Source organism: Pelodiscus sinensis, chromosome 6 (genome assembly GCF_052426305.1).
Source record: "Pelodiscus sinensis isolate ZL-2025 chromosome 6, ASM5242630v1, whole genome shotgun sequence".
In the NCBI taxonomy this organism is placed as follows: domain Eukaryota; kingdom Metazoa; phylum Chordata; order Testudines; family Trionychidae; genus Pelodiscus; species Pelodiscus sinensis.
Genome location: NC_143057.1, coordinates 89,497,504 through 89,641,682, shown reverse-complemented (window position 1 = coordinate 89,641,682; position 144,179 = coordinate 89,497,504). Strand labels below are relative to the sequence as shown.

General features: G+C 40.8%; 1 protein-coding gene across 5 annotated transcripts; it reads left to right on the top strand.

Annotated features, from left to right (window-relative positions):
• The first annotated feature begins 57,777 nt into the window (after positions 1 to 57,777).
• Positions 57,778 to 140,183, top strand: PIK3R1 (phosphoinositide-3-kinase regulatory subunit 1). 5 transcript variants are annotated; one of them, XM_006119162.5, is made up of 16 exons: positions 57,778 to 57,924; positions 62,484 to 63,242; positions 108,127 to 108,219; positions 110,136 to 110,210; positions 114,399 to 114,527; positions 115,420 to 115,621; positions 115,794 to 115,873; positions 127,707 to 127,809; positions 128,471 to 128,569; positions 128,693 to 128,873; positions 129,615 to 129,740; positions 131,109 to 131,251; positions 131,466 to 131,642; positions 131,742 to 131,810; positions 135,208 to 135,378; positions 135,832 to 140,183. In XM_006119162.5, exons 2-16 carry the CDS (start codon positions 62,909 to 62,911, stop codon positions 136,019 to 136,021), a joined length of 2,172 nt encoding a protein of 723 aa, XP_006119224.1. In that variant the 5' UTR covers positions 57,778 to 57,924; positions 62,484 to 62,908; the 3' UTR covers positions 136,022 to 140,183. The 5 variants fall into 5 exon arrangements, with proteins under 5 accessions (XP_006119224.1, XP_075788467.1, XP_014427034.1 ...); XM_075932352.2 differs by lacking the exon at positions 57,778 to 57,924 and adding an exon at positions 60,878 to 60,962; XM_014571548.3 differs by lacking the exons at positions 57,778 to 57,924; positions 62,484 to 63,242 and adding an exon at positions 101,265 to 101,724.
• The last annotated feature ends 3,996 nt before the right edge of the window (positions 140,184 to 144,179 follow it).

The window sequence follows — 144,179 nt, the reverse complement described above, 5'->3', positions numbered from 1 at the left end:
CTGACTTTGAAATGTACAAAATCAGTGGTTCTTGCGCAAATACTCTGATGCTCTTGCTCAGGGATAAGCCCTCTTGCGCAAGTATTCTTGCACAAGAGGGCCAGTGTAGACAGCAACGTTAATTTCTTGCGCAAGAAAGCCTGATGGCTAAAATGGCCATTGGAGCTTTCTTGCGCAAGAGAGCATCTACACTGGCATGGATGCTTTTGCGCAAAAGCAAATCTTTTGCGCAAAGGCACATGCCAGTATAGACACTCTCTTGCCTAAATACTTTTAACGGAAAAACTTTTCCGTTAGAAGTATTTGCGCAAAATCATGCCAGTGTAGACGCAGCCATTGAGAAAAGCTTGATAACACAAATTCCAAAAGGCTCAAAAGCACACAAGACAATTAAACAGAACTAAAATGTATTATTCTTTAAAATCTGATAATTTGGGGGGGGGCCTGATTCCTCATTTGTGAATGCTTGAGGTAGGCAACACTGCTTTGGACAAATCAAATCTCAATTTCAGTTTCCTACTTATGTAAAACAGGGGAACAGTACTCACCTGATATAATGAATCATCATGTGTACCATTTTGACCCTGCAAACCACTGCTACATATTTTTACTTTTAAAAATCTGGTTCTCTCAGATTTTCCCCCATTACCAATCTTGCATGACTGCCAGCCACTCTCCCTACACCAAATGGAGGATGTGTTCTCTCCCCGTCCACGCGGCTGCATTCTAGTTTGGCATCTTTTTCTTACTCTATTGTAAAGAACTTTTTCGGATTTGTTTTAATTTCATAATTGACCATGTTCCTTTAAGCTCTTTTAGACATGTATATTGTCACTGTAGGGCTTGGAACGTGCTTCTGAAAACTGCTAAACAATAAAGATGTTGTTTCTGCTGCTGCTTGATCTGGTGGCCAACTCACACATACCCTCCTCTTTCCAGAATGCTGCACGTTGGAAACACAACAGCTTTTAATTTACTCATAGGAGAAAAATGTAATGGCTTTCTCTTTTTTCAGGCTGTGAATTAATTTCCTGTTCCAGGAACATTAATTTCAGTACCATTGCATCCACATATACCAGCTGAAAATCTGGGCCACTGCTAATTTATAGATGCACTGGCCAGATTCCTTTTCAAGATTTGAAATTCCGGGATTGAACTAGCCTAGTTGTAGGAATTTCTCCAGAGATTTAGTTTATTTTATCATTTGACTGTCCTTCATTTCTCTGCTGCTCTACAGATATGTATGTTAGAGAAGATAAGCACTGAGGTGGTTGTTGTTAAAGCACTAGAAAAATCTGTGAGCTACACCTTGAACTATAAGCCACTTTATATAAACTGTGGCTCCAGCTAGAAGGTGTGATTGCCTGCAATAAAACCTACTTCCTATTCTTTCAGCCATCCCATATCTAAACTAAATGGGAGAGTTTTCCTGTCCCACAAGAATTTCTGAGATTTTAATTTTTTTCACATCACAAATTTTTTTTTGCAAATTTCAGATTGGGTCAGTCAAAACTTGCTGACTTTTAAAAAAATGTTTGTAACCTTTCCTTAACTATAAATTAATCAACATTTTGAAAGAAAATGTTTCAAACCTATAAAGTAAAATATTCAACAATTTTAAATCCTTTTCCCCCAATCTTTTTTCTTAGGAAGATTCATCAAAACAAACCCTTTCCCATGAGCAGTTTTGGTTTCCAAAATTCAACATTTTCCAAAGAAAAATGTGTTTGTTGGAAAATTCCTGACCAACTCTAATCTTAATCTGTTGAAGTGATCACTTAAAAATATTGTAAACCATAAGATGTGCTTCTCTGTTGGCCATTATTCTGTCTGGTCTACCTACTATTGCACAACAATGTCTGTACTCTGTGCCACATGCAGCTCTTCCTGTCAATCAGAGAGAGGAAGCACCACTGTGTAGCAGCGAGCCAGCTCAGCACAATATCCTCTCTGGGCTGGTGGACTATGAGAAGAACATCAGTGTGGTAGAAATAAAAAACTTTTATTTACACCAGCCCAGACTATTTGCCTTCCTTCCTTGCTCCTTCTGGTAGCTCCCTCCTGAACTGCAAGGGACTCATTTCCACTCCACCAGCTGTGACTTGTATGGTGTGCAAGATTAACACTAATTTTAAAAAGAATAAAAGGAGTGTGAATTGGATTAGAGATTTGAAAGTGCTGCAGCAAGAGACCAGAAAAGTTTGCATCTACAGGCCAAAGAGGACAGTTTCTAGAATGATTGGATCAGGTCCACCAGTCCAGTTTTACTGCATGTTTGTACTAGTGATAAATTCAAATTCTGCTCAGTTAATTGTTGCCCTGTCTGCATTTTCCTGGATCCAGTCTCTGTCTCTGCCGATCTCGTTTCAAAATTTACAATTCTCTATGATGAAAGAGGGATCGCAACTTTATTGGTAGTATTGTTTCAATATTTCTGGCTACACACTCAATCAGATAATCATGCATATTTTCATCTGGTTAAGGTTATCTGAAAAAAACCAGAAAGGCTGCAAGACTTTTTTCCAAAAGCTTCATGGACTACACTGAAGTTACAGTAGTGAAGATTTCACTTCCTATATTCAAATAAGAGTTTAAATTCTGGAGAATGCAGCAAAATGTGTGTGTGAAGGCCTTAATTCTGGGAATGCACAAGACCCCTGACTCCAATTAAGAACAGAAAGAAATGGGCATTGAATAAAATAGGAGGCAAAGTAAAGACCATCATTGCTCCTTTGCACACATCAGGAGTTCCTTCATTCTCTCTCACAAGCTTACATGTGCTGCCCTCTCCTACCTTTCCTCCTGCCAGGTGCCCCCCTCCCCAGCTCTGTGGGCATTCCCATAGAGGGTCCACCCAACCCCCAGTCTTCCCTCTGAGAAGTTCTGTTTGCCTCCCATTGCCCAAAGCAAATGTTCCATGTGCACCCTTACTAGCATCCCCTCCCATTCTCCTCTTTTCTCTGTGGACCCCGTTCCCTCAGGCTTTGTGTTCACTCCTCTTCCCCCGCCATCCTCCCCCATCATTCTTATCTTCTTTTGTGCCTGGAAAGAGAGGTCATTCAAGGTGTCACCATGTTCAACCCTACTGTGAGGATGGGCAGAGAGGAGACAGAGGCACTGTAATGCAGAACGGCATTAATGGACGTCATCAACTGCAATCACAGATACCTCTGGTATCCCAAAATAACTTTGCTGTGTAGACCTACCTTAAGAGCCAGTGGGCAGTAGGGCAGAATTCATTAAAAGAGCTTCCAGATAGACAGAGGCCTTCTTGCTAGTGCTGTTCAGTCCTATTTCTAACTTCCAGTCTGAGCATATCTGTCACCACCACTATGGTCTTCCAGATTAACATTCAGAACAGATTATGAAAACCACTAAAGAGAAAGAATAAGCCCTCTTCACTTAAAATGTTTATTATCTTCAGTGTTTATTACCAGTATCTCTTTCACGGTGAAGGGGAAATAGTTTAATCATCACCATTTTATGGTCTATAGGGCAACACCTGTTGCAGCAGCAAAGGTTACATTCTGTGCACCCTGCCCTCCGTACAGCTGGCATTATTTATACTGGCTCTGAAATCTCTTAACTCTCTATGTTCTCGAGCATAGTTATTTTCTCAAGATGGCCATTTAGATAACAGCACTATGCATCCCATCTTTATTGATCAAATAGCAATAAAGTAAACATTTTGATTCTTCCACATGTTTTGGTTAAGATTCTGACTGACAAGCATGGGGGCAGGATTACAGAGCATATGAAAAATGGTTTTATTTTGAGGGGGAAGAAGGATGCAGATATTGTGGAGCGAATGAAACTCCGATGCAAATCAGCTGAGTTCAATAATGTTATCCCCTGGGTACCATTTGGCACCACATGAGTGGGAGGTTGCTAAGCTTCTTGGTTTGTAGTCTTGTTTCTGGAAGCTGCTCGTAGCCAGAGTAAAAGGGCTTTCCAATGGGAGCAGGAGACTTTTTTATTTGAAAATGGTTTGCCATCACTAGTATGTTGTTATGCAATAAAAAGTTGTAACCTGGATTCACTTGGGATGATCCAATAAACTGACTGTGGCTTTGCCACTCCCAAGCAACATCCCAAACTCATGCCAATGAAAACATAATAGCATACCACATCTAATGTGTCCCACCTTTGCTGTTTCTTTCCAGTTCTGAGGCAGCACTAGCAACAAGGATGTCAGAGTAAAAATAGCCTGTGTAATGCAAGTCAACAAATGTAAGGATTTCCAGAGGAGCTCTATACGCTATAGAAAAAAGCATAAAGAACATAAAAAAAGTAACCTCTGCAAAATGTGCTATTGCCAATTTCCTGAGTTGTATGAATCACATCTATTCTGACATTTGACATGATGCACAGGCAGAAAAATACATAGAATTGCTTTGGGCATAATTGTTTCCCAAAGCACTACCACAAATGCACAGAAACTATTATGCATGATGTCATTTGCAGGTGAGGATTATAAGCAGAACCTCATAGAAAAAAAAACCCCTTACCTTTGTCCTTTTCATACAGTAGCATCAGGTTACTTTGCTCAGGAGCGTGGTGAGTAGCCGACAGTTTCTAGCATTGCCTTAGAAGCGCTTACAATGAAAAATGTTCCTTCTAACCAAATCCTCCTTTGTCTAAGAAAATGACATGTCCCTCGTGTCATCTGAATAAATGGCTGAATAAATGGCTTATGTATTTACACAATAATGCAAAGGTAGGAATACTTACATTTTAATAATTTCCACTTACCTTGGAAATACATTTGGGTCTTATTTCTGGAATATATTTGCTAATTCCTTTTGCAAGTGTGTATCACTGTAACAGAGTGGCTTGCCTGAGTACAGGATGAGTCCCACTTGAGTAGGATCAAGTGATTCCTTACAAAGGGTGAGGGGGTGGCCTATAACATGGTGTAGATGCTCAGGAAAAAGAAGACTGTCAAGGTGTAGCTAGCATGAAGCAGCAGCTGCAGGAAGCAAGAATGGCTTTTGAAGGGACATTGAACTATGCCCCAGCTCTGGGGAAAAGGATAGAGAGGCATTCTGAAGATGGGCCTCTTGATTTGGAATTCAGTTCCCTGCTTGTCTGGCAGAAGTCCAGGTTTGGGAACCCAGTATTTTCTTAAGCCTTTTTTGAGAGGGGTAGATGAGAATTGTGACCACTTGTGCAGGGTCACTCTTAGTGAGCTGACTTCAGCTTTCAAATAGGGCAGTACACTATCATAGCAGGCCTTAAATGAAGTTTAAACAAAAATGGGAAGTGTTATTTTACCACAAAATGCTCCTGTTTTTCCAGGAAATGCTACAAACACAGCCAGAATTCAAATAAATTTAAGCACAAAGTATCTGACCCTATCCACCTTTTAGCACTGACCTCAGAGGCAAGGTCTTCTCCCCTTGGGATCAAAGTAATGTGTGTTCCTGCCAAGGAGCACAAGCCTATCTCATACCCCAAATCCTTCTCAAGGTCTACTCTTAACAAGGCCCCGTTCTTAGCAGCTCAGACCGGAACCTGAAGCCTATACCTGTTTCTACAGGGTATGAAAGTACTTGTCCTCCCTTCCACAGAAGCTGTATCTCATTCCTCCCCTTACTGGAGAGAGAGAATACGCAGACCTAGAGAGACAATGGAACAGAGCTGTTTTGGGAACTAGAGCTCATTTGAAGGTAGGAAGCCTTTTTAGGAGATATGTTTTTATGATTTTTAAATGCTTTTGATTAACTTTTGTGTTTTTATCTGCTGAATAACACTGCAAGGACAGCAGGTGCAAATGGAAATAAATCCATACAAATAGATTTAAGTAGCTAATCAAAAATCCGGTGATTAGACTCTTTATCATGCGAGCCTCAACAGAATGGCATAATGCATTGCATTTTCTTAAATTTGACAGTGATTCCATAAAATGCTTGCAAGTTTCTGAGTGGTTTTATCTACCCAAGGCCATAACAGGGGACCTCTACTTTAGTTTGTTCCTCCACAACAGCATACTGTGGTAATTTCAAGGAATGCTTCAAGTGACATTGGATATGCACCAAAAAAATGAAAACAACTGTCTCTGAGAAGAGTTTTTTCTTATTCTGAAAATGTGTTTGTGATAAACCACATCAAATAGAACTGAAATACATTATTTGGAGCAGTGCCCTCTTGCTGTTAACTTCAATCTTGTGATAAGAACGACTACAGCACATCTAGCACAGTCAGCTTGCCCTCACGCTGACAATGCACTGCATATTAGTGATGGGCTAAGATAAGAAAATCGAACCACGTACTGGCATAATGCCAGCATGGCATTTCTGTGGTTTGGCCATCTGGCCTCCAGTGGTCCTTGCATTCCTCAGGGTTCAAAGCTGAAAGTAGTCTTGGCACCTCTTTTTCAGGATTCATGTCCCCTTGGGCAAGGGACTGCTATGTCAGGTTCCCCTCCAGGGTGCTGCAGCACAGCAGTGGTGTCTCTTTCCTCGAAGGGCTTCACCCTAACTTAGATGCAGGGCCTTCCTTTTTTATTTCTGGTCCCACACCAGTACTTCTGGAAAGATGGTGGTGTGGGTTCGGTTCCACCCACCAAAGGGAATGTAATGCCCCCTCACTCTCCAGTGGGAAGGGAGGCCATGCTGCCTTACTACAGTTCCAAAACTTTTTTTTTTTTTGACAGCTCAATCTGGATAGTTCCTTAGATTTGTTACCTAAAATGAATGGCTCAGGTGTGGGAGAACATGAATCCCAATTTGCCCTCAATTTCAGTCAGTAGGGCTGTGTCTATACTGGCAAGTTATTCCGGAAAATCAGCCGCTTTTCCGGAAAAACTTGCCAGCTGTCTACACTGGCCACTTGAATTTCCGGAAAAGCACTAACGATCTAATGTAAAATCATCAGTGCTTTTCCGGAAAAACTATGCTGCTCCCGTTTGGGCAAAAGTCTTTTTCCGGAAAACTGTTCCTGAAAAGGGCCAGTGTAGACAGCATAGTTCTGTTTTCCGCAAAAAAAGCCCCGATCGCAAAAATGGCAATCGGGGCATTTTTGCAGAAAAGCACGTCTAGACTGGCCACGGACGCTTTTCTGGAAAAAGTGCTTTTCCAGAAAAGCATCCTGCCAATCTAGATGCGCTTTTCCAAAAATGCTTTTAATGGAAAACTTTTCCATTAAAAGCATTTCCGGAAAATCATGCCAGTGTAGACGTAGCCTAGGAGTTTTGCCTGAGCAATGACTGGGTGATTGTGACCTAAATTTGGACGAGAGAATTCGCTATGGAGTAATTATGTGAGGACTTTTCACACTCTTCTGATCATCCAGTCGCTAAACAGAGGGAAAAAATAGGAAGTGCACAGCTGTTCCGTGCCTGCATAGTAACAGCTGTGCTCTTTCCCTCTTTCTCCTTTTCTCTTTAAGAAAGTTTTTTTCAAGAGACTATTGTACAATGCAATTGCCAAGTATAGCTTAATTCAACTTCACTGGTGTGCGTTGGTGACACTGATAGTGGATTTATAAATATCTCAATTATGGCTTAACCTTATGCCACCAGACAGCATAACAAGCATACAGAGGACCAAATGTGTTACTGGGTGACTAACTTATGGCTATGACAGTTGGTTGGCATTCCTGTCCAGCGATGCTCCTTCATGGTTTGTACATAGTGTGAACCCTTACAATCTCGCTAATGAAAAATTAGCCATTATTAAAGATAATTGATGTTTCTCCAAACAGTAAAATGTCTGTTCTTCTGTCACCACCATTAATTGCAGTAGCTATTGCTAGCTATTCAGAAGTGTCTATAGTAACAAGCCTTAAAAATTACTTGCAACTTAAATCACAAGACAAGTTAAACAAAGCATTAATCAACCTCTCCAGCCGATATCTGAGGAAGAATTCAAGTGCGACACATTGTTTCCAGATGTTAAGAAAATCAGAAATGTGATTTTGTTTTTTTCAATATGCTTACTAAAAGCTGAAGGACCAAATGACCAACAACAAAAAAATAAAAACAAAAAAACCCCACAACCAAAACCAAAACCAAAACCAAAACCCAACCCGCAAAAAACACTAATAGAACCTGATATCTCAGAAATATTTTACACCATATTTTAATGTGCATAGGCTTAGTAGATGAAAAATACTCTTTTGCTTAGCCTTTTTAAGGTTGATCAGAGCTAACTGAACTCAGACTTGCATCTGCAGTTGATAAAATGTATCAAGGAGTAATATTTTTGTGAACCGCGAATAGTCTGACCTGTTTTAGCACCAGTAAAACCAGCAGCTGGGACACACTATGTGGACTTACCTAGGATATTCAAACCAAGCATTACAAATCTGACTAAACATAAACACTGGATAAGAAGTGACATGGATTAACTTTTCACAAGTACTTCCCTACCAGTGGAAAAATCTCCAGGACTTCAGAGAAACTCACAGTGTGAATGATTAACAAAGAAATCTCATCTTTCAGCAGATTTATTTGCAAACATCTTGCTTCATTGTCTGACCCTTACAAATCTACACATTACTTCATCTCTGCTAATATCACTCACTATAAGGTTGCATGGTATTAACTGAGGTCAAATATCACTCATTCTGTCTCAATCTATAAACGGTAGCCAATCAACATGCTTTGATATGACTATTCGAAATTCTCAATAGGATTGAATAATAGAAGAGAGGTAAATCAAAGCTAACTACTTTAGCTCCAGCCAGTCTGTCTCCACTCAAAGCATCCATTCGGCTGGGCAGCACATCAAAATTTATAGCTTAGACATTTATTGTGTGGAGCTTTAACACTTGAGGAATCCTGTACTCATGCCATAGAAGCCATTAAGAGAAGGCAGATCCTATATTTGCACAATTGTACAGGAGTGCTCAGCGGCTGAAAGCAACAAAAGAGAACTGAAATGTTTATTAGTCTGCCGATCTCATTTAATCTCTACACAATGACCCTGGATTTTTTTTCTTTGAAGCTGAAAGCTTCAGAAGATTAGAAATGATTGCTTTATAGTGGCAACTTTCTTCCCCTTCCTACCCATAGTCCAGAATCCCAGGAGACTGATGCAATGCTCAGTCAAAAGACTAGCCAATAAAATAGTATGCTGCTCATGACCCATTTGAAAAATCTGTCAGTCTAAAGTTCTCATGCAGAGGACATTGAATCAACCCCAATGATTTTCTTATGGTACAAAGATGGGCAATGATAGATGCCTTCTTGTTCTTAATTATTAGTCTGTATAAGTAGACTCAAACTGCAAACCTTTATCTGGCCTCTACCTTTCTCCCTTCACTCCCAACTTTGGAGTTGTGTATAAAAAAGGACCGGAGATCCAAATTATCTCCTTTTTGCCAAAATCAAATATCGCCTTTGATTTGGCCCATAGCTAATGTCTGCAGCCTTTGAAAGAAAGATGCATATCTAAATCCAACTGTGGGACAAGCTCTAAATAGAAAAACAGATGAAGATTTTTTCCTGCTGTTTCTTAAATTTAATTCCATTGTACATACCTTTGATTAAAAAAAAGTACAGGGTTATGAAGATATATGTCCTTAACAGGGCTTTAATAGAGTTTCTATATACATCTGAACAAAAGGAAATTAGGCCATGTCTTAACTATGTGTGAAGGTTGAATTAGATATGCAACTCCAGCTACATTAATGACATAGCTGGAGTTGACGTACCATAATTCAAGTTTCTGCACAGTCTAAATAGCGGGAAGCCAACGGGAGCAAACACTTCTGTTGGCTTCCTTTACTCCTTGCAAGAAAGGTGAGGGCACTCTTTGAGTTCGATTTAGCAGGTCTTTATTAGACCCACTAAATCGAACTCTGGGGTACGTCTAGACTATAGGCTTCTGTCGATAAAGAGCGTCTAGATTACATCCAGTTCTGTAGACAAAACAAGCCACTTTGTCAACATGACAATGTAGATGCAAAGGACAGTGTAGATGCAATAACGCCTTCTGTCGCCAGAACTCTGTCGACAAAAGGCGTTATTCCTCGTAGAATGAGGTTTACAGCCATCAACAAAGCTGCTGAGTTCTGTTGACGTTATGCAGGTATAATTTTGTCGACAAAGGTCCACTTTTGTTGACAAAACCCTATAGTCTAGACACACCCCTGGAGACCCGCTAAATTGAACTCTGGAAGATCGATAGCAGCAGAGAGGACATAGCCTACGTTTAATTAGTCTTAAGCATTCTTTCCAAATTTTGAAACTAATCCGATCTTGTTTGTACCTAGTTTTAATTAATTGATTCTACATGCTTTTCCTCCTCCTTCCATGTTAACCTGCTGCTAGTTTCTATGGCCTTGTCCACAATGCTAAAAATGGCACTTTTCTTTTGCTTTTATTTTACAGTAACTAAGGAACTATCCTGTAGTAAAAACACAATGGAGACAAAGCAATTAAGCATGACTGTAAGTTATAATAGTCAAGGTCAGCCATGGGCTCCCCTAGTTTACTTTGGGGTATAACTAAAATGCCTTGTTTTCATAGTGTTTTATATTAGTTGCCTCAAGGTAAAATCTAGAGCTGGGCAAACATCAGAATTTCTAGTCTGTTGCAAAGTCTGATGTTTTGGAAAACATTCTGTTCTATTTTGTAATGAAAAAGTGTCACATTTTGTCCTGGAAATTTTAACAAAAATTTCAGTTAGCAACAGCGAGAGTGTTTGCTTTTGAAACTTTCAAAACAAAATTGCAGCTGGGAGCTCAAATGCCAAGGTTCCCAGCTGAGCCATGGTTCACCAGGCATCTATCTCTGAAGCAGGAAGACTAGAAACCCTAGGACCCACCCACTCCCCACCCACCAGGCAGCGTATAAAAGGCTATCCCAGAGTGATAGTCCCTCAAGGCTTTGAGATCTGAACTCTGAGGCAGTCCATCATGTGAGTGCTCAGGAGCCAGGCAGGCAAGCCTGGATGGCAAATTGAAAAATTAATGGAAATGGGCACATTCCCATAAAACATTATGCAGCCCAAGAGCCACTTGTGGCCCAATCAACTGTGGTCTATGTGACATCTTTAGGCCCATACAGGTAGTATCTATAAGGTGTGGATGCAGTGCAGATAGCACATAAGAGGCCCATAATGATAAATAGGTTGAGAACTACTGATTTAGACAAATAATATAAAATCTAATAAAAATGCACCTTTCTTTTGCTGTGAAGGTAAGGTTTCCATTGTCAACAGATCTCAACCTTTGCATTTGCCCCAGGTTACTTAATCTTTCTTGCAACAAAAATATTTGATCTTATTGTCTCCCATTTCATTTTGCTAACTTCTGCTGGTAGCCTGCATCTCTGGACCAGCCAATCACGATGGTCATTCTTTTGATTTGGTCTTCACCAAACAATGCTCTTTCATGTGCTAATCTTCTCTATTAATTGTTTAAGTACTTTTCTCCTTTTTTGAAGGATTTTTTTCCCATAGAAAGGGAAAATTGATCCCACAGTAAGTATGTCTGAGCAATTACAAGGTCATCTTTTCAATCATTTCATGCATCCCACCATAAAAAGATGAAGTAGTGGATATGGTTATCTGAATTATCAAAATGCAGGGGGTGTTTTTCCATGTAGTAATTGTTTCAGCTTATTAGTTCAATAATTATGCATGACGTGTATTCCAAGCCAAAGTAGCCTTTCATTAACCTTTTATCCTCTTCAACCATCTCACCACATTTGAGTCCAATTCATTAATGCTGTTTACAAATGGACCATGTCCAAAATATCAAGGGCATATTCCTATCAGATCTGCATCTCTTCAGTCTGTTGTGAACTAAAATATTTAACTGACTGATGCTCTTTGGGATGTCTTCATACTTGCTTAACTCCAGATTTGCATGCCTCCTACATTTCAGATGTTTGAATGCTAAAAAGGGGTATGATTTGGTCAAATTCAGGCTTCTTTAGTACAGTGCTCCACTTGTACAGTTTCTGCTTTCTAAAAATATTTAACTGAAGCCAGTTTTAGCACTACATGTTATTCTACAGCTAGTGCCTTAAATAGAACACCTCAGTCATTCTCCGCACCCTCTGATGAAGGAAGTTGGCTGACTACATGTGTTCATGCCACACATATGTCACAGTCAAACACCTGCAACTCAGAAATTCATTGGTTTTAGACAACTCCTTAACAAATTTGATTCCATATTGCAAATCTGTGATGCATGTATTCTAGCTTCCAGACACCACATGACCATATATTTAAAGCAAAACTCTCTCCATATGTCTCAGATCAGATTTTAAGAATTAACTCCATATAAAACAAGTCATTTAATATCAGAAGTAAAATTTAGTGTCACATTGGGGACTGGCAGACAGAGGCCCAACATAGATAACAGTTCTCTTCCAAAAGATTATGACCAGATATGAGATACAACAGAAAATGTTCTATAGTAAGTTATAGTAATGCCTAGTCTTGAGTTAACTGTAGCAAACTTCCCCCCAAATATCCATTATTGTCATTTCATTTAGCTCCAGTTGTGACCCTTTCATGTTCATATTCATATTCTATTATCTTGACTTTAAATTTACTTTCAATTAATCGTTTTACTCTTGAAGTGCTGAAAGTGCTTTTAATTTTGCATTTGACTAATAAAATTCAAAATTTGTATTGTGTTGACAACTAAGGGTGACAAGGTCTAATACCTGAGATCCAGAACTGTTCATAGCATAGCACCAGTAGAAAATCTCAGGGCTGCAGGCTAGGGAAGCAAAGGCTAATGGAAGGAACACAGAATCTGCTGGGACTCATTAGCTTCATAAAAACTGAGCCAGTTCACTCTTGCCCTACCCAATCCCAGACTTTCCATCCAGTCCTACAAACCACAGTGCAAAGTGTGTGAGGAACAGAACTACTTGATGTCTCAAATGCCACAGCTACCCCAGTGTGACCGGGCGGCCCCCCCCGCCCCCCGCACTCAAGCCCAGGGAAACCACCTGGTGCCGGGGGCGGAGAGGGCCCCACCCACACAGCCCTACTGGGCATGCTCCAAGGGGAGCACAGGTACAAAAGGCTGCTGGCCTGCTCAGAAGGGGCAGACTGCGGCCCGAGCTGGAGCTAGCGCCCACCGGCCAGAGAGGGAGTCGCCAAGAGGGCTGAACGTGCCGCTGCCGGGCTCAGCCCCAACGCCGGAGCCGCCGACCGACCCCCCTGTGATCCGAGCACCGGACCGGACCGGACTGGACACTGCCAACTCCGACATTGCCGGGGGAAGCACCAGTACAGCCACCTGACCAACGCCAACAGGTGGGACCGCGGCGGGCCAGGGGCAGGGGGTAGGAAGTGACCCAGGGCAGGGAGCTGGAAAAGCCCCTGAGGGCTCGGGGCGTTGCGGGGAGGAGCCCCCGCCGAGCCAGTGGTGGGAGCCACCCGCCACTACTAGGGCCCTGGGTCAGGGCCCGGTGGAGAGGGAGGGCCCGGGCCCCCCTACCCCTGCTGCCTGAGACCCCGGCGAGTGGGGGCTGGGGTAAAGAACTTTGGAATAGGCCTCTGGGCCTGCAAACTTTGGACTAGGCCGGGAGGCCGTATTTCCCCTATTGAGGAGGCAGTGAACTTTGGGGGCTAGGCCATGAGGCCATATTTCCCCTAAAAAGGGGCACGACGCTTCAGGCCGAGGCCCAAGCTGGTTAGATGATGCCCCAGAGGAGGGTGGCAACCCCCGTCGGGGGGGGCCCCTGACACCCAGAAAGAAAAATAAGCAGAACAGAACATGCAGTGATTGAAGATAGACCGGAGTTGCAAATGAAGCCCGGGATTTGAATTTCCGGGCTTCATTTGCATATTGCCGGGCGCCGCCATTTTTAAATGTCCACTAGTTCGGACTCCGTGCCCGCGGCTACACGCGGCACGAACTAGGTAGTTCGGACTAGGCTTCCTAGTCCGAACTACCGGTACTCCAGTACTCCTTGTGGAAGCCTAGTCCGAACTACCTAGTTTGTGCCGCGTGTAGCCGCGGGCATGGAGTCCGAACTAGCGGTCATTTAAAAATGGCGGCGCCCGGCAATATGCAAATTCAAATCCCGGGCTTCATTTGCAACTCCGGTTGCCTACGTTAACCACCCTAGTTCAAACTAGGGTGGCTAGTGTAGACATACCCCCAGTGAAGAGGACTGTGTCTACAGTGTGACTTTAGCAGAACCAAAGAATTTAATGTACACACCCTGCAGAAGAAGGATGCCACCCATTTAATTCCCATTTATGCAATTATAATATCCAATATATGACCAGTTGGGTGCCAGCTGCTTTAATAAGCAGCAAAATGAGATGGGAGAAATATGACCAAGTCCTGAAGATGCAAACTAACATCATTCTCAGGTCAGCAGGCAAAAGCAGGCTGCTAAGGAACCCACAACGTAAGAAACTTTATAGGAGTTAACACATAGGCGTACACTCACTGCTGGACAGCAGGGCAGTGAAAGCAGTGGATTTAGTCACAGCACAACCAAAGGATGTCTTTGGTGTGAGAGGAAAGGAAGGAAAATTGTCATTGTGTGTCCACTCCAGCATTCTGCCAGAATATTTATTATGAAAGGACATGTTTCAAGGATAGACACCTTGAGAGCAAGCTAAGGTTAGAAATGGACCCACCAAGACTACTGAGATGCAGAGTTCCATTGGCCCTGGAGTAACCATTAAAAAAGGAATTGGGAATCTTGAAAAGAAGAGGTATCATTACAAGCCACTGTAATAAGTGCAGAGTTGTTCAGTAACCTAGCAGTGGTGAGAACCTTCAGGTAAACTAGAGAACTGAGCAGACCTAAAACCATTGAATGGAGCATGGAAAAGACATCACTACCCATTTCCATTTAATATATCTAGGGCAAAGATATTAACTGTTCGATGTTGAATAGATTCTGACATTGAACTAGATGAGCCAACCAGCTATCGGGCAATCTTTGCTGAATCTTTTGGCAGGCATCAGTTAGCCTCCAGAAATAGTTCAATGGAAGCTGAACAAGGTACAAAATGGACTCCTGGGCTCCGAGATTGTAGGTGATGTCATTCCTATGGTAGAAGTAAGTATCATTTCAGAGGCAATCCAGTACCATGATACCAAGTTGTGAGAATTCCTAAACAGATGCTGGGAGTGGAATATTAAGCTGAGGCAGACAGGTAAAAGGGGAACTGAGGTCTTGTAATGGAGCATACTCACCTCAGGCTAGTGTCTCCTTGGTCATATGTGTGTGTGTCCACAATTTTGTCTCAGTTTCTCCCCTTGTGGTGCCCCCTATTGGCCACAGCACTCATCAGGCAAGTCTTTGATGGCTTGACCACTATCTTCCACATCCCTTTGACTTAATCAACCAACCAATGTTCTTATCAGCCAGTTGTAACTATTTACTCACTGGCTCTCTGTCTTTATTTTTGTCTTCTTTCTCCATCCTTTTTTTTCCTCTTCCCACCCACTTCCCTTCCCTCCCCTTATTTATTCTTGGATCTGGACTTCCAATATTCCAGTCATCTGAAGAAGTGGGTTGTGCCCACAAAAGCTCATGATACCATCTACATGTTTTGTTAGTCTTTAAGGTGCTACTAGACTATTTGTTATTTTTTAAGTTTTTCCTTTTTCTACATAGCATGCCCACTCTACAGGGAAGCCTCAAAATTAATCCGAGGTAGGTTCCCTTAATGTGGACATGCTATCTCAACTTAAAGCCCCAGCAAGCACTGGAGAGTAATTACTCTGAATGACTCTGTGGAGTAGTTATTTCAATTTCAAAATAACTGTTTTGAAATAAGCATTATTCCTCATAGAAAGCAAGAGTTATTATTTCAAAATCATGCGCCCCTTATTTCAAAATAATGGACTTGATAGTGTGGATGCTCTGCTTGTTATTTCGAAATATGTTATGTTCATAAACAACTTCATAGTATAGATCAGGGCTAAGAGTTAAACAAGATGTTTATGGCCAGTGGCAACTGGAGCAATACAAAGGGCAATATTCATTTCAGACAGAATTTATTACATATTGTGTTGCCTGAGGGAAGCCAAATAGCTCACTGAAAATGTAAAACTTTTCCTTGTCATAAATTAAGCTTTATGGTCAGAAAATACTTTGTGCACAGGAAAATAGCACACTACACAATATAGAATAGATTATAGATCTTGGGCTGTATTTCTATGTCAGATGTTTTTTTTGTACCCACAATTAATTGCTGGAGCAAATCCTATCATTTTGACATCTAAATTCCTTATTATGGATGCACAAAAGGTGAACAGATTTGGTCACCTTTTTAAAAAAAAATCAGACTTCTTATGTTAATATAAAACGATCTTGATACAAACACTGTATTTTAACAAATATTTGGTCATGACTACACTAGGAAACTATTTCTGAATTACTAACTTTGACTTGAGAACTCCCAATTTAACAAATTTGAACTAGTTTCCTCACTATGGGGAAACATCAAAATTAGTCCAAGGCAGGCTCCATTAATGTGGATATGCTACCTGAGCTTAGAACCCCCAGGAAACACTCTAGGGAGCAGTGGGTGGGTCTCCTGAAGCACAATAAATTCAAATTAGTGGCACAAGAACATCCACACCAATGTTATTTTGAAATTACTATTTTGGAATTAGTGTTACTCCTCGTGAAAAGCAGGAATAAAGAGTTCAAATTCCATGGCCTGTAATTTTGAAATAATGCTCTTGGTAGTGTGGATGCACTGCTTATCAATTCAAATGTGAGGGGGTTATTTTGGAAGAAGGTCCTAGTGTAGATCAGAGATTTATGTATAACATAGATAAGGAGAAAAGAATCCTTTGTGGTGCTTCTCCATTTGCCAGAATAATCCCCAATCCAAATCATCCCATTCCCCACCAAAAATATAATTTGTAAATGATTCTAATGGGCAACTAAACTTGCCTACCATGTTGTGCACATCATATCCAAAATCCATCCTTGACTTACAAAGAGGCGTGATGATGTACATCTTTCATGGTCAAAATTCCCAGTGATTTCATTGTGAATTCTACCCAAGTGGACACATGCAAGATTACAGAAATATAGAAATGTATGGCTGTGTAGTAGAGAGAGCCTGGAAGGCATCTTGAGAGGTCACTCTCTTAATCTAGTCTTCCTTTACTAAGACAGGACTAAGTCCTAGACCATCTCTGACAATATTTCCCCAACCTGTTCTTATAAACCATCATTGACAGGGATTCTGCAATCTCCCTTGGAACTCAATTCCAGTTTTGACTACCCTTATGGTTTGAATGTTTTTCTTACTATCTAACTTAAAACTCCCTTGCTGAAGATTAAGCCCATTTCTTCTTATCCTACTGTCAGTGGACATAGCAAACAATTAATCACATCCTCTTTATAATAGCCATTAACATAGCATCACTTCCTCCTCATGCTTCTAGACTAACCACATCCAGTATTTTAACCTTTCCTCATTGGTCAGGTTTTCTTTTATCATTTCTGTTGCTATTCTCTGAAACGACTCCAGTTTGTCCACATCTTTCTTAAAGTACTGGACACAGTTCTCTAGTTCAGGCCTCACTAGTGTTGAGCTGAATGGAACAATTACCTCCTATGTTTTATATGCAACACTCTGTACACCACAGAATATTAGCCTTTTTTTGCAATCGTGTCACATTCTTGATTTATGTTAAATTTGTAACCCACTATAACCCCCAGATCCTGTTCAGCGGTACTAACACCTAGCCAGATGTTTCCCATTTTGTACTTGTGCACTTGATTTCCCTCCGACAAAGTGCTTCGCACTTGTCTTTATTGATTTTCATCTTGCTGATTTCACACCAATACTCTAATTTGTCAAGATCATTGTGAATTCTAATCCTGTCTTTCAAAGTGCTAGCACCCCTTGCAGCTTGTTTTTCATCCACAAATTGCATAAGCATATTCTTCACTCCATTGTCCAAGTCATTAATAAAAATATTGAGTAGTATCGAACCTAGGCGTGAGCCTGGGAACCTCACTAGATACCTCTCTATCAGCCTGACAGACCATACTCCAACGAGTAGCAGTCCTTGGTTTGCTGTCAACCAGTTGTGCAACCACCTAATAGAAATTTCTTCTAGACCACTGTTTCTGAAAGTGTTCCGTGGAATCACTCTCAGAAACATGTTAACTTGTCACCCGGTTTGTTTATGTACTGGCGCCACAGCCATGGAGCCTCATGGCTCCCATTGGCTCCATTTCATCCTTTGCAGCCAAGGGGAGCTATGGGAAGTGGTGGTCCGGCCCACATCACTTCCTGCAGCTCCCCTTGGCTGCAAAGGACAAAATGGAGCCAATGGGAACCATGAGGCTCCGTGGCTGTGGCGCCAGTAAATAAACAAACCAGGGCGGCCAGTTAATGTGTTTCTGAGTGATTCCATGGAACAATTTCAGAAACACTATTCTAGACTACATTTCTCTACCTTGCTATTGAGCATGTCATGTGGGACTGGGTTAAAAACCTTACTAAAATCAAGATATCACACCTACTGCTTCCCCCAAGCCAATAACCCCGTCAAAGAAGAAAATAGGTTGTTTTGGCCTGATATGTTATTGAAAAATCTATTATTTATAACCCTATTATCCTCTAAGTGCTTACAAACTGAATGCTTAATTATCTGATCATGTATCTTTCCAGATATCACATTTAAGTTGAGTAGCCCATAATTCTCTAGGTACTCTTCATTCATCTTTTTATAGGTTGGGACTGTATATGTCTTCCCTTATACAGTCTTCTGGAACCTCTTCCATCCTCTCCTGGAGCTCTCAAGAGTAATCAAAGGGAGGGAAAAGCCTGACTCAGATGCAAAGGAACTAGTTTTAATTTCTCTTTTGGATCTTTTTACTTTGGAGATGAGAGAGAAGCAGAACAGCTCAGAGAGTCACTAATTAACTCCTCCTTCCCATGTGGATGGTCTTTGGACTGTTATGGGATGCTGCTTCTCATGGTTAAATAGTTACAGCCCTGTGGAGGACAGTTTCCATGGGATGCAGAGAACCAGCATGTTGCAGGCTACCTGGAACCAGCTGAGAACACCACAGAACCAAGGAGCCAGGAAAGGACCCTTCATCACTCAATGGTGAAAACACTGAGAGACCCTGTCATTTTCTGTAAGGTGGCGAATGTCAGCAGCACCATGACATGCATCTCTGAACACATAGGGCCTGCCTACGCAGCAGGGCAAAAGTCAAATTAAGCTGTGCAAATTCAGCTACAACAATTGCATAGCTAAAGTCAAAACAGCTTACTTTGGCTTTTGGTGCTGTCTAAACAGCAGGAAGTTGAAGAAAGAACACGCTTCCTTTGACATCATTTACTCCTCGTGAAATAAGGAATACAGGAGTCAGAGTAAGTAGTCCTACAGCTCACCATTATTTTGAAATAAAGACTTGCTGTGTAGACACCCATTTTGTTATTTCAAAATAATGTGAGTTATTCCAAAATAACACTGCTGTGTAGAGGTATCCATACTGAGTATTTCAAATGCCTGGGAAAGTGCCAGGGTGGGAGCTGGAAGCTATAACCATGAATGGTGGGAGATGGAGAATGTATTGTACTAACTTTCAAATATTTAATTGCTGCCCATAAGCCTTTCCTTTCCTAGAGCCTCTGTTTTTGGTCCCTGGTAAAAATCCTCCTTTGTTACATTCTTATTTTTTGATATGGCATTTCATTTGTTGGGTCTGGCATTAAGGGTGTGTCTAGACTACTGGGTTTTGTCGACAAAAGTGGACTTTTGTCGACACAACTATACCTGCATCTACACTGCCTCTGAGTTCTGTTGACGTAACATCGACAGAACTCATCAGTTTTGTCGACGGCTGTAAACCTCATTCTACGAGGAATAATGCCTTTTGTCGACAGTTCTGTTGACAGAAGGCATTATTGCATCTACACTGTCATGTCGACAAAGCGGCTTGCTTTGTTGGCAGAACTGAACGTAGTCTAGATGCTCTTTGTTGACAAACTTTGTCGACAGTATCTGTCGATAAAGCTTCTGTCGACAAAAGCCAGTAATCTAGATGTACCCTAATGTAATTTGTTTGTGTACTGGGCTATATGCTTTGTTTAAAATAGCAAATATCAGTGATTTTTCCCACAGGACAGTATCCTTTGTGTCACAGCACAGAGAAGAGTCATCCAGGGTGGAGGCATCAGGTATCACAACAAAGAGCCCAGGATCCAATGCAGGCAAGAAAGTAGAGAGAAGCCACTCCAGGTAGCAAACACCAGGCAGAAGCTTGAGACGCATGTAAACAGGATGTGAAGGAATGCTTCCCCTTACAACTACTTGGAATGTGGGGAGAGACCCTGAGTGTGTCTATGTAAATAGTTTCCTCCTACTTGACTTAGATGTGTTAAGATATCCAGCAGATGGAGTGATATGTTGCTCATTGCAATCAACTTAATTTGTGGCCCAATACCAGCTATGTTTGTATTAGATGCAGGGATGGCTCAAATATGGTTACCAATGTTTGTACTCTTGTGGAAATACAGAAAAGTAGGACTGTGCTAAATTGTTCCAAAGGAAAGGACTTACAGATAGCAGAAAGGACCTTAGTAAGTAGAGGCTCAACTTTCAGAGTTCTGAGAGAAGAGGGGGTGAGGGAAGCTAATTCTGGTCCAGAAGCTACATATCCTCCCCTACCTGGACTGGTTTGATCTTTTCTTCCTCCTTCTCCACTGTTCAAAGAACAGAGCTAAATATATATAATTAAGAACCTCTTTCTTATGTCAATTGTGTTGGAGCTGTGTTTTTCTATCTTGCTTGCTAAGAATTGAAATAACTGAGAGTTGAAATCACTTGAGACTGATGGGCAGAAGTGACAGCCAAGAGGTAGGTGGTCATGGCAAGATGCAAGGAGCAGGGTGGTGGCAATGTGGCAAGAGGACAGCAGGATGGTGGTAGAGGTGCGTGGAGCACCCAGCAGGATGATGGTGGAGAGGTATGACAAGTGGCCAGCAGGGCAGCGATGGAGAGGTGTAATGAGTGGCAGCAGCAAGGTCAGACGAATGACCAGCAGGGCAGCAGCAGAGAGCAGTGAGCAGATGGCGAGAGACCAGCAGTGTGGGTAAGATGCCTCTTTATCTCCCTCTGCCACAAAAGCTGAGAGGTGAACTCTACGGATGTACCTCTGAACACTGGTCTGCATTGACCAAGGGCAGTGACTGTGGGTGTGGTGCAGAGAAGTGTTGGGCACGTGAAGGGGATATAAATTGCTATATCTAAGAACCAGAGAGAAAAAGGACACTTCCAAACCTACTTGGGATGGTACTTTTATTCATGGTTTATGTTTATGAATCCTGTTTATGATGTTTTCCTAAATTAATGACAAGTTTCTTCCCTCCCTTTTATTAAAAATTTCTTTTCTACACTCAGATTCTATGCTTGCAAATGGGAAAGCATTGCCATTCAGAGGCACTCAGGGGTGTGGTGTGATTTTCCCAGATTACAGGCTACTAGGTAGAAGCTCAAACCGATTCTGTGTTGGATGGATGGAGAAGAATGCCTAGCTGTTAAACCCACCCTGGCTGCTGCTGGCTTCACATGGCAGAAGGGTTGCACACATGTTGGAGGAAGGGCTACATTTGTAATTTTAAAAAATGTACTGAAGGAAGTTTGCTGCTGCCATGCTACTGCAATAAATCATCCAAAGAATCCTGGGAACATGACAAGTTGATGTAATGCATCATCGTTCCTGTCTCACTGCAGCATTGCATTAGGAATGATGTTGGAGGTCTAGTCAGCCTCTGGGAAGGTTCAGTTATAGATTTAAATAACCCTTCTTTTTCCTTGGCATTGGACAGAAAGATGAGTGAAAGACTTCACAATAAGAGCTATATCATATTAGAAGTGTAATAAATACTGGTGTAATTTTTCTTTTGTTGGCCTTACATTGCATTGCTGAAGATCAAACTGAATTCTCATTAGAAATAAAGAATGAGGTTTCTGTGACAGTTTTAAGTGCAATTTTCATTAAACAGCCTAGGACTAACTTTGGGGAAATCTATTTGATAACACTAAATAAGTATAGACAGATGGAAGACCACTGTCAAAGTGGCTAGAAAGTGTGAGGAGAACAGGTACAGGAAATATAATAAAAAGACATTTTAAACTAGGCCCTCTTTAGGTCAGTGGTTTTGGAACTTGGAAACTTAGGCCTTGATCCTGGCTGTCACTGAAGACAATGGGAATAGTCACTGGACCAGAGAATAAATTAGCATGAGCTTGACCATGTATAGCACAGGGGGGCAATAAAAAAAAAAGCAGCCACTGCCGTTATGTTTACCTGCACCACCACAGGTATAATTGGATTGCAGCTCTGCTTGGTCAAGAATTGCTGTTCATGTCCAATGTGAGTAGCAAGAAGTGTTGCAGACCGGAATGCCACTTCCTGCCATTCGCATTGGCCATGAAAGGCAATTCACAGCCAATGATCCTCCAATACATGTGGAGACACAGGTAAACATGGAGGTGGGACCCTGTCAGGGACTAATCCTGGAACTTGCCCACCCTTGGTGTATAGCCTAGTGATGTGAACATGGGTGTGGCATGTAAAAACCCAGTTCAATCCCTATGCTAATGAATATTAATTTATATTATTATATATACAATATAAATAATTTATAAAATAATTTATACAAAATGGAATTACTCCAACAGGATAGACTGAGAAAAGCCTGTACCAAAATTTTCACTAGGGTACGGGTTAGGGCACTCGCCTGGATCAAGAAGCCCCTGCTTCAAGTCCTAATACTTCAAATTAGGAATTAAAAACTGGCATCCTAGCTACTGAGTAGGGTGGGGTGAGGTAGATTTTTACAGGAAGGGCAGGTGAGCCAATCCTCACTCCATGAATGGGCTCCTAGCTGAGAACCCTAAATTGGATTAGACACCTAACTACTTTTGAGAGGCTGGGCTTATGCAATGTCCTTCTTGGCATTTCCTATTTTGCTTAATTTAGGCAGTCTCCTACTCAGCTTGCTGGCTTCCCTAAATCCCCTTCTTAGGCACCTAATTCTCCCCATACAAGATATAAAGAGAACGGGCTCCCAACCAAAGGCTCAGGATATCCTGGGGCAGCTGTCACTTTGTGGAGTAGCCGTAGGGCTTATTGGGCTGATTCTCATGTTTAGCTCTGAAAGTCCTTTGTTCAACCCCACTGGTGACTGTCATTACGCATAGGCTGATGCTTATGTACTCGAGTTACTTATAAAGCCAAACCTCAGGAATGGGCTACGTTTGGACACGAACTCAGGACAAGATAGGGACTCAGGCCAGTCACGGTGAGTCATTTAACTAGGTTATAATTTGTGCCAAATGTTGTCCAATTGTACTTCCTCCAAAGTCAAAGGCAAACTTTCTGTTGACTGATCTAGGTTCATTATGACTTAATTTAACCAGTTATCCTTTTATACTGGAGTTTATTCTATGTGTTTAGTAAGGTCCCAATCTTACAGCCATTGTATACACTGTTCCTCTTAACTTCAAAGGAAGTTAATAAGTGCACAGGAAAAATGGGATCAGACCATTTAGAACTTGGGCCAGGGGTGGGCAATAAAAAAACAGCGGCCCCCAGGGTTAGTCTCTGACGGGCCACCACCACAATGTTTATCTGAACCTCCGCAGGTATCGGAGGATCACAGCTCTGGTTAGCTGCGAAGCAGCATGAAACCTCAGGGACTGAGTCGCCACTTCCTGCCACTTGCATGAATCACCATTCATGGCCAAGAGAGCTGCAATCCTCTGATACCTGCAGAGGTAAACTTGGAGGTGGGGGCCAATCAGGGACTAACCCTGTGGACCAGATCCAGCTTGCAGGCCAAAATTTGCCCAGCCCTGACTTGGGCTCTTTGTGTCTTTAGGAAATGTAAATGAGGCACGGTGCCCTCCTGCCCCAAACCTCCAAGAGTAGGTGCAATGGGAATGAAGCTGCTCTACTGCTGCTTGCTAAGTAGACACAATGATGTTGAACAGGGTAATTCCACTGGCATTATGAAGTCAAAGCTACTATTCCTGTGAGGAATTTGGCTCAGCAACCTGAAACTTGGCATTATTTTGTATCAGTTTGGCTATTGTATTGGTAGCATCTGTAATTCTCAATAAGTAAGCACATCAAAACCTAGATTGCTTGAGTCACCACTGTGACTCTTGCTCTAACTTAAAAATCAATGCATAAACCAGAGAAGTTCTCTGCAGAGCTTACTTACATTTGACTGATACTATCATTTACCTCTATGCCCTTCCCAGAATCAGGAGAAAGCCCTTTAAAGATACAAGTAGTATATAACGAAAAAATGGATGTCCAGTGAGGTAGCTATGCCCTTACCATCTGACCTTTATACTGTGGACATATCCAACCTCAGCTAGATAGTCAGTAGTTCATAAAAGACAGCTTTTGGTTGGCGCATTTCCAAAGTAAAGAAGCCACAAAATAAGTTTTGTTCCAGAAAATGGTAAGCTTTAACTTCATTATGAAATTTGAATTCTAGATTAATTATACTTATTAATTATACTGGGCATGAGCCCAGTAAAGTATAGCCATTTTTTCATATTAAAAAGTGGGCAGCTAATACTTTAAAGTAGTATTTATAGCAACAATTCAGACCTAGCTGCCTAATAACCATTAGTATTTTCTATCCCTCTTCACCCCACTCTAGCATTGAAAAGTATGACTTCACCCGCACTTTACTGAAATATATAGCATGACCAGTCTCCTCACATCACTAGGAGAGATTTTATACTTGTGGCTTGGACAAATTGTCTGGGAAGGAACAGACTATTTAAAGAAGCCACAATGTCACAGAGCAAAGGCACATAGTGTGAATGTGCATATGCTTATGGTTTGTCTATGTTACAGGAGGCTGGTATTCAGCTTTGTAAGTATTTTGGATGAATTTATTTATAAACTTTTGCATGCTCTGGGATTTCATTAGTCTACATTCCACCTCTGGGAATAAGTTCCAAGAAACCCCAGGGTCATAGAACAACATGAAGGGGAGTACTGCTCTGGGACCTAATTGATTACATTACACCACCCAATGAGAAAGGCTGCACTCCTTAAAGGGAAACATACAGAAACTAAGCCACTCCACACTGGACAGGGAAAGATGGAAGAAAATAGTGAGGGAGGCATCCGACACCAACACGTGTGGAGCCCATGGTTGTTGATGATTATGATGACTGTCAGGACATAGGAGAGGGTATCATGGCTCCCTAGTGAAACCAGCACCTAGTTAAATGAAAGGCATATGGCAGGAGGAAGAGATGGAGAATGTCCAAAACCCAAAGAATAGAATTTGGATCAAGATAAAGGCAAATAATTTCCCAGGCTGATTTACTAAATAGTGACATGTCTATAACCAAACCCAAACATGCAACAGTTAGGAAAGGCAGTTACAGCTGGGCTGTGTCAACAAGTCCAGGAAAACCGCATGGCAGTAATCAGGGATCAGAGTAATCACTATAGTTGGGCTCAACAAGCAAGAGTCAGGGTCAGAATCAGGCCAGAGTCAGAGACCAGAGGCAATAACCAGGCTGGCATCAGAGACTGAAGCTCAGAAAGTAAGGGAAGATCTAGAAACACGTCTACCCAAAAGTCTGTAGGGTTACCCAAACAACTTCCTCAGCCTTCCTCCAGAAAGAGTGAGCAAGGCCCAATCAGAAGGCCTCCAGAGGCAGTTTCTAAGGTCTCTTTATATGCCCCAACTGGCTAATTGCTACAAAGGAACCCTGTACTGCCTCCTGGTAGTGATGTGGGAACAATGCTAGTCTGGTTTCTGAAGATCTAGGTTCAAATCCCTTAGATTTGTTTAAGCCTTTTAGCAGAGCGAGATGCGGAGGGGTGAAGGTAGTCTAGATATGGACCCAAATGTGATGGTTCAGGGTTAGGTTTGGGGGTGACTTGATCACAGTGTATAGTACCTACACTGCAGAACAAATATTTGATAATTTCCCTTTTAATCAAGCAGACAACGATATAACAAGATCGAATGGCTGGAAGTTGAATTAATAGAATTCAGAATAGAAATAAAAGGCAAATATGAAGCAGTGAGGGTGATTCACTACTGGAACAATTTGCCAAGGGTTGTGGTAGGTTCTCCATCACTGAACATTTTAAAATTAGACTTGGGTGTTTTTCTAAAAGACTTGTTCTAGTTTGAACAGAATTGAATTCAGGAAAGTCCTATGGCCTCTATTGTACAGGAAATCACACTAGATGATCACAGTGATACCTTTTGGTTTTATAATATACGAACCATGGTAAAAACACTGGAAGTTTATTGAACCTTTGGGCTTCAACACTGTTGCCTTCACATTAAAAAGGCACTGACTGGAGTGCACTGTAATTGCTGTCCGGAAGAAAAAGGCTATTGATCTAGATACACAGGAGATATGCCAAATTTGTTTCAGCTTAATGTCATTCCACTATATCTTAGAGCAAGATCACTAACATGAAATCTTGGCACTTCAAGCCCATTTGGATGCCTCTGTAATTCAAAAGTTTGATAAATCTTTTTGGGCAACCTTTTGGCCAACACTCTACTATTTCAGAAATGTTCCTTAAAAAAATCTCACGCTCAGCTTTATGTAAAAAGACTATGCATGTCCAAAGGTCATTGAGACCTCGAGTTTCTTAGAAGCAACTTTATTGGAACCATGCCATATGAAGGATAAATATATACCCCTTGCCTTCTAAGAACAAGGCTGCTTCTATTCTTCCGTGAATATTTTTTAATTGATTTCCATAGTGAAAATCTGTTAAGAAATCTGGCAAATACGAATTAGACAGGAGTTGAAATAATTCATCATGGCACCCAGTGACTTCAGAATCCTAACAAAAATATGTATATATCATCTCCTACCCTCCTTCTGAATATCTCCGAACTCTAGGCTGACCAACACTGGAAAATACTAACCCTTAAGTTTTGTGTAGGTGCTTTGCAAAAAAGAATAAACATTTGGGGAATCAACACAAACTTAAAAGTCTTATCTTGGAAATGTTGAACCTACACAAGGGACTTACCTCATAGTGTCCAATTATAGGAAAACCAACAAGTCTTGGATTTACACAGTGAGGTGATATAAGCTAATTATTAGCCTGAATCTCTCTCTCAGTGACACTTGCAGCGAAGAGAAATAGTTTTACAGAACCAAGGCAGGAAATGCAGAAAGGAAGAGCAACAGGTCCACAACATGTTTCTCATTCCCTGGGAATTTTCCTAGGTACAGAATGGATTTGAAGCATACAGGAAGAGACCCTTGGGAGCAATTACTGTCCATGTCACATTCCACATATGACCCAGTAGATTATGAATGGAAATCTAGGTGAGAGTTACAATTAATCTCCTCTACTTAATTAGCTGCACATCCATTGCTTCTACTCCATTCCAAAGAGTGTAGTGCGCACCCACTGGGGGTAGCTAATACTACAACCATCCTAAGGGATGATAGTAGAAGGTTATCCCTCCCACTCAGCTACCCAAAGTTGCAAATCTGCTGGTGAGAGGGGAATATGTGGCTTCTATTCCATGACGTTCACCTTGTGATATTTAGTGATTTCTTTTATGGCAAGAGAGTACTAGATCTTGTGTCCCACCCCCAACCCCAACATCTTTGTAGCCAGTCTAATTCTCTATTGTCTTGCAATTTTCCATACGCTCACTTCATAAAGATATAAATGACTATACAAGGTGCAAGACAGAGGAGAATCAGGGTCAGAGTACTTAAAAACTTGAAGGGGAAGAAATCATTACTGCTAGATGTCCATTCATTCCCAAAAATATCTTGAACAAAAGAGATGGGAAGAACATTTGCTAGCAAGACAAGACAAGCAGCATTTTCTAGTCATTACACCTCCATTCTTACCAAATGGTACCCTCATATGGCTGGTGTATAACATCTAGACAAACTGCAGCTAGGCTTGCTCCCTATCCAGGTGTATAAAAGACAGAAATTTCTTGCATTGGTTTCCTCCTCCCACCATTGCACAGTCCAGCTCTCTGTTCTTCATAAAATAAAATAAAAAATCAAGCCACATGTGAAAAAAGACCTTAGATTTAATTCTTTGATGTTACTATCTGAAGTTAGCAAAACATAAATAAATCTAAAACTGGTAAATATGTGTGTTATACAAGTTCTCATTGGGGTACATGAGAGGAATCTTGTAATAGAGGACAATATCTATTTTTTACATTCCTTCCCCCCCTCCCCCGTTTTTATAGCTATATTCTATCCCTATCTCAGATGAGGTTAGGTGATAGACTAAAAAGTTTGAAAACCACTATGATACAGTATAAATTAGAAAGGGACCAAAAAGCCTAGTCCTGTTCTTCCAGAGCCAAAGCAAAGTTGCATTAGGCATTTACAATTTTTTAAAATTATGTATATGTTTAAATGATCTCATCTGACAACTTATCTGCTACAACATGTTACAGATCAATGCAGTTTTAAATAGATGATCTAAGAAACATCTGAAACCCTCTTTTTATTATAATCATATATAAAACTTCTTGTCAGGGTGGTTAAACACTGGAATAAATTGCCTAGGGAGATTGTGGAATCTCCTTCACTGGAGATATTTAGGAGAAGGTTAGACAGACATCTATCAGGGATGATCGAGACCATACTTGGTTCTGCCATGAGGGAAGTGGACTGGACTTGATGATCTCTCGAGGGCTCCTCCAGTTCTAGTGTTCTATGATTCTATTATTAATATAAGTGCTCTAGTTATAATGTTTCTTTAGGCCCATATAATAGTTGTATAGTTCTTATGGTAAAGTCTAGTTCTTCTTAGAAAAATAAAAGTGTGTCATGATAAGTCCCCATGTGTAACATGAATTGACTGGCAGAGACCCTACTGAGCTGTTTATCTGAAAATTAATACTTTCCATGAACTTTATTTCACCTTTGTTAACACAAACAGTGTCATACAGCTGGCAACTGAGTAGATAATTCACAGCAAACTGAGTAGTTAGAAAGGGCCAAGAACTTTGAAGCAAGTCTGAATGTAAATAATTAATGTAGTTAAAATTGAAAGTAATATGTTCCATTCATACAATTTCACATTACATTCAGAAGGTATTACATGCGATGCTCTTGGACAGATAAAAGGCTATTTACTAAAACAGCATTTTACACTGAAATATAAACTACTACATAAAAGCCGTCAGACAAAAGGGAATTTCTCCATCATATGTTATTCATCCGAGTCGTACTATTCCAGGAACTGATGTTCCTTGTAATAAATCAAACTGTAACTTTACTCCTTCTCTGCCCTCATTAAAGCTGAGGTAGTGTTAAAATAAGACTTTTAACAATGACATTTGAACCATGTTCCATTAAGAAATTTGTAGCCTACTTGATAAAGATGTGCATCTACCTAGGTAATAACTAAGTTACAGTGTAGTGTCCCAATTAAAACAATTTTTTTGGTATGAGTATTATATATATTGAATCTCCAGTATAAAAGTCAATGAAACTATGCTCATTTATACCAACTGAGAATCTGGCCCAACATATTTTACATCAAGCTTGGCTTTTCCTACTGGCAGTGTCCAGAATCAGGGGTTTTTTCGAAAAAAGTAGCCTTTTTTCGAAAAAACTTCACCTGCGTCTAGACTGCAGCCGCGTTCTTTCGAAATTAAATCGAAAGAACGCAGCTTTTCTTTCGACGGCGGTAAACCTCATTTCACGAGGAAGAACGCCTTTTTTCGAAAGTGCTCTTTTGAAAAAAGGCATTCTTGAATGCCAACAGGGCTTTTTAGAAAGAGAGCATCCAGATTCACTCGATGCTTTCTTTCGAAAAAGCAGCTTGCTTTTTCGAAAGTACTGCTTGCAGTCTAGACGCTCTTTCGAAAGAGGCTTGCAGTCTAGACATAGCCACTGAGAAATCTATTCTCAGTGATAAATGGACTGAAAGAATCGATATTGAGTAGTCACTATGTTTAATCAGAAATTCAAACAAAATTCACCAGTGTTTGGATGAGAAGATATCTTACATAAAAAGTACAAGATTAAAGTTACATAGAGTGTTTTGAAATAAGCTGCCATTCCAGCATGGATTAAATATACTTTATGTCTACAAACCTATCACCTTTTTCAAAACATGTGATTAAATAGTGACTGCCCACTTCACTAAAAATAACATCTTGGCTTTTACATTGTACAGCTCACATAAGTGTGTTGCAGCTATGAAAAGCAGACTTCTCAACAATTCTGCAGTCCAGCATGAAAGAGAGAAGTCTAGACATATGCCACAGGACTTGATTCATCTAATGGTCTATTTTTTCCTTACTGTTATAGAATTGCCAGCATTTCCATAGAATGCATTGGAAACGCCATCATTTTCAATCTTAGATAATTATTCCAGAAGTGACAGCAGATGAAGTGTTTTCCATGTGCAACTGAAGCAACAGAATTGACCAAACCTCTGTGGGCTCTCAAGTGCTTTTCTGAAAGCAGAGGACATAATGCAGTGGTCCCTAACCTTTTGGGGCTGCTGAGCATCCAGGGGTGGGGCTGCGTGTGCGCCTCATGTCCGGGGGTGGGGGCTGCGCATGCGCCATGCACCTGGGGCACAAGAATAGCTTGGGCCGGCCCTGATCACTTGGCGGGCTCACATAAATGCCCCGGCGGGTGCCATGGTGCCCACGGGCACTGCATTGGGGACCACTGACATAATGTCATCTTTGCCCTCTTTCCTCAGGCTCTATACTGAGCACATGTAGGCTGTATGCAAGGCTTAAATGTTATCACAGAAGGGGAGTCAGATTAATTTAATAGAAATTTAGAGTGAGAATTTAGAATGTCTTCTGATCTTTAGCCACATACACTGGGCCAAATTCTATTCTCAGTTCAGGGCATAACTTCCCTGTAAGTCAAAGTTAGTTGTACCCATGTACAGAGCTCAGAATTAGTCCCACTAACCAACTGCTGCTGCAAATCCCACACTTGCACACCCATTTGCTGGGAATGCTGCACTGGATTGTACTTTCTATTAAGATGTATTTTGAGGGATAGCCTGAGGCTATGTCTACATTTAAAATGCTACAGTGAGATTGCTACAGTGATGCAGCTACACTGCTATCACACATCAGTGTAGGCACTCACTACAGCAAAAGGGTGGGTTCTCCAGTCACTGTCGTTAATCCATCTCTCTGAGGCCTGATAAATATTAAAGAGGAAAATCAACTTAAGATACACAACTCTGGCTACATTAATTACGTAGCTCGAGTCAAAGTATCTTAAATCGTGTTTTGGTGGCTGTTCACACAACTGGAGAGCAACAGAAGCACACGGTCTTGTTGACTTCCATTACTCCTCATGAGGAGCAGGACCACCAGAGCCGATAGAAACACCCACTCCGTTCAAATTAGCGGGTCTCTGCTGAGAGAGGGATGCAGTCTAGACATCCTCCTTGAGACCCATAGCTATGCCAGTGTAAGTTTCCAGTGCAGATCAGCCCTGACTGACAAAGTCCATGAGTCATTAACTGTCCACTCCACCATTGTCCCACACCTGGCATAGGTACTTACAATAGTACGCAAAGTGACAAAAGTGACAAAAATACAACAATTCCGTTATTCTTTGTTAACAGTTTACATCCTTTTGTACTATTGTAAATAACTACACAAGGTGCAGGACAATGGCAAATCATGCTGTAGACCCAGTGGACTCAGGTGTTTTTGTTTTTTTGTTTGCAAACTAAGGCTTCTACTGACAGCTACCTGCAGCAGTTTCTTCAATCAGGTTTTAGGAGAAAGAAAGATCAGATAGGTAACAATTTTTATACAGTATTTAAAACCATCTGCCCTTCCCCCTATCTACACTCTATCTACACAGAAATAGAAGTAGAAGTTTGCCACTAACCTCTGTGAATCAATTTTAGCTACTATTGGTCGATTTCCACTTCTGAAAAAGGACCTTGGATCAGTGAAACAGAGTTTTTAAATGCTGTCTGTCTAGAAATATCTTTTAACTTATTTTTACTGACCCCAGCTCAGTCTCCATGGAACCAGAGTAAGGGAGGCCAGCAGGGAGCCAGCAGCTGAGAATGAGAACTTTCACTTGCAGATTTCAGCAGAAATATGTAAGTGCTGGTTTATGAAAAGCAGCTGAAGCTCTGGGCTCCTGAAGTCTGTAATATTTTTAAGCTTGAATAAAAATGTTAATTAAAATGTGTTAAAAATTCTTTAAGACAATGACTTTTTTATATCTATTTTTAAAAACATGCTCTGGGAGCCATTTTATAAAGATAACAACAAGCTTCAAGAAATGCATTTAGGTTAGATTGCTGCACTTCTTTGGTTGTGAAAAGCCTCCATGGCATTTGGTGTACTTTCTCGCTGCAGCCCATCCCTTCTGTCCAATAGATGCAACTCTAAAGTGGCTCTTGCTATTTAATTCTAGAATATTGAGTTAAGAGAACTCAAGGGCATTGGCCCTGAATTTTTGGCTTCAATATTTGCAAACACAGCGTCACTCTCCCCTCCTGTTACTTGTACACTGGTGTGGTTCCACTGATTTTAATTATGTTACTCCTTATTTTTATAAGTGAGAGGAGTTTCCTTTGTAAGAAACCAGAGAAATGAAAGCCTTGTTTTGAGCTATTTTTCCAAGTGCTATAAACATACAATGAATCCATTTTATACTGGTCTTGCTGATCATGCAGTTTCACTTTATGGAAGTTGGAAACACACATCCTGAAGAGAAGAAAAAAGCAGAGGCAATATTCCTATCAACATACTTGCCATAATGAGGGAGCAGAGCAAGATAGCTGTAAATACCAGCTCCAGAAGGCATACCTGCACCAATTCTGACTGTGCTTCTGCACTAAAAATGAGCCACAGTGGCAGGAGCTGCAGAAGGGGCGAGTCTCCCCAGGTGTGATTCCATTTCAGACCCTAGGGATGCACTCAGGGCAGCTATCCTGTCACTGCTCATGCAACAGTGGCTACACTTCCATTTTTAGTCCACTAACTTGAACAGAACTAATGCATTATCTGTTCTGGAGCTGAACTTTACACCTTCCAGATGTATCCCTAGAGTTGGCTAGATATGTACTGTGCAAAATCATAGAGTACTCTGTGAAACTTGCCACTATCAAGACAATGGGTTAGATGCTCAGCAAAATATTACTGAAATAAACGGATTCATGACAATTGACCTCCTCTGGGGACCTGTCCCAATGTGTACATATGTGGCTTTCTATGCTTGTCAGCAACTCCCATTCGAATAAGTTACTTTCATTGTTGCAAATGTGTGTTACTGATGCAGATTCTAAGACTGAGCCTGCAGTTTTGTAGACACATCCACTGCAGCAGGACCTATGATATGAATAGAGGTAAATTCACGGTACAAATTTCTTGCTGTGTTGCTCCACTAGGAATCATTTGCAAAAATCCTCTGTAACACTGAATATGCAGAGATTAGTAGGCTCTCCTTTTTTCAGGTTAGTTTTACACCCTTCACATGATTACAGCATAAAAATCACATACTTAACAGTATTTTTTTTCTGGAATTTTGCATCAATTCTGCACTGCACTGAGATAAAGGTCAAGTTCCATAAGCTTCTGCCAGAGAATTCTCTGAATTTTGCTGGGTTTTGTTCCAAGACACACAATAAACCAGAACATTTGTTCTAAAAATGTTTAACTTTTTAAATTGTGGTGGTGGTGGTGTTTTTCTCCCCCTCGCCCTCCCCCTCCCCCACCAAGCTGAACTTCACTTTTCAATAGTATTTGTTTATTTCTTTGTTTTTTATTTAGCTCCTTCATTTCAGCGCTGAGCCGTCTCTGTCTTGGGTTGAGCCCTTAATTCAGTCACCACAACTCTCAGGAATGAAAAAGAACATCGTGTTCCTGCGGCCTGCCCAGGACACATTCTTCATAGCTGTGCCAAATTTGCAGCTGACCAATTGGCCTACTTTGCAAGAGGACTCGTTTTCAAAATTTATAATAGTTTTTTTTCAGTGTGCCAAATGGGCTGATGTACTGAGAGATGCTTTTGATTTTATTGAAAGCTAGAGCCAATCCAGTTCCCTATTAAGTCAATGGAGTTATTTCCATTCACCTCAGTAGGAGTTGGATAGGTCCCCAACAGGACAGAAATGCTTCGCTGTGTTACCTGTTCCTTCCATTAATCCACTTCAGTAGGAGGCTGACCACCATTACTCCTCATTATGGTGTAATCATAAACAATTTAACTTATTTTAAGATTTACAAAATCCTCATCACATGATCTCTCAAGGGATTACAAAAATTTTGATGGCAATTTAAATTAATAAGTAAACTTACAAATTCCCTAGATTTAAGCCTATCAGGCAAATGGCAACAGCCAATAGTATAATTTCATTTCTCTTTTTCCAGAAAAAGTAGTGTGTGTATCTTCACTGTTCTGAGTCTCTGGTCCCTGAATGTGGTTGGCTAGTCTGGGTCCAGTAGAAAAGGATTATATTAAATCAAATATTAATATTCTTAGCCTAAATCAGACTTGTTCATAAATGTAGAACCCTGCATAATTCAACCATTTGATAGTCTGATTATAATTTAGCACCTGAAAATATTTTTGACTGAGTATTTCAGTTACAGAGAGCCCAAACAGAGTTCTGAAATACAGTGTTTGCAAAGATGATATCATAAACCGGAAGACTCAAAATCCAGGTGATATTTGAATGAATAGCCAACAATAGCACACACTCAAGAAATACAAACCAAGCAAGGAAAGTAATGATGTTAATTTATATGCCACAAGACCAAGAAAACTGAATATTGTACATGTACACAGCTAGATGTCAGGTAGATGTCACAAGTGAAATTTAACACTTTGAGATTTCCAATGGAATGGCCACCACAGTAGAATAAGAACAAATAAAGTGTAAGGCTCCTATCTGTACTTGAGGGAGGAACCCTTCAATATTCTGAAACAGCCTCATTTGAAAATGAAATTAAAGGAGGGAGAGGAGATGGGATGGGAGAGAAGAGGAGGAAACAGTTATTATTCATTATACAGAAAACTTTTCCTGAATCTTTTCTCCCCTTCACTTGCATCACATCTTTCCCCTATTTTTTTTTTCTCTCTCTCGCATTCTGAAAGTCCAGTTAGGAAGAGATGATAAGAAGAAAGAAATTACTGAGATCACGTCTTGCAAAAACTCTTCAGTGACCTCTCAAGTCTCTAGGGCTATGTTGCTGAATGAATAGCTGGTTATTCTTCCATAGCTGATTTCCCTGGAATTTTTTAATATCTGAATTCACATCTACTTCGGATCACAGATGTCGAATTGACAGCTATCTTTATGCATTTGTTTGTCACAATATTAAGCACCAGCTAAACTAATCACAAGAATGTTTTCTTTTAACAAGGGTACATCTACACAGCAACATTATTTCGAAATAACTAGCTTTATTCTGAAATAACTTAGTCTGCATGTACACATCAGACAGTTATTTCAAGCTGGAGGACTTCTTACTCCGACTCCTGACTTCGGAGGAAGAGTGCTCTGTTTTGAAATAAGTGCTGCATAGATGCTCCCAATTTCAATTTCAAAATAAGCTACGCAATTGACATAGCTCAATTTGCATAGTTTATTTCCAGTTAAGGCCTGATGTGTAGACGCACCCCAAGAGTATTGGGAAATTGTTTATAGCGGTGTTTCTTAAACTGTGTTCCATGGCACACAGTTGTGCCGCGAGGCAGTTGGTGGTGTGCAGTGGAGAACAGAGTTAAAAATAGCTGTCCTTAAAGGGGCAGGCAACCTTTTGTGTGTGTGTGTGTGTGTGTGTTTCTTTTGCTCTATATATCCCCCATTGCTATAGAGGTAAGTAATCACTTTCAGGCTTTCTCCACAGGCTTTGCAATGAAGAATGCTTTGGGAGGGACATCTCAAGGAAGAAATTGGAAGGGAACATCATCTACTGGATGGCATGGGATGAGTAGCCCTAGGAATGGGGGTTCCATGACCACCACCTCCAAAAGAAAAAGACAGGTGGTGGTGGTCGGGGATTCCCTCCTAAGAGACACTGAGTCATCCATCTGCCATCCAGACCTAGAATCTCAAGAGGTGTGATGCTTACCAGGAGCTCGAATTCAGGATGTGACTAAGAGTCTTACAAAACTGATCAAACCTTCGGATCGCTACCCCTTCCTGCTTCTCCATGTGGGAACTAATGATACGACCAAGAATGACCTTGAGTGGGTTATTGCAGATTATGTAGCGCTGGGAAGAAGGATCAAAGAATTCGAAGCACAAGTGGTGTTCTCATCCATCCTCCCTGTTGAAGGGAAAGGTCAGGGTAGGTATCGTCGAATTGAAGAAGTAAATGCGTGGTTGTGCAGGTGGTATCGGAGAGAGGGCTTTGGTTTCTTCGACCATGGGACTCTGTTCCAGGCAAAAGGATTGTTAGGAAGAGATGGGACTCACCTAACCAAGAGAGGAAGGAGCATCTTTGAGAGCAGGCTTGCAAACCTAGTGAGGAGGGCTTTAAACTAGGTCCATTGGGGGGCAGTAACCAAAGCCCTGAGGTGAGAGGGAAAGTCTAACTTGAAAAAATGAGAGCCTGCTAATCTCTGCATATTCAAAGTGTTACAGAGGATTTTTGCAAATGATTCCTAGTGGAGCAATGCAGCTAGAAATTTGTACCGTGAATTTACCTCTACTCATATGATAGGTCCTGCTGCAATGGATGTGTCTACAAAACTGCAGGCTCAGTCTTAGAATCTGCATCAGTAACACACATTTGCAACAATGAAAGTAACTTATTCAAATGGGTGTTGCACAGAAAGCCACATATGTACACATTGGGACAGGTCCCCAGAGGCGGTCAATTGTCATGAGTCCCTTTATTTCAGTAATATTTTGCTGAGCATCTAACCCATTGTCTTGTTATTGGCAAGTTTCACAGACTGTGAGGACTAGGGGCCAGAAATGACTTTTCATAGTTACTGTGGGCCATGAGATCCAATGTTAGGATCTCAACGTAACCAACCTAGGCTTGGTTTTATCACTGTAGCAGGAATGCAGAGTAGACAAACAAGCCTGCCTCAAGGATTAGAGTAAGTTCAATAACAAAACAAGGTAGCAATGATTGTTTATTTGTATCACAATTGCACTGAGGTCCCTACCTGGACTAAGTACTATTGTCCTGGGTACTAGAAAAACACATCGTAATATACAATCCATGCTCTAAAGAGTTTACAGTCAAATGTATGTCTCCACTGCAATCAGAAGAGTGACGGTAGACTGTCTAGACATACCCAAACTAGCTTTGATGTGTCTAGCTCAAACAACAACCATAGAGGCAGAGGCTGTACAAGTCTGCTTGGAACCATGTGTATGTACTTCAGCACCTACCCTGTGCTGCCATGGCTTACTGCTATTATTACACAAGGTACTAGATCAAGTCTAACTCACGTTTGTCTGTGCTCGTTGCTGTCACACTTTTGTCATACTCAAGACAGTGGTAGGCAACATGTGGCCAGCAGGCAACATACAACATGTGGACCCCCTGTCTGCCCGTCCATGTGCCTCGCATGCACTGGGGCACTGGAGCCCCACACTTCTTACTCCTTCCCCTCCCTCCCAGGAACTCCACAAATCACCTGATTTGAACTCTGTCCCCACTCCTCCCCTCAAGTTGTTCAAGCTCTGGGAGGGAGGGGGAGCAGTGGGAATGGAGTGCAAATCAGTTGATTTGTGGCACTCCAAAAGTGCTGGGAGGGAGGGGGAGAAGTAGGAAGTGTGGGACTCAGGTGCCCCACAGCATGAGAGGCGCATGGGGGAAGAGGACAGTCAGGGGTCTGCAGGCTGGAGATGGAGCCCCAGTGGGCCATGAGCTGCAGTGGTCACTGAGAGGACATGAGATGTGGCTCATTATTTTTGGTTGCCCATCGCTGCCCTAAGACGAGATAAAGGTTTTAAACTAAAGGATCTAGTAACTGACAACTGGAAGGGCTCAGGGAAGGAGAATGAGCAACAGAAATACATGTTATATAGACTAGACAATGCACAGAATTAGCAGGTTTCAAGTCCTTTTTTATTTATGATGTAAATACATATGGAATATTTCATAACAGAAATCAATATTGGCCATCTGCTCAGTCAAATAATAGCTTTGACTTAGGAGCAGGGAGATAATCTGGATTGCGAAATTCCAGAATCATAAGGGAAGCTGGCTGGATCTCTCACATGTCAGAAGAGCTAACATCGGAACAGAGGTTTGGAATGTCTTTCTGACTAAGAGGGTGCATCTCACTTTTTGAGGGAAGTTTGTTCTATATTTGTATGGTAGTATTGATCTTGTTTTTATTATGAAGACTTAATTAAAGTCTAATGTTATTGCTTCACCTGACAAATTAAGATGCAATGCATTAATTAATATGTACCTAAGACGTTAAAATAGTCTTTATGGGCACAGCCAAAGAGCCTGTCCACAAGCCAAGAAAAAAAACCTAGTACACTGTGGTGTTGGAAAGCGGCCTTTGCTAACCATTAACCATCTGTACTGATCAGCAGTTCATCAGGGATAATATCTCAAGGCTTTATGGGTAACATGTAAGTGCAAACTCAATAGAGTCAACATAGAGTCTCTGTTTACTGCCTCAGGATGTGATCTAGCTGTCAGGTTTGTCTGTAGGTCCCATATCAAGATGGTTTATTTTGGCTTACTTGGAAAACTGATCAAGGCATGTGATAGGATGTGTTCTGGGATGCACTGCTGACTAATGAACTCCCAAGTCATCTGAAGCATTACATTTCCAGTTTTATATGTTCTAATGGCACACACCAAAAAGAGAGGCTTATTCAATCAATCAATCAATCAATCAATCAATCTCTCTTTGGAACAGGCATATTAGCTCCTGCAAAATGAACTGTAAACATAAATTAGAGTACTCATACCCTCAGCTACCAGATTTACATCCTTAATCATCCTGCTGACATTTAAAAGGGAGCATAAAGTCAAAAGCAGGTGCAAGTAGAGGTTACTGTTGTCCCCCCACCCCGCCCCACACACACACACTAGAATGGAAGAGCATATTTTGCCCATTTTAAACTCTGTCCTGGGAACTGTGTCCTTTACAATTCTTATACAAGGTCTCAATACTGGTGAGACAGAGGGACTGTGTATTGATTACAAAAGCTCTTCCTTAGTCCTTGTAGAGACTAAATTCACTAAGTATTTAGAAAGGATTGAGCCAAATTCCCATTTTTCCTTTCCCATTTTGAATCTTATAATGGTAATAGATTATGAAATGAACAGCCAAGCATCTGGCACAATACCTGTGTCCCTTATGGGGAAACTGTTCTTTTGGAAAGATGATTATCAAAATCCTAGATCCAGGAAAGACGTTTCTTACTGGCTCCTTACTAATTATTTTTACTTTCTAACACTGCATTAGATAACATTCATCCATTGCTCAGTGCAGAACTACAGCTCCTTTCTTCAGTAATAAACATACACACAGCCAAGATGTTCTCATAAAAGATTAAAATTCCATTCCATACCAACAGATTACTCATTCATGTTCACACTGTTGCACTTCAGACTCAGAAGAACATAAATTATTTACTATTCTTGTATTCTTTACTAAAGCAACTGTTTTAGTTAGTTGCTAGTTTGAGCGTGACTTAAAAGAAAATGAAAGTGTACTGTACATTTAGTTATTTTGAAATCAAAGGTGGATTTCAGCAAGCATAATATTAGTTCTTAGTATGCAGATTTAGCCATGTTTGCTAAGAATACTGAATTTCAGCAAATATTGAGTGAGAACGACCGAGAGAATGTTTCTGCATTATACAAGACTCATCAGCTAAAAGTATATTTTTATTTTCCCTATATTTAGAGACTTGATAGCACATATGAGGAGGTATAATGATATTATTTTGCAAGTGTTTAACAATCCTGCTTGGTACCTGATAGTAGAATTCAATGAAATCTTATCTATTACAATTAATACTTTGTATTCATAATATATCAGGACAGAGCAGTGTTAAGGCCAGTTCTACAAAAGAGATTGCCCAGTGCAGACCTTTGTACATGCACTGAACCTAGATCTTAAGATGGTATAAATAGACATATGTGGGTCTTGAAGCTATAAAAAAAGTTTAGTAGAATATCTTATCTAATATTAGGAACAAAACTAGTCTCAGTATTTCAATGAAATACTACTAGGCAACTCTACAACAATACATATGGAACTATGCTTCCCTCTTAATCAGCTATAAATTAACAAGAAAGAAAACTATATGCCCCTACTGAATGCCACACGCATGCATCCTTCATGATGTATTAACATGGGTGGCTTCTTCTTTGGGTGGCTGAAAGAGTCAGACAGGAAATATATTTTTAAAAAGTGGTGTAACTTTAAAAGGTTTCATTTGGGGAAATGAAGGCCCTATCTGATTGGTCTGGAGTTGCCTGGAATTAGTATCAATCTCCCAGTGACTAATGAAAGCTAAACCGACTGCTGATAGTGCCCCGGCTGACCCGGCACTCCTTGGGATCACAAGGAATAAGACAAGTCAATGGGACAGTTTCTTTTGTCAATCTCCCGCAGTGGGGACACTGCAGAAATGTGATGTAATGTACATTGATTCCAGCTATGTTTTCTCATAGCTGGAGTTGTGTATCTTAGGTTGACTTTCCCAGGTAATGTAGACCTGGCCTAAGAATCCTACTCTGCCCCTCACATGCTTACAGTTGCGGTGTGAGAAAGAGAGAGACCCACTTACCAGAGTAAAGACACTTAGCTCTTCTATAGCATTTTCTATCAGTAGCTCTCAAGGGTACATCTACACAGCATGGCTAAAGTTGAATTTTGTCCATTGTGTAGTTGAAGTCGAAATAGTTTAATTCAGCTTTAGGCACTGTCTACACAGCAGAAAGTCAAAGGAAGAACATTCTTCCTTTGACTTCCCTTATTCCTTGTGAAATGAGGGTTACCATGAGTAAGAAGACCTCCAGCTTGACATTATTTCAAAATAAAGGCTTGTAGTATAGATTAAGGATGGTAAGGACTAGTCAAGAAAAAAAGGCTAGATTAAAAAAAAAGGCTTATCAGTTGGTCCAGTTGACTAGTCGATACCCCACCCTCTTGCTGCCTCTATTAGTAGAGGCAGCAAAGGGAAGGGGGGAGAAGGGGATACTTCAAAGCAGCAGTCACTTTGAAACACCATGGCGGAATTTCAAAGGGGCAGCGCCATACAGCCCAGATCAGCTATGTGGTGCTGCCCATTTGAAATGCCACCACAGCGTTTCAAAGCATCAGCACCGCGTGGAACCTGGAGTCAGCTGGGGACTCTCCAGCTGATCCCAGGTTCCATTTCTGTGGAACCCAGAATCAGCTGGGGACTCCCCAGCTGGTCCCGGGTTCCGCAGAAATGCCACACAGAGTCCCTGACCCCAGGGTCCATGTGGCATTTCAAAGCAGCAATGCTGCATGGAGCCTGGGGTCAGTGGGGGACTCTGACTCCCCCGCTGGCCCCAGGCTCCATGAGGGCGCTTCTGCTTTGAAATGCACAAGAATCCCCTTCCCCCCCCCCCGGACTTCCCTCTGGCTCTGGGCTGCACATGGAGTTGCACATTCCTCCTTTGAAATGTGCAGAGCCCTCACTGAGGCTCTTGTACATTTCAAAGGAGGAATGTGGAAGTGCCTATTGGCTAGTAAATTCAATTGACTACTTGACTAGCAAATTACTTGCTATTTAACATCCTTAGTGTAGATGCACACTATGTTACTTGGGGAAGGGATCTTCAATGCATATTAAAGTCTCAGGAAGGAGATTTGGGTGCAAAATAGCCTTTGTTTATACACCCTAAAAAAGGCAGCTGTTTGTTTTTAAAACTTACGATGGTACCCCAGATACAAGATAAAATTTACCCCTGTTCAGGAAACTAGCAACAAGCCAATACCTCGCTAAAATCTCACCTTTGCACTGCCTAACTGCATAGAATGGATGTCTATCCAACCTGCGGATAAATGGTGCCCTTCTGATCCTGTTCCCACAATAAATTGTTGAAAGCAGTTACTTTTGAAAGGATTGCTATCCAAGTCTACTTCTAAGAATTAATGAGAGACATCATCCCTTATTAAAAAGTGCAGCGTAGATGGTCCTCTAAAAAATGACAATAGTGTAAGAGTTTTAGCCAATAGTGCAGAATCTTCACAAAGTATAGACCTTTTTTTTAATAGTCTGTACCCTAAAAAGCATGTTTTCCAAGTCAGAACTCAATAGATCAGTTGTCTAAAATGCTATTCCTCAGGACTTGTCTACACTAAAAGGAAGATCGCCACCACCACGACTGATCTTCTGGAGTCTACTACCACTCACTAAATTGAACTCAAAGGGTGCCCATGCTGGTGTCCAGTACGCCTCCTTTTGTGAGGAGTAAGGGAAGCTGACAGCCTCCTGCTGTCGAGACACCAACAAGTTTGGCTTAAAATAAGATGACCCCAGTTACATATTGTACATAGCTGGAGTTCCATACTGTAAGCCGAGCTGCCGGGTCTAGTGTAAACCAGGCCTAAATGTTCTCACTTTTGGGGCATTCAGATAACTAGCCATAATAAAACTGGATTAAGAAATCTAGAGTACTAGACACAACTCACATGGAGCCCCTCAAATGCCCACCCCAATATGGCTCAGAAAGGGAAGGAGCCCACCCAGACAAGAGCTGGAGAACCTGCCACCACTTCTTGTACTTGTGGTTAATATATTACAGACTCACTGAGCTTGTCCCTTGAGAGTCCTTTCAGATATTAATCATATACCAAAACCACTCGAGGTCTTCATATCCACCACCGTGCTTTAGTGTATATTATATTTCCTCTCAGTAGCCAGCTTCCCCATTTAGATCTGAGGAAGCGTACAATAGCATCGTCCAGGCTTGTCAATATCTGCCTTGTTTTCCGGCTCCTAACCCTCTTCCCAGCAATCGCTTCCTGTTTACTTATATAGACCTAGCTGCTGGGATACTTACGCCCAGATCTTCACTGTATCTCCACTCAGTTAATGTGCTTCTGCCAACTGCTGGTCTTTCAATCAGTACAGAGTTGATACAAACTGGTGTGGTGAGATAAGTGACATGGTGCTGAGCTAGCTCCTGAGTCCACATACCCTGTTACAATCACCCAGAGCCACACACTCTGTTACGAATCACCCATTTGGGACTGGAGTCCTATTGTCCTGGGTGCTATCAAAAATAGAAGATTGTCTTTGCCATAAAGGGTACATATTGGCAGACTGGGCCTCCGGGAACATCACTTCTATTGTTTGGCAGGTTGGGGTGTGCCACAGGTAAGGGAGGACTCAGTCTTCTTCCTGAGTGTATATGTGGGGTGGTGCAAGGGGGTTGTCTTATGCCCTTCCTAGAATCCAGTTTCCAGTCTCTTTCTCTTCAAGTAGAGGTTTGAGTTTAAATTACAACCAAAGATACTAGAGTTTTAAAACTAGTCATTCTAGATGTTAACAGAACCACCCCTTCTGGGTCTAACATAATACTGAAAAAAATCTACAGCAGAGATCCTTCCACCATCCTGAGCCTTCCCCTGGAGCTTGGCTTTAAGTAGAGCTCATCTTATCAGATCAGTTTGCTCCCACCATGTCTAAGCCTTACCAAAGGGTTAGTTCAGTCATCATTTGCACCTTCCTGGGGTCTTTCTCCAGCCTACATATTGACCTCTATTATTATGTTCCATGCAACTATCTAGCTCACATTATGCATCATGATATGATGGATCTCATCATCCTGCAACAAACTGATATCAAAGATGGCACTTAAAAATCATACTACCATGTTGCTGGCTACAATCTCATCACCTCAAAAACACAACCTTTGTGCACACAACACAAGCATGGCATTAAGGATAAAGATGTGATATGTATCTGGAGCAACCTTGGAATTTTTACTCTTTCAATAAGAATCGGTAACGGTCGTTAATGTCTATAAACTACTGAACACAGATTGGCCTTCTTCCCCATTCTCCATAGTTGTCCAACCAGTTATATACATTGGAGTTCTCAATAAGCTCCACGCAAGATAGGGTTGTAACAACAACAATACTGTGGATAGGGCATTTGTGAAATGGTCATCAGACACATAGCTTCTTTTCAATGTGAAAGAAAGAGGCACTTTTCGTTCTCCTGGTGAAACAGAGCCTAAGCCCAGATCTCTGTTCCTCACTGAACATCAGCTTGGAATCCCTCAAAATCACCCATTTGGGATTGGAGTGATCAATCATTTGTCATTTCACCAGACAGGCGTGAGAGGATGCACGGAATGTAACCACTTTCCCCTTACTCCGTTAGTGCCCTGGGAATGGGACGAAAAGCAAGCCACGTCCTGGATCGCATGGTTGCTGCCCCTTCCCCACACTCCTTGCTGCCACATCCTACTAGAGTCACTGAATGTAATGTTCTGTCAAAGAAGACGCAAAATGGTTAATGTTTTGGACTTTTTTTGCTCCATCCACAAAACTTAGCTATTATTGCATTTGCATGAAGATGCAAATACAATAAAACTTCAAAACACAGATGTCTCTGCTGATGTGACCACAAGAAAGTGTCTTATGAACTCAAAAGCACCAACGGGCAAACACAAAGTGTGCAGAGAGAGTTTATTACTTGCTGCATTCCCTACCTTTGCCCTTACAGATAAGGAGGTATATAAGGCCCTCTCACTCATGAAAATCAGAAAAGCTGCTGGGCCTCAGGAGCGGCCCTAGATGAGCTGCCGGCAACTGGCATCCTAGGTGAAACACACGATTGGCGCGCGATCGGCACCCCCGCCTCCAAAGCCCTCAACGGCCATTTATCTTGGCACCCTAGGTGACCACCTCATTCACCTGTATTGACGGGCCGCCACTGCTGGACCTAGTGACCTCTTTCCAGAATTTCTTTAAAACCTCAGAGCCAATGGACACAAATGGTTCATCCCGAAGATCTGGCACAAGGCTATGCCCATTGCCATTGCCAACCTCTGGAATATAAACAGTAATCCCTCATCTCACTAGCCCTCATCTCTCCACTGAACATTGTATAAGCTCATGGAGAGACTATTACTGGCAAGAATAACATGGTTATAGAGCAAAATACTACTAAATGAACAAGCAGGTTTCTGACTGGGCCACAGCTGCACTGACCAAGTATTAGCCTTAACAACACACATTGAGGAGGGATTCCTGTCAAAACTCTTAAGTCAAAGCTGCCCCAATCTTATCTGCCACCTATGGCCTTGTATAGAAGAATGGCATTCTCCTGAAAGCCAACAAAATTATTCCATGCAATGGAATGATTACTTTATTTTGCAATGTTATAATATAATAGAGGTTACACACTTTCCTTGATGACCAGGCCAGATGGCCAATGACAGTGTAACACAAGAATCAGTCCTAGCACTGATCCTGTTTAATAGCTACACCAGTGATCTTCCGTTTACTTCATTGTGGAAATTGGTCTATGCTGATGACATTGCTCTGACTACACTGGCATGAGCTTTATCTACCATAGAACAAATCCTAATCAAGAACCTTAACAACTTATATTTGTGACTAAAACCAAATCACACCAAGATGGTTGTGGCAGCATTTCATCTAAACATCTTAAGGCTAGAACGGAACTGCATATAGACTTCTGTGATGGCAGATAAGATATGATCCCACCATGACAAAATCATTACCTCCATAGTAAAATCAATGCCACAACCTTGGCACCTGTATTAGCACACCTCCACCCATCCCACGCAATGTGAAGACCTAAATAACTTCAAGATTCTGACACAAATCTAGAAAAACTTTAGCTTCAAGGTCAAGAACTTGAAGACTCAGGGTTTTTCCTTAAAGATCAATGTACAGCAAGATGGAAGGATGGCAATATCCAAAACACCTGATCAAGGATCCAACCACACAGCCCAGTAACTTTTAATTCTCATAGAAAAAATTGGTTCACTTTGAACCACCTCTCCACATTAAAAGGCAGATGCACCTACTTCCTTCATAAATGAAGACTGGACACTATCCTCATATTTGTGATTTCAAATCTTGAAACATGTAATCAACCAATGTCTCATTCAGTCATATCCGGGTGTTATTTCTTCTACGCAATCTACATCACCTGAGGCAATCAACTAAGTCACCTATCTAGACTTGGACATCTAAAACTAATGACTATGAAGAAGACTAGACTCCATCAGTTGCTGCTCCCTCTAAAGACTCACAAACACTCTTCTCCATCCAGGTCTTTTATCCCAGACTTTCCGTAGGGCCAGTGTCACACAGCCCTAGTAAGGTCCCTTTCCAGTCCTTGTCTATGTTGAGCATAGGCTACTTCCTATAGGACTCCCCTGCAGGCAGTCGTGATCCCTGAGACACAAGACTCTTCCTGAGGAGCTACAATTCCCAGCAAGTGAAGCGTTGATATCAAGCTATCTGGTAACACCTTCTCCTAAAGGATTTGGCTTTCCTATGAGAATTATGATGAGGTGGTAGCCACAATAGTAACGTACCCCCATAGAGTTCTCTGCTGGGATAATGATCATGAAGAAGACTTTCTGGGGCTACAGATTGAGGAATTAAGTTGGATGGGACAATTCACAACTCTTAATGCTTTTATTTCAGGATGTCTATGCACAGATGTAGAAGGCTGCAGAACAACTAATGCAGTTCCAGGCTGCATTAACTCACTTTGGTATTTTTCACATAGCTTTGAGGGCATGATGCTGTAGATATCTATTAGCCAAACCCCACCCTTCTTTGCTATAAAAAAAAAGGATTAAATTTGTAACAAATATTACTTGAAGTGATTAACTACCTCTATTCTGGCCATTCTTTCCCTAACTGAAACATTACAGGGAGATATCCTATATTCCACAACATTTAAAATAAGCTTTGTAATTATTGGAGTTGTACAAAAGCTCAGGATCATCAGTTCACATGCGATATGCAATAACAAAGAACAATTCCAACAGCAAGGGGTTGCGTATCTGCAGCCTTATCTGTGAACTTACATGTTTTCCTCTGAACTCTAAATTTTACTTTAGTATAGGGGTTTTTTTTATGTGGTTTAACAGTTAAAGAGAGAAGAGGGAGGGAGTTGCACATTATATTATTCTGTTATTCTGAGGCTCCCTGATAATAGGAAGATGACAACTGAAGCATGTGGATAATATTGCTCTCATTCTATTAGTAACAGATGGATTTTGTTTCCAATTTAGCAAAGTCTTGGGTATACTTGTTTTGCTATGTTGTCCTTAAACAGCTACCCATAACTGATTTTTCAAAACAACACTCCTATACAGTATTCCTTTATGTTGGATAGCTGACACCTTCTCCTCTTCTACTTTTGTAAGAAAATAACCTTAGACAATTCAGTTTATATTTAAAAACATTAACTAAAATGCATTTGATTACTTTTTTTATTATTAAAAAATTATTACTGTACTACAAAAAAAAATTGTTCAGTAACAACTTATTATATCTGCCAATGCTAACTGAAATGATTGTTTCCCAAAAGGGTTGTGTATCAATACAGCAACCTCACATTTTATTATATTTGTTTTACACTGGCCTTTACTGTAACGCATACTGTTTCATCATACAGAATTTTTATAGCAACTATAAACAACACACTACACAAAGGATAATTGCAATAAGAACAGTGTTATATATGTTTATACTGTATTGTAGTCCCATTTCTCAAAAGTATCTGCTAATGGTATCTCAAATGTAGGTGTGCAATGTTGGACATGAAAATGCTTATGTCAGAGGATGTTTGGTTATTTTCATTTATATCAATAAAAAACTACCAGTGATGATTCTCCTGAATATGGCACTTGTCCTATGGCTCTGATGTAACAGTGGAGGTGGAACTAACACAACCATTGTAAGTTTCATTCTGCTACTCCCATCAGAAAAATATTACGTGCAGGAATAATAGAAGCACTGCTTTTGTAATTTATCATACATGAAGGCTAGAGACAAATGTTTTGTCATTCATCTTCCACTCCCTCACATCCAGGACTCTCAGTTTTATGAAATAACCCTAATTTTGTCAGTTACAGTGTCAATTTTACACAAATTCACCATTTGAAAACTATCCCAAAGGACTGTTTTAAAACTCAACAACTTTAGTCCAGAATAAGCAGCAAAAAATCGTTCTTGTCTAGTGGTATTTCCACAGCCCAAGCAGCAGAATTAAAATTATTAGATCCTGCATGCCTTGTGAACATTAAATTCCCATTGATTTCACAAGATGGCATCCTAATTTCATGTTAGTTTCAAGCTTCTGCTGCTATCACTCAAAAAAGAGACAGGGAGGTGCAGGGAGAGGTGAAGGACCAGGACACCACTTCCCGCAGTTCTGATTGGCCAGGAACGGCAATCTGTAGCTGATGGGAGCTTCAAGAAGCTATGCCTGTAGAAGCGCAGGTAAATAAATCTCCAGGGGCCTGCCCGGGGCTAGCCCTGGTAAGCCGCAGCCCAATTATTGCCCTCCCTACTATAAGGTGATCACTGACTGCTATGATAACTGTTTTGAGGGGAAGTATATACCTCAGGTGAATGGAGTCCATGGAATAAACTGCAGAGCCTTTACCATATTAAGAGTTTATACAAAATGCGTTGCAGTTTGTTTAAATCTAACTGTGGCAGAGTGACATCTCAGAGTACAACCTCTCATGGTCCAATGTGGCCCTCCAGGCACCTGTCCTCTTTTCCCTTCTGGATCTCCAAGTAACTTATTCACATCCATGAGTACTTCAAGTGACCATTTTTGGGGGGCCTAATGTATTATGTCTTTACAAAAGTCTGTCTCCTTTGGTCCTTTCAGGCCCAACCATTGTCTCCTGATGATTCCATATTATACTTATTCCAGGGCTACAGGTTCCCAGTTCCCTGAATCAGGAAGCTCTGTCAGTCATACTACAGCCCCTGGCCTTGCTGAAGTCTTTTCCACAGATTTCCTTCTGCTCTGTTCCCTGCTGGCTCTTCCCGTTGGTCCAGAGGCCCCACAGCTGTCTTTCTTGGGGCTGTACTGTGATGCCAGATGACTTCCCCAGGTTACCAGTCTTTCTGGTTCTAGTTCCTGTTCCAAGGAACCTCTCTGTCGTCTCACTATGCCCCTGCAATTCTCTTCTCTAGACTATCTGTCCCTCTTTCCCCTCCTGAGAATCACCTAGATGGGTTTTATCATATTCAAGAGCAGGGCTGGATTAAGGTGGGGGCTTGCTGGGCATCTGCCTGGGTCACCAACCTATGGGGAGCGCCTAATGGCAGCTGTAAGGGGTGCTGTGTGCCCACCCGCATGGCGCCCCTTAGAGCTGCCATCAGGCGCTGTGCGCCTGGGGCCGCGTGGCACCCCATAGAGCTGCAATCAGGCGGCGCGCGCCCGATGGCAGCTGTAAGGTGCGCAGCGCGCTGGGGGGTGGAGCCGTGCATGCGCCGTGTGTGGAGCCATTCATGCGTCGCGCACCCGCTGCCTGAGGCGCAGGAATGGCTCGAGTCGGCCCTGTTCAAGGGATGACTACTTGACTAAGACCTGGAACCCATCTTCCATCTTGTCTGCTGCTCCTTTGAACTTGTTTTCTTAAATAGTCTTAGGTCATGGAACTAGGGTTGACTGGCCTTTTCGCCCACTTATTAAAGAGGACACACCACCCTGTTATCCAAATTTATCATCATGGAAGCTGAATCCCCCCAAGGTCAGATGTCCATATTAAAACCCATTTCACAACTCTCACTTTTATTAAGCCTCAAAAGACATAAATTTCACAGCTATTGAAATTTAATTACATTCTTGAATTCCTAGGTGGTCCCTATAAGACAGTGTTGACTTTCATAGGGTGCATCAGTGAGGTGGTAGTTGTGAAAGCCTGGTAAGACTATTATTCATGATTAGGACTCTGTCTGTCGCGGAGGTCACAGAATCACTGATTCCACGACTTTCCGCAACCTCTGTGACTTCTGCAGGGGCCAATGTGACTGAGCCTGGCCCAAACAGTTGGCTTTGGGGCCAGCTGTTCAAGTGGCCCCGGGACAGACACACCAGCTACTACTCCAGCAGCCTCTGGGAATGGTTCCCAACTAGATGGAGCAGCCATGTCCCACAACCATGGGCAGTGCTCCTGCCAGCCAGTTGGGAGAAGCCATGGTCCAAGGCCCTTGGCAGGTGTGGCCCTGCAGCATGCCTCCCCCCCAAGATTTAATCACAGGTATTTTTAGTGTAAGTCATGGACAGGTTAGAGGTCATGAATTTTTGTTTATTGCCCATGATCTGTCTATGACTTTTACTAAAAACACCCGTGACTAAATCATAGCCTTATTTATGATGTATTTGTTATCTACACAGAACAATTTAGTCTGCAGAGGTCCCTAATCTATACTTTTCATGAACATGAAATAATCTATACAGGACAGTAAGAGCTATTGTAAAAGAATTTCATCAACAGAAAAATAGTTATTCATATTTCATAAGAGGCATGTTTATATCATTTTATTTGACTGAAAAATAAATACAGATCTCACATTTGCATATACATTATTTTACCCCTTTCTACAATGTTGCAGTTAAGAAAAACTAGTGTGTTGTAGTGCTGGTAAAAAAAATCCACTGAAGTTTTGTTTTTAACAGAATATGGTTTTTTGACAAAATGAAATTTTTGCAAAAAATGCTTTTGTTGGAAATTTCTGGAGTTTTGTAGGAAAAAAATTAAAAATCAGCGGTAAAGAAATTTTCTGACAAAAACAAAATAATTCATTTCCAATTTGACATTTTCTACAGGAACAAAATAGTTTTGCAGCCCACTGCAGGAACAAAATAGTTTTGCAGTGTTTTGTAAGTTTGTTTTTCATCACAATATTGGAACAATTTCTAGCTAATAGACTAGCATATTAGGGTCCCCTACTGAATGTAAAAAAATCTTTGGCTTTCCTCCTTGTATTGACTGTAAAAAAACTATTTATGGGGTAAGGATTTTTTGGGGTATATAGAGGTTGGGTAATTGCTAAGAGTCATTCTGAATTATTCTAGTTATTGTGGAAAAGTTTAACCAAAGAGGAAGGTCTAGAAGTATGACTGATCAGGATTTCTGTCTCCTTCAAAGGAGTGATATACATGTGCTTTTTATATGTGCCTGGGCAGGTTGGAGTGTTCTTGGTGGATTGTAGAAATATCTTGAGAGCTTCTGAGACATTGTCATAACAGCCATATTTTGTGGACTGGAGAACAAAAGTCTCACACTTACTTCTCTAAATATTCTTGCATCAAAGCTAATAAGTTTTGCAAAAGCTTTCCATTTGTGATAAGTAGAGACTGTAAGTACATATGATTTTGTTATCTTCCATGGTATTGTAAAGATACATAACTAGCAACTAGCCTTTGCTCTTTAATATCAATATTAGTCATAAAAGGAGTCCATTCTTTCCCTCTTTTATTTGCAGCATGACTCATGTGTCTGTTCAGCTTTTTTACAGTCTATTTAGTATGTATTTGGCTGGGTTTGCTTCCATGCATCTCTATATAATAGCAAGCTTGAGTTTTTCCTTTTATACACTCCTATAATTTTTAGCATCCCCTCCAAAACTTTGTATGTCGTGACTGACAATGTATTGATGTTAAAAACACTTTTAAGAAAAGAAGCAGCTTGCTTTTCATGTTACTGATCTGCCTTCCAAAAGCTTGGTTCTTTGAAATTCCATATGCCCTTTGTCCTAGCTGTGACAAGAATACATCACAGTTCATAGCCTTTAATTCTTTCCCTTTTCTGTGATTTTTTCTACCTTCTTTCATGTTTGCAATGAACTTGGCTTGTTTTACTATGTTAATCCTGATTCCACATACTTCTGCTTAATCTTTTGGGCTACGTCTAGACTGGCATGATTTTCCGGAAATATTTTTAACGGAAAAGTTTTCCGTTAAAAGCATTTTTGGAACAGAGCGTCTAGACTGGCACGGACGCTTTTCCGCAAAAGCACTTTTTGCGGAAAAGCGTCTGTGGCCAATCTAGACGCGCTTTTGCGCAAAAAAGCCCTGATCGCCATTTTCGCAATCGGGGCTTTTTTGCGGAAAACAAATCTCAGCTGTCTACACTGGCCCTTTTGCGCAAAATGGACTTTTGCCCGAACGGGTGCAGCATAGTATTTCCACAAAAAGCACTGATTTCTTACAGTAGGAAGTCAGTGCTTTTGCAGAAATTCAAGCAGCCAGTGTAGACAGCTGGCAAGTTTTTCTGGAAAAGCGGCTGATTTTCTGGAAAAACTGGCCAGTCTAGACACAGCCTTGGGGTTTTACATAAGTTCGGAAAGACAATGCGAACAATGCTGGACTCACTTTCAACCAAATCTTTTCAACTGCATTTAAATCTGCTGGTTGAAATCCATCTGTTCCTCTCAAGCATCCACAGGACTCTGCTCCAACCTCAGTCAGTTGATGACACGTGATCCAGACACTTCACTCCTCTCTAAGCACTTTCTAATAAAACTTCCCTACATACAATGCCACTCCTTTAACTCTGCCCCAATGGACCATATTCATCCAACTGCAAATTCACTGAAGTCAATGAAATTACCATGGGATGAATTTGACTTAAGATATAACAGATTTTGAAAGTAGCAGAAGGCTTTTGAAACCTCCCTGGCCCCAAAAAGTAACCTGTGAATGCACAAAAGGGTGAAATTGAATTAAAGGAACTGATTCTGCAGGAACTCTGGCTTCCCCCTGGATCCTGTTTGGTAGGTGCAAAGCCCCTCATGTCAGATCTTTTAAACAAATAGAAATAGTTTCCTTTCTCTCACCGAATTTTTTGCTTTTTTGAATTTCCAATTTGAGATCAGGCAGAACCTCTTTGCTTCAAGTATACTCCCGAGACTAATTTCACTCAAGTATTGCATTAGGAGAGCCTTTGTAAGCAGAAAGTCTACCCAAATATGAGTTGTAATGGGTCAAATCATTTGGTCGCTAACAGACAGCAAGGACAAACCTCAAAGTGAGTAGCTGCAGCTCAGGAAAATGGCATGCTTAGGCAGATGGAAGTTCTGCTGATTTATTGCACCCCTTAGGCAACCTCTGCCAGCAGGGCTTCTGTGGAGCACCTGATGAATGAAGATTAAAGCTGTCCTTTACAGCAAACACCTCATGTGATTGTGGCTTTCACCTTGCTAATCCAGTTTTTGTGAATTGAGACCTCTTTTATTTCACCCTTCCCCCACTTCTGTCTTTTCTTTTTTTTCTTAATTGCCTGATTTGACAATTTTCCTTGCTTTTTAGGTGACAGTGTAGCTTTACCTTTCAGTTGGTCAATGAAATTTTTCAGGAGATACTGAGCAGGATCAGGCCAGTCCTCCACAAATATAACACCAATGGAATTACATGCAAGCTTTACATGCAGGGAACTTGCAGGACTGGGTCATGTATCTCTTTCCAAGCAGCTGTTCAGCAGAGAAGCACTACCAGAGTTAGAAGTTTGGACAGAAAAGGTAACTTTACTCTACCATTGTCTTCAGTCCTGCATTTTCAAGCCTTCAGCAAAGATGGTAGGCCTGGCAGTTCCCTCAATTTATTGTACTTAATATATAAATTACAGTTATGTCCACTCCAGAATGTCCATATCATGACTGGGGCCCAGTTGCACTTATTAATGTACACAGAAGCAGAAAGCACCAGTGCATAGGTAAGTCATCCTAAAGAACCAGTGAAGAAGTAGTGTTCATAGGATTCAAAGAGAATCCATTCATTTCCCCTTGGATACAAAACTAGTTGTTTCAATAAAGCTGAAGGATTCAGAGAGGATTCAAATGGTCCCCAGTTTGAAAGCATGGGGAAACTTTCTTAAGGAAGACATCTTTGAAAACAAAAATAGTTTGATTTTGTGTTCTAATTAAAAACTTGTGGAGTAAGAAAAAAAACGCTTCTGCTGCAAAATACACCCTAGAGTGAAACTCATTTGTTTAATAGTGGGCCTAAATAACAGTGGTTGCTAATTTAACATTCTAAAAAGAAATGTGAAGTTAATGATAGAGTTCAGGATTTTTCAGAGTTTTGATTAAAAATTCCTTGATAAAAAATAAAAATATATGGTCAAAATTAACTCAGAACTCCAAAAAATATTTAGCTTCCTTCATACCCACTATCAACTAACCTTTCAGTAGTGAAAACTAATTAGCGTGAATCTGTTTTGCTCCCTACCAAAAGTGGCTACAATCAGTTGATTAACAGATTTACTTTTTCAGTAGTGAAGCACTGAAAGCAGGGCAGTTCCCTATAAAAATGTACTTTTGTTTTAATCATTAGGCTCCACATCAGATACCTTTTTGGGCATCTGAATCACTTTATCAGTCTAAGTTTCTCTGTTTCTTCTACAGCATTTCATGGCTCTGATCCCTTCCCACTGTCCAGACAAGCAAAGCTTTTGTGCAAGGCCTTATGTCCTGTCTTAATTACTGCAACCTCTTTTTCTCTGACCTCCTTGACACTCACATCACCTTTCTCCAATTCACACAAAGCACAGCTGCTAAAATAATCTTGGCTAGTCAGTCTGACTATATCCTGCCCTTCTGAATCTCTCCAGGCTCTCCCTGTTCTACCACAAGCATAAATTCCTTATCCTTGCTTTCAAAGTTCTACACACCTCCACTTGTGCCTACACACCCAGCCTAGTGTCTTGTCCAGTGACTCTGTCCACTCACACTCACCCAGCAATGACATGGCCTTGATTACCCATTTGCATATTGCATTGCTGTCTGCATATTTTCCATGCTGCTGGTCTCTATGCATTATGTCCTCTCAGAACTGATTTGCCAAGCCACTCTCTCTCTGAAATCCCTCAAAACCAACTTGCACACTGACACCCACAAGTGAACAACATTTGTACACATATTTATTTAGACAACCAAATACCTGTTCTTGCTTGATGTGAACATGTTTTAACTGCATGATCCTGTTGCTGCAACCCATGTACTTCGGTCACACCTGTTGCTGTCACATACAATTTAGAGTGTAAATTCTTTGGGAGCAGGGTCTATGCCATTTAAATCTTTACTGCATGGTTTCTAGAATACTTTGGCACTGTAAAATGTTAACTAATTTTACCTGTCTAGTATCTTGGCCCCCACTGCCTTTCATTTACTGTGCTTCTTGCTTTAACCCCCTCTTTGCCTACTGCTTTGGGTCCATGACATCTTATCTTAGATTATGTACCACTGGATGGAAGTGAGCAGTGCACAAGGGTTCATTATCATCTGTCTCTGATTTTGCAGTCTAGCCTTATTTTTTAAATTGGACTGTCCCATAGTCAGGTTTCAGGACTTGGAAAATGCCACGAAATTGTGACAGGATGATTTTTTGACACAATGCCACCCTGTTGCATCATGCTGATGGGGCAGGCAGCAACGAAGATGACACTGGGTTGCACTGGGTACCCATACACATAGAGAGCGGCACAACCAGCCCCGTCTGAACATTCATATATTACGTTATTTTTAAAAAGCCACCCTAGGAGGATCAGAATGCAGAGAAGACGTGATGTCTGGTTGTCCCAACACCCGGCCTCTCTCAGGGTACGTCTACACTACAGCGCTAGTTCGAACTAACTTAGTTCGAATTAGTTAATTCGAACTAAGCTAGTTCGAACTAACGCATCTAGAACTAAAAACTAGTTCGAACTAGCGTTTTGCTAGTTCGAACTAGTAAGTCCACATTGAGTGGACTCTGAACAGGGCTTAAGGATGGCCAGAAGCAGTGCCGGCAGGGCATAAAAGGAGGACTTAGAGCATGGAGATGCTGTCTCAGGCTAGCCGAGGGCTGCGCTTAAAGGGTCCCGACCCCCACCCCGGACACACAGTTCTAAGGGGTGCCCCGCTTGCAAAGAAGTTCTGGCTTGGAGTGCCCTGAGTGCCCACACTGGGCACATCACACCACTCGGCCATCAGCCCGGCTGCACTTGCCGCAGGCTGCCATCTGGGGAGAGGGGGCAATTGGGGGGCTGCAGGAGAGCTTCCACCCCCAGAAGCCTGCAGAGCCAGCCCAGTCCTCCCCATCGGGGGCTCGTACCCCATTCCTCCCTCACCTCCTTCCACTTACCCTTCCCTAGCCCCCCTTCTTATTGATGTACAAAATAAAGATAACGTTTCTTCCAACATTGACTCTGTCTTTATTGAACAAAACTGGGGGAGACTGGGAAAAGGAGGTGGGAGAGGGGAAGAGAAAGGCTGGGAGAGGGGAGGGCAACTAACATGATCAGGGGTTGGGAACAGGTCCCAGATGAAGAAAGGCTACAGAGACTGGGACTGTTCAGCTTAGAAAAGAGGAGACGGAGGGGGGACAGGATAGAGGTCTCTAAAAGCAGGGGTTGGGTGGAGAGGGTGCATTCAGAAAAGTTCTTCCTGAGTTCCCATAAAGAAGGACTAGAGGACACCAAAGGAAAGGACTGGGTAGCAGGCTTGAAACTAGTAAGAGAAAGTTGTTCTTCTTGACAAAGCAAATAGTTAACCTGTGGAACTCCTTGCTGCAGGAGGCTGTGAAGGCTAGAACTAGAACAGAGTTGAAAGGGAAGTGAGATCAAGTGATGGAGGTTGGGTCCATGGAGTCCTATTAGCCAGAGGGTAGGAGTGGTGTCCCTGCCCAAAGTTTGTGGAAGGCTGGAGAGGGATGGCACGAGACAAATGGCTTGGTCATTGTCCTCGGTCCATCCCCTCCAGGGTCCCTAGGGTTGACCGCTGTTGGCAGACAGGCTACTGGGCTAGATGGACCTTTGGTCTGACCCAGGACGGCCATTGTAAGCTCAGGGCTCAGTGTCGGGGGTCTCAGTGGACCCCCTTGATTTTCATGCACACCTGGTCCTGGGTGGCCAGGCTGGCAGCTCTCCTGCCCTAGCCGGCCACTTTCCTGTGCCTAGTGCGGAGATCGTGGACGAGGTCCACGATGTCCGCACTAGCCCAGGAAGGTGCCCGCCTCTTGCGGTCCAGGGCAAGCTCCCGGGAGCCGCCAGCCTGGTCCCGGCAAGAGGGGGTGGGCTGGGGGGCATCGGGTGGGTGGCTCTGTGCCGTGCCAGGTGCAGGGTCTGCTAGCTGGGTGCTGGCAGGCTTGCACCTGGCACGGGCACCGTAGCCAGCCCGTGCCCCTTTAAGGGGTCCGGGGCCGGGAGGGGGGCATAGAGTTTCCCTGGTGTTGGCCAGAGTGGCCACCAGGGAAACCTGGGGAGGGCTAGCCTCCCACTAGTTCGAACTAAAGGGCTACACAGCCCTTAGTTCGAACTAGCTAGTTCGAACTAGGCGTTAGTCCTCGTAAAATGAGGTTTTCCTAGTTCGAACTAAGCGCTCCGCTAGTTCGATTCAAATTCGAACTAGCGGAGCGCTAGTGTAGCACCTATTAAAGTTAGTTCGAACTAACTTTGTAGTGTAGACATACCCTCACTCTTCTTCCTCCTTTGCTGCACTGAGTGCGTTCCCACAGCCACTGGCCAGCCCTGGGGATGCGGCTGGGCACGCTGCGGGGAGACAGGCAGAACGCTCACAACCGGGCTACCCCGCCGGAGCCCAGCACCCCGACCCGTGTTGCCCCTACGGCCAGCAAAAGCCAAAGGGCCCCGCGGGGGAACCAAGTGGCCGCTGCGGGCCCGGACTTCCTTCTGCGCAGCCACTGGGGACGACAACGCAGGGCCCCAATTCCGCCCTGGCAGGGCGGGGGGGGCTCGGTGCAGGCGGCAGAGCGGCTCCAGGGCGGTACCCGGCCCCCGGGGTGCAAGGCCGGCGGCGGCGCCCGGGTCAGCAGCACGAGCTGCCCGCTGCATGACGGCGCGAGCGGGGGGGGCGGCGCTCTGCCCTCGCAGCCGGGCGCGGGTTGGTCGGGCGCGAGCGGGGAGGCGGGGCCGGGCCGGGAGGGGGCACCGGGCGGAGCTGCAGGAGCCGAGCGGGACGCGGCGGTGGCGGTACCAGGCGCGGGCTCCCGGCCGCGGGGAAGGAGCGAGGGACGGCGCGGAGCGGCAGCGGACGGTAAGGGCTGTGCCCGGCCCGGGGAGGAGCTGCCCGAGCCAGCCGGGCTCCTCCCGACGCGGCCGGGGCCTCTCGCGCCGGGGCAGCTCTGAGCCCAGCGCCCGTGGGGTGGTGGCAGGAAGCGCTGCCCTGCGCGGCGCCACGGGACCGAGCTGCAGCAAGCCCGTGGCGGCGGGGCAAGCGCTGGGCTGTACAGAACCTCGCGGAGCCCTGCCCCGGGCCGAGCTGGCGAGGGAGAGCGCGGCGGGTTTGCCCTGTGCAGGCAGGCTCTGTGCAGGAGTCGCGTCCCCCTTTGTGTGCAGCGTTTTTGCTGCCCCCGGCCTTGCGGGAGGCAGAGCGACTCCGGGAAGCTTCCAACTTTGAAGCTCCAGAGCTTATTGACTGCCCGGCGGGAACCGAAGCGAGCTTGAAGTCCCCCAGCTGGCCTGCCGATTATTTTTTAATAAAGGAATGGGCTGGCTTGACACACCAAAGAGTGGATGGCACTTCCCAAGGCAGTTGTGCAGTGTGTAGTGTATGAGCATAGCAAGATGTTAGATGGGTAACTGTTGAGTAAAAGCATTCATAGCATTGCAATTTTAGATTTAACTCTCTCAGCGTTCACTCTCTTATTCGTGACCAATATGAGTTTAACAAAGAAATGGGGCAGTTTTTCACGTGCTCCTTACAACTCAGATGTATGTACATAATGCTCGTGTTCCCTCTTTCTTATGGACTGTGCTTAGAAACTTTTTAAAAATCAATGAATCTTTACTTGCCTTTATGTTGTGAGGATTATGGAGAGAACTAGGCTTTGTCTTGCCTTTCTTTCTCAGTGATCTCTAAAAACTTGCCCCATATATTTAAAAAATAAAACAAAAAACTTTTAGAGAGATTATTTAGCAATATAACCAGTGTCCTTAGTTAGCCAGCTTTTATACAGATTTATACAACAAACTTTCCTTGGGAGATGGCAGCTTGATATGGAATATTTCATACTGCTTTGAGAAACTGCATTTCTTTCTGAGCCTTAATAATAATAGTTGAAGGAAGAATAGCTTTTATTAAGAGTATTGCAACTTTCCTGTCTGCTTTTGTAGATACAATCTAATAGTTCAAGGATTCTGGTCCTGAAGTGGGAGAAAAAAGTACAATTGGTTGCCAAATACCTGCCTCCAAGCAATGGATTGACTGTACTTGCAGTATGTTGTGCTGTCAGCTGTTAGCTTGTCCCCCAATCTTACACCTGTGGGGACAGAATTCTGGCCTTCTGACTGATGGAAAGCTAACTTCTTTGCAGAAGTTATTTCAGTCTATGAGTGACCCCTTAATTGCCTGTCAGAAGAGGATTCCAAATGGGATTACTTCTCCTCCTCCTTAATAGGATGGAAAGATACTTAGGTCTGGCTGCAATATAAGATGGTACAAATACCAAAAAAAAAAAAAAAAAAAAAAAAATCAAGACGCTGTCACTTATCTCCAGTATGGCCCTGCAGTCAGTGTATATATAATTTTTATGGTATGTCTGCTTACGTTTCAGAAGGGCATTCATTCCTTGCTGGAATCTGGGATTGATCAATGTAGTTTGTCTGTGTAGAAAATTTGAATTAATTCTCTACAGAAAACCACAGTTACTTATAATGCTTTATTCTTAAATGAAGCAGTTTAAAGTGGTGCGATATTTCATTGGTTTATTATTTATCATAAAATGTATTGAGTATTATATTAACTTTCTTTAGAAAAATAGCATCTAAACAAGCTATTTACCTTGCTTACTTCTATTTAGAGAATAGTAGCATCACACTTTCACTGTAGAGATAACTAAAATTTTGAGTTGCACCTTGTAGACACCTAGTGGGGAGAAGTTAGTCCAGCAAATATCCACTGCAGCTCTAAATTTGTTGATCTGTTCTTTTGCTGACAACTCATGTGATAATTAAAGAAGGAAAGTTCCTATGCTATACAGATTTTCTAGGAATTTTCTTTTTCCCTGCAGCAGATTAGGGGAATCGTTAGGTCATATGAATGCATGTATGGTAGGAACAATAGTATCTTGTGCATAGTCTGTCGAGAGTGGGGAGGGGGTGGATTGTTGTTACCCTGATAATAAGTATTTTGAGGATACATGTGAGCATGAGAAGATTGAAACAAGTCTCCCTCTAGTCTGACAAAGATTGAAAGCAACATGTATTCATGAGGGTGGAAGGCAGAACCATATTCTTTTTCAGTTAGTCAACAGAGGAATGCTGCTGTGGGAGGAAATGCTTTGGTACCACAGGTGTGGGTGCCAGAACATTATTTTTTGGAAACAGGGAAAAATGCTTAAAACAAATCAGAGTGAAGAATGATTTGTAGGAACCCCTAGCAATCTAATGCTGAATTTTTAGTAAGGAGTTTTAGCACAACTCAGAGCTGGAATTCTGCCCAGACTTAGGAGTACTTGTAACCCTTATCAATCCCTATCTCATTAAGCTCAAACCCTTAGACTGCAATAGAACACATCATGCCCTATTCAGCTCTCTTGGGCACCTAGCTATTCATTCATATTTCCTCCCTAAATATAGCTATGTTTCTTGCCATTGCTGCGTCATTTTTCCTCCTTTTTAAGCTCCATTTGATGAATAATACTTAAGACAACCTCTTAGATATTTATTTTTAACTCAAATATCGGAAGATGGAGACCATATAACTCCATTTGGAATAATGATTGTCTATTTAACACCTTAACAGGTGTTAAATAAGCAACTGGTGACACCATTGATTTTTCTAAAAAGTGTATTGCCATGCATCTGAACTAATATGTAAGGCTCTAGTTTATTGCTGCATTTAAAACTCTTTATTTAAGATCATATTTGCCCATCAGTGTACAAAAACTGACTGGTCTTTATGTGAAGAACTTTGGGAGGATGGACAAAATGGCTGCTGTCAACCCACTAAAAACTGACTCGTCTGATATCATGGTCTAATCTTTCAGAAACCCTTATTACTGCCTGACAACCACCTCTATTGCTGCATGCTATCTGCAATCTCAGTGTCATTGTTTGCGGCATTAGCTGTGTGTAAGTGAGGCCCCAATAACTCCTTCCTGATCCAACTACAGCGGTGTGCATCTCCTGGTCCCATTATAGCTGCCAGAAATTAACTAGAAGCAGGGATTGTATACTCTCCCTGCTTGGGAAGATGGTATGGAAGGTGATGTAGCAGCCATTATGGCAACTGTTTCTTTTGAGGATTCTACAATGCAGGATGAATCCAACAGTGTCCAGCTAAATTGGGCTTAGGGCAACTTCATGCTACTTGAGCAGAACAAAGGTTTTCTAACATACCAGTGAATTGGGCCCTTTGTTCTCCTTTTATTCTTCTGATATAGGATTATTCAGACTTGTTTGTTTGTTCTACTACTGTAAGCTAGTTTATAAACATTTGCACAGCACTTCAATATACAGTAAAATTGTTGCCTGCTCATATTACATAACACTCTTAGGACTTTTATTATGCTGCAATTTAAAAGTTTTTCAGTGTGACATTGAATACTTTGCAGTCTTTGATATCCCAACAAAGCAGTTCAAATTATGACGGGACATAAGTGAATGCAAAGGGATAATAGTTGAAATAATAAAGTGTTAAAAAGATTCTGTAGTTCTATATAGTATATCTAAAGGTTCTTTTTCAACAGTGTTTAACTTATTGTTTTCTCTTTAGATTTGATTTAACTTTCAGACCTATAGTCTTTGCATTAAGTTATTTTAAACTCCCACCCTCCCAACCCTGCTCAGTTGCTCCTTCTTAGGTGGTCTGGGTGTGTCAGTTTCAGTTGCTGCATAATATATCTTATCTAAAAAAACAAATTAATAATTGAGGGGGAAGACCCTCACCTAACCAAAACACAAAGTAGCTTAATTTAAGAAACAGAGAGCCAGAGTAGAATCACTTCTGACTTCTGTTGAGCAGAGCGTGAAAATTGAAGGCAAGTGTGGTAAAATTGCTCAAACAACCCTCCACTCCTCTGCCTATTTCTCCAACACAAACAAGCAAGTGAGCTACTCTCTGCAAAGTTGTATGGAGGTCCATGGGGCTACAGGAAAACATTTCTGGGCATCTTTATTCTCTGCTAAACCCTCAAAGGAATACTCTGGATGTGAATTCTGACCATGTCATCACTTCCACTAGTGGGTTCCCATTCTGTCTTGGCAAATCTCCTGAGAAGAAAGGCATTAGATAGATCACTGCTGCCAGGTTAAATAGTGTGCTGAAGGAAGAAGTGTGGTGGAGCTAGTCCTCTGCAGGTACGCTAATATCCATAACGCATGCCCCGGTGTCTTGAGATACAGAGGTTCAGAGGAACAAACCACCTATTTGACTGAAGGATTTAAATTAGCCTCTTCTGACAGAAAATTAACAGTTGTAAATGGCCATAGTTTTGGTCTATAGCTTTTGGGCCTTTCCATGTGAATGTATGACCTGTCCCATGGTTTGAAAAGTGTGTCCTGAATATAGCTTAAATGTAACATAGTTTAAGTGTTGCAAACTTAAACTTAATGAAGTCTGAAACAAGGTCATGAATCTCTTTCTTTTTCTAGGTACAGCATGTGCACAGAGCTCAATAACAAAAGACTTGAGACACATGGATGTTCTATGGCAAGTACATCAGAAGAAGGTGTAACAGTCTGCAAATTTCAGCTACACTTGAATTCTTGGTCCCAGGAGAGCCAGGAAACTCAGAAAAGGAATTAATTGGAAGAATATTGATCTAGACATAGAAGAAGTGGAACACGTTCTTCTTATTCTAAATAAACAGATACATTAAGTAAAACATCAGCAAACCAATTCCAGATCCTGGTGCTTTATGAATCTTTGGAGGATTGTATTCTTTAGAAATTGCTATTGACTTTTTAACTATCCCATTTAGTACATTTTTAATCTCTTTGTACATAAAGTTTAATCTGGACAACTTGAGATTTGTTATTGTTTAATTACATTATTGAACATTAAAATATTTGCCAAGATGAGTGCAGAAGGATACCAGTACAGAGCTTTATATGACTACAAAAAAGAGCGAGAAGACGACATTGACTTGCACAAAGGGGATATATTAACGGTGAATAAAGGTACCTTAGTAGCACTTGGATTTAGTGATGGGGAAGAAGCAAAGCCTGAGGAAATTGGTTGGTTGAATGGCTGTAATGAAACCACAGGGGAGAAGGGTGACTTTCCAGGAACTTATGTAGAGTATATTGGAAGAAAAAAAATTTCTCCCCCAACTCCAAAGCCTCGTCCTCCTCGACCCCTTCCTGTAGCACCAAGCTCTGCAAAAGTTGAAACAGACAGTGAACAGCAAGGTTAGTGGTGGTAGTTCAAACATTTTTGTGTGTGACTTTTTGCTCTTTTCAGATTTTTTTTCTCTTTTCTACAGTTTTCATTTAACTACAAGTTTGTTTATAAGGCAACCTGGCAAATGTACTGAAGTCAGCAATTTATAGAAATCCTATAAAAATTTCATATGGAGAGTGAGTAGATATAAGTTTTTAAAAGCTTCTGGAAGTTTTTCCATTTTGGTGCATCCAGTTCACTAGCAGGAATTCTCTGCAAATATTATATTCCCACTATTCAGTTCTTAATGGCTTAACAAGAGAGATATAACCCTAAGTGAAAACATTGCTAACATTTTCTCTTACGTAAGATCAAATATCTATAAAATAAATAATAGAATGATCATAGAAGAAACTTTAGTTCTTTTACTATGTCTCCTGTCCACAAACTGTCGAGTTTAGTTCTGTATAAAGGAGAAACAACTTCCTATAAGTACATTCTTCACTAACTTCTGCAACATGGTGGTCAGAATGAAGGTAGGATTTGGCCTATGGCCCGCAGCTGACAGTGGAAGGAGTTTTAAAAGTGATTTGTCTAACCTATCTACTAAAATTCAGACCTTTAGGTTGTGTTTGCAGTAGCGCTTTTGTTAGCAAAACATTTTTGTTGAGCAGGGATGTGGTAAAAACCAATAACCTTGACTGGCAAAATTTCACTCACAAAAGTGTCTGTGTGGACAGTATTCTGTCAGGAGAAGAGCATCTCCTGCTGACATAGCTACCAATACTCATTGGAGGGTTAATCATGCTAGCAGGAGAGCCCACTCCTGTTGTAGAGCAGCTACACAGGAGACCTTACAGCATAGTGGTTATAGCGATACTTCTGTGCCATGCATGGTCAGGTCAGTAGCGTAGACATAGCCTCAGATATTTGCCTTAAACCAAAAGAAACCAGTCAAACCCTGCAGGCAGTATTTTGATATTTAAATTTAAAAAAATTTTTTTTGCATTCTTCCTTATTTCAGGTGCAGAAATAATTACACAAAGAATCACTTAAGTAATTTTTCTGTAACAGTTTTTGTTGTTTGTTTTGCCAGGTATTAACTGCAGGTAGTAGTATTTTTAAGGCTCCCTGATTTGTATGGTGGCACAACTGTCAGATATAATGACATCACATTGTATACCATGGACCTGGTGGTATTGTCATCCAGAATCGTGACATTGGTCAATCAGCTACAGAGGGATGGAAGCTGGTGATAAGAGATTCTCTTTGTACATAGCTGCTTTAATAATCTACAGTGACAGGAAGGAGAATACAGAAAATCATATATAACTAAATGGAAATTTCTAAAACACACTTTTAAAATGTGATAGAGGCTTAATAAAAAAACTCATGAGACCTATTCTAGTCACTCTTCCTCAAATATTTGAGTTATTTGTAACTCTTTCTCTGTTTTGATCATGGGGACTTAAACCCTGGATAAAAATTCTAAAAGCGTTTGCTATTTTTAAAATTCTAGTTCTAAGTGCCTACATTATTCATAAAAAGTATTCACTTGCCTAGTGGGATTTTCAGAAGTATTTTGGCCCATGTCTTTCAAAGTACTTATACTGTGTTCTGTCTGTTGTTGTAATGCCTAATCCCTACCCGGCCTGCCCCATATTAGGTACCCACCTCCCCAAACACTACATGAAGAGAGCTTACATATGTAAGAAGGGATTTTCAGAAGCTGCCTAAGCTACTCATAAGTGAAGTGGAGGGAAGAAAGGCTAAGGCATTGAAATGGTTGACTGGGCCAGAAATAACTACCTGTCTCCATTAAAGCTGTGAATTTTCTGGGGTTATGCACCTAAGATTGGTCAGCCTCTTAGGTAGCTCATGCTTTAGCAGCCAGAACAATCTCTCCTCCTTATTCTTGAAACCTGTCTTATGACTCCTTGTACCCTCACTGCCTTTTCTGCATGCACCTATTGGTAGTCTACCTCTGAGACTCGTGATACAGAGGTTGGCAGGCCTATTACCTGTAGGATTGGCCCCCGCTGGTGATGTAAGTGTTCCTTGGCTGGTTTAAAAATCCTACATTGGTGCCTCCTGGGCTTGGACTTAAGCTAGGGCTTGACACATCTCTTTAGCTGTGGCACAATGTCAGCACTTAGGTGGGTTTACATAGGTCCATGAAAATGTCATGGTACCTAATAGGGATGTAAAATCCCATTTAATCAGTCAACCGGTTAAACATTGAGTTAACTAGTTAACCACTTAGATGGTATCCCCAGGTGGGGGAGCTGCTCCAGTCCAGCATTGTGCAACGGGCCAGGCCACAGGTTAACCAGAGACAACCCTACTGCCTACATAGTGTAAACATTTTTTAAAACCCCACTAGGTACCTTTCTGTATCTTTAGGCATCTAAATATTTAATCTTGCCTGCCAGAGGCTCTTTAAATCCCATTGGCTTTCAATGGGAATTAAGCTCTGAAGTGCCGAACTTAACTTAACTTCCATTTTCAAATGTAACTCAACTAGATACTTTTCAAAAGTCCTAACCTTCAACTGTCTTTTTGGTTCAACTTCAAGTCTGGTAAAAATTGGTTATTTCTGTCCTAAAGTTATTACCCACAGAATAAATTACGTGGGTGGGCAGTAAGAACAAGACGTAAGCAGTGTAAACACAGGTAGCAGACAGTGTTAGTTTTGAAATACAGCAAGCAAGGAGTGGAATATATTTATTGCCTTAGGTGTTCATGGCGCTTCGCAGATGTAATTTTAGTCTGGCAGCCACCTTTAACAGGCAATGATGGGTGAGTCAGAGTTGTAGGTGATTCATGGTAACTTCTCTGAGCTCCACATGATTCCTCATTTACTTTAGGGCATTTTAGAAAGTTATATCCAGAGCTGTTTAGTGAGTGTCAGATTGTTCAGAGAAGTCATCTGGCTAATATTGATGCTCTGGAGCCCCTTATGGAATGTGTTCATTAAGGGCGCTTATGCATACTTTGGCTCTGGCTGATCAGTGAAATTCTACTGTAGCCTAAGAGCCCATTGTTGGCTTGTGTCTGCATGTACTATTGCTAAAAATCCGAGATGAAAATAAGTATCTCTCTTTTGAGTGGGATAGTGCCTAGAACTCCAATGTCAGAATCTCCCCAAGTTTGCAGTATATTGTCTCAATCTACAGTATTAATGAAATGCAAGATTAGCATTCTTTTGTTACCTTGCAGCTTTGGTGACTTACTACTGCAAAACAAGCCAAATTTAACAGAGAATTTAATAATTTGAAAGGAGATTGAAAACTCACTTTGGCTGTTGGCCAGAAGCTATTAAAATCACTTTTGCAGTCCTATACCTGTGACTTCCTTATAAAAAAAAAATCTTTTACTTCACCAAGACTTATTTGAATTCAGGTGTGTCTTTATAGCTTGTAACAGTTGACTACACGGTTGGCACATAAATGACCGAATGGAGGTCTCTGCACAGTTGTAAGGGAAACATAATACTTTGAACTGCAAGTGGAATCATGAGGAGTTAATTTATTTTTGAAGGCTTGTATGTTCACTTGAGAGAAATTAGAAAAAACTAAATGTTGAAAAGGTACGTGTACCTTAGTTAAATAAAATACTGTTCAAACATCTTTTTTAAAAAAAATTAGGGCACAAGAGTATGTGCACAAATGCTGGAGTCAAAAGAGGATGGGTTAGGGGGAGGGAGAAAATCAAAATGAAAGAAAGGAATAGAAACTGTTAGATATTGAACACACAAAATACAAGTCATTTGAACAAAAAAAAAAAGTTAAGAGGGAGTCACTGCAATGAGACCTGTAGGTGAAAAGAGAAATATAGTTCAGTTACAGTATGAGATGAAAAAGAGAAGTTGAAAAGTATTTGATTTTTAGATGGGTAGTTCTGCTTTAAAAATTGCTGTAGGGAATGGAAGAGTTAGTATTGTCTACAGGCCAAATTAACATGGCGGCAGGCCAACAAGATTCTTCCCAGGATGATAAAGTATTGCTCTGCACACCCCTACAATTCATTTTGAATGTACTAATTCCTACTGAGAAACTTGCTTGACTGTATTTGGTCAAGTTTATATTTTCAGTGCTTAACAATTTGAAACTGCTGTATATCAAAGGGATAGACTAGTGGGGGAATTGAAAAGAATGACATCTCTTTCTTTAGGATTACAAACTGGCTAAGTGTGTGAGCTTTTTGTTGTAATTTGAGCCATCTCTCTCTCTCTCTCTGTGTGTGTGTGTGTGTGTGTGTGTGTGCGCGCGCACGCGTGCATGCGCGCGTGCGCACGATGATAGTAATTTTAGAGAGCTTATCAGAAAGATAAATGGGATTTTTAATGTTTCTATACCATGCCAGTACCTTTAAAAATAATTTTAATCTTTCTAAAGTTGAGAATTTGAATAAGGTAATGCTTCACTAATGACATTGTTTGGATTTTGTTGTTTTTGCATTTTCTCAGACTAATCACTTTATAGTCAACTTTACTTTCAGCTTTCCTCCACTTGACTAGAGCTACAGTGTTTGGCCCATATGAATAACTGCACATGTTAGTATTCTTATTAAGTTTCATAGGAATACTAATATGCATAAAATTACTTTTCAAAATCCAAGTGTTTATTGATTAAACTGCATAGAAATCTTTACTATTTCTAATATCTTGTACATCTGAATAATAAATCTTAAATTCTCTAAAGGCAGTTTTTATTAAACTAAAGTTTCGGGCACCATTTGAACTGACAGTGTCCTATTTAAGTTATTTATAGGGGAATGCAGAGGGCTAGAATTCTGGTTGTTTAGGCAAAATGAGAAGGCCTGAAATTCATCCATCTTCCCCCTTGCTCCCCGATTCTCTGAATTCAGAAAACATCTGGTCTGGATGAGGTTGATTGTTCTACTGCATATGAGAGGATCATAATTCAGGTGGGAGGAGAGGAGCCGCAAAGCGATGGGCAACCCAGGCCAGTGAGAAGACTGCAAGATTGTCATAACCAAGACGGTTTTCCAGGATAGAGTAGTTTTGCTAGCTGATTTTGAATCCCTAGATTTTGTGGGGTGTGCTGATTGAACTGTCACAGCTCTTTGTCTGGACACAGAGGGAGCACACAGCTCTCTTAGACAATGTTCTGTGCAATTGGCACAGACCTCGGTTCACTTGCATGTCACTTTAGTAATACTGGTAGGAAAACAAAATGACCCTGATGTTCTGCAGGTTGCCCACCACTGAGCTACAGGATGTTGATTCGGTGCTGGTCAGGGCTGCGCTGCACAGAGCCAGCTTTGCCTTGTGCCACTGGTCCAGACTTCCTGACCCTGATGTGAACCTGGTGAACAGAGGAAAACAGAACATAAGAATGCTGGCACTGTAGATAGCAGAGCCACTTCCACCAGGAGAGCTGCTGTCTAGCACAGCAGGAATTCTCTTAGTCTTGTATAGCCTCTTGAAATTTACACATTTCAAAGTAGGATTAGCAGGCTGGAGAATCATCCCTATGATGTTAAAGGACATAAGTTCATATTTTATAGATTAGTTTCCTCTGCCCTGCAAATAATTTTCTAAAGCTGAAATTAACAGATTACTTGTAGCCTTGTTAGGTTCCCTGCATTTTTTTTTGGCTTAGCTCTCTTATGATCAAATGTTGTATTAATTGATTTAGAATATAATTTATGCATGTCTGAATCAGTTTGGTGGTGGATCTTAGACTCTGTGGTGTGAATTTACAGAAAGGGTTTCAGATATAAATTTATATGCTAAGCTGTCCTCGGTTTTTAAAATTTCAGTTTACAGAATGAGGGGGATAGTTCGACCAGAATTTCACATTAGCCATTTGTTTCACTTTTACTGTTGCGAAAAGCTTGGTTAGTTAAAAACTGTACAGGAAGTATCACATCTGTTAACAATGAACTTGCTCAAAGGAGATGCAAAGAATTAGTAGTCATGGAGTAGAGGCCAGTGAGCGTCATCAGAGATTCATCATTGACTTTTTTTTGAGTAAACGCTTCTTTCTCTGGCTATAAAAGTACAAATCAACAAATTAAACCAATAATGGTTGTGATGGGGTACGCCGGGCTGGGCAATAATTTTTTGCCGGAGGCCACTTCAGAAATTTTTGAAGTGGCACTGGGCCACACTTTAAGGGGCGAGGCCGTGACACTTCCTTGCTTCCTCACCCTGGTCTACACTAGTACTTTATTTTGAAATAACACTCCTACCCCAGTTGAATTTATAAGTGAAGTGTCCACACTATCAAGCCCGTTATTTCGAAGTAACAGGTGGCAGAATTAGAAATCTATACTCCTGCTTTTTATTAGGGGTAATGCTAATTCTGAAATAGTCATTTTGAAATAACGGCAATGTGGACACTCTAGTGCTGCTATTGCAAAATAATTACTCCCCAGTGCTTCCTGGGGCTCTAAGTCTGAAGTAGTGTGTCTACATTACTGGAGTCTGTCTCAGACTAATCTCAATGCTTCCCTGTAGTGAAGATGCACTAGTTCACATAAGTCAAATTTAGTAATTTCAAAATAGTTTCCTAATGTAGACATGATTGGTCAGAGAATGCATGAAGTCTTTGCCCCCCTCCCCTCCATCCCAGGGCCCCCCTAGGTGTTCATGCACTTGGCGGTGGGAGGAGACTTTGCACACTCCCCCTTCTGCCCAATCATGGCCTGGGGGTGGGGTGAGCTCTCAAAGTCTCCTCCCGCCCTGTCAGGAGCTTGTGGCACTTCTAAGTGTGGCATGCTCCTGGCAGGGTGGAGGAAACTTCGTGCGCTTCCCTCCACCCCCAAGCCCTAATTGGTCTGGGGGCGGGGGAGCGGCAGGTCCTCCATGGCCTGCATCAACCTGCTTGGTGGGCCGGATCCAGCCCGCGGAGGCCCTTTTACCCACCCCTCGGGTACGCTCATTACCAGGGCTTGACAAACGGTGGCGAAATCTATTTGCCAGCCCCGCACTGTGCATGCTCAAGATCCGCATTGCACATGCGCACGCTGCCGGTGAACGGGACAACCGGCTGAAATCTATTCGCCATGGGCAAGTAGAAAACAGCAATTTGTCGAGCAATGCTCATTACAGCGATTACTCCTTCTGCCTTCCTCTGGGGATCTGCCTGGTGTGGTGCTGTCTTCTATTGATTACTTATTCTGATTTCTTGACTCAGAGTGCTCCTTTTTTATGACTCTGTCTTCCAGCCACATCATTCTCTCTCCCAGGCCATGTCTACACTAGGAAATATAGTATATCGGGGACTTCATTATTCATATTTAGTTTTTTTACAAATCTAAACATTTTTCTATCTGCCAGATCAGCCAATGTCTCTGAAAATAAAGTTTACTAACAGTTATGTGATTAACAGGAATGAATATTCTGCAGTCTACATTTAGATGAGGCAGAACAGAGCATGACTTACTTTCACAGATACAGTGATGCTAGTGCAAGCATTAGTTGAACAAGAAATGGATTGCCCTGAGTAGGAAGGTGTCACTTGAGTGACCAGGGCTATTGATTTTAGGTTTAGATTTGGTTAGGTGTAGTTTAACACTTCTAAAACTGCATTTAATAGTCGAAGAAAGTTGTCTTGCCAAGTGCCTAGTATTTGAGCTACTGTATTCAATTATATGGACTCTTGAAGCTTAAGAGTAAGGTGTCTTTTAGATCTTTTTGCCTTTTTTTTAATCAGAGGAAGAAGCAAAGGGAAAATATTCTCATCATTATATAAAATATTTAAGAGGAGAGCTCGGTTGTGACACACTTGTCGGGCCATTGATTTTTAGTTCAAGTTGCTAAAAACAAAATGTACAAAATATGCAAACCAGGTATACAAAATAGCTATATATTTGCAATACATTTCCCTGAAAATTGTGCAAGGAGTGTTTTAGATGTTTTAGTTATTTATTTGTTTTTGGTCTGGATAATCTGCAAGTTAGCAGACTAGTGTAGTTGTCTGGTCCTTGCAGAATAGCAACAAGGACAAACAATTGTCTGTTATGGTAAATATTTAAAAAGATAAGCACCAACATTCAACTTCTGAAAAGTCACTTTTCATATTTTATTCCTGGCTTCTGGTCTCAAAGGCTCTTTAGGGTGCAGGGTGGGTTTTTTTTCCCCACCTCCAAGTCTGAAGTGCTTTTGTGAATCTTATTTATTTTGTTTCCCCAAAAATATGGTGCCCACCATGCAAAATGTTTTAAAACAAAAAATACTGGAGAAAATGTCAAATCTTCTATAGCTATAGGCATTTTTGTGAGCCTTTTCTACATAGGAGTAAGCCATTTGGCCCAAACGAAGATCTAAATGACCTCTTGTGCCAAATTATGGCTTACACTGTGTGTGCATTGGGTGTAAGTTGGGTCAGATTTTTCTTAATGAATTTCTTTGTGAATACTGTTGAATAATTGCCCTCTATTTCATATGCCATGAGCTCTGTAATGTAATAAAAACCATAAAAAATAAATGTCTAGCATGAAGGAAGCTCTAGTCTGTGACCTATTCTAGCAGTTAATGGGAAATACTGAACAAATAGTTGTCAAAAGGACATTATCTTCATATGTCCTTTTTTAGTTATCTAAGAGAGTAATCATGCTTCACTTTGAACAAGCAGCCTATATGTTTTTTATAAAAGAATATGGAAATTGTCCTTAGAATTGTAAAGGAAAAATCCTAACAGTGTTCTTCTTTATTCAAAACTAGAGAATGGCTCTATAAATATTTTTATTCGTTTATGCTAATGTACAGGCAGTCCCCGGGTTACATACAAGATAGGGACTGTAGGTTTGTTCTTAAGTTGAATTTGTATGTAAGTCGGAACTGGTACATATTGTAGGGGAAACTCTAGCCAAACATTTCTCCAGAGCTCAGTTTTATTCTCCCACACCTCACTTCCCTCAGTCCTTTATTCTCAAGCTGAGGTGTCTGCTGAGAAAAGCCGCTCCGCGTCTCCCTGGTCTGCTGGGGGGGCGGTGCTAGCTTCGCGTCTCCCTGGTCTGCTGGGGGGAAGTAACTAGTGCGGGGTTGCCTCACCCCGTTTGTAAGTAGGGATCCGATGTAAGTCGGATCCATGTAACCCGGGGACTGCCTGTAACTGGTGGTAGTTCAATGATCAGAGAGAACTTTATATGGGACTGGCTAGTTTTCCAATCAAATTTCTTCCATTACAGAAAGTATACTGAGATATTTGTACAATTTATCTTAAAGTGCTTGTTAAACATAAGGCATGGCAAGGCTCATGATTGTTGCCTGACTGCGCAGGCTGATAGAGGGACGTGAACATGCTAATACTGAAAAATCTCAAATTAACAAAAACTACCTATTTTATGCTATAAGGAATACTCGCCTGTTAGATTGGCTGTGCAGTTATTTTAATGTTGCTATTTTAATCATATCTGTACTAGGGATGTTAAGGACTAGTCGACTCTGATAAGCATTTGGATAGCCTGTAAGATAAGAGGCAGCATAGAAGGGGTGTGATGGGGCCGTCCAGCCCCACACTGGCTAAGGGGGGAGCCTCGCCCCCGCAGCAGTGCTGGGCATGCTCCAACTGCAGGCCAGGAACAAGGCCATGTAGACAGCTCAGTTGCGGGTGGCCTTCGGGGATGGAGGAACTCCTGCCCACCCTCCAGAGCCACAGCCAGACCTGCCGCTGGAGCAAGAGCCGCCGGGCCTGCCACCTGGAGCGTGACTGCAACACTGACTCCAGTGGGCAGCCCGCCCCGCCACGGTGGACAACCCCATCACTGCTTCCCCAGACGCTGGACCTGCCAACGTCACGGTCACCACCAGCCCAGTGCCTACAGGTGGGGTCTCCGTCGACCACGGGGCTGGGGTAGGAAGCAACCCAAGGCTGGGGCAGGGAACCCTCCGGTGTGCTTGGTGCATTTTGGGGAGAACTCCCTGCTGAGCCAGTGGTGGGAGCCACCCACCACTAATAGGGCCCTGGGTTGGGGTCCGATGGAGAGGGAGGGCCCGGAGCCCCCTACCACATCTACCCAGAACCTGGACTAGGCCTCTGGGCCTGCGTTTGCCGTGGACTAGGCCTCCGGGCCTGGGAGTGTAATGGCTCGACCCCAAGGCCGAGCAGTGCGGGATGGGGCACCCCACGACAGGCGGGGAAAGAGGTACTTCAAAGCGGCAGCACCACACAGCTGAGCTGGGGATCAGCTGTGCAGGGCTGCTGCTTTGAAACCCCAAGGCGGCGTTTCAGAGAGGCACTGCCCCTTTAAAATGCTGAAGCGCCATGGAGCCCGGGGTTAACTGGGGACTCCCGAGCTAACTCCCAGTTCTGAGCTTCTGGAGAAATGCCCCACGGAACCAGGGTCAGCTGGAACCTGGACTCCATGACATCATGGCTTTGAAATACACAACAGCGCCTGCTGGGGACTCTTGTGCATTTCAAAGTAGGCACCTGCATGCAGCCCGGAGTCAGCGGGACTTCCTGCTGGCCCTGGGTTATATGCGGAGTTCTGCATTCCTCCTTTGAAATGTACAAGAGCCCCAGCAGGGGCCCCCAGCAGGGGCTCTTGTACGTTTCAAAGGAGGAATGTTGATGGGCCTATCGCGTAGTCGATGGAAATTGACTACTTGACTAGTCATTAACCACAATTTAACATCCCTAATCTGTACTAGGGATATATTAAAAAAGTCATTTTAAAAGGTAATTGTGTAACCGCTAAAAATCTTAGCAGTTACACGTGCTGCAGTATAAAGCTTACTTTGCCAGCCCCACTCCTGGGGAGGAGGCTTTGCTGTGGGCTTTGTAGCCAGCTTCCTGGTAGCAACTGGCAGCCCCTTCTGGTCCCACTTCCACAGAGCCACAGTATGTAACTTGTGGAGGGGGCAGGCCTGAGGTGGGCTCCACAGGACTGGAGCAGCTCCCTGCCCAGGGCAGGTGGGGAGCAGCTCCAGCCACTACCAGTTAGCAGGTGAGGCTTATCAATTTCAGTTAATGGTGAGGCTTACTTGGTTAACCTTTTTACCTCTCTAATCTTTTTACCTCCTCAATCTGTAGCATTATTTAGCTAATTATAATTGTTCTAAAAGTACAAAATACTAATCCTTAAATGACCATCAGCCTTTTGTACTACCTGTTCACTACTCTTGGTACCTCTGAAGCACAAGCACCGCAGATTTAAGCTGGCAAATACCAAGTGGACTTCTCATCTTAATCAGGATCATCTTAATCTGTTCTATCATCTATAACTCATGGCTGTCTTAAACTGTATTAAACTAGACTGGTAAATGCTTTTCATTCAGATTTGTACATGAGAAAATTAAAATGTTGAGTTTCAGCAACATATAGTGTGGTACAGCTGTTGACTACTTGCCAAGAAAGAAGAACTCTGTACCACCAGCTAACCACCATATCAACTTAAATAGTTGTATGGTGCCAATTACACATCTAATTTTTCTTGTATGAAAGAACACAGATGTTAGCAATACAGCTGGTCATCAAAACTTTCACATGTGTATCTTTCTCCCAAGCTGCTTTCTGTGATAAGCTACCATGAAATCAGCCTGAAGACTGAAATCTGAAGAATTGCATTATTTTAATAGCTAAGAATGAGAAGGAAAATTGCATGATAAATACTTATGAATAACGAGGGGCCTTATATATTTGTATTTAAGAGAATAAAAATGTAACGTTAGGTTTTATTTAGCAATGTAATTGAAATTAATAACCCACAGTTTGGTTATTAAGACTTGCTTGTTTGCACATTACTTTAAAAAGACCTATCAAAACTATCTTAAATGACAAAATTTCTTTTTTAACTGCAACTTCATATGTATATATTTGAATACAACAGCAATGATACAGGAAGGCATATTATAATTAAAATACATTTTCCCTTTAATTGGCATAGTCAAGGAAGGGTGATATCTCTATAATTAAATTACCTGAAGTCTTGCACTGACTTACAAGGAGGTGCAACTGCTTGTACCAACTCAATTTCCCTTTGTCACAACCGATGTTTGGATTCCACATTGAAGTCTGGAGTAATAGCACTTGTGTTAGTCTGCAGTTTCACCTTTGGACTTGTATTATAAAATCTATTACAGTTGGATGGCATCAGAAGCTAGTCATTCCAATGGGGGCAATAAGTGTTTAATATAAATAAGAACATGTGCTTGATATAAGTATTTAAGTTCTTGAATAGTTAAACTGAAATGTCACCTTTACTGAAGACTTAAATCTTTATTAAATAAAAAACCTGAAATGACAAACAGAGACATAGAAATGTAAACTTTGAGAGCAATTTGAGTGAGTGAAAGCTTGATGGAAAAATTAACTGATCGAGGGAGAATAATATGAGTTTTAAAATCAACTCCTTTGGCAGTTTCTTATCGGATGATTGTTATTGGATTACGTCTTTTACAAGAACTCTAAACACTTTGGGATCTGTCTTTTTGTCTCCATTGTTGTGCCTTCTGGTTTCAGTTATGCCAGTATCAAGTAAATACAGCATTTGTCTACACAGTTAATTATTTCTCTCTCTTTAGCATGTGGATACTATCTCTGACTCACTTTAGAGAGAAGGAAAAAGATAAAACGCCTACCTCTGTAATATTCTTCCAGTTCTAGGAGATAGGCAATCTCCATTATTAAAAAGGGGGGGAGGGATAGCTCAGTGGTTTGAGCATTGGCCTGCTAAACCCAGGGTTGTGAGTTCAATACTTGCGGAGGCCATCTAGGGATTTGGGGCAAAAATTTGTCAGGGATGGTACTTTGTCCTGCTGTGAAGGCAGGGGACTGGACTCAATGACCTTTCAAGGTCCCTTCCACTTCTAGGAGATAGGCAATCTCCAATATTATCTAATATAGAAGTTCCATGCACTAGGAAAGTTGCCTCCTGGAGTTCAAATCTCATCTTTTCTAGCTGCTGTCCATTTTCATGCATTTCCCTGACTACAGACAGTCCCCGGGTTACATGGATCCGACTTACATCGAATCCCTACTTACAAACGGGGTGAGGCAACCCCGCACTAGCTGCTTCCCCCCAGAAGACCAGGGAGACGTGAAGCTAGCGCTCCCCCCAGCAGACCAGGGAGATATAGAGCGGCTTTTCTCAGCAGACACCTCAGCTTGAGAATAAAGGACTGAGGGAAGTGAGGTGTGGGAGAATAAAACTGAGCTCTGGAGAAATGTTTGGCTAGAGTTTCCCCTACAATATGTACCAGTTCCAACTTGCATACAAATTCAACTTAAGAACAAACCTACAGTCCCTCTCTTGTACGTAACCCGGGGACTGCCTGTATTGCCTAAGGTCACAAATTATAACCCTGGAAAGTCCTGGCAAAGAGCTACTGGATCCCCATCTTTTAAATTGTTAGCAAAGAACTTATGCTAAGTCAGTTAATGAAATTAGGAACAGAACCCAGGCAGGTGTCTGTGACAAACCTCAATTTTAGCCACTGTACCAAAGCAGCTGTCAATGCGATAGGATGCCCAAAATTGATACAATCTTTAACCACAGTGAGAAATAAGGGTAGAATCCAGGATTCCTGATAACCAATAGTCTACTGCTGACTAATAGTTGTGCAACTCCCAAAAAACATGTGTGAATTCCAGCTCCCATGTCTAACAGTGAATAGTGTAATTCGAGGAGTAAAAGTCTAAACTAAAGGGTTAAAAATGCTGGTGTTCAAAACCTATTGTTGACCTATGGTGTGGGATGACATGACTACATATGATTGACACAGTGAAAGAACCTTTCTATTTGGTACATCCAAACTCATCTTGTAAACTAGTGTGAATCACTAAAATGTGTTTCACATTTCAGTAATTTGTCAAGCATTCTACTTGTGTAAATTAACCATTATTGTGTGTTGCGTCTCCTTTTTGGTGCTCATTCAATCCACAGATTATATGAATTTGTGACAGCTCCTTAATGTGAGAGAGAGACTCTTCAGCACAAACTGTACAAAAATCCTTTTAGCTCTGGGGCTCCCTGATTCAGTTTTTTATGGTGGTCTCCACATGTGACATGTTGAGAGAGATGCTTCCTAGGGACAGAAGTTAGAATGGGATGCACGTATGTCATCTTCTGCCCGCATCCAGGATTCACATGTCTGATGGATAATGGATTGATGACTTGTACTGGCTGAAATTTTTTGGACAAAAATTTGTTTGGACATTAAATTGGGTTTTTGACATTAAAAAATAATGGAAAGTTCCTTCTTTACGGAAAATTCTGATAGTTTTGTCAAACTGCATGGCTGAAAACCAAATATTTTAATTGAAAATGGTATGCAGTGCCTCGTGGGACTCGTAATTTCTATGCCTTATGCATCCTTCTGGCAGCACCTCTGTGAGACACGTCTCACCACAAAGGGAAAAGATGGCAAATCACAGGATGTATGGCTTTGTCGAAGAGTGTAGCCCATAGAGAAGAATGGAAGTAAAAGCCACAACACAAGCCATCCTTTCCCACTTTTAGTGGAAATGTTGGGAGCAGGGGATTTATGTTTTGGTAAAAACTCAACATTTTCTGAAGGAAATTGACTTTTTTAATAGTTCTAGTGATGATAGGCCCTCCAGCACTAGCAATAGTGCAACCCAATGCGCCATTGCTAGGTTTTGGTTTCTGTTGCCACCTCATGGTGTTGAATGCAGGAATACAAATATCTACACTATTTAAAGAGTTAGGCCCAAATAGCCTCCAGCTTGCGAAGGGCTATTGGGAAGTCCATTATAGCTCCCTATTTCCTGAGTTGGTTGGGGCTGGCCCTATAGTAGGCTTGAGCAAATTAAGGGTGGCAGGCCGAATGCGGCCTGCCAAGCCACTGGATCCGGCCTGTGGACGCAACAGGGAGCCTTGAGCAGACTCCCTGCTTGCCCTGCCCCCTCCTGCACACCACTCAGAAAAGCAGCTGGTGGGTCATTTGTGTTTCACAGCTGGGGCAGGGAGAAAGGCTTCATGCGCTGTCCCTGCCCCTAGCACAATCCCACTTGCTGGTTTCCCGCGAATGGTAACTGCCTGTTTCAAGAACAGGCAGTGTGAAAAGCACCACTCTCCCTCCTCTCTGGCCCTTATTCACAGACGCATATGGCCCCTGCAGCCTGTGCGGGGGTAGAGTAGGCAGGGAGCCTGCCTGAGAAACATGCTGGACTACTGGCACCCCAATCCCGCCCTTCCCTTCCCCCAACCCTCTGCCTTCCCACTCCTGCCCCCTTACTCTACATAACCCAAACCCTCTGCCCCCTTCTGTACCCATATCCCCTCCCAGGTCCTGCACCCCAGTCCCCACCATAGTTCACAAACCAAGCCCCTGTGCCCCCTCCTGCACCTCAGTCCCCTGCCTTAAATCACAATCCCCTCCTGCTTTAGGTCACAACCCAAACCCCTGCACCCCAATCCCTTGCCCCAGGTCACAACCCCTTCCTGCCCTCGGTCACAGCCCAAGTCCCTGAACCCCCTCCTGCACCCCAGTCCCATGTGCCAGGTTATAACTACCTTCTTCACACACACACCCCCTGTAAAAAAATTATTGTCCACCCCCTGCCCTATAGGTTTCTCCGACCTATAAATCAGGCACTGGATTCCTAGGAACTGTGAACTAACTGTCTGGTGAGGGGCAGAATGCACTGTGCTGCAGCCATATCCTCTCCCTGCCTCAATTCCCCACCCCCATACGCAAGCTAGTTATGAGGGGGTGATGCCAGGGTCAGTTATGCTTACTTTGCTGCAGTTGAGAGTTCCACCACACTGGGGAAATTCTCAGTAGTCAGATCTGGTTGCTTTCCTGCCCTCTCATAGCAGCACTGGCAAGATCTGTCCCCTCCTTTTTCACTTCATGTTTATTTTACTTGTTTGCAATGTACTTTTTCCCTTGAGAGAAACTCTAGAAAATGTCATCTCTTGACATTTTTGAGGCAAGTTATTTTGGGTAGTTTGGAATGGATTCTGTTCAATGGTTTGAATTCAGTTTAAACTATGTTCCTGCCAATCCAAATCTACTCAATTGTTCTAAAGCCAAGATAACATAGTTACTCATTAGCCTACATAAGCAATTTTCTTATGAAAAGCAAGGCTAAGCGAGTTTTTTTTTTCCAGAATAAGCCTGTTCTGAAACTTAAATTGTCTTTGTAGTCTTCACTTTCTGGCTTGTTAGCCAGAGAAAGTGTTTAGGAACACACATTCTGTTACAAAGCAAGCTTTTACTACTTACCATTGTGTATCAAATATCTGGAAATAAAGGACCTCTGTTCATTTAGTAAGGGGTCCTTGAGGGCACTGGGGGTTGTTGAATTCTTTTTGCTCTGCTGTATTTGTAATTTATTAGTTGAAGGATTAGCCTGCATTCCCTACTGCTTTTATGTGTTTCTAACTTCCTCTGGAGTTCAAATTTAGGGCTGGCATATAACCCTATCATTGTTTAATCTATGTAATTTGCAGTCCCACATTTTAAATAGCTAAATTTTCATAATTTTATTCTTATCAAGATACTTTCTTTTTGATGAAGTAAATCACTGAACTAATAGCAATTATCAGAGGACATTTAAAGATGCCCAGATTCTTTTAAGCTGACTGTAGAATTCTGTGGCTCTTCAGAGCTAAAGGAGCCATTTTATGTCCATCTAATGTATAGAATGTTAATTATCGTCCTGAACTATGTTAGTGTAACAATCTGATCTGCAAATCTCAAATGTGTTTTTCAAACTTATGTGAAATCTGACAGCAAGTAATAAATTAGTATCTCGATGATAAAAAAAAATAAACTTTGTGAAATAATAAACATAGTGAAATAAACTTAGTGAAAAGGGGAAGGCAGTTATAGGCTGGTATGGTTTTTCTCCAGATGTTTCCTCTAAGACAAATATCTAGAGTTTTATTATGACACAGTAAGAGCACACCAACCAAATAATGGAAAGCAAAGAAGATTGTTATCTTGCTGTTCTAAATATCCAGTCAGTCAAACACATTGTTTATCACAATATGTCAAAACTTTCAGATGGAACCTGCATGTGCTTGTTAAAAAGATGTGAGCAGTTCTCTTCTAAATAAAGAAATAAAATGTTTTATTCAAAATAGGGATGTGAAGGGTTAACCACTTAACCAGTAAGTGCTTACTGGGTAACTGATAGCCTGGAGCAGCTCTCCCCCACGGTGCAGCACAGTGGGCCTGGCTCGACTACAGCAGACCTCCACTCCCTCCCCCTATTGTACAGTGGGCCCAGCCTGGCCCAAGGAGCCATCTGCCCGGCTAATTAAATTTGGTGTAGATGTTTGGGCTTGAACCTCAGCCAGAGTTCTGGTCCCTCCCTATTTGCAGGATCCTGGAGCCCGAAGACCAGCCTGAGCCTGAATGTCTACATTGCAATGAAACAGCTCCTTACACCACCTTGTGAGCCCAAGCCAGTTGGCATGGGTTTTTATTTGCAGTGTAGACCTATTCTTAATCATCTATCTCCTTTTTCTGATGCACATTTAATGGAGTTGGTTTAACGTTTACACCATGCATCTATCCTGTACAAACAAATATTTTCTGGAGTCATAATATAATTGCCACAAACTTAAGTTCTTAATTACAACTGATGCCTAAAACATGTCACTTCATAAGTAGATTCTGTTTAGCCAAATTGCTGTCACTTTGTTGTCTAGTATCTGCACTAATTAATGTAAATAAAAGACATCCATAAGGCTAGATAATCTGGCAAGCACACTTGGTTTCAGAGGTCTCATTGACAATCGAGTAATTAGTATGGCAGTAACTATGGTTTCTCATAAGCGAGGAAATGAAATGGCCTCCATCTAAATGTAATATTCTGAAGCAATAACATATTACTGTACAAGAGTAAACATGCTGTTTTATAGTTTGGATGTATTTGCATACATAGAATGTATGATACACAGAAAATTATTTAAAAGAATAAGGTTGCAAAGTAAGTGCTCAAAAGTTAACAATGTCAGAACTCAAACTGCCTGTACAATCTTAAAAGCTTCAGGGAGTAGCTGAGTAGTAATAGAGATGTAGCCGTGTTAGTCTGGTCTTGCTGAAACAAAAGACAGGACTATGCATCACTTTAAAACAAGATGGTTTATTTGATAATGAGTTTTTGTGGGCCAGACCCACTTCCTCAGATCAAATTGTGGAAGAAAATTGGCATGACCATCTATACCAAAGGGATACAATAATAAAAAAAAAAGTGAACACATATAAAATTGACAAATCAGATTTTAGAACAGAGGAGGAGTGTGGGGGGGAGTTAGTGTCTATGAGATAATGATACTGGGGTGATGACTGAGGAAGCTAACTCACTAACCTCCCCCGCCTTATCCCCCTCTGTTGTAAAATCTGATGTCATTTTTATGTGTGTTCACTTTTTTTTTTTTATTGTATCCCTTTGGTCATGCCAATTTTCTTCCACAATTTGATCTGAGGAAGTGGGTCTGGCCCACGAAATCTCATCACCTAATAAAGACTAACAAAACTGTACAGACTAACTCGGCTGCCCCATGAAGCTTTTGAACAAGCAAGGCACTACATTTAGCCGTATGGAATGGAAATCCATCAACTAAGCAAAGGGTCATCTGAAGAAGTGGGCTATGCCCACGAAAGCTCACGTTACCACCTACATGTTTCGTTAGTCTTTAAAGTGCTACCAGACTTTTTGTTGTTTTTTTTTAAGTTTATCCTGTACAATCTTAAGTTAGCCTTGTTTTGTGTTTTCATTGTGCTTCAGCTTGTCCGGATTCAGAATTAATCAATAGGTGTTGGTAAATGTTGATTTCGGCTGATGCAGAAGTCAATGGAAAAAATATTTATTGGTACCAGTTGGCTTGCATACGAGAGAAACTGGGTGGTATTACCACCCTTTCAGTAGCACAGAAAAAGCTCCTGCAGCCCCGCTATTACAGGACTGAGTGAGCTGATCTGTCTGTGGCGCTCTGGTGTCAGTGCAGTGAGTTCTTTGCATCTGACCAAACTAAGGATTGGGCAATAAAATGGCAAATACAGTTTAATGTTGATAAATGTAAAGTAATGCACATTGGAAAAAATAATCCCAACTATACATACAATACGATGGGAACTAATTTAGCTACAACTACTCGAGAGAGATATCTTGGAGTCATTGTGGATAGTCCTCTGAAAACATCCACTCAGTGTGCAGCGGAAGTCAAAAAAGCAAACAAAATGTTTGATAGAGAATAAGACAGAGAATATCTTATTGCCTCTATTTAAAACCATGGTATGCCCACATTGAATACTGCGTACATATTTGGTCGCCTCATCTCAAAAAAGAGATCTTGGCATTGGAAAGGGTTCAGAGAAGGGTAACAGTAATGATTAGAGATTTGGAACAAGTCCCATATGAAGAGGGATTAAAAAAACTTGGACTTTAGAGCTTAGAAAAGAAGAGACTAAGGGGGGATATGATAGAGGTCTATAAAATCATGACTGGTATGGAAAAAGTGATTAAGGAAAAGTTATTTACTTGTTCCCATAGTATAAGAATTAGGGGTCACCAAATGAAATTAATAGCAGGTTTAAAACAAACAAACAAACAAACGGAAGATTTTTTTTTCATGCAGCATACAGTCAACCTATGGAACTCCTTGCCAGAGGACATTGTGAAGACTGGGATATTATCAGGGTTTAAAAAAAAACGAGATAAATTCATAGAGGTTAGGTCTATCAATGGCTATTAGCCAGGATAGGCAGGAACGGTGTCCTTAGCTTCCATTTGTCTGCAAATGGATGACAGGAGAGGGATCACGTGGTGATTACCTATTGTGTTCACTCCCTCTAGGGCATCTGGCATTGGCCACTGTTGGCAGACACTGCTGGCTAGATGGATCTTTGGTCTGGCCCAGTATGGCCATTCTTAGCACACCCTCTCTCTCTCCTCTGCTCTTCAGTGCTAGAAATCTAACCTTCCCTGCACTTTATGCCACCAGGGATTGGTGTCGCCAGCCCTGTGACTGCACCAAGCCCTCCTCTGCAGCCCCAGTGTTGCAGGAGCAGGGCTGTGACAGCTGAGCTGCAGAGGGCTCCCTCATAGCTATGGGACTGGTGACACTTGATCAGGTGCCCAGGAGGCTTTAATCCTCCCCTGCCCCCTGAACTGCAAGGAAGAAGACTGGCTGTTGGGGAGGTCACCCTGCTCCTGAACAATTCCTCCCTGGGAATGACTCCCACGCTTCTGGCTGTTGAGTGAGAAATGGGACTGGTGACACCTGATCCCTGCAGGCACAAGGCACAGGAAAGTACTATGTGCATATTCTGTTTTTGAGGTGTTTGTGGAATTCAACTAGCTGTCATTCCTGGATCTTTGACATGTGTAAAGAAAGGGTACATGCAAATGAAAATGTCTGAGGGGTAGGGGTGGAGACAAGGGACAGCATGGACCCAGGACTCATGGAAAACCCCAGTATTTCCACTTTTGAAAACCAAGGGAGTTTGAATATACATTCTTATAAAATTATAGGAATCCTTGTGTTAGGCTGTAAAGACATTGGACAGATTACGTGCGAGTACATACATGTGTGTTTCATTATTTGATTGCTCTAGGAGACTGGTGTTTAAATTGGCAAATCTACTTATTAAAAGCAAAGCTTGTCTGCTGGCAAAATTATGGAATACCAAAAAGAAAAAAAAAATGAACCATATTCTGTGGACGGAGGGAAAGTGTGTTTAGAGCATGGGGAAGCAGTTCAGTAACAAGAATGATTAAAGGTCTAGAGAACATGACCTATGAAGAAAGTCTGAAAGAATTGGGTTTGGTTAGTTTAGAAAAGAGAAGACATGATAGCCGTTTTCAGGTATCTAAAAGGGTGTCATAATGAGGAGGGAGAAAACATGTTCACTTTGGCTTCTGAGGATAGAACAAAAAACAATGGGTTTAAACTGCAGCAAGGGAGGTTTAGGTTGGACATTAGGAAAAAGTTCCTAACTGTCAAGGTAGTCAAACACTGGAATAAATTGCCCAGGGAGGTTGTGGAATCCCCATCTCTAGATATATTTAAGAGTTAGGTTAGATAAATGTCTATCAGGAATAGTCTAGACCAGTGTTTCCCAATTTTATTTAGCCACGGAACCCTTTTAAACTCGAAATAATTTTGCGGAACCCTTAATAACAGTCTAATATATGGAGCTGAAAAAGTAGACCACAAATAAGTAAGGATAATAATAAACAAATGCTAAACAAGGTTATGAGAAACTAAATGTTGAATTGCACATATTTAAAAACAAAAATCACATAATATTAATTATTATTATTTTTAAAATCATACAATGCTATTGTAATGGAATTTTCTCAAGGAACTCTTCTTTTTACTTCGCGGAACCCCCAGAGATCCACGGAACACCATTTGGGAAACACAGGTCTAGACAGTATTTGGTCCTGCCATGGGGGCAGGGGACTGGACTCTGACCTCTCGAGGTCCCTTCCAGTCCTAGTATTCTATGATTCTATAAAGTGAACAGGGAAAAGTATAATTAAATATGGTTCCAGTCTGTTTTATTGTTAGAGATAATAGCAGTTCAGCATTAAACAATGAAACTTTATTTCAAGATCAAGTTAATATATTGGAAAATCTAGAACTCTCTTTTCTACTAACTATTAATATGATATTACTACTTGTTGGAGACTGCAAAGAAGCCTATGTGTTCTTCTCTTCTGTAAGAATAAACGAAGAGTAAACTTATTTTGGGCCTGATTCAAACCCACTGCAATCAGTGGAAAGGCCATCGTTGACTTAAATGGACGCTGGAACATCTTGTAAGTTTTGTTCTCTTGTATTGGTTCGTAAGACGTGATAATGACAACTCCCAATAAGTCTTAAATTTATACAGGTAAATTGGTAACCTATTCCAACACACCAGGTTAAAACCGGCTTGATTCCCTCTTAGGCTGACTTGGAGAGAGATGCCAAACAAGGTGAATTTCTGTATCTCCACCTTTTACCTAGCATTTTCTCATTCTGGTCTGCTCCTATAAAACTTTGCAACAACTTCACATAGTGTAGGCAAGAACATAGTATTCTCTTTCACTATGCTCTCTTAGCTAAATGTCATGAATACCGCCATTATTTTCCCACTAAGTACAAACCATAATGTGCGATGTTATATTAACCTGCAACCTTAACAAACAGTCCTGCATACCTGCCTTAGGCTTTGTCTCTGATTTAGGTGTTGTAGAGATGATGTGCAAAGCTGACTGCAGTGTGAGAGAAAAGAAGCAAAAGAGCTAGATGACTCCTCTGAGAAATAATCTAATTTTCTTGATATAGGAAATCCAGGCTTTAAAAACAAGGCTGTGAGTTCCTTCTTGTGACCTCACTGAGACAGTCAATAAATAGTAAGTTTAGAATGAAATACTAGAACAATTCCCTCCCCCATTTTTGTGAGGAGGCAAGGTACTATGTTACAAAAAGTGACTTGAATCCTGAAAGAACTACAGCTTTGTTGTTTGTAATATGCGGAAAAGGTACTTTGGTTGTAATATGTGGCTATTTGAAGCATCAACAGCTTTAAACTAGATCATCTTCATACAACTTTATAGAAAAGGGAGAGGGATAGCTCAGTGGTTTGAGCATTGGCCTGCTAAACCCAGGGTTGTGAGTTCAATCCTTGTGGAGGCAAAAATTTGTCAGGGATGGTATTTGGTCCTGCTGTGAAGGCAGGGGACTGGACTCAATCACCTTTCAAGGTCCCTTCGAGTTCTAGGAGATAGGCAATCTCCATTATAATATTATATATTAAGTTTCTAAAATTTAAAGCAAGTTAGTTCTAGTGGCGCATTCAGATCCAGTAAGGTGAAATTAAATGGACATGGATAAGCATTACAGGCAGTCCCCGGGTTACGTACAAGATAGGGACTGTAGGTTTGTTCTTAAGTTGAATTTGTATGTAAGTCGGAACTGGCGTCCAGATTCAGCCGCTGCTGAAACTGACCGCCAGTTCTGACTTACATACAGAATCAACTTAAGAACCCCAAGCATCCCCAAGTCAGCTGCTGCTGAAACTGATCAGCAGCTGATTCCAGGAAGCCCGGGGCAGAGCAACTCTGCCTCGGGCTTCCTGTAGTCAGCGCTGGTCAGTTTCAGCAGCGGCTAAATCAGGACGCCTGGGGCAGAGCAGCTGGGGTGCTGCTGGGTTGCTCCAGTAACGCTGCTCCTCGGCACTACTGGACCAACCCAGCAGCACCCCATCTGCTCTGCCCCAGGTGTCCTGATTCAGCCGCTGCTGAAACTGACCAGCAGCGGCTGAATCAGGACCAGAGCAGCTGGGGTGCTGCTGGGTTGGACCAGTAGCGCCCAGAGCGGCGCTGCGGGACCAACCGGCAGCACCCCAGCTGCTCTGCCACAGGCGTCCGGAGAAAAGCCTAGTCTGCTGGGGGGGGGGGGAGGGGGCGTACTAGCTGCGCCCCCCCCCCACCCCAGCAGACCAGGAAGACACGGGCGGCGGACCGAGACGCACTGCGGTCCCGCCGCCTGGGTCCTCCACGGCTTTGCTCCCAGTCTCCCTGATCTGCTGGAGACCAGCAGACCAGGGAGACGGGGAGCAAAGCCTCTGAGGACACCGGCAGCGGGACAGCCGCGGGGTGGCTGGGCTGTCCCGCTGCCGGCTTCCCCCACGGCTTTGCAAAACTGCGGGGAAGCCGGCAGCGGAGCAGTCCAGGCGCGCCTGAGGTGCCCCGCTGCCCGAGTCCCCCCCCTCGGCTTTGCAAAGCCGCGGGGAAGCCAGCAGTGGAGCAGTCCAGGCGCGCCTGGGCTGCCTCGCTGCCCGAGCCCCCCTCCCGCGGTTTTGCAAAGCTGGGGGGGGGGGGAGCTCGGGCAGCGAGGCAGCCCAGGCGCGCCTGGACTGCTCCGCTGCCGGCTTCCCCGCGGTTTTGCAAAGCTGCGGGGGGGGGGGCCTCGGGCAGCGGGGCACCTCAGGCGCACCTGGGCTGCCCCGCCGCCGGCTTCCCCGTGGCTTTGCAAAGCAGCGCGGGGGGAGTGGGGGGGTGGGGGGCGGGGCTCGGGCAGCAGGGCTGCCCCGCTGCCCGAGCCCCTCCGCGGCTTTGCTCTGCGTCTTCCTGGTCTGCAGACCAGGGAGACGCAGAGAAAGCCCCAGAGTACACGGGCGGCAGGACCGCGAGGTCCCGCAGTCCGTGTACTCTGTGGCAGCCCCGTTCGTATCTGCGGATCCGACATTAGTCGGATCCGCGTAAGTAGGGGACTGCCTGTACAGTGTTCTGGAGCTGCATGGGAACATCTATAGCATCATCAGGAATAGGGGATTATTAGCCCATTAAATCAAAACGAAGTCTACTTAAGATAGGTTCTTCCTCTTCTTTGGGCAGGAAACAGTTCTACAGGATTCCCCTTTTGGCAAGCAAGAAGGAAGTTCTATTCCTGCCTCAGCAGGGTCCAAATAAGCAACTATCTTTATTCCTCATTGTAAGTTGGGAAAATTGAAGGTCCCCTTTTAGCAGGGTCATCAAAAAGGCAACTCTGGTTCTGTCTTTTGGCAAGAAGAAAACCAAGGGATTTCCTTTTGAGCATAATAGCAAAAGAAAAAATGTTCCATTTTTCACAGGGTAGCAAAAAACAAGTAGAAAGTGTCTGGTCTCTTAACGTAAGGGCAGCCAGTTCCAAGCCCTCACTAGCCAGCATAGAAGAAAGCAAGCTCTCTCTAGCCAGAAGCTTCTCAGCTCAGCAAACCTCCACCCATTTTATGGCTGAATCTTGATGAGTCATAGCTGGAAGACCTTTTCGTGTACAATTTTATCATAGCTTGTGCAACTGTGGATATTTTACTAGTCATTAATCATATATTTGAAGGGCACAGCTAGAATATTTTTCCCTTTCTCTATGAATTAGCTGGAGAGGTTACTTTTAAAAACAAAATGTTTTGAAGAGACAAGTGGGCTTGTCAAGATAGTGGGTAACTTAAGGGGAGAGACAGCTGTCACATTTTGCAGAATGATCTATGGAGATGGGGAAGGACCTTGCCTTTCACTTTGAATACTTTTAACAAATATATGGCAGATTTTGTATTTTTTGTCATACTGAGTTGTACGCTTAGTGCTCCCATAGGCTCAGACAGAGCCAGTTGACTCAAGCTCCTATTCTGCTCTTCTAAGATTCTCGCAGCTTGGTAAGGATGCACAGTAGCTATTCCCTCTGCTCAGACTTATAACATGGCAGGTGTCTAGCGGAGAAGCTGCAGCAGGAAAAGGACAACAGATGCTCAGAGTGCTTCCCTATCCCAGTAACACCTATCCTAGCAATGTAGGAGTAACAGTGAGAAGCCGTGCCCCCTACCTCCTCTCTGTAGCAATGACGCTGATTCAAACATTTGCGATCAACTTTGCAGGGGACACCGCTTCAGTTTCTAATTAAATACATGTGGTGTTGGTGGTGGTGGTGTTTTTTAAAGCACAGCCACCTTTAAGCACCACCAGGCTCATTTGTGTTCATAAGTGGTTGAAAGGAGAATGAAATATTCTATCGCACTCTCTCTATTGGACATGCTGCTTTTTGCTTCGCATGTTGGCTACGTCTACACTGGCAACTTCTTGTGCAAGAACTCTTTTGCGGAAGAGTTCTTGTGCAAAAACTCTTCCAGAAGAGAGCGTCTACACTGGCATGTGCTTTTGCGCAAGAGCATCCATACCAGTGTAGACACTGTCTTGCGCAAGAAAGCTCTGATAGCCATTTTAACCATAGGGCTGTCTAGTGCAAGAAATTCATGTTGCCTGTCTACACTGGCCTCTTGTGCAAGAACAGTTGTGCAAAAGGGCTTATTCCTGGGCGGGAGCGTCAGAGTTCTGGTGCAAGAAGCCCTGATTTCATACATTAGAACGTCAGTTTACTTGCGCAAGAACACACGGCCAGTGTAGACAGGCAGCAAGTTTTTGTGCAAGAGCGGCCGCTTTTGTTCGAGATCGCGCCAGTGTAGACACAGCGGTTATGTTTGATTTATAATCTGATCTTTAACATACTACATTACTCTAGGGAGCCAAATCCTGTCTCAATTTATATCCCAATGCAATCCCATTGATCACATCAGTGTTGCATGAAGTGGAAGTCAAACCCTGTCCCAGCAGCTCAGTTGGTTAAAATTAAACTTGGATTTCCTTAAAGAGAAAACATCTGCATGCTATTTCCCTTGTCTCTTCAACTTACCACCACCAAAACATACAGGGTAATATTTTGGCCTCATTAAAATCTATGGAAAAATTCAATATGGTCAGGATTTCACCCATGGGCATAGACATTAATGCTTTAGCTGATATTAGTGTAACTTCCAGATTTTCACTAGCTCCAACCTGGCTGAACTTTCCAGTTCTCCATCTTCTTTCTCTTACCAAAAAATAAGACTTTTTTTTGTTTGAGTGTTTACACTGTGCACTGCTCTGCATCATGGAGAGAAAGACAAGTTGTTGTTGTCCCAGTTTAGATTAAATGGGTAGTACAGTTCAGAGACTTACTGCTCTGAGTTAGACTAATTGCTAACTTAGCAAATAAGCCCTGAATAAAAAAGACAAGCTCCTAGAAGTCACTCAGACAATAAAGTCTGAACAAATTTACAATGGATTGTGAAGGCACTAGCGTATATTACTTTGAACTTCTGCGTAATACCTGCCAGTACTTCCTGTTCTTCAGAAGGACATTTGGACAGCACCTTGCTTGGTATGTGATGAATGTGAAGCACATTAAAATGAGAAACCAAACATATGTCTGCACTGCAGTTAAAAACTCACAGCTGGCCTGTGCCATTTGACTCAGGTTAAGAGTCTCAGGCTAAGAGACTCTGATTTAATTGCTCTGAGCTCTGGGACCCTACCAACTTGCAGGATTTTAGAGCTAGGGCCTCAGCCTGAGACTGAATGTCAGTTAAACAGTGCCTTAGCCCAAGCAACGTGAGCCTAATTCAGCTGGTAAAGGCCAGTCACGGACTCTTAATTGCAGTGCAGACATACCCTGATACTGGTGCATAAAGGAATCTTAAGTGGCTGGGGGCAGGGGGAGAAGTGTTCAAGCGTCTTCTTATAGCCAGAATAAGAATCACCTTCTGCATCTTAAATAAAATGCTATAATTACGAGCATTACCCATCCCGTTGTGATAGTAGATGTGCACATGGCCACCTCTCTCCCTGCTGTTCCCAGGAGTGGGAAGGCATGGGCTAGCTTGGGCTATGGGGACTCCTCCCTCCCCACTGCTCATGGGGGTGGGGTTGGAGTTGGGGTTGGGGCTGTATAGCCTGTTCCCTCCCTGCTGCTCCGGGGATGCTGGGGCGGGTGCATGCTTTTCCCTTCCCTGTGCTGAGAGGGGGAAGGGGTATGCGCACAGGCAATACACTCCTCTCCTCCCTATGGTGGGGGTGGGGCTGCAAGGGTGGGACTGAAGGCCTGCCTCTCCCTAGAAACTTTCAAGTCTTCTCAAATGTTCTGTGTGACGGATGGCGTGATGGACACCTCTCCTTTTTTAATAGTGTAGATTAAATTTGCCATAGCTGTTCTACAGCTTGTTTGTGAATTTGAGACAATCTGACTTACGGAAGTCTCCAATACGGACTTCTGTTGTTCCTTACCAGTAATGTATTAATGAGACATCAAACCGTAGTTAAATGACTCTAAGGTATAATAAGCATAGATTTCGTTTACTGTGAGTTCACGGTAATATGGATTAATAAACATTTATTTCACATTTAGCAGATTTGCCATCATACTTTCAGCATTGTTCTGTTATTTCAGATTCCTAGAGTAAGAGCTGCAATTCCCCTTGCCTTTCAGGGTACGGAAGAAAAAGAGACCTGAGGTGAAACATATTGACTTGCAGAATAAAGAAAATCATCCTAATGCTGGAATTTTGTTGCCATTGTTAATTTTTGTTGGTGGGTGACTTGCACACTCATTATTTTTAGCTTTCTCATTCCTCTGGAAGAATACTTATAAATGCTTTCCATAATTCCCAAGATGAAGTAGTTCTTTTGGCTTTTGTCTGTCATAAGCTTCTGCCAGGATTTGTATGTAAATCTTCCAAATCTAAACAATTTAACATTTCAAACTCAACAAGCACATAGTACTTTTCTACTGCAATGGTGAAGATTTTGTCCTACTTCCCTAATTCACCTGGTTGGATGCCATGACAGTGATTTGATTTTTTCCCCCTTCACTTCCACATCCGTGCACAGTCATTTCATTAAAAAAAATCTTCTTTCTGAACAAAACTTTATTGCCTCAAAGTTGTATATTTTCACTCAAATTATTGAATAAACAGAGTCATTTAAAAAAAGTCTCTTGAAAAAATGTACATCAAGCAGGTAGTCCCTCCTGTCCTTAAACTCGATGACTCTGATGAGGACCTTAAAGCCAAGGAATTTGCGGCAAACTATTAAAGCACTGTAGCAATATTTACCCGTAAAATCTCAAATATAATGCGCACCGATTTATAATGCACTGTTTAACTGACTTTTGAATTTTATCATATGAAAAAATCTATACTCCTATATATAATGCGCACCCCGACTTCCTATTGTACATGTATTTTATGATACCCGTCGTCATAGATACGAAGGCGTCGTTAAATATAGTCTATTATATTGCAAGTCTATGGTATACCGGCGCGTCGTATTTCCTGCCTTTTTGTATTGCCGCTTGATTGCACGTGAGCGTACGACTATAGACTACGCAGCGTTTCGATGCTCTATTACCTTTAAATTCAGTTGATTTTAGTAATGTTTATAACTTATTTTCATAAATGTCAGCAATTAATTAACTACAAACTATTTCATACAACAAGTAAGACATACATTTCATATTATTTATTGTTTTAAAATATTTTAAAGCATTCTAGGAATCTCTGCCAATTCAGTTGATGTTAATTTCAAGGTTACTTCTGTCTTAGTGTGGCGTTGGCATAGCGGAGGTTGTCTTCTGACACGGAACTTCCAAAATAAAACATTAAACAATAACTACTATATATAATGTGCACCCCGACTTTGACCCAAAAAAACTCGGAAACAAAGTGTACATTATACTCAAGATTAAATGGTAATCTTAAAGTTGAAGATCTAGTCACAGAATCAAAGTTCAGTTGCAATTTTATTTTATATCATATCACTATCCCTATTTGCTACTTTGTCCAGATAGCATTGTTACACATCTGTGTAACTGAGCAGGTTTCAGAACAAGCTTACTTTAAAACAAGTCTGATTTAAAAAAAAAAAAAAAGTGTATTGAATCACTTATCTGTAGCATCAATTGTTCTAGGCTTTTCACCTCCTTACTACTGACTAATGATTTGCTTGTGCATATTTTATGAGTTAAAAACCACTTCATCAGATGCATGCATGTACTCAACTACTTTGCGGTAGCTTCTAAAGTTCAAACTAAAGTTCCCTCTCTTAGAACAGCATTCGCAATCTCTACAAACAAGAGAGCTAGTATTTCCCCACTTACCAGGGTATGGCTAAAAATAGAGATCCAAAACAAATTATACAACAAAGTTCTCCCAACACCTCCAGTGTGAAGAGCTGTGTGGAGGAATGTCAGGCCTAACAAGATAGGCTTGAAAGGGCACAGATGCAGAAGGGTCTGAGCCCACTAGAGAATACTCCTTTTCCAGAACCTGAATTAAACCCAAGAAAACAGTCTCTTCTGCTTCTTAGCCCCATTTGATCCCCAGAGCACTCTCCTTTCTATGCTATGAAGGAGGCAGGGATCCCGTGGGGGGAAATAGCCTATGTAATTAAAGGCTTATTATAATGCATATGTGCACAAAGTGGGCAAATTAAGGTTTCACAGGCAACCCTAATTCTGGTATTTCCTCACTTCTGAGTGCTTAGCTTGACAATCTTAATGTTCTTTTATGGTGGGATATTCTTGTGTGTGAGAGTCATTTGTTTTTGTTGCATCCCACATGTCAACCAGAGGGAGCCATGCTGCTCCTAACAGTCCCTTCAATATGTTCATAACTTGGTTGTGGGGTCCTTGTGGAGGCTCAGGTCAAGGGCTTGGGAAGTGTAGGATGCAGGAGTCTGGAAAAGAGGTTAGGAACTATAGGGGGTGGGGTTTAGAGTAGCGTGTGGGGATGCTGGAGTCAGGGCACAGGGTAGAGGAGGTTCGGGGGGAAGAGGGCTCAAGGCAGCCCAAGGCCAGCTGGTGGCTACTTGTCCAGGCCGAATGGCCAGCAGCTTCTTCCCCAGGCTGGTTGGGGTGACTAACTGCACTGCCCAGCCAACAGCTGGTGGTTGGTGCCCTGAGAAGCTGTGGTAGCAGGGGTTGTGCTGCCCGAGCTGGCAGCAACTCCACTGCCTGGTTGGTGGCTGCTCCCCAGGCGGGCCGTGGTGATAGGGCTCTTCCCTGGGGTCCGGTGTTAAGACCAAGGATGGGGTAGGGGGTTGGGTTACAGCTTTGTGATGAGGGGACCATTTACTCATAACCAGTGGATGGCAACATGCAGAGCCCTGTCACCAGGTGGCCACTCTATTATATGTGTGGCCACTCCCTTGTGATCGCTCTGCAGTATAACTGTCGCCAGTGTTTGCTGCCCATATGATCATTTAAGAGCATAATTGTTCCTGCTATCAGACCTCAGACCGCTCCCAGTCAGATTCCAGGCACATCCCATTGTTCTGGCACAACCAAACCATTACCTTGCTTATGATAAATTTGGTGATCCTAGATCTTACCATTTAAGAGGAGTTCTTGAGCAGATGGACAGACAGACACACACACAAAGTTTCTAAAGTGTATAGTAAGATATGTGAACTCCTATGTAGATAACTAAAATGGTATTCTCTCTCTGCACCTGGTATGTTTAAAATAAAGTATGTTTTTATTAACGTTTTAAAAAAATGAGTAGTTCTGTGGCACTTTAGAAACTAAACCAGCTACCCTACTGAGACTTATTAAAGTTGAGCAGTATATTTTTAAATGGGACTATGAAATGCAGAAGTAGTGTTGGAAATAGTTGCACGGTAATAAATTTAAGTACTGCTAATGTTCTGACAGGGCAGACACTTAACTGTAAGATCATTAGGCCAGGGATTAAATTGTGTCTTCCACAGTAGTGCTTTGGTTCGGGATTGGTGCACTATACATTTGTTAGGATCTGGGCAGTAGATCACAAGACATTGCCCTCACTACAACACACCGGTAGTGCTTACACCCTATCCTTACACCCTATCCACTCTAATATTCAGGGAAGCACCTTCCCTCCCCCCGCCTTCTTTTAGCTATGAAACCACTGCTACAGGCAGGAACATTAAATTATAGCCACTCTGCTGCACTAAAGTTCTTAACCACAGTGCTTGCTGTGAAGGAAGTTAGATAGGATTACTCACACCGAGGGGCACAGCACTGCTGTAATTCGGGAACTGCCCTCAACAAGAAAGAGAAGGGGAGAGTATGCCTCAGAACATGCACATGACAACAGCAACTGAAGAAGGAAGCTTCTGTATAAATAAATAATAATTAATAATTAATAAAACAAATCAAAGGAGTGGGGAGGCCACCAGACAGTCCTCCACAAAATATGGGATACATTTTCACCCTGGTGATCATGTGGGCTGCTTTAGCTTAGAGAGCAGTGCTCCCGATTTAGTCATTTAAATAAAAGATTGACTCGGGAAAGGCTTAGTATATACAGTACTGTGCTCTTGCAGAGTTACTCGGATACTTAGGGGGAGGGACGTGATATACTAACCTAGATGGAAATGTGCATTGGCTCATGCTGCAGTATCAGTTAGAAAAGTGTGTGAACTACTGAGCTTCCAGTTTGATACATACATGCTCCTAACAATAGGAATGAAAGGATAAGACCCACCTTTGATCCAGACAGGCGGTAGTATACATCCTGAGCCCAATTCTGCTCCCATTGTAGGGTTGAAAATGTCCTGTTAGAGGTTGTTCCTGTTCTTCCCAGCTCTTCCTGGGTGCTTTCCCATCCTTGAAGTCAGACAAGTAGTTTGAAAACCAGAGTGAGGTAAAAGCAGGAATTAATTTTTATTTTAGTGTTTCTCCTTGTTGCACTTCAGTTTTGATTGACAACTGTTTTTTTCATTTAACTTTCTTCACCCATTTTTATGCTTTTTACAATACAGATTAAAATTTCATACAAACAACATATACAGCTTTGTGATGGACTATATGTTTTGTAGATCTGGTTACTTTCTTGTTAGCTTTCTATGTGTTACCCAACCCCACCCTTCCAGAATGAGACTTCTTTTTTCTTTAATTGTATTATGTACATGTATTTTTGTAGAAGGGTGCCGATTAATAATATAACATACTGATTTCAATAACTAAATGCAATTAGAAAGACAAGATAGATAAGTCAATATTATTGGGTGAGCTTCTATGGGTGAGAGAGATCAACACGGCTACAACCTTACTTAGGTATATACAATCGGACATTTAAGGAAAACTGCAAAAATTGACCCATAGGGGGAAGCAGAATACAGTCTTTATAATGTACTCTTAACTTCAGGGTGCTGCTTTTAAAAAATTATCTATGCTCCAATTGAAGCCAACAAAAAACATCTGTTGGATTATTTATAGCGCCTATTTCTAAGAAGTATACTCTATAGCAGATGAAAAAGTGGATGACAGCTCATAATTCATAAAGTTACTGAGGCCTAATCTGATAGAACATTATGTACACGACTCCTCCCCACCATAGACAATATCACTTCCTTTTCAACAGATGACAGAAACAGGGCTTTACGAAACATTAAATTAATAGGTGCAGAACCTATTTGTAGCTTGTAAGTATTCTTAATGAAGGAAAATAGTATCCTAAAAATATCACCTATTGGCTGTAAGCCAATGGCACAGTGTCACTAAAATGTATTTTGTTGCACATTTACACCAAGCTTTTTTGTCAGATGCTTCCCTCCCACCCCCCAAAGTTTGTTATGGCGGGATTTTTCCATGAGTAGTTCTGGAGCTCTAGCATGCTGCATTGTCTGACGCAAAAATGTACCTGTGGGAGGAAGACAGATAAATAGTGATCCCTTTCTTTGCCTTCCTCTCTTTTTTGGGAGATGGGATGGTCAGAAGATCAATATATAGTAACATATGACTTACTATGCCAGCTCAGAAAATTGGTCTGTGTAATTCTGCAGCCTATCACTCAGCTTAGCAGTGACTACTACATTATTTTTATAACAAGCTAACTTTCACCCTTGCACTACCTCTTTAAGCGCCTCCCCGCCCCCTCCCACACACTTTGCCCCAAGTCGATTGTTCAGTGTTGTACGTACTGACTGCATCAGGGATCGTTCTCTTTCTCTCACCTCATGCCCTCCACCCATCACATGAAACTTGACATTTGCTTAACCAGATCTTTGATTGCATAGCTGTACTGGTATGGCCTGAAAAGATCCAGGCAAAGTATGTGACTCAGCTCACTTATCACATTAATTTCTACAAGTGAGTGTATGACTGACTTGTAAAACTTATTTCCCTTTGTAATGAGTAGACAGGGTAAAAAAGAGGGTACATTCAGTTTTTGCTATGTCTCTCATATATTTTGTTGATCAGATGGATGGTCCAATTGGATTGTACTTGTATTTACCCATTTGAAAATCTGCTATATTGTTGGGGTTTTGTGTGTTTATGTGCATTTATAGGCATTACTGTAGCAAGCAAATTACTGTGTCTCAACCACCATGCAAAAATATTTTTGCAGGTTACCTTTTTGACTTGAATATTTTTGTCAGAAGTACTTATCTCATTTATGGAATTCTACAGATGTTCACTAAGCATTCTGAGCAACGTTATGGATTGATTGACGTTCAGATATTCAGGTTAATAAGGTTGACCCTCCCCTTGACTTCCCAGTCCCTCTTAGGAAAGAACAAAAAAGTTTTTGATCCTACACCAGTGCATAGAATAATGGCAAGAGGAGTTCTTGCCATTATTCTATGCACTGGTGTAGGATCAAAATAGGTTGGGGTTTTTTTTATTAACATTTTTCTTAAAAAACAAAGATATGTAACAGAATGTTCTGTATCATACGTCATTGGCATTGTTGAGAGAGAAGTCATAGGAAAGGTAATGCTGGGTCAATTTGCTCTCTCTTCCTTCCATTTGGGAAAGGAGAGGCCTGACATGGGCTGCTTTGGTAAATACTCCTACCAATAAAAATCCTCTAAATGTGGCTAAATATTCTGCAGTAGCATTGAAAAGGAACATCTAAATGGTATTGTCATCCTCATCTTCCAAATCATAATCACAGCCCCTTGTTTTGATTGTACTAGGGGCCAACTTTGAAATAAATCTTTAATTAGCAACATAGCATGAAGAAATTTCTGATGTGACTCTAGGCATAATCCCCAAGCTTCCCATTTGTACTTTGCCTCACATCAGGTGAATGGCATTGTTTCTTTCTCCCATTCCTTTTCCTGTTAGAATTGCTCGTGACTTTGGGACTGCTCACAGGTGGATAAATCTTGACTAGCAAACCCCTCTGCTCAGACAAAAATGAGTCTCCCATTAGTTTTAGACCAGATAGGCATAGGGTTGCCAGATGTATTTTTGTTGAAACCTGGACACACTTGACATTACATCAAAATCGACATTATATTATGTCTTATTTAGAAAATACCAGACATTTATATTTTCTCAATTATATTTTCTCAATCTGTTTCCCGAACAGAAAGCTCAAATACTGGACTGTCCGGTTCAAAACTGGACACCTGACAACCCTAGGTAGGCCAAATTGCTTCTGTGTCTAGCTCAGAGACATGCTACATTTCTCCCAGACTGCCAAGGTTTTCGGGGTGACCTGAGTCTGTACCATGTGCCAGGTTGACAACATCAGTTAAAAATAAAAAGCCAAATATAGTAGACAGGCCTATTAAGCCACCTGCAATCACACATGTCAAGATTAGAGATGCTTGAGCCCTCTCTTTTTTCCAGGAACCATGTTGACTTTTAAAGTATCTTCTTAATGAAGTGCTGGATAGCTCTGTTCTAATAGGCTGCAGAGGCCTGAACAGATCTCTCTCCTGTGCTGTGCGGCACTTTCACCCTTACATAGCCAACCTAGCCTTCTTGGATAATGAAGGCCTTAAGGAAGAGCCTCCTTCTTCCCTCCCAACAGCTTGACTCTCTGTTCGCAGTTACAATACTTGACTAATTTATGACAGACTGTGCATTGTTACTTAGTCTCTCTCTCTACCCACAACTTCTTTCTTTATATATATAATCCAGTTAAAGCTTTGGTTAAAAGACCCTGCCTTGCTTTCCCCTTTGTCTAATACCATTGCATTCCTTAACATTACTAATTCTGAAGCGAACTTGTGATCATAGTTTCCAAGGCCAAAAGGGACCTTTTTGACCATGTAGTCTAAACTCACATAGATCTTTCTTAACACAATTACTAGAACATACTAGGGATGTGAAAGTTCAAACGTGTACACAGTTAACCGATGAACCTGGGCTTGTTGGTTAACATCCATGGTTACACGCAGCCCCTCCCCGATTGTGGAAGCAGCCAGGAGCCAGTATTCACAGAGAGCTGTTTTTTAAGCTAGCTCCTGCACATACCAGCTCCCCATATGCACAGCTCCTGGGAGCTCTCCCTTTCCCCCAGCATATAAACTGTAGCCGATGAAAATTTCATCGGTTATACATTTACCTTAATAAACACATTTTAACATCCCTAGAAAATACCTTTTAGAAAAATAGTCAATCTTGATTTTAAAAATTGCCAGAGATGGAGAATCTTTGTTCAAACAATTAGTTATTTTCACAGTTAAAAATTTACTCCTTATTTCCAGTCTGCATTTGTCTAGCTTCAGTTTCCAGCCATTGGATCATGTTGCACCTTTCTCTGTTAGATTGAAGAGCCCATTAGTAAAGTACCTACAGACTATAATCAAGTCACTCTCCACCTTTTCTTTAAGCTAAATAGATTGAGCTCCTTGGGGTGTGTCTAGACTACATGCCTCCTTCGACGGAGGCATGTAGATTAGCCAGATCGAAAGAGGGAAATGAAGCCGCGATTAAAATAATTGCGGCTTCATTTAAATTTAAATGGCTGCCCCGATCTGCCGATCAGCTGTTTGTCGGCAGATCGGGGGAGTCTGGACGCGATGCCCCGACAAAGAAGCCTTTCTTCATCGACACAGGTAAACCTGGTTTCACGAGGCTTACCTGTGTCGATGAAGAAAGGCTTCTTTGTCGGGGCATCGCGTCCAGACTCCCCCGATCTGCCGACAAACAGCTGATCGGCAGATCGGGGCAGCCATTTAAATTTAAATGAAGCCGCGATTATTTTAATCGCGGCTTCATTTCCCTCTTCCGATCTGGCTAATCTACATGCCTCCGTCGAAGGAGGCATGTAGTCTAGACACACCCTAGGTCTCTCACTACAGGTTGGACCTCTATAAACTGGACTTCCCTCATCCAGCAACATCCCTGGTCTGGCATCCGTGGACTGGGGCTGGAGCACTCAGAGGGGTATGTCTGCACTACAGTGTTATTTCAAAATATCTTATTTCAAAATAGTTATTTTAAAATAACTGCTTACTAAACAGGTACATGATGTGCAAACAAACCCATATGTAGAATACAGATAGGGACCACACATTTTGAAGAACCCTCAGTCACAGGTAAGTAACCTCCATATTTTGTGATGATAAAACATCATTTGCATGAATTAAGAGTTTCAGTGTCTCCAAGGATGTTTGCCTGTAATTGATGAAAGCCAGTTTGAAGGTAGTAACTAGGATACAGACTCTCTCTCGTTAATGGAAACTGCCAACTGATGGTCTGAAAAAAGGGAAGTTTTTGGGATAAGACTTAGAGCTACTTTGTGCTTACCCATCAGGCTTTGTAAAACTGTACCTTTGTATCAGTAGAGAAAATATAGCACTTTTGCCTTCCTGAATCTCACTTTCTCTGTATTTTAGAGTCCAGATTTGTGCACAAGTATGTGTAGACTGGTTTATCTCAAGTTCAAGTAGTGTGGTGATGGGATTGTTTTATTTAATTGATTGTGGTTGGATTGTGGTGATCATTTGTTTTCTAAGCTGCCAAGCAGTTTATTTTGTTGCCTTTAACAGGTGTGCAAAGATTGCCTCATCTCTAATTTGTGTTCTCATTTAACTTTTAAATAATAAACTGCTCAGGGATTTAAACTCAGTCATTATGAATTATAAATTTAAATGCAGAAGCTACTTTTGGGAATAGGGATGCTAAAATGTTTTTTTTTTTCATTTTCCCCTACCAGAGTTGTACATATCTGTTTATTTCCTGTATTTAACTAAATGTGCAAACAGCCAAGAACGATCATTTATTTCCCATCAATTTTCAATACTTAATATGGGTGCTAAATTATCTGGAGGTTCTTTTCCAATGTAATAAATTATACTGAGGGCATCCTTTGTATTTGAGGTTATTGTTTGAAAATAATGTGCTGAGTGGCTCCTGACATACATTGCTTCTTAATCAATTTCGTAGTTAATTGTGTTGAAAGCATTACCCAATCCACATATACTATTATATATTTAAATATAATGCTCCTCAGGATTTACTTGCTCAAATATGATGTGTGTATGATATACATATGAAGAATTATAAAGTTGAGTGGACAAAATAGGTATTTTTGCACAAATACAACGAGCTCTGAACATAGTAGGACCTATACGCTTTCATATATCAGACTTGCATGCACCGCTCTGGTATTTGCACATGCAATTTAAGTCTTCACAGTTACACATACCCATGTCTAAAAATCTCAAAAAAAAATGTGTGGAATTATTTTGGTTCCCATGCAGATTCAGTTATTTATGTATGATCTCTTCTATGAAAGCCTTGTAAATGAACTTTTTTTCCATAAGTGTATCTTATTACATTTTAAAGAGCAGGCTTTTAATTCTATCCACTTTCATGCTTCTTCCAGAAGTAATGAAAGATTTGGCACAGAAACGTGTGGATCCAGTATTCCACCTTTAAATTTCCATTTGGCTTTGCCAGGTACTAACTCTGAAATATCTCTTTTTACTGAGAACTCCTCCAAAAGGTGCAGCTGTGTGCTGGTTTCATCTTGCACTTTAGCGCTGTTGGCAGCGCTTAAACATAAGGTATGCTGTGGTCTCCCACCCATTGCTGTTGCCTTAGAGCTGTTCAGGCCTGCCTGTATTAGTGAGAGAAGAGCTCTCAGATTGGAGGGAATCCTGACTTCTGTTTCATCTGATTGGTTACCACTGTGGCAAGGTAAAAATAGAAGTAGTGGAAAATTCAGCATTTATGATGTGTCATCAGATGGCTTTCTACTATCTGAGATACATACTACTCCCAGGCATAATGACTGGCACAGAAGGCATTAGTAGCATCTAACAACTCAGAATTTTCATAGTTTGGAGACAGTTGGATTTTTTTCAAAAAAAGTTTCAGAATTTGTTTTGTGAAAAAGTGAAATGATTACTTTAAGTGAAAAACTGATTCTGGATTGTAGCAAAGGAATCTACAAAGTTGCTCAGATTCTTAAGAATGGATTTGGTTCTCCAAACCTGTGTGCTGTGCTACAGCATGCTTCAAAGCAAAAGATAATTTTAAAATCAGGTACTTAATGCAGGCTGCATGTAGGGTTTGATTCTTTGTGCTTTCACTAAAAATGGCATGCTTTAAAGGGGTTTTTTCCTTCCCACAGAAGCTCTCCTGATGTATGCTGTCTTTTGCTCTAGAACATCTAATCCGTGTGCAGGATGTACTTGTTTTACAGCTTCAGAAGTTAAAACAGAGACTTTTTCCAGAGTTGGTCATACTTTTTCCAATTCAGTTGCTGCCATTTCCTTTCAGTACTTTAAAAGTGAAGGGCACTGTGCAAAATCTGGCTTTCTTCTGTGTAAATGTTATGAACTGGCATTTAGTTCTAAGAGCAGCGTACAGTCTCTATTCTGGCAGACATGTGTTTTCTGAGGTCTTTCATCTTGAAATGTCTATAATTTTCAGACTTTGCCAAAGGTGGAAAGTTTATGCTCTAAACTCCCATTGACTGTATAATGCTATGGGAATTTTATAAAGGAAATATGTTGAATAGTGTAAGTACCAGCAGAGAATAGAAAATTGTAGAATTGTTTAAAAAATTGATTTTTAAATAGTATCACCTAAACTTACATTGTGACATTTAGTCAATTTTGTGCATCTTTGTTGTTCAGTTGCATTGTCCTTTTATTAGCATATTAAAAGATTATTTTGTTTTGTAAAAATCTTTTTGTAAAAATTTTATAGCCCTTGTTGTAAACTCTTTATTTCTGTTGTATATTATTGTGAAATGGAGATTTATAGCCCAAATAGTCACGAATTCCAAATATTTTATCACTTATGGAATTATAAAACAATATTATTGTGGTTTCAAAAGCATTCTAAATACTTGCAAAAATAATAATTTCTTTCATGGAATAATGTTATTTGTGGCTGTGGAGAAAAAATGAAACCAAAAGTCTCCAACTCTCTTTTTTTTCCCTCTGAAACAAACTTTTTCTTTTGAGAAACAGTAAAGGAGGGGTTAATTTTTTAAAACAAGATTAAAGTGCTCTGTGTATATTTATATGCAAATATATACTTCAGAGAGTGCTTTCTTTTCACTAAAGCCTTTATAATCCAAGACTGATATGTCAAAAGAGGATTTGTGCACAGGTTAAATAGCTTTTAAATTAGGCATCGGCGTGTATGAGAGTGGTATGAGTGAGTGACATTTTTAAACGTGGCTCCCTAGAGTTCATTTTTTAAAAACATGGCCTAGTTTTGAAAGGTGTTAGGCACCAACACTTCTCATTGATTGAGAAGAACACCAGCTGCTAGGACCTAAGGAAGAAAAATTGGCTACATAAGTGACTAAAGATGGATTTGTATGTCCACGGTTTTGGGTGGAATTTTCAAAAGTGTCTAAATGAGTTGGGAACATAAGTCCCATCGAAAAATCATCTCTGTTCTAGCAGGACAGATTTCAGGGTCAAAAGACGGCACGGAAGAGGGGTGACTGGGGGTGACTGTTTTTTTTTTTTTTTAAAGACGAGTGGTTCTGTGCTTAGGTGGGTTTTTACAACATTGACATATAGTCTTTAGCATCACAGGGTCCTAGAGCTAACTTCTGCTTCTGTTTCCAGAAGCATGACATGACGAAGAATCTATTTGCATTTTGGTTTTTTCCTCACAGTTGCTTATCCTGTTTAAAATATATATGAAAAGCAAAGGAAAATAAGCTTTCCATATTGGAGTAGAGCAGATGCTATTTGTGTCCCTCTCTCTTTGCCCTTTTGAGAAGAAAACATGTCTTCAGAGATTCTTCTCTGCCTTCCTCGTGGCTTCCTCCAATTACATGAATCCTTTGGAGACACCAGAAGCATATTTTTTCATTTTTGGTCTGCCTGGACTACACAAAGTATTTTATTGAACTTACAAATAAAAGTCAAGTTAGGAATTAGTTGAAGGATATCCCTTTTCCTAGAGACAGTTTAATTTTTCTAAGTAGGCATTTGCAATGTGTCCGTTATCAGAATATCTAGGCCAGGGTGGGCAATCATTTTTGCATGGGGGCTGCTCCAAAATTTTGGTAAGTGGTCATTATATATTATATTTGGTAAGTGGTCTGTTATATTAATGAGGGGGTTCTGGGGTCTGAAATGAAATGTGTGTGCAGGAGGGAGCTCTGAGTAGAGATTGGGGTGCAGGAGAGGGTGCAGAGTCTGGGAGGGAGTTTGCATCCAGGAATGGGTGCTGACCGGGACAGGAGGCTAAGGTGCCAGGCGCAGGCTCTGGCCCTATCTGGAGGGTGCTTATCATAGGCAGCTCCTAGCTGGCGGTGCAGGAGAGCACTCAGGCAAGCAGGCTGCCTGCTTGCATCGGTGTACTTCTTGGGGAGAGGGGGAAAGTGGGTTGCTACACATTGCCCATGTCTGCAAGCACTGTCCCTGCAGCTCCTATTGGTCAGTTTCCAGACAATGGAAATTGTGAAGATGGCACTGGGGGCAGGTGCAGTGCACTGAGTACCACTGCCTCTCCCTGCCCCAAAAGGCAGGTAGAAACATGCTTCCTAACAGCAGCTGGCCACTTCTGGGAGCGATTCCCACTGGGCTGCGGGACAGTGGAAGGTCATGGCAGGCCAGAGGAAAATATTTAGTGGGCCACATGCAGCCCGTGGGCCATATTTTCCTACCCCATCTCTAGGCACTGCTCACTTAATGTGACCTAGTGTAGCTTTCAAGTTCCTTCTATTGTATGAACCAAAGAGGATACAGTGAATTAAGATCAGTATCTGGACTCTCCCTCTCCTGCTTTCTCTCCAACCCTCTATCATCCTGGATGTCATTTAACCCTGCCTTCCCCTTTCAGTTTTGTCATAGCTCTGCATCTTGCCTTTAATTCAAAGAATGAGGTGAGCATCTCTGCTCAAAACACATGCCATTTTGTGACTTGGCAGGTGGAAAGTGGGAGAGTAATTAATGCAATTAACTGCCTAACCAAGCAAAAGGTTACTTGTGTCATGGGAAAAGGTACTTTCTATTTTTAAAACATATTCTCACCTTGATGTTCAGAGGGATTTTATGCCTTTGCCTTTCCAAACATCAGAATGAGGTTTATTAATAGTAGTAGTAGTGTTAAATTATATCTTGCAATTGATATTTTGTAATTTGAGGATTTTCTTGGCAGAGCCTTTGGTTTGACACTGTCATATTCTTTGAATAAATATACATTATGGCAGATACATAAATTATAAGGCCAGACGTGACCATTAGATCATCGTCTGACTTCTGCTATATACAGATCATTACATTTTACTCACCCACCCCTGCACTCAGCCCAGTTACTTGTCTGGCTAAATAACATTTTCCAAAAAGATATGCAATCTTGATATGAAGATATCAAGAAATGGAGATTCCACCACTTCCTTTGGTAGTTTGTTGCAGCGTTTATCTGCTCTCACTGTTAAAAGTTGTGCCTAGTTTCTAATCTGGTTCCTACATGCCTTTTTCTACTGCATTAAACATCATATTAGTACCTGGTATTTTCTTCCTGTGAAGGTACTTGCACCACTGCAATCAAGCCACCATGTCTCTATCGTCTTCTTGATAAGCTCAACAGAGGAAACTCTTTAAGTCTCTTCATATGTCATTTTCTCCAGTCTTCAAATCATTGTTATGGCTTTTTTTCCCCACTTTTCCCAGTTTTTCAACATTTTTTAAAAATGTAGCTACCAGAACTACCTCCAGCATTGTAAAGAACAGTAGTTAAACTACCTCCCTTCTATCCACTATTCCTACAGTTTGTGTATATCTAAGGACTGTGTTGGCTCTTTATGCCATAGCAACACAATGGGACCTCATGTATCAGCTGATTCTATTATTAGCTTTTTCATTATTTTGCCTGGGATGGATGTCAAAGTAACTGGACTTTAGTTTTCTGCTTGCCTTCTTGAATTGTGATACAACTTTAGTCTTCTGGAATTCCTTGGTAGTCTAAGATTAATTAAAAATTAACATTAGCAAGCTAGAGATAACTTCAGACAACTCTTCGAAGACTTTGGGGGCAAGCTAGTTAGGCTTCCTAATTTAAAAATGTTTATCCCTCCTAGATGATGTCTTAACATCCTGGACTGGAAAGTACATCATCATCCTCATGTGATTCAAACATACCATCATATTTTTTTTCTAAATACATAATACAGCCAATTAGTAAACATTGCCACTTTCTCTGAATCGTTATTAACATTTTAACTATTTCCATCTAGCATTGGGCCGTGTAAACAAGTTGCCTCCTCACACATGCCACTTCTGTCTTCTGCCACACCTGGACTCTTCATCAGAGCTCTGTTCCACTGTCAGGACAGCAATACAGCCTTTCCTTCTAGGGTGCAGTCCTGCTTTTCCCAGTGGGAATTCCCACAGCCTCTCTGCTGGGAGAATCCTTGTCAGAGGAACATTATCCCTGACCCTTTCAGGGTTCCTCTGGGATACAGTTCTCCAGTAAGGCGATGCCAGCAGGTAAGCCCTCTGCTATTCCCCTCTCCTTCAGCCCTTGCTGTCCCTTGGCCCCAGTGGAGAGCCAACAGATATCTCCCTCTCCTAATTCTCCTGGCTACAACCATCCAGCCCTGGCTCTCTGACACCAGCCAGCAAAACCATCTTGCTGCTCTGCTGCCCTCTCTCAGGAATATCTCTCTCTCTCTCATATATTTCTTGCTGTTCCCGACTGAACCTATCTCGTCTGGGTCTCTTTCTCACCGGGCCTGTTATAGCTCCCCACATGATGCCCCACCTTCTTAATTGGCCTAAAAAGGAGCTTCTGGACTGGAACTTGAGCACTGAGCCTTGTTTCATGCCTATGCCATTGCTAGGATATTTATTCCTAATATATGTTAAAAAAATCCTTCTAATTTCTTTAGCCCTCCAACCATGAATTTTTCTCTGATACCTTTAGCCTCTCATATCAATTTTCTACGCTACATAACATCTAATTTCTATCAATGGATATCTGTTTTCCCTTTCTCCGTTTGTTATATATTATTATTTAATTCTAATTGCTGTCTTCACTTCTCCACTGAACCAGGATGAGCTTTTTGCCAAAATAGTTCTTTCCTTGATTGGAGAATTGTGGCTTTTTAGCCATCTAATAAACTCTTCAGAAACAATTCTTAATATTCATTCACATTCTGTCTACATATTTCTTCCCAATAAGTTTTGTTCATAATATTCTTCAGCAGTGTAAAAGTAGCCCTTTTTGAGTACCAGGTTTGTATATTACTGTGTGTGGGACTGTTCTCTGTTTGCCAGTATTGAATGTAAGAAAGTCATGATTACTGGTTCCTATGCAACCTCAAACTTCCAGTCCACTGAGTAATTTGTCTTTATCCGTCATAATCTGTCAATCATGCCAGATGTTGCTGGCAGCTGTTTAGTTTGAATATCTTTCTGTAAACGTCCTAGCTTTCAAAAAATTAAACAAAATTGTTTTTAAACTTTGAAATTACTCTTTTTGGCAAACAATAATGCAGTTATCACAGAGCTAGAATATTCTTTTATCCAGTTTGTTCTTACAGTAAAGAAATTGCATTGTGTGTGAACTAACTTTAAATAAATCAGTTTGCAGCTTTGCTTCACTTTGCAAAGGCTTCCTTTTAGAGTATCTTATTTTTCTTTGTTTATTGATCATTGTACAAAACAGGAGGGTCTCTGCATCAAGGGACATGTGTTGTCATTATTGTGAACCTATAAAAATTAAACTGCAACTGTTTTTGAGCTTTCACATTAATGTGACATGTTGATTGTTCCTGCAGAGAGGGCATACCAATAGAAAGCTATTTCATTCAGTAGATTAGCATTTCCAAGGACATATATATAGCTCCCTCATCTGGTGCACCATAGGAGAAAACATTTTACGTCCAAAAAAGTGTTATTTTTTATCCACCATTGAGAATTGTATATGGCTTCTGTACGAATTCTATACTTTATTTTACTTTCCAGGAATTTTTAAAATTCATTAATGATTTATAAACCCTTTTGATATTCTCTGAATGAAGGTGCCATAAAATGTATTTTCTTCACTGTTTATCATCACTTTTCAATCTTGGAAAATGGATTTATGTAAGTACAAGAAGTGGTGGTCTGGAATACGTGGAGGAACGATATGGCATGAAGTGGATGGCTGTGCTTAATTAAAAAAGAAGACAAAAAAAATAAGATAATTTAGGGGAATATTTATTAATATTGTGCTAATTATGTACTGGAGGTTTATCTTTAGTTTAAATATAGCAATGATATTTAGGTTAGGTTTTTTTTTAAATTAGGTAGTTGTGTAGTGTTCTACCTTGGATGTAGAACTGATGAGCAAAATGTCTACATGGACTTTCATAGCTGATAAAATGAATTTGTTCAGTGTTTAAAAATTAACTAGTTGCATTATATTGCATGACTTTCATAAACTGAAATTGTATTTAACTGTTTTTTATCTGATTTTTTTTAACAGCTTTTACACTTCCAGATCTTACCGAGCAGTTTTTGCCTCCTGACGTTGCTCCACCAATCCTTATCAAGATAGTGGAGGCTATTGAAAATAAAGGTATGCTGATGAATAGTCTCCCAGTGTTTTAATTATGTTTATGAACAGGAATCACAGGATCAGGTCTAGAGTTTGTAAACTTCCCTACTAATGGTTTGTGATGTATCACATTGCTCAGTTGGTGTTCAAGCAAATCTAGTCATAGCCTTATCTTGTCAAGGTATGTGCTCAACAAAATTTACTTGGGTTACACAGGAATAATGCAGCTTACACCACTTGACACCTAGTAACCTGCCACAGAGCTAAAACAGAGATTATCCCAACATTTCAGGTTTTGAATAATATACTATAAGTATCCAACACAACAAGAGTAATTGCAGAAACGCTTTGCTATGAGAGAACAGAGAAAAACAGCTCAAAACGCTAAGTTTTGGGAGGTGCAATTTCCTCTCGAAGAGACAGTCCTTTGTTGCTACTGTCTGTTCAATCAGCCAGTATTTGTTTTATGCCCTTTGACTTTTCTCCCTTTCCATACTCCTAGATGTCCCTCTCTGCCCTGGTACCTTCTTCCCTATACCATTCTCCCCTTCTACTGGCTTCTGAGTCTCTTGTTCCTCACCTGTTTAAGTAACACTTTATCCATCTCTTGCCTTCTTACCCTCATCTTTCTCGAGCTTCTCTCCTGATGTCACCTTCATCAACCTTAGGTGGTCAGGTGATACCCACTGTATCCTGCTCTCTTAGAGGCCACGTAGCAGGACAACACAAGATTTGTGGGCTGGCTATTAATCAGCATCAACACTTTGAGGATTGGGAAGGCACAAAAGTTTAACGGATGGATTGGGGCTGCTGATGCCAGTACTGAGAGCCATAGACTAATGGTAGGCAACATCCTCAGTCACTGTTTCTAGGAGGCCTCGCTGGATGAAGCCTGTATCCCTTGGCATGCTCTTTAATTTAAAATATGGAGGAAAAAATCATACATTTTATTTCATTAAATTAAATCTTACATTTTATCCTTTCATTTGGAAGGATGTCTGCATTTTACAAAGTATACATAGGGGTCACTCCCTCCCCCACTGAAATGGGGCAAATACAGGGCAACTGCTAAAACATAACTGCAACAACACCTAACACTGACAACTTGTGTACTGCGTGTACGAGTGTGTGATCAGTATCTCTGTAGTCAATAAAGTGAATATGTAGAAAACAGTAACTGATTGGTTTTGGGTAAGAACAGTAAAGTATGCCCCCAAAGGAAAAATAGCTCCTTCAGCTTTGGGTAACATGCACTGTCATAGTTTAATGAATTATGTATTTCCAAACAGTTTTTCAACTGTTCCTTTCCCTTTGAGGCAGACAGTATTGTCATCTTGCTCAAGTTGTATTTCTAGGGTGGCAGGCCCTGAACATCCCCTTCCTTTTGGTGGGACACCTGCTTCTACTTCCTTTTCTCTGCCTCCTCCTTGCATCCCGTCTCTTCTCATTTTATGAAGGCACTTGGGAGAGACAGGAGCAATAGGACACACACAAGGGAGCAGTATTTCCTAGAAGGCTTAGGCCAGCTGTTCCTTAGCTGTAAAGGTGTGTAAAGTGGCAGGGAAAGTCTAGGTGTTTACTACTGAACTGAGCTCTGCTCCACTGCAGGCAGACCTTTACCTTGGCTAGTACCCACTCCTCCTTCTGCTGGTGTTAGACTCCTAAAGCTAGAGCTTGGTGACTTGTTTGAGGGTGGGCGAGAGAGTTAGGGATTGGCTGGATTTCTGCTGTTTCTTGGCTGGCAGTTTCTGCTGTCCCAGTAGTTTGCTGGCATGCATGCCAGGAATGAGATATTTTCCTGTTTGGTATGTTATTGCCCTATAAAACAATAGCATGCAGTTCTTTGTCATAATATATAAGAATTATACTAACTTATACTGTAAATAAGGACAATAGAAATAGGTTGTTTCATTTATCCAATCTATTGTGTTTTTAAGGTCTGGAATGTTCAACGCTGTACAGAATACAAGGGTCAAGCAGTATTGCAGAATTAAGACAAATGTTTGAGTGTGGTAGGTACAATTGTTCTTAAAAATAGATTTTGTATTTAAATTGAACATTTTTTCTGTGCCCTCCATTCAAGCTTTATAATTTTGATATGTAGTTGGTATGGTTTTTATTCCATTATTGAAAAAATAGCTTTGAAGTTGAACCTCATGCATTTGCCATAATATTAATTTGTCTAGTCTCATGGAATAAATATTTTTCTCCAGGTCCCTCATTATACCGGTATTTTATCTGAGAATAATCACTTTAATGTATATTAGTAACTTAACTCTTTGAGGACAAAAACAAAACAAAACAGGGCTCTGGGAGAGGAAAGGAGTTGCATTCAGCAGCAAGATAAAGATGCACTGTCCCAATAATGCTGTGGGCTAAATTTTATTTATACATGTACAGCTGCATACAGTTTTGTGCATACATTAATAGAGTCAGCCTGCTGCTTCCTTGACTTGGGGGAAGGAGTTGAAGGAGATGCTTCTGGCTCTGTTGCATGTTCTCTGCCTGGATCTGTGGTGTTGCTGAAGGAAGAGGACCTACATGATGATGCTAAAATGAGCAGGGATTTACGCAGTAGAATTCCTCCACCTCACATGTACAAAATGTGCCCCCAATTCCTGTGTCTCTTTCCACCTTCTCTGTAATGAAATCCTGGGACATGCACCTGGTATCTCTCTTCTCTGGCCCCTGCAGTAGCCCTCGTGGGGTGGGCAGATACCCATGTGGCTATTTGTCCTCTCACCTCCAGTCATGGGTACTAGAATTAGGGGTGCTGCAGCACTCCCTGGCATGAAGTGGTTTCCATGATATTCAGGGTTTACAGTTTTTCAGTGGCTCTCAGCACCTCCTCATACAAATTGTTCTAGCACCCCTGTGCCTCTATCTCCTTTAGCACTGGTAAATTGTGATTGTTAAAAATATAATAAAACCTAATTCTCTAATGGAGAAGAGCCACATCCTGTCAAATTGTGAAAGAGCTTTTTGAGCATTATCCGGGCTTCTGTGAGCTGTGGGAGAGAGCATGCATATAAATGTCCCCTTTCAGAGCAGTACATGAGGGTGCAAGGCATCATGTCACTGCATGAGGCTAAGAAGTGAAACTGATCACACATGGTAGTGTCAAAGGCACAAAATAGGCAAACTTTAAAAAGGGAAGTAATTTCTCTACTCTTTCAATTTTAGTAATTTACAAGTAGTTAAAGGTTAAAAATTGAGGAGGAAATTATTTTTTAGTTCACTATGTTTTAAATCTAGCTGGCATCATCTTGAGTGATGGGAGAGAAAAGTATGCAATTGTGGGGTTAGTAATAGAAATTCTGTTCTTCAGCGCAGATTAAATACTGACTTTCCAAACCACAAATACTTGAAACTCTTAATTTATTGAAAATCCATATAGCATTTCACATCTGAAATATACTTTTAGGAAAAATCCACCTGTGTCCTGAGACCACTGTAAATCTGGGATTTATCTATATTCTTGGTCAAATAGGGATGTAATAGAGTAGTCAATTAAATGATTAACCGATAAGCGGGTGCTTATCTATTAACTTTACTGGCTACATGCAATTCATAAGAACATAAGAACATAAAAAATTTCCACTCCCTCCCCCCTCAGCTCTGCAAGTAAATATTTTAGAAGGCTGGCCAACAGGTTGGCTCACTCCCAGCTTGCACTGGTCCTAGCATCAATCCCTTCTGCGGTCCCTGCATTATTAGGGGACTGGAGAGTCAGTGCACAGGCAGGATGGCTCAGTTCCAGCTCAAGTCGGGTCCTGGCAACTACCCCTGCTACAGTTCTGCGTTATTAGGGAACTGAGCTCCTAAAGTGCTTTTAGTACAGAGCCTCAATGGGTGTATTTGCCGGGACCCACCTCGAGCCAGGATTCAGCCAGCCTGCTCATGCGCCGGCTCTTAAAGTGTGTCTAATGCACAGCCGCAGTGGGGGTTGCTGTTGGCACCCAGTGCGAGTGGAACTGAGACAGCCTGCCCACATGCCAGCTCCCAGTCTCCTAATAATGCAGAGCTGCAGTGGGGGTTGTTGCTGGGACTCCGCTCAAGCCAGGACTGAGTCCTTGCAGTGCTAACCCTTATCGATTAATCCTGTAGTCGACAGTTTTTTGTCGACTACACAGTTAATGATTTACTCACTGCTTAACATCGGAAGTTCAAAATTTAATTGGGTTGGAAAACTGAAAAATGTGGCTTTAACCTTTGAGGAACTGACTGTCCTTCATTCTTCTTGAACAGTGCTGACATTATTCCAGTAAACCAGTAAAGGTGATCAAAAAATTAAGCTCACAACAACAGCAACAACAAATAGCTTGCTCTACATCAAATAGGTCCCTTTCTCACTAATTCTCTAGTTCCAGTAGTCTGCGATATTTCTTAGAGATGCTGGACCAATGTCCAATGGAACCCAGACTTGATCCAGCATAGATAATTAAAGCTATTATTAGTGATTAGTGTAGTGTGAGTTTTTGCATCAAATAAAGGTGCTTTTTAAAGAATTATTTCCTTGTTGTCCCCTATTCTCCAACCCAAATTATTGGGCCCTTTAGAACTTTTTGGATTTAGGAACATTTGTGAGAGCTTCAGGTCAGACAGGAAATCTGTCAGGCTTGTAAAAACACTTCTAAAATTGTAATATGATGATTTTGACTTCTTGAACTTTATCCCAAGTCGTAATTACACTAACAGACCACAAGCCATTGAAACTGTGCAAATTCAGATAGCTGATCATGAAACCAAGCACTCAGTTCTTCAAATATATCTATACATGCTTCAGTTTATTCACATAAGTGTTTGTAGGTTCGGAACTTGATTCACTAATCAAGCTACCAATAAAAATACTGTATCTGGACCCATCCCTAACTGTGGATTCCTTCTTACTATAGTAGTGTTTACACAAAATATTTACATGTAAAACAGACCCATTAAAAATATCCTGGTGTCTTAATAACTTGCAGCCCTATAACAATATTACAAATATTGCCACAAGCATCATGTGTAACTTTTTGTAGTAACATTTGAAAAGTAGGTAGACCCCAGGTCTTCTTTATATAATTTAAAAGATTGGTTTATAAAGAAAATAAGGTGTTTTTAAACACTGTACTTACTTCAGAAATAATACCAGTGAGGGTATAATAACCTTCACTATGGGCCATCTGCAGAATTTGAATTCAGGACCTTCATTGCCAGTACATATAGCACTACCACTTTCAGTAGTAATTCTATCAGGTAGCAGATAGAGTACATTGCCAGTCTCTGTGTAGATTACCTGTAGAGGGGACATGAGACACCATCTTACAAAACCATTTCTTCAGTAGGAGAATTTGTGTTCTTATACCATTTTCATGGTATTTTTATACCATTTACTATGTGTTCTTATACCATTTACATGGATATTTTCCTGCATTGGATATTAACTCCTGTGCATCGTTTACAACTTATCATTTATTAGTCAGAATCTCTTAATGATTGAAGGCGCCGAACCCTGTCACTTAATACAGTATATTGAACAATTTTGGTATCTGCTGTGAGAATTCACTGCACGTTGTAAATACAGACTGAGCACCTCTGATCTGGGACTCTCTGATCTGGCAACATCTGTGGGCTGGACCAGAGAGCTCTGGCGGCTGGGAGTGGAAGTCATATGGGAGTTTGACTGGAAGCAGAGCCAGTCTGGCTGCCAGGAGCCCAGCTGGGGATGGGAGCAGAGCTAGTCCAGTGACTGGGGGCCAATGGCTAGGAACAGAACCAGGCGGTGGGGCGAGCAGCAAGGAGTTGGCATCCGGAGCCCAACTGGAGCAGAGAGCAGAGCCAGTCCAGTGGCTAGGGGAAGCTCTGAGTATGGCCTGGGCCAGGAGTGGAGCCTGTCTGGTGGCAGGGGGCAGCAGCCAGGATAGGACATCAGCAGGGAGGCTGGTGGTCTCCCAGCAGAGCTCAGAGCTCTGGAGAGGGGTTGCAATTGATCTCCCCTAGTCTGGCAAACTCCCTCTTTCAGGTCCCAATGGTGCCGGGCCAGAATGGTCCAATCTTTAATACTTTTCAGCAAAGACTCATTTAGATGCCTTCAGAGATTTCTTACAAATTGTTCTGCATAAATCAGAGTTAGGTTTTCTGTGCTGGTTTAATATGAAATGACAATTGTAAGGTCTTCTGAAATTTTTAAATTGTATATGTCTGGAATTTTTCTTCAGATGCGTCAGTGGATTTTGAGCAAACTGATGTGCAGATCTTATCAGATGCTCTCAAGAGGTATCTCCTGGACCTGCCAAATCCTGTCATTCCAGCATCTGTTTACAGTGAAATGATTTCAGGAGCTCAAGGTATGAATGTGAAAGTATTTCCACTCACAGGGAAAAGAAAGTATATTGGGGTCATTAGTAGCCAGCATAAAGTGGCTGATACTGTCTTGGCCTATATTGCAGAAGATTTTTGCACACCACAATAAGTGGTGCTCCTAAAAGAAACAAAATGTCTTTTAATCACATACTATATGTTTTGATACAATTTTCATTATATTTATTATTAAGTAATTTCAGAAGATTTTAAGCTACTATAATGTTTGCTGTGTTCAGTAAGTAAGAATAACTGTGCATGCACTGGTTAAAAAAAATCAAGGACTTGTGTGCAGAAGGACTTTCTGTGTGCAGAAAGAGCTAATTGTTAACCTTTTATCAGTGCTGGCAAAGTAAATGTATTAGAGAACACAGTGTTCTGAAGTCCATTGGCAGTTATGGAATACAAAACAATAAGTATGTGAATATAAGGTTCATCTTCAGTAATGGTCATTTCAGAGAGTACAGTTGATAACTCTCAGTATGTGGGCCTATCACATGTGCTAGGGGCAGGACATTGTGGCTGGTAACCTTCAAAATTAGGAAAGCACCTGTGGATTCTTATCTACTGCATCTCAGAATTACCCAATCACGTATTACACTAAACACAAGACAGACTTCTACCAGTATGCACTGCACATATTGTGGTTTTTACCAAACAAATGTTCTGTTTCCATTTTACTTTTATATAGTTGTTTTCTTCTGTTACTTGAGTTTTTCACTTTTGCAGAAGAAGAAACAAAGAGTCCAGGTTCTAGTGAAAGACAGACTATTTTTTTCTGTAAAATTGATACTTACCAGGGGACGATGTAAAGGTTTCAGTTTACTTGTTGAATGTTGCTGCTCTGATATCAAAAGACTTTTGTCTATTTGCTTGCAGAAGTTCCGAGCTCAGACGAATATGCTCAGTTGCTGAAGAAACTTGTCAGGTCTCCAAATATACCTCACCAATATTGGCTCACTCTTCAATATTTACTCAAGCATTTCTTCAGACTTTGTCAAACCTCCAGCAAAAGCCTCTTGAATGCAAGATCCTTAGCTGAAATTTTCAGCCCTCTGCTATTCAAATTCCAGTTAGGAAGGTATGTGAGACATCTTAATTAATTTGTAAACATGATAATGTGGCTTTGTTTTACAGAATAGTGAAATAAGTTAATGTGTAGGAGTAGTGCTCATGCTGTTATGACTTTTTTAAAAGCATTAATGTAAGCGTTTATATTTTTCTACTCTTATTATGTAATCAATGTCTTTCAGCTCTGATAATGCTGAACACTTCATAAAAATCCTAGAAGTTTTAATCACAAGTGAATGGAATGAGAGACAGCCTGTACCAGGTAAAAAAAAAAAAATCATAGTTTGCATTTTAAAAAGTAATTATCCATGGATGATTTTTAAAATGTTCAGAAAGCAGTTTGGTGGCCATTATAGATTCATTATTATTTTCTTCAAATTAAGTAAATTCAATGTAAAATGCATTTAAAGTAATAAAATTATGGGTGTAAGCTGATATGCAATAGAAGTTAACTTTTGTTTTCAAGGAACTGTCTTTTACTCTGAAATAGTTTTTCACTGAATAATTTGTGTAGATTATTTCATAGCTGTAGAATTTGTATTGTTTATTATTGAACACAGTATGAAAAATCAAGAATGTGAGATACATGTGAAGCATGTACTTTTTATATTCCTTGCTATTAAAAGCGGACAAATTCTGAAGTCAGCTTTTGCTCACGCCTTTCTAAGCATATTTCCTCAAAAGAAATGTGCCCAGTGAGGATTAATTAAAGAACTCATATTTGGTCCTCTGTTTAGCTATGTGTATTTTTCAGCCCCCATGTGTGGAAAGATTTTTCTGTCAAAACCTACATTCTTATTAGGGCACTTACAATCAAAAGTGGTTCAGGATAGCTAGTTGACACATTTTCACTGTATGTGCTAGCACTCAGTTCATGCAAGCAAAGGTTAGTGCTACTTTATGTAATAGATTGTATTTGGAATCAAGTGTTCCTCTTTTTTTTAGAATGGGTGAGGCAGTGGTGCTAAACATCTGCAAAGAAACTTGTTGCTGTGTAACGCGACTTTCTCACTTCAGAAAAGCAAGCACATTTTAATCTAAAGAAGCTGAAAGCGATGGCTTACAGTAATTCATTTTACTACATATTAGCAAAAGGTACTTTAACAAAGAAATGGCCAACATGAACAGAACTTTGTTTTTATGTTCCTCCCTCTCTGCTTCCAAAATACTGTAAAGAGATCACTGCAGTAAGGTCTTGAAGGATTGGGTAAGAATTGGAAGAACTAGTGCAGACTTCTTAAGGCATTGGAACAAAATATCTTCCAAAACTACTGTACATTTTTCCATAGCGTCTTATAAAAATGTGTTTGGAGAAGCCAGGGGGGTACATTTAGAAGAAACTGAGTCCTCAATTGAGTAGAGAAAAAGGTTCTTCAAGTGGAAGGGATCAAAAATATAAGAATGGCTTTTCATATTGCATTGAACATCTGTATGTAACTTGCACATAATGGATTAAAGAACATTTTTGTTCTTGCCATATGTTATTAGCTTTGAAAATTAAAATAAACATGAAATCCCATGGTATTGCAAAGAATTGTAAGTGCAGATAGCATGGATTGGCACGAAAAGGTTAATAGTTGTGCACACAATTTAGAAATTGAAACTTATGCAGCTCCAGAGACTGGAAGGTTGGTGGATGTTCAATATGCTAGTGGAAGTATCTTAAATGGCAGTTATTCAGACCACTTTGCTGCACTGAGTGATTAGCTATGATGCTCTTGAAAATGTTAATAGAAAAAGGTGTCAATGCTAGGAGAACAGACTGGGGATGTGGAAACCAATTATTCTGAAATAATCGTATATTTAGGTTAGGACAGAGCACAGGTGTGTCTGCCATACTCTGAGGAATTGATGCTACAATGATTTTCATTGAATTACTAGATAGTTATTTTTTACAAATTCTTTTGAGGTAACTTTGGGATGGATATACACATTTTGGAGATTCTACTTGCACGGCCGTTTTAACCTATCACTGGACCTTAGACAGATATGCACTGTTCCAGGGCCATTGAAGAAGGGAGGCTGGGAGAGGAATGAAGAACTCGCCTCACAGTGGCAGCTTCTGTTCCATGGGTCTTCACCCAGCTCCCCACTCCACTTGCTGTGGCCTAGCAGACAAAGCCATAGTGCCTGTTGAGTTTGGCCCATCACTAGTTGATTTATGATGTTGCAACCTAGCACAGAGTGTCATAGTACCTTTATGCTTGAGGGGCAGCCAGGCCAAACTGAAGCCATGCTGTGACCCTACATGCCAGGAATGGGGAGCCAGCTGAGCCCCCGGGTGCAGGAGCTTCTGCTGCAGGGTGAAAATGGGACGGGCTTGCTTTCTAACATCCTTCCTGTGTTTCCTTTCAACTCTGGTCCATGATTGCAGTGCCAGGGCAGTGTGTGCTTTGCAGGAACTCTGCATGCCCTTGGTAGGACAAACAGGAGGAGGACTGTGGGCTATGATTTTGGGTTTCCCCGTGACTGAGAGCCCTAGGCACATGCCTATTTGGCCTCTGTGTTAATCCAGCCCTGACTACTAGGTTTAACTCTGCATTTTGATAGGATCTGTTATAAAAATTTCCACTGTTATCAATATATTTCAAAATGCATACATGGCAAAAGGGCATTCTGTGTAGTAATTGCCATACTATACATAATTTTTCAGTTCAGTATAACATCTTCACATCCATTAACGTGTAAGCCAGAAGGTTTCGGCCAAAATGTCAAACTTGGCAGCCTCTGATTACTTCCTTTCAATCCTGCTTCTGAAAAGACTTTTGCTTGTGCTTAACTTTGCATGCCTGAATATATATTTTTTTTTGACAAGTTGAGCATGTGAGTAAATCTTTGCAGGTTTAAGATCCAAATTTCTGCTTGCTCTCCTGAGAAACTAAGTCATTTATTTAGAAGGACAGAGTCGCCATAGCTCCCATAGAAGATTTAAGGACACATTTTTAAAAGTGTTCAGCCACCAGCAGCTCCTTACTGTTCCTAAATGGAAATTGAGCTCTCATGAAAATTTGGCCCCTCATATCATTTAGGTAGCTAAACTAGAACTTTTGACTTTATTGCTTTACAATCCTAATTGAATTGTAATAGCTATGAATAGGGAAGAGAAATTTGCAATTTACGAAGGCAGGTATGCAAAGCTGTCTCCCAATGCCCTATAAACCACACACAATGTAAATGTTCTATCAGACAAAAGTACAATAAACTGTGGTTTGTGTATGTTATATTTTAAGATGACACAAAAATGCATCAGTGGGCTTCTGACTGTCTCTAAGAAAGTGTCTCCTTCTCTTGTATGGCTTTAATTTGCTGAACATTTTCCCTTCTGAATGGAAAATCTGTCATTTCTAGATAGTTCAGAGGTATATTGCACCATAACTGAGGGTGTGTCTAGACTACAGTTTGTTTTTTTAAAGTTTCCAAAAAACTTCACCTGCGTCTAGACTTCTGCCGCGTTCTTTCGAAATTAAATCGAAAGAATGTGGCAGTTTGTTCGACAGCAGAAAACCTAATTTTATGAGGAATAACGCCTTTTTTTGAAAGTGCTTTTCAAAAAAAAGCGCTATTGAACGCAAACAGGGCTTTTTTGAAAAAGAGTACCCAAACTGCCTGGGTGCTCTTTTTTGAAAAAGTGGCTTGCTTTTTCGAAAGAAGTGGTTGCAGTCTAGACACTCTCTTTCAAAAGAGGCTTTTTCGAAAGATTATTTGACACAAGCCTCTTTCAAAAGAGGCTTCTAGTCTAGACATACCCTGAAAGTCTAAAAATAGCACACCCTTAAGCCTATGCAAAATCCACTGACAAAATTAATTTCTTATATCTGGTATGCTGCAGAATATTCATGTGCAGAAATGTTGTTAATCAGGCTCTTTGACAACTCTGGCTTGACCTTCAGTCAGGGATGTTGCCAGATACTAGAATAAAGTAAGTTTCCTAAAAAAGTGAAAGGTAACTTTCAGCGATCTTTTTCTGGACTTGAGCAGTCTTTGACAACTCCGATTAAAAGGAATGTCAAAGATGAGAAATGGAAGGACTTAGATTAAGACTTCTTGATTAAGACTTCTTAGTAAAGTGATTTCTTTTTGCCTTTGTGTTTGTCTTTTTTTCCAGTTACCCTTTAATCTGGAAAGAAATATGTTTGTCTAATATGAGTTGTGTGTGAATTTTAGCGGTATCATATACAGGATAGAGATGTTTTAATTGCGTGGATTAGGTTTTTTTAATCCACATTTTTTTCTCTCCATGTAGCCATAGGAAGTGAGAAAAATAGGCCCCTGTATGTTAAATAGAGCCATGTGCAGCTTTTCAGCTGTATTCATATAATGAGCACTCTAAGGCAAAAATAGAGCTTGTCCCAAGGCCTAGGCTGGTGTTTGAAATAATGATTAACCAATTCCATTTTCTGTATTACTTTGTTCCTTGCTAGTTCTGTATAACTATTCAGTCTTTTGACTGGAATTAGTACATAAGTCAGATTTTGTCAGTCTATTTTTTTTTTACTTCCAAACTTGATCAGCTAAATAAAAATATAAAGGTGTGGAACAGGTAAGGGTGTAAGAGATTTCTTCTAATCCTGTTCAAGTCACTGGAAATTTTGACATTAAATTGATAGGTGGCAAGAAAGTGGGTGTTCTTTATATATGCCATGCAGTATTCCCTATAAACTGTGCACTTAGGAGCCCACCCAAAAGAGATTCAAATGCCACCCAGCTGATTATCAGAGCGCCCACAGTTGCCCACAACCAGCAGCATGGGCATGTCCACACATGTCTCTGTGCACGTAACAAAATGTATTATGCACATGGATGGAAAAATTTTATAGGGAATGTTAATACCATGTGAAATAAAGTGCAAATAGAAAAGTAACTATATTACAGATTAAAAATCAAAGTGCATGCCCTTTTACATGAATATATTTTAAAAGAGTATTTGGGAATTGAGGCAATAAGCTCCTCCAGGTGTAAGAAGCCAGCTAATTGTTCAGGTCATGAGTGATGTTCTCAGTATAGCATGGTCATGGTGCTCCCAGGATATTAAAAAGACAAGGCAGGTGAGGAAATTTTCCTCCAATAAAAGATATTACTTTGCCAGTGACATTGGCTTTTCTGTACAGGCTGCTATGCCAATTTGTTCCAGGCTTGTAAATAACATTTGTGATAAATGTTACAAACTTTGGTATGAAATGTCAGATTTTACAGTTTTTGTGGGTCAAAGGTTATATATGAAGTGATACGATTATCTTACACAAACTGTCACTTGTTGAAATCTTTGGTGGTATAGTCATAAATGTCAGTGGCCAAGGTGAAAGACAAATGGGTTTCTTTTTTTAGCTGTAAATGCGTTAGAGAGCTTTCCAGTTTAAATGTCATGAAATATACAGTCTGTAACTGATTCTAGTTGTTTCAGATGAGTTTAGTGAAGTAACAGAGCAGGAAAATATATGGCTTATTCCTGTTCTCATTGAAATATGTGTCCAAGCTCCCGCTGACTTCACTGGTGCAGAATCTGTCCCTTAGTTCATAATTTTATTGCAGCGTGTTGTAGTACAACAAAAAAAACCCAGTAAGATTATTATCAGTTGTCAGGACTTTACATGCATAGTCATAGATTTAGTCTAAATGTTTCTCATAATTAAACTCTATTTTGTCAATGCCCTGTGAACATTGTGGCCTATGCGAAAAATGTTTTGACTTTTCATAGAGCTGTTGTACATTCATTTTTCCATCCAGCAGAGGGCTCCCCTTCTAAGCGAATAAAAATCAGTTTACACTCAAAACTACTTAACAATCAAAGTACACTATAACCTAATCTCTAGCCTCAGCAACACAAGGTTGTCCTGTTTCAATTTTGACAGTATGCGGAGCTTAGGTTTCTCAGTGCCTTGTAAGTATTGGTAAAATCACAGGTATTGGACTATAATAAGTATATAGAAATTAACTATACACCATTCAGCTGCATGCCCAATTTTACATCCTGGTTCCTACATTGTATGTCTTAGATGCAAACCACTTTTCAGTTGCAGCCATAGTGTAATAAGCATTAGTATAAAATCTGATCTTTCAACAGCTGTATAAGCTATAGGTTTGTTGACAAAAAACACACATCAGTGGAGGTGATATAACTTGTAAAGCTAAGTAATGTCTCAGATGCAGCAGTAGTGCTCAAATGCATATATGTAAACATATTCATGTTGACACTCACATACCTGAATGTGATGTGTGGGAATTCATTTCTGCACAGGTCCTTAGAGCCTAAACAAACATGGGACTTAGTAATGTCTTTCTGCAGTGATATGTCAACAGTCATGTCTTGGTTGTATGTTAATTACAGTGCTGGTTTGACTGTTGTTCCTCCCCCTCAGATCTCCTGTGGGAATACCATAGTGTACTGTGGCTGGTTGGTGAGGGTTGTGCGTGCATGTTGTACCTTCCCCTCTTGAAAAGGAAACGTGTCATCTCCAGCAGGTGTACAGTCTGTGCCAGCTCTAAGATCAGGATTTCTCTGATGACTGAGCCTTCCACAGCACTGTTTAATAAATCAGGGTATGTCTACACTGCCACCCTAGTTCGAACTAGGGTGGCTAATGTAGGCATTCGAAGTTGCAAATAAAGCCCAGGATTTAAATCTCTCGGGCTTCATTTGCATCTTGCCGGGCACCGCCATTTTTAAATCCCCCTTAGTGCGGACTCCGTGCCCGCGGCTACACGCGGCACGGAGTAGGTAGTTTGAATTAGGCTCTCTAATTCGAACTACTGGTACACCTCCTTCCATATTTCAGGTGTGAAATATGCTGTGTTATTTCCAAACAGGACTGCTTCAAAGGGCGAGTAAAAAATGGCAATTGTTTAATAGGCAAAGGGGGAAAAACAACAAAAGCAAAGAACTATTGTAGGTGAAACAACTTAATTGGATAATCACCTATAGGATGTTTTTTCTATGTTTGGGTATATGTGTATATTTTTTTATTTTGCTTTGGGGGACAAGAGTTGGGTTTGCAATAGCATTTTTTACAAACTAAGAGGAACCCAAATTGATGACAAGGAATTCAGTTAATTAGAAGAAATATTAGTTATGGCATGGAAAAGGAAACAGTAAGTTTTAAGCCCCATCTCTTCAGGCCTGTTTCTCCTTTCACTTACTCCGGATTTCCTTCAGTGTAACAACTGACGTGGTTACTTAATTGTCTTCACGTTAAAGGTATAGCAGTGAATCCATGTAGGTGAAGGGGGAAACTGACCCTTTAATTCCCTGTCCCTTCCCACATCAAGCATGCATACTTCATCTGACACTAAAACAAGGAATATTGATTTGTTCCAGTCACCTTCCTGCACCATGTGTCCATGAGCCACCTTTGTATCAACAAGTAATGAAGAGAACACATGTCCAGTATTGGAAACAACTATGGACATAAACACGTAGGTACATGTCTATGTCCATAGTTGTTTCCAGTTCTGGACATGTGTTCTCTTCATTATTTGGTGATACAAAGATGGCTCATGGACACATGGTGCAGGAAGGTGACTGGAACAAATCAATATTCCTTGTGTCTAGTGCTTACATTGATACTAATCTGACTATGCAGTGTTGTTGTAGCCATGCTGGCCCCAAGATATTGAAGATGCAAGCTGGGTAAGGTAATGTCTTTTATTGGACCAACTTCTGTTAAGAGAGAAAAGTTTTTGAGCTTGCACAGAACTTGAGAGTGTCTCACCAACAAAAGTTGGTCCAATAAAATATATTAACTCGCCCACCATGTCTCTCTTACTCTAACTAAACAGTTTAGAACTTCATTCAAAGGGTCTTCAAGCAACACCTGTAGTTGTGGTCCTGTAAGTAATGTAGGAGGTGGTGTAGTGCATGCAAACAAGCTACTTTTGCGCTAGGCTGCTCTGAGAGGTACAGAACTTTACAAGAAGCCTTTGATTCTATTTTTTGTTTTCTGAACTAGCTCAGCCACTTCCTGTATTTGGCTGCTCTTAGTGCTTTTCTTGACATTCGCTTACTTTAATACTGCATTGAACAGCCTGTTGCAGAGTCTATTTTAAAGCCAGTTACAATAGTCTTCTCATTTACTTGGCAAAATGAGAAAGTTACTCCTGCATTGGCCATTTGTTAGCTGATGACAACTTTTACTTTGACTCTGGCTGCCCCCACTCTCCCCCGCCCCTGTGTGAAATCCCTAGCTCAGCAAATATTTGAACCTGCCCAAGTTAATCATGAAACTGAGATCTTTATCTGAGAGAGCCGTGCAAGCTACTGAGGTTTTTCTTTTACGGTGCTAAAATCCTGTTCACTTTTTAATGATGAACCAGAAATGTGTGGATACTCGTTGCACTGCAAAGAAGTTTAATTCCTTTAGAAAGGGAAAGAGGGTTTGGACTTTCTGACTTCACATTACAACTCTTGCGAATGGATTTTATGGAGTGCTAATTGGAAAGAACAGAGTATCTCTTTAGAACTGTTCACCTAATTCCTTCAGAGAATTGTCCTAACAAAGGGATTTCTTAAAAAAAAAACTTTCTATGTGAAAGAATTACTATCTGAACTTTTCAGATTCTTGGATACAAGTGTTACAGAGGCAAGCATTTGCGATGCATACTTTACAAAGTAAGTGGTTTTGAATGTGTACACATTTCCCCCAAGTCTTTACAGAAATACGGGTGTATGTATTTTCAGTACTTTATTATAAGTGATCACTAATCAGAATGTGCCTAAAAGTCAATACCTATGTGGGTTAAGCAGGGGCAGTGGAAAATCACCTGTCTGTGTGTATCCTGCCTGTTCTGGTTTGCCATATGGTATCACAGCAAGCTAGACTAGTTTGGGCTGAGCAGGAACCTGATTGTACAAGTGTGGCTGTCTAGAATTTGGCCAGTTGTGTAAAAAAAAAAAGTGGAAAGAAATATTTTTCTGACAGCAGTCTTTGATGGAAGTTTTAAAAATTAAAAATCAGACTAACCGGACTAAATGCAGCAATATCTTCTTTGTATAAAATCTCTCATAACTAATTTAAGTAATATACTGTGGCATCTTAAATGTTGGAGTAGCAGGTGTGCTAAACCCTCAAGTTCAGTGCTTAGACTCGTGTCTGGGAGCATCTCAAATATCCTGTTAGCCTATGCAAATGGAATGAATTTTTGGTGCTTGTCTAGTGTTCCTAAATGGTGAAGAGGGGAAGGCACTCCAAGAGGAGCATAGACAAGATCATGTGTAGGCAAACCAACATATACAACTATTGATGATGTTTGTAGTGTAGCCATAGCCTCACATGTTAATACTTGTCTAAAAGTTTAAAACTAAAACTGCATAATTGGGGTCAGGAAAGTATATAACAAGCATTTGTGTAATATGTGCAGATTTTAGCAATACAGTCAAAAGTATTACTTAAGATGACTACATTGCTAATTGCTCCAGTTACTTACATTTTTTATATCTAGTTTTCTGCCTAGGAGGAGGGTAGTTATATTAAAGTATTCATAAGTACTATGCATAGAAATCTACTGCTGGGTTAATTGTATTCTTTAGAGGAGGCTGAGAGAGTAATAGTCAAAGAATCTTTTTCCATGTTCAGTTTGATTCAGATGGTATATTTCACAATAACAGGAGGTTTCTGCTGATATAAAGTCAGAATATATAAAAAAGAAAATGACAGTGGCTCTTGCTTTCAGAAAATAATGAGCACGGTAAATGATGAAAGCAGGGTAGAGAAACAGTGGGAGAAGGAGAGCTGAATTATGTAGTGTGGCAGAACTCCACATGTTCAGAAGAGACATTTTTCAAGATTTTGCTTAGTTTGGTTCACTGCACTGGTTTAAAAAACTCATTAATATCATTAGAATAAGATTGCAATGCCTTATTTCCAGCTTTCCAAGTTAAGTGAAAATGTTTAGTGATTTGTATTGCACTACAGAATAAGGAAACAGGTATTCCTGTAAATATACTTGATATTATATAAAATGTATCAGGGCATTGTGGCTATTTAAAAGTTTAAAACTCTGGAATGTTTAGAAAAGCAGTTTTTATTTCATACATACTTGGAATGCATGATTCTCTCCTCCCCCCCCCCCCTCTCCTTTTTTTATATGTAAACTGCGTAGAAAAGGCTTTAAAGGGATCTTTAATTGTAATCTTGAGATAGCTGAGTGGGCTGTTAAAACTGGAATTACCTGCCTATCCATAAACCCAGATCCTAGATAGAAAGATAGATAGATAGATAGATAGATAGATATTTTTTTTAAGAAAAAAGCTGTGGGCTGCAGCATATCAGCCTTTGTCAACCTGCCAGCAGTGGAATGTACCATGCTGCAAAGAGTCAGAAAAATAAAATGGAAAAATCAGCATAAGAGCATCATACTCAATCTGCTTGTGTATAACATTCCTATATTGCAATTCTGTTTAAATGTAGATTGTTTCGGAAACAGAAATTGTGTTAAGGTTAGTATAGAACAAAATGATAAAACAGGAGTGGTCTGGTGACATGATTTTGACATGATTGGCTGAGGATTATGATGTAATAGGTTACAGTGCAGCCCCTTATAGGTTTTAAAATGAATTCCAAGACACCATTACAAAGAGAGCCTGATTCTTTTTTCTTCTAACTGAGCTTTACTCAGTGAAACTCATACAAATGCACAACACTGTTTGGAATATGGAAGAATTGGATATAGAATATCCTAAAACAGATATAAATTGTGGCACAGATTTGATGTTTTACATAGAAATGGACCCACCAGGTAATACTGCAGTCTTATTGTACAAACCTACTTCATTTTTGTCTTGATGATAGCTGCTGCAAAATCCTCATTCAATGTGTAGGATTTATTTACTTTGTTGTTGATGCAAATTTATTTTTTCAGAAATAGAAATTAACCCATGGTAGTCATGCATAGAAGTAGCAATTAGAATCATAGCCTGAAGTAAATGCTTTGTTTGTTTGTTCTTTAATTAGAATTGAATTCAGGTGTTTTAGTTTTGATTTTATTCTCGTGTAATCCTAGTTTTGGATAGTGTATACTAAAATGTTGCATCATTTTTTATTTTTATTTTTGCTATTTCTGCTCTACGTTATGCCTGACAAGATATTATAAAAACACTTGTATTTCCTGATACAGTGATTACACATCAGTATGCATAATAGTCTTGGAGAAAACATGTTAAAATCTAGAAATAGCTTAATTCCTGACTTTGTATCAGTTAGTCATATGATCTTGGAATTGTCATGAGATCTGGACACCACTATTATTATAAAAACATTGTCTTTTGCAGCCAGACATATATTATACAAACAACCATGTACATAGACAATTTAAAATTTATTATAAAACTCAAACCTTTTTTCATTTTTAATCCTGATTCCAACGTTGTCCTCCTAGCTAGTTAGACAAAAATACTGCAGTATGTTTTTTGGCACTCATTGGTGTACGTATGCAGCTTTGACATTGAGAAAAGGGGATGTGGTTTTTAATCAGTCTTGGCATTTGGAACACAATTTATCCTGTCAAGTACTAAGATTAACACTAGGGATATTTGGGTCACAGATGGGTTCCTTAAAGTGGTTTTTGGCAGATCATTGTACAAAATGCTGAGGATCAGAGAAACTCAATTCCTTCTCCTAAAACATATAGTATTGCTGTGGTTTGCTGATTTTATTACCCACAGCACCTCTTATACAAGAAGGGACAAAATTCCTCCTGGACAATTAATTGGGAGGAAAAATAAAAATGAAACTTGACATGCTTTGTAATTTGTAATGATCTCAAGATGGAGATTTTCTGTAGAAGGTGGCATAAGGTGAAAACAAACTTTAGTATAGATACTTTTGCCCCAAACTCCTTTTTTTGGTTGTGTTTTCCTTGAAATGTATTCTTCAACAACTAACATACATCTTTTGGAATAGTAAACCCTTATGGTATAATTAAGTTTGTTTCCAGAAAAAATATCTAGACTTGTTTGTTATCTTACAGTGATTGCCAATAACGGAAACCTGTATTTTGTAATCATTTTCATTTTCCTTTGACGTAATGATTGATGGCATAAATTAGAATTATGAGGCATGTTCTGTTTAATTTGCTACAAACAACTTTTTCCCTCTTCTCTGCAGCACTGCCTCCTAAGCCACCAAAACCTAATACTGTAATTAACAACGGTATGAATAACAACATGTCTTTACAAGATGCTGAATGGTATTGGGGAGATATCTCAAGGTAAGACAGAAAAAGGCATGTGTTTATTTGCTATATTCTCTTCCCATTCTACTTAACTACAAAAAAATTATTATAATAGTACTATTATAGTTGTAAGAGCTGTTTAGAACATTTTCCAACACAAGTATAGCATACACGGCTTTGTTCCAAAGGTAATTAAAACATGACAGTCAGTTAGAATGCAGTATGTCCACAAATATCATTCTTTGAAAGCTGTTATATTATTTTAAGACCTCTATATGAAACACTAGCATGAAAGGACAACACTGAGAACCATCATTTCCCCCCTCCTTGCTTCCAAGACCAGAATTCTGAGGCAAAATGCTGAATATAAGCAAAAATTTTAACCCTACTATATATGAGTACAGTAGAGTGTCACTTGATGCTCTAGTTGTGTAGACTTGTATGAACAAGTAGGAAGAACTTTGCATACATATAAATCTGTTCCAGCAGTGGGAGGGTATTGGGTACAGCATTTTTATATTCCATTTGTTCACCAGTAAAACTATGAAATGAATGTGAAGTTCTTCTGAAGATAGAGAAGGCCAATGAAAAAAGCAAAGATGCATTTCTGTTTTTAGAAAGATAGAGGGAGAAATGATAGATTATAGTGAGGATATGAGTAAGGGATTGTCATGGGTTACTTTTGCTTTCATATCAGGGAAGAAGTAAATGAGAAGCTTCGTGACACTGCTGATGGTACCTTTTTGGTACGAGATGCTTCTACCAAACAGCATGGAGACTATACACTTACACTAAGGTAAAATACTCAGCTGAAATGTATACTGAAATGTATTCTTACAGAGCTACATTTTAAAATGCTACTTTCTTTAGGCAAAAGCATCTGAAATATGGTTGACTATCTTCCAAATGTTATTTACAGGAAAGGAGGAAATAACAAATTAATCAAAATATTTCACCGAGATGGAAAGTATGGCTTTTCTGACCCATTAACTTTCAACTCTGTGGTTGAGCTAATAAACCACTACCGGAATGAGTCGCTAGCCCAGTATAATCCTAAACTGGATGTAAAATTACTTTATCCAGTATCCAAGTACCAGCAGGTAACATTTTTTATTTTCTTTTTATTCTGCTTATGTACAGAAAAGTTATTAGAGGGAGACAAATTCAATATGGAGAAACTCATCTCAGTTAATATTTGAGATAAGAATAAAGTGGATCTAAAGTTGTTGTTTTTTTTAAATAAAAAGCAATCCATAAATTGCACATTAAATAATACAAACCTTAAATACTGTAAACAACACATTAGGGAATAAATTCCCCAGATTAAATAAGATAATGTTAATGATGAAATATATCATTTTCATCTTACTGCTGCATGCTTGCAGTGCAAATTTGTCTTTTGTGCATAATTTCATTTCTGATATGCATATTATGTGCCTTCAGTTCATTTCTCCTTCATATTTATTTATTTATTTATCTATTTTTTTTACCCCACCTCTGCATTTAAAATATTTGAGGTAGCTTTCAAAATTTTAAAATGCAATATATTAAAAAGTAGAATACAAGACCCCAAGAAGGAGGCATAAAACCTATTAAGAAGGGCAACACGCACACATGCACACACACAAACTCAAACACCAGTAAAAGCATGGGTGAAAAGGGTGGCTTTAGCCTGGTGCTAAAACAATGTCTGCATTGGCGCCAGATGAATATCCCAGGGGAGGGGATTTCATGGTAACGTTATAATACATTTCTCTATGATTGTCACTTTTTTCTTAACCCTTTTTATTTCAAAAATTTGTTTCTTTATTGGATATATTTCTTTCTGCTTATCCTCCCAGGATCAAGTTGTGAAGGAAGACAGTATTGAAGCAGTGGGAAAGAAATTACATGAATATAACACTCAGTTCCAAGAAAAGAGTCGAGAATATGACAGACTCTATGAAGATTACACCAGAACATCTCAGGTGAGTTATCTTTGAGGCAGGGCTTGTAGCTTTCAAGACAACTTATTTGGTTTTAGAAGAACAAAGATATAAATTGCTAATGTTGATTTTGAGGTACTTTTTTCTTTTCTTCTTTTAAAAGACAAACAGTGCTTGATGTGATAGTTCAGTAAGTTAGAATACTTTACTCATATATGAGCTGTTACCTTCCATATAACGTAACCATAGGTTGGGACCCACTCTCAACAAACATTCCATATGCAGAATTCCTGTTGGCTTGGCTGCAAGTCTATATACTGACCATTTGTAGTGCCCACCCATCCCTTGTATGTGCAAATGCAAACTACCACAATACCTTAGATTTTCTTTTTCCAGAGTAAGGTATCATGTACAAAATGCATGGAGTGTGGGTGTGACAACTAGATAAAGTGCAGGAATGAACAGCAACCCACTCCTTCATATTAACCGGTAATTAGCTTAGCTGGGACTGCTAGGGAAATTGGTACTGTTTTATAGTTGCAGAATGAATATTGTGCCTTCTTGTACCTGCAGGAAATATACCTAAAAGATAGGAATTTTGAAGCCTTCTGGAGGTGTGGGTGAAACCTCAAGTAATCACTCAAATCAACTTAGTACAGAGGTGGACAATAATTTTTGATGGGGGGGGGGGGGCACTATAAAATTTGGAATGTGGTTGAGGGCCGCACTCTTCCATGGTATTAATGGAGGGAACATTGATGTCTGCCCTGTCCCTGCACAGGCAGCAGCCATGTGCTCTGAAGTCCCTTGTGCTTCATGGCTGCCTGTTTTGAAATAGGCATTCCCATTGGCCAGTTTATGAGTAGAAGCTAGCCAGTGGGATTGTGCTGGGGGTGGGAACCGCTCCTAAAGCTTCCCCTGCCCTTCCAGACTCACAGTTTTTAAAGAAAAATCACTCTGCAGAGAAGTTTCTAAGCGGCGTGAGAGAGGGGCGAGGCAAGTGGGGAACCTGGCTGGGACTTCCTGCAGTGTCTGCAGACTAGATCCAGTGACTGTATTTTGCCCAGGCCTGACTTAGTATCTTGAGAGTCCCAACTATATCTCTAGGAGTACTCAGGGTATAGTGAGGGCAGTGTCAAAAGGCTACCAGTGCAAAAATAAAAGTCATATATAAAACAAACATAGTAGATAATTCTATGTGTGGTCATTGCCTTTCCTGGAAAGCAGCAAGTGGAACAAGGGTTGATTTTCATATATTGTAAGAATCTACAGAAAATACACATATTGCTTCAGGGATATAGAAGTACAATTATTTTGCTGCAAGATAACTTAAACCTTTCCAGAGATCTAGGTGACTAAACTATCCCTTCTGTTTTAAAGGGACTGTAATGATGATTACTTTTTTTTCAGGAAATACAAATGAAAAGAACGGCTATTGAAGCATTTAATGAAACAATAAAAATATTTGAAGAACAGTGCCAGACACAAGAAAGATACAGCAAAGAATATATTGAAAAGTTTAAACGGGAAGGAAATGAAAAAGAAATTCAAAGGTTGGTACCATAGAAAATATAAAAAAATACAAAGTCATTACATAAGAAAGAACGTCAATGGAATAAATCTGAAATGAAGTGGGTGAAAGCTTGCAAATTTTGCAATTAAATCATAAGAAATAAATCTTGTCTTAGATGTATACAAGTGAAAATAGGGAACCTGGATTATGTATCAGGTTCTAACAAGTATAATAAGCCTAATTCTTTTCTTTAGAATTATGCACAACTATGAGAAGCTGAAGTCTCGAATAAGTGAAATTGTGGACAGCAGACGTAGACTAGAAGAGGATTTAAAGAAGCAAGCAGCTGAATATAGAGAGATTGACAAACGTATGAATAGCATTAAACCAGACCTTATACAGCTGAGAAAGACGAGAGACCAGTATTTGATGTGAGTTCATGTATGAATTACAAAAAAATTCGTTTTCCCACAATGTCCAACTTTTGGCAGTTAAAAAAATGTATAAACCTGTTCTTAATTATTTTCCAGGTGGTTGACTCAAAAAGGTGTTCGGCAAAAGAAGTTAAATGAATGGCTGGGCAATGAAAATACAGAAGAGTAAGTATTTAAGGAAATGAATATTCCTGAAATCAAATAATTTTACACAGTAATGAGTTTAAGCACGTGTCGTTCAATGACTGTAGGAATACTCTTAGGCACAATACTGTCTATCTGGACATAGCGGACACTGGTTTGGATGTGACAACCTGTTTTACTGAGAATTTTAGCGAGAGCACCAGTCTTATCCTTTGCTCTTCTAGAAACGTCTCAGAGAGGTATATAGTCAATCAGTTATAGAGAGGATTCTGGGTTCTTCTCCTGACTCCCATCACCAGGGCTCGCCGAACCGCGGCGAGCCCTGCTAGCCAGCCGTGCTGCCCAGGGATCTGCGCATGCGCAGATTGTTCTGTGCATGCACAGATCGCCCAAACCCGGCTCTTCCGGGTTACAGTCTACTCGCCACGGGCGAGTATATTGTATAATTTGTCGAGCCTTGCCCATCACTAACCTTTTTAGAGACTTGAACTTTCATATGCTACTTAACCTCTAACCTTGCTCTTCCTGTCTATAAAATGGGGATCATGCAATATAACTACCTCAGAGGGGCATTATATATCTGAATCAACATTTATAAAACACTGAGAATTTCTGATGACAGGTTCCTTTAAAGCGCAAAATATTGGTAGTATAGAATCAACCACCAGCAGAGTTGGACAGAATGGAATAGTTCATCCAAAGGCTGGATCTGCTCTGTCTTCATATTCCAGTATATGACTTTTCTGAGTGGAGGAAGGTACTGTTCTGGCATTAAAGCAAATTAGTTTGGACCAGATTTTTAATTTGTTTTCGCCATTGGAATATCGTACATAGATCATGGGTGAAAAGTGTTGATCATGTAACTGCTGAATATTCCAGGCTACATGAGGTGGATATAGTGAGGGATTCTAGTTTCCCCTTTAAGTCAAAACTAAGCAATAGAAGAATGCAAAGAATACCTTCACGAATCAATAGTTTACAAGAAAAAAACAAATATGAAAAGGGGAGTCAGTGGAATTTGTCTCTTGTCTACAATATCAACTTGTATTGCTTCCTGTCCTTGCCTTTCTTGGTCAATGGTAGCAGCAGGGTTAGTGTGTGTGTTATGTATGGTTGCACTCTAGCTTTGTCCAAAATAGTGGTTTGGCTTTCTTAGTTGTCTTCTATTGCTCTAAAACTGATGGAGCTCCACTGGCATTGGCAATTGTGGAAGTATTGAATAGACCAGGCACATGCATTTTTATAATCCCGTTGTTTTACTTTGTTGAGTGCAGTTGAGGCAGATGAGGCAGTAAAAATATAAGCAGCTAGTTTCCATTAGCCTTCATATCATTGCTGTGATGAGAATTCTGCACCGAAGTGTAATAGGTTTAAACAACCATAAACAAAGCGAAACTGTGACTGGAATGATGTCAGATTGGAGGGAGGGCTCAAGTGGGGTTCCACAGGTAATTAGAATTCAAAGGGATCTCTTTAAATTGGAGAACTGGGCTTTAGACAACAACATGAAATTATTAAAAAAAAAAAAATGAAGTGTTGAGTTGCATTAACAGAAGCATAGAATGCACATCACTGGAGGTAATAGTGCTGCTTGATGCTAGTTAGGCCTCAGCTGAAGTACTGTGTCCAGTATTGGTCACTGCTATATACTGTAGAAGGGATGTCAAGAAACTGGAAATGATCCAGATGCAAGTGACAAAGTGGTCAAATGGTGGAATGCAAGCTATATGGGCAAAGGGTAAAGGAATTGGGTATGTTTGGGAAAAGGAGAGGTCTTCAAAAACTTGAAAGGCTGTCATAAAAAAAAGATGGAGAAGATGTTCTCTTGCACCAAAGGGCTGGACAAGAGGCAGTGGGATCAAACTGCAGTATAGCAAGCAGATGTCGGTTAAATCTCAGGATATACTCCTGAAATGTAAGAACAGTTGGAAAATGGAACTAGGGAACTCATGGAAGCTCTGTCACTGGAGGTTTTCAAGAAGAGGCTAGAAGACCATCTATCCTGGATGATTTAGACACAACAAGTACTGCATCTTCGCAGAGGTTAGATAAGAGGACCCTTGCAGTTCCTTCTTACCCTATGGTTCTAGGATTCTATTCTCAGTGCTAGAGCCAATAACGCTAGTGTAGCCAAGGCTGCAGGTGAGGGAGCATAGGATCCAAAATAGTAAATTAAACTTTTAAAAAATAGCTTTTCTTATTTTTCATTTTGTGTCTTTCCTTGCTAATGAGCCATCTGATTTCTGCTCAGATTTATATTGACACCATTCAGGTTGTTTGTTTACTGACATTATAATGTAGCCAAACTTAACATTGAAAATGAGCATAGACAACTGGGATCCCTGTTGAGGAGATGGCTTGAGTTAGGGTTGTAGGAGTACAAAGAAGAGCAATGAGGTGTTGCGGGATAAGGATGGTAGCTGGTGTTTATTTGTGAGAGAAAACAGAATCTTTCAAAGAAATTGACTTTCAATAGTGGACACTGTTGCACAGGGATGGATGGGAAGCCATATTTACTCAGTGCCTGGCCAGGTACCTGCTAGCCAGAAGGCAACTAGCCAAAATCTTACTTATAGAAAGATTGGGAGGCACCTATTAGTGCAGGCTGTCAGCCACATCTTGGTGTGTGGGGGAGGGAGAGTACTCTATTCCACTTTTCCATAGTCTCCAGCTGCTTGTTTTCTATCAAGGTGCTTGCCTGTGAGCCTGGTTTGAGGCAGAGTATTTTGAATAACTATGAAATTTCATCTCATGTGGATGATGGACAAGAGAAGGGCTTTCTGTATCTGAGTAGCAGAAGGGCATAGGGAGGGAAGAACATCTGTCCCTTACCTTCCTTATAACCCACTCTGCAGCAGAGAAGAGAGAGAAGTCTATTAATCTGTCCTTTCTATACACCTTTTATTTTTAAGATCGCTTTCCCAAAGTTAGTAATTCAGTTATGCATATCAGCCGCATAAAATGGACATAATTCTTGACCATTTTACCATAGAGTTCTAACGATCAGCAATGAAACTGACCCAGAGGGCAGTTTAGATTACTGGGCCTGTTGCTTGCCAAAATTAGAAGCCCTGAAAACAGTCTCTGAAGACTCCATTTCTTTCATATTTATAAAGGTATCTGCACAATATTAATAGAAATAACATTTTTACATGAAAAGTTAGAAGAATTATATAGTTTGGGCCCTTGAACTCACCTTCCTACTAGTTGTCTTTTCAAATACCTAGTTGCTTCTCTGTCACACTGATGAATGTGGCTTGTCTTTGTAGGTTTATTATTCTTGCTTGGGGAGTGAGAGATCCCAGGTTCAAAAAAATATTTGATAAGCCCTTGCAAAGGTTGTGATTGAGGGCTGGACTTGGTAACTGGTCCCTATGAGTGCTACATTTCTATTATTATCCTTTTCAAATTTGTGCAGCCAATACTCTATGGTGGAAGATGATGAAGACTTGCCCCATCATGATGAGAGAACGTGGAATGTGGGAAATATCAACAGAAGCCAAGCTGAAAATCTTCTGCGGGGAAAACGGGATGGAACATTCCTTGTTCGGGAGAGCAGCAAACAGGGCTGCTATGCCTGCTCTGTTGTGTATGTATCCAGATATTTTAAAGAATAGAGGTTACAATGAATTAGAAAAATCATTGCTAATAAGCAGTTTTACTGGGTGATGAGCAGATATGGGCCTGATACCATTGACTTTAGCAGGCTTTGTATTGGGCTGTCATGCATATGATCAGCTACCCTTCTTGCTTCTTTTTTTCCCTCCTGCAAAACGGGAAACTTCCCTCCTGGGAAGTTTCCACATAAAACAGCATAGAACACTAGCTGTGGATTCTCTAAAATCTTTGTACCTTCTCCCTGTTAAAGCAGAGTATAAAGCATGACTTGTTGAGAATTCTGGTTAGATGTCAGATGTATTGAATTATTCTGATATAGAATACTGCTATTCTGTGTAATATCAACATTTTAATATTCTCTAGTCTGCTTTTTAAAATGAAAACTTTGCCAATTGAAAACCTTTTTATTTTTTTCCCCCTTTAGGGTGGATGGAGAAGTAAAGCACTGTGTCATAAACAAAACCCCCACTGGATATGGATTTGCAGAGCCATATAACTTGTACAGCTCACTTAAAGAACTGGTGCTACATTACCAACACACATCACTCGTGCAGCACAATGACTCTCTCAATGTCACACTAGCCTACCCAGTATATGCACAGCAGAGGCGATGAAGACCTTAATTCTTTGTTTTAAAACAAAAAAAAACCAACTATACTGAGGCCTCTGGAGAGAGAAGGTTCCTTTCAGCCTGACTCGTGAATTTCAGCTGCAGTATCAAAACTGTCTTGTCTTCTGATGGGGACTAGAGCTTTCTTAACAACTGCAGTGGGAGAGATCGCAGTATTAAGCTGTGAATGTCAGTTTCTAATCTAAAGTACTTTTTTTTTTTTGAGAAAAGGAAAACACGAGAGAGAGAAATGCTATACCTATATCTCCCTGCAGGGACATGGAGGCCTTTAACCATGGTGCTTGTTTACGATCTCTTTGAAGCTTTACCAGCTAGAATGTGGGATTCTGCAGACCCAAGGTGCAACAGGTCTGTGTTAATTCTGTTAATGGAATTTCTCTGTCATGACAAGTTTCAGATTTGGTGTTGCTGTACTCAGTGGATCCAGACACAGAGCATTGTGGATTTTCGTTTCCTGATGAATGATATGTAGCAGAATGGCACTTTCACTTATAAGAGACACTTTAAAAAGACTTCGGTTACAGTATGTTGTTCAGAGGAAATGAGGTAGTAGCAAAGTGCCAGGAAGTGTTTTGTTCAGACATTTAAAATCCCATGTTAAGAACATATTTAAGACTGAAGAACATGGGACTGTCAATGGCATACAGTATATAAAAATGTACATAGCGGATGACTAACTATCATCAGTGGAAACTATCAATACCAAACTGCTTCTATTTTCTCTTTTCTGTTTGCTGAAAGCTGATTCCTTACACAGTGCTATGCAATACTGAATTTTCTTTTGGTTGTATTTCTCTTTCAGGTATACCCACGGGATAAGCTTTTTTTCTGTTTTGTGTTGCCTGAAAATGTTTTTCCTGAGTATTATTTTTGTTAATATTAATTTTGTTGTTCGGGGATTTTTGTTTTGTTTTGTTTTGTTTTTTAAGAAATGTACAGGATGCCAGTAAAAGTTGGCTTCAGAATTAAAACTATGAACATTTTACAGTTGTCCTTGTATAGAAGGTTTAAAGGTTCCTTTTTTTTTGGACTAAATATTTTGTTGGGCAGTGCCTGATAAGCTTCAAAGCTGCTTTATTCAATAAAAAATATATGAGCATTACAAAGTATCACTGAGTCTAACAATATTGTTTCAAGGATAACGTTAGAATATGGTACCACACTATATTAGCTTCTTAAAGCATTTTGGACTTCTGTCCCGATTGTCTTTGCATTTGGAAAAAGAAAAAAATGTGCATCCCCTTCGGAGTGTTGCTGTGGAAGAACAAATGAAAACTGGATACTAGAATAGTCAGTTTGGATTTCAAGCTTAATCCATATAGACTTTTCATAGTAAAAAATAAATCCAGCATCTTGACCTACCATAGTAGATGTTTTGTCAGCATGTCAAGATACCTTTCATTTCATATGAAGGCAATTTATCTAAAATGTGTGCTTGTTTTTCTGTGTTACTAGAAAAAGGCCCCTGAGGTTTGTTTGTTGTTTTCTGATGAATCAGGTACAAGATAAAGTAAATTTAGATGGTAAAACCTTGCTTTTTAACATTAGAATGTCCATAACTAACTTTTGTTATTTCATAAATGTACTTACTGAAATATAATGTCACCTAAAAGAGCAAATTTAAAATTTCAGGTACCAAACAGTTAGAAGATTTCTGTTAAATTTAGTTAAAGAAACAAAGGAAGACAGTGTCCTGTTTACCAAAATTGTAAAGGGTTATTTACTATGGGTTTCTGGAATGGTTATCCACTCCCAGCATCAGATAAATTCATGCTGCTATTTCACATTTTACAGATTAATAGGGCAATGATGTCAGAGAAATCTTGAAGATTTTTTAGTCCAGGTGAAGATTTTAATTGTTTTTCCCTTGAAGTACAAGTGGAACACCCTTTATTGTTAAAGAGAGTTAGTTGCATTCACCATGGAAGAAATAAGTCCCATTGAATCCCCTGATTATCCCCCCTTCTGAAATTTCTCACTCTTAAAATGAAGTATTAAGTTCTTTGTTAGGCAATTAGTTAGCCACCTGTGGTTTATTTCTATATTACCTCTTCATTTCTGATGCTGAGAAGTTTTTTTGGGGGGGGGGGGAGGTTGTTTTTCAGGCTGTTGATTCTGCTTTTCTGTGGAATATATTTTCTCCTACCAGAACCTAATTTTTTACATATCATGGAGCAAAGCTCAACCATCATTAATGTATGTGGACAATTATCACTTTCAAAAGCATGTTGAACTTTTTTCCAGTTACACAAGCCTACAGTGGCAAGTGAGACCATCTGAATTTGTTCCCAATTATTCTGGTTTTAATGTCATTAGCAGAGCTCAAATTTCAAATTCATCTGGTAAACAGCAATTAAGCAACCTTCATAGTATATCAAAATATGCTTCTAAGTATAAACAAAAATTAAAATAATGTGTTAATCATAGTGAAGGAAAAATATTACATTTATTTTCTTTGGGCAAAATGTGTACAGCCTGAATTGAAGTGTCACATTTTCAGGAAGCATGTAGTGGTTACAAATCCGGGACCTGACTTTCCTCTGATTTCCACAGAAGTCAATGGGCTCAGTTCTCAGCTGGGATACATTGTGTTGTTCTACTATTGCCATTGGTGATGCTAGGTCGATTTACACCACCTGAGGACCTGTGCTTATCCTGGAGAAAAGCTAGTTTATGTGAGAATCAGGGCCCTGGCTTTGCTTGCACAAACAAGGGCAAACAAGCGCAAAGCTGAGATTTTTTTCATTGAGGCATCTTAAAGTGAAATTTAGCTTACACAAGGTCTATGCACTACTTAAAGGTCATTTAAACCCACAAAATACGGCTTTAGTTGGTTTCATGTAGTGCTTAGATTATATGTGGACTCTCTCCTTAGTGAATGGTACAGTACTGCAGCTTTGCCAAAAAACATTTTTTATTCCTGAGTTTTATGCCCTTCATATATTGTATGACCTTGAACTAAGCCAGCTTTAATATCTCTGGAAACTCAAACTTCATATGAACATGAAACAAAGGTATGTGGATATAACTGACAAAATACGGTGCTTTTAATGTCATTTCTACTCAGCTGTAATTTTTGCATCTACTATGATTAAAGTGTTTTGAATACTTAAGTCTCTGAGTAGCAGCAGTACTTTTTACAAGGCTGCTGAAAGGTAGCTGTATGCGTGACCATAAGAAAAGTGAGAGAAAGCAATTTATTGTTTCTTTAAACTGAAGCTTTGATTTGGGGTGTGTTTGTGTGTGTGAATGAATCATAATCCAGGTGCATCTTTCACCAAACACCAATGAAGCACATGCTCTCACTCATTTCTTTGTTTAAAAATAAATACGCACACACACACTCATCCATACCTATCTTTTTCGATGAAAGTTGTTTCTAAATAAAGTGAGAAGATTGTGTAGTTCTGTTTTTAGAAACAAATCATCTGAATGGTTCACTTAACTATCAAAAATCTGTAAAGCCAAACCTTCTGTTTAATGCCAGCTGTTCTGTAGAAAAGGAGTGGCTTTATCTTGTAACTGGCAATGAACTATAATGCTTGGGAAAGCCTTCCAGTGCTTTTAATTGGGAAACTTCTGCCAGTTATAACACAGTGCTTTTGCTATGCATGGTATTCAGTTGGGAAAGTGAATCCTGATATTGTTTCTCTTCGGGGTCGCTTTAGAAATGGGCAGCTCGACGCACAATGCCTCCCATGGGACAAGGTTCCAAAATGCAACATTCTGTACAAAATTAATGAACTTTATAGACTGAGCCGTCAATCGACGGATCTCATCTGCTAATAGCATGGAAGACTAAACTGGACTGGCTATGTGAGTTGATAGTTACATTGCACTTGTCCCTATGAGACTGCATTAGCTGCCCAAGATGCTGCTATTTTTTGTATTCTTGTTTTTAAAAAATTAAGCTCTGTTCTGTTAAATGTCTTTTAAAACATTAAAATTGCTTTGTTTTAAAACTGGTCTTGAAGGAGATGGAGGATAGGATGGGTTGTAAATTGCCTTTACAGGGCAATAATAAAAATGTGCCTCCTTGAAATTTTGTTCAAGCTATAGATTTGATGGAGCTGTGTCTTGTTTTTAAGTTGCTTTAAAAATTGTACTAGGTCTTCAAACAGAATAAAGGTTGTTTTGAAATTGCATTTTACTTGTCGAGGCCTCAATAAGGACTTTGAGAAGTTACATTGCTGACTCCTACAATGGGTTTGTTCTCTACTTTATAAACGAAAATTGAAGGTGCATATTGGTCAAGGGAGCTACCAGTAGTTAACTTGTGATTTGTACTCATTCTTAGTTATTCTTTTAACTTAGTCTAGTGACAGTTGCCACTGAAGAGCTCTGAAGAAGTCTCATACACATAATGACATTGAGAATGGTAGTTGTCTTAAATCAGTAAACACTGCAAAATCAATGTAATGTTAAATGAGTTATAAGCCTGTTCCCTAATACCTTCAGACTCCAGGTTGTAATCCTGGCTCCACAGATATCAATGGGAGTTTTGCCATTGATTTCAGTGGGGCCAGTATGTCACTCTCTATCCAAATTTAACTTAGCAGCGTGGACACAATCATCTGCAAAAAACAATGACGAGAAAAGGGGATAAAAAAAGGCAAAGTCGTTTTCTTCCAGACATTGCTAGTGGGGAATCAGGGGAACGTCTTATTGTCTCCACTTGGTAAAAGAGGGTAGACTTGGGAAAAGTGATCAAGATTTCCCTTTCTATCTTCCCTATTGACAAGAACAAAAGCCAGAGTCTGGGAAGGTGAGGTAACAGTTCTATCCATAGAAAATGTTCCATTCCAGAATTTGCACTAATAGTGCAAATGGTAATTGTGTACTGGTGCCCACAGAAATCACAGCATGAAAATAGTAAGTACTTACTCTTCACAGTCCTAGTAGAGTGCCCCTTGCTGGACACTCACCAACCAGGTCACTGGGTTTGGGTCCCCTGGTGATGGAACCATGTGTTCCTAACCTTCCCTTAGTCCTAGAGCCTACTCAAACCATCTCTTTCTTTGGCCTCTCTGGAATACTGCCTGGGCATGGACACTGCTACTTCTCTGCTGAACTCACAGCTTGCCCATGTAACTGAGGACCAAAGATGATGTCCCCAAAACACTCCCATTATCTAAAGCAGAGCTCCAACCTTGTGGGCACTCTCGTTAACAGTTTCTCCAGCGACATAATAGTTGAAGCATATAACACACTGGATTTGTAGAGGGTTTCTAACACAACTAGCAGAAGCTCTAGACAAAATAATAAAACACCTCTATGCCATCTCCTGCCCCAATTACCTTCCCACACTTGAATGTTATTTGGGATTTAATCAGAGTCCCCTAGAGTATTCAGGATCCCCATCTCACACATTGTTTCTCCTCTGAATTAGGGACTCTGTCACTTTCCTACAGCCAGTTTCCTTCTCTCAGCTGGTCTTACCATCAGGACAAAGTCATGCTTCTCCATCCTCTCCTTTGCCCCAAGACTCCTTAGAATTTTTTAAACCACTGCTCTGCCACCGTCCTCCTTTTATTCTCATGAAAAAAGCAACAAATGGTCTGGTAACACTTTGAAGACTAACAAAACATGTAGATGGTATCATGAGCTTTCGTGGGCACAGCCCACTTCTTCAGATGACCGGAGTTGGGGATTTTCTCATTGGTTGGGGATTTTCCACTCTTTTAAACTTGAACTTTGCTGTCAGTAAAAAAAAAAAAAAAAAAAAGATTTCACTTAAGTTGTGTCCATCCCAATATCCTAGGGAGCTCTCATTTAAATGGAAACTATTCATGTTAATGAATCTCCATTATCTTTGGTCTGGGTGGGAAGTTACAGCATCATATGGTTGATTCTCCATCCAGTGAAGCAGTTAGTTATACAGCATAATAAAATCAATGGGAAATCTACACTTTATCTGGATGGATTCCCCAAATCATTGCAAACATGTATTGGAAATTCTTATTTAATAGTAGCCCATAGTTAATATTTTAAAGTATTATCCCACCTAATATTGTCTGGTTGGGTCTTTAGGTTGTTTATGCACACTGCAGTTCACTTCTGCTAAAACGGACGATAGCAAAATTCTCTAATGTCTTCTGTCAGAACATGTTAACACAAGCGTCTCTTCTAAGATCCACCAGATACAGCTTAAAGATAAGACCGTAAATGGTGTGATCTTGCACCACAGAATATTTTATTGTCAGCCACTGGAATTACTTTGGTTAAACATATTTCTGGACTGCATTATATTTATGTAGATGTGGTCCTTGGCAGACAATAGATATTTACAAAATTAGTGCTGTTTCATTTTGATATCTCTCTCTCACACACCCACATGCATTTTAGTGTAATTCCAACCCCACCTTCCCTACAAAATAAATCTAACTTGTGCAACATATGGTACATGACCAAGTCTCTTTGCCTGAGTTTATGAACCCAGAAAAGACAGAAATGGTAAACATTTCATTTGCCATCTAGACAGTAGAACATCTGTATAGGAACCAATTGGGGATTGAGGACTTCATAAAATCAAAAAAAATCATAAAATTAAACTGTTCAGAATTACAATAGATGTACGCAGCCATTAATTTATAGTTCAGTGGAAGTGTACATAGCAAATGGTAACAAAGTTATATATAATCTGCCTGCATCTTTTCTTTGTTGTTAAATCTCTCTCTTTTCAAACCTGTACAACTGTTTGAATGTTGGCTGGAGGACTGAAGTCACTTAAATGGAAGAAAGGTGACTGATCTTATGAAGACCAGTTGAATGAGCCATTTTCCTGCCACCAATGTTCATAAAATCAGGAGACTGGAGTACATTTCTCTAAGTCAATAAAATCAGAGGGCCAATAAGTGCCAACATTAGTTGGACATTATGCACCATGTCATTGGTAGGCATCATGCAGTCTGTGCAACTAGACAAGGAGCAGATAAATACCAACACTCCACACTAAGCAACAGGATCCAAAGCACCAAAGAAGAGGTAGAAACTACGTGAGAAAGTGTGGGTGTACTACATGTGCACAACAGCAAGCCTCAACCACCTTTCCTCAAGAATAGTAATCACCAGTCAGTCTGACCTGGTCAGTCATCCAGCCCCCAGACTGAAGGTAAGTATGACTCATTCTCACGCTGCTGCCAACTGGTGATGTGAAATCAATGGCTAGGAAGCAATAAAAGATAGCAGCAGTGGCAGCTTGCGTTTTATGCTATTGCTCTATTTTTTGAGCAGTTTTAAACACTTGTCAAGACACAGTTCACTAAAATGAGGTGGACTGAGGCACTGACTGTGCTCTCCTTGCCCGTTAGAAAAGAGTCTCTTGCTCAACTTTAGCAGTAATTTCATTCTTTCTGTGGCTAATCTGCCTCATCTTTCTAGCTCCCTGATTGTTTCGGTTCTTCGAGTCACTGCTGGTTAAACCTACAGCCAGAGCTACCTGGTTCTAAACTGAACAACCCTAAGGAAGCTCAACTGCAGCTGCCAGTCATACGGCTGCAGCTGCCAAATAGTTGTCCTAGCCAGAGATACTGCTTTACTTTTTCTCTTTTGCCCTGGTCCCTCTATTTTGTGAGGATTAGGATTGTTTGCCATACTGCAGGGCTTTCCTTTACAGGATTCACGGATCTTCAGACTACTATCAAAATGATCCCTTCTACAGTACAGTATGCTAGTACATCCTAATATAAAATCTTTATAGGCCTGGTCTACATTAGGTCCTTTGTCCAAAATTAGCACCCCCAAGCTTGACTTTGCAAGCGATACGTCCACACTACCAAGCCCATTATTCCAGAATAAGGGGCTGTGGAATATGAACTCTGTAGTCCTGCTTTTCACGAGAAATGCTATTCCCAAACTTGTAAGGCCAAAATAACAGTGTGAATGCTCTGGTGCTGCTAATTTGAAATTATTGGCCTCCAGGTGGCCTCCTACAGCTCCCCAGAGTGCTTCCTGGGGCTCTGAATCCAAGGTAGCGTGTCCCCATTAATGGAGCCTGCCTTGGACTACAGTCAGTTCTTCCCTGGCGTGAGAACATGGAACTTCTAATTTGTAAATCGGGTGCCAGAAGTCAAACTTAAAAATTTGGACTAATCTCCTAGTGTAGATGTTGCCTTAAAGCCAAACAGCTGCTTTACTGAACA

Bases quoted from the DNA above. Each gene is read 5' to 3' on its own strand.
- PIK3R1 (XM_006119162.5), top strand. From the start codon at position 62,909: ATGAGTGCAGAAGGATACCAGTACAGAGCTTTATATGACTACAAAAAA. The intron at 63,243-108,126 runs GTTAGTGGTGGT...TTTTTTTAACAG, and splicing joins AACAGACAGTGAACAGCAAG to CTTTTACACTTCCAGATCTT. The intron at 127,810-128,470 runs GTAAGACAGAAA...CTTTCATATCAG, and splicing joins TATTGGGGAGATATCTCAAG to GGAAGAAGTAAATGAGAAGC.